The 144,179-nt window shown below is 35.6% G+C and overlaps 3 protein-coding genes, 1 non-coding gene and 2 pseudogenes across 6 annotated transcripts; 4 read left to right on the top strand and 2 right to left on the bottom strand.

Moving 5' to 3' along the window:
- Positions 1-2,386: 2,386 nt before the first annotated feature.
- Positions 2,387-3,383, top strand: LOC150021316 (glyceraldehyde-3-phosphate dehydrogenase pseudogene; annotated as a pseudogene).
- An 8,853-nt stretch (positions 3,384-12,236) lies between these two features.
- Positions 12,237-17,241, bottom strand: CGGBP1 (CGG triplet repeat binding protein 1). 2 transcript variants are annotated; one of them, XM_090275965.1, is made up of 3 exons: positions 17,061-17,241; positions 16,220-16,470; positions 12,237-14,268 (listed from the first exon to the last, which is right to left on the bottom strand). In XM_090275965.1, the coding sequence occupies exon 3, from the start codon at positions 14,247-14,249 to the stop codon at positions 13,746-13,748; it is 504 nt and encodes a 167-aa protein (XP_090132091.1). In that variant the 5' UTR covers positions 14,250-14,268; positions 16,220-16,470; positions 17,061-17,241; the 3' UTR covers positions 12,237-13,745. The 2 variants fall into 2 exon arrangements, with proteins under 2 accessions (XP_090132091.1, XP_090132099.1); XM_090275973.1 differs by lacking the exon at positions 17,061-17,241 and adding an exon at positions 16,675-16,890.
- A 238-nt stretch (positions 17,242-17,479) lies between these two features.
- ZNF654 (zinc finger protein 654) lies at positions 17,480-100,233 on the top strand. Of its 2 annotated transcripts, XM_090275986.1 has the most exons (9): positions 17,480-17,752; positions 39,750-39,895; positions 63,883-63,964; positions 78,388-78,523; positions 81,132-81,334; positions 81,935-82,074; positions 88,725-88,866; positions 96,227-98,564; positions 99,159-100,233. In XM_090275986.1, the coding sequence occupies exons 1-9, from the start codon at positions 17,564-17,566 to the stop codon at positions 99,164-99,166; spliced, it is 3,384 nt and encodes a 1,127-aa protein (XP_090132112.1). In that variant the 5' UTR covers positions 17,480-17,563; the 3' UTR covers positions 99,167-100,233. The 2 variants fall into 2 exon arrangements, with proteins under 2 accessions (XP_090132112.1, XP_090132105.1); XM_090275979.1 differs by lacking the exon at positions 99,159-100,233 and having other exon boundaries at positions 96,227-98,662.
- Positions 69,387-69,490, top strand: LOC150021319 (U6 spliceosomal RNA). Its single transcript, XR_016513392.1, has one exon. It is a non-coding gene; the product is annotated as a U6 spliceosomal RNA (small nuclear RNA).
- On the bottom strand, positions 70,650-71,333 carry LOC150021320 (pre-mRNA-splicing factor SPF27 pseudogene; annotated as a pseudogene).
- Positions 100,234-106,388: 6,155 nt separating the features above from the next.
- On the top strand, positions 106,389-112,839 carry CUNH3orf38 (chromosome unknown C3orf38 homolog). Its single transcript, XM_090275997.1, has 3 exons — positions 106,389-106,882; positions 109,339-109,580; positions 111,522-112,839. The coding sequence occupies exons 1-3, from the start codon at positions 106,756-106,758 to the stop codon at positions 112,098-112,100; spliced, it is 948 nt and encodes a 315-aa protein (XP_090132123.1). The 5' UTR covers positions 106,389-106,755; the 3' UTR covers positions 112,101-112,839.
- The last annotated feature ends 31,340 nt before the right edge of the window (positions 112,840-144,179 follow it).

Raw genomic sequence — 144,179 nt, forward strand, 5'->3', positions numbered from 1 at the left:
AACATAAAGTTATGGGAACAAGAAGCAAACATTTTGCTAGTGGGTCACTAGGGGAAATAGTGCATGGCACCACTCCTATGTTTACCACTTAATTCTAGCACTGGCTATGGGAGAAACACTAGTATATAATTCAGAGTATATACAACCTTCTGGAGAAACTTGCCCAGCCGTGCAAGGTATTGCCACCTACCTAGCTTTATTATTATTTACCCTGATGATCTTTCAAAGACAACACTCCTGCTCTTTATATATGTTCATTTTGAGTTTGCTGTTTTTCTGGATCTGCTCTAAATTTGGAAGTGGTTTTCTTCAGGATGTGGTTTTCTTCAAAGCATCTGGGCCTTGGTTTTTCTCACTCTCTCACTTCTCAATCTAATGCAATCTACTTTCCATAATCCATACAATTAATTGTTCCATACAATCAGTCTTTTCAATATCCATACGTTCTTCAAGATGTCTTATCTATTCAGGGAAACCTTTTTATTTTATAATACCACTATGAATTTCTTCTAATTTTAAGAAATTTGAGGCATAAAGAGAAGAAAATACATGCGTTTGGTCTTTCATATCTATTCACTCTCTGGCTTTGATGTTCAAATGTAACATATGAGACCACAAGCAAAGGATTTCTCGTTAAAAAAGTTAATTAGCATTTTTAAAAAGATTTTATTTATTTACTTTCAGAGAGAGGAGAAGGGAGGGAGAAAAAAAGGGTGAGAAACTTCAATGTGCAAGAGAAACATCAGTTGGTTGCCTCTCACACGCCCCCAACTGGGGACATGGCCCAGGGCCCAGGCATGTGTTCTGAGAGGGAATCGAACTGACAACCTTCCAATTCACAGGTCAGTGCTCAATCCACTGAGCCACACCGACCAGGGCTAATTAGCATGTTTTTGTTGCTTTTCTCTCATAAAATAAAAATACATGAATTAAAAATGTGTTGTGTGTTTCTGTGTGTGTAATGAAAAATGGCACATAATGTATGAAGGATTTTCTCAACTTTCAAAAAATAGAGTGTAGTTAGGTGGGTAGTAAGTGACTAACTGGAATAGAGAAAGCACAGAGAGTGAGTCAATTAATTCACCCTGCAGAACTCCTCAGAGACTCAGCACTTGCAGGTGACAAAGAGGCTCTCAGTGTGCTCCAGGCCCACATCTCTAGACCCCACAAGTAGATAACTATTTCCCACTCACACATCCATATCCCTCATCAATAAAGGGACCAGAAGCTATCCTCTGAATAATTTTAACCCAGAGAAGCTTCAGATTCAGGAAAACCAGTTGAACAGAGGACCATAATGAGGCAAGGGGCTAACAACATGACATTAAAATATTTTTTACATATCAAAATATAAGCTCCTGTATTAATTTCATCACACTGCTGTAGCAAACCCAGGGGTTTAAACAATAAAAATGTATTGTCTCACAGTTCTGCAGGCTAAAAATTTAAGATTAAGGTGTAGGCAGGATTGGTTTCTTCTGAGGACTGTGAGGAACAATCTGTTTCAAGCCTTTGGTGGTTTGCTGGCAAACTTTAACATTCCTTGGCTTCTTCTTTGTCATTCCAATTTTTGCCTTTATCTTCACATGGCAGTCTGTGTTTATGTGTGTTCAAATTTTCTCTTTTCACATGAAACCAGTTGTATTGGATTAGGGGCCCATTCTATTCCAGTATGACCTTATCTTAATTTGTTATATCTGTAAGTGACTATTTCCAAATAAGGTCACAATCTGAGGTGCTGGGATGAATGAAAAGTAGGGGAAGGTGTGGGGAGAGACATAATTTAACCCATAGTAGCTCCTATATTCATCCTGTTCTGGGAATTCCAGTAATTGGGCATATTGTAAATGTCCTTGTCTCCCCTTTCCCTATGAGTTTGAAAAACTAGAAGTACTTAGATAAAAGATTCTCAAAATCTGTTATTTGGAATTCTTCAAAGATTGTGTTTTGCTTCTGATCTTTCATTCTACTTCTTGCCAGGTATTTAGTTCTTAAGTATTAATGAGTATCCAAGAATGACTAGAATACTTAAATAATCTTTCTCAGGGAAGAGACAGACTGAAACAAGGAGTCAGAAGTAGAGGGGCCTCAAGGCAACAGAGACAATGCAGTAACAGAAGAAATCTTTTTAAACATTATAATTGTTAGTCACAGACAGAGAAAAGAAAATACAGCAATCATAAACTAAAATGGGATGCTATGAAAAGGAAATGTTCATAAAGTAAGGAAGAGGTCTTAGAAATCAAAAGCAGGATAGAATAAATGGAGGAGAGTAGACTGTCAAAGAAATAACACAAATCTAATATAAAATGGCCCTCTGCTCCTCCTGTTGGACAGACAGCTGCGTCTTTCTGCGCAGTGCCAGCTGCAACCCTTAAACACAGTGATGAAGGTCAGAGTCAATGGATTTGGCCGTATTGGGTGCCTGGTTGTCAGGGATGCTTTTAACTCTGGCAAAGTGGATATTGTCACCATCAATGACCCCTTCTTTGACCTCAACTACATGGTCTACATCTTCCAGTATAATTCTACTAATGACAAGTTCAAAGGCACAGTCAAGGTGAGAATGGGAAACTTGTCACCAATGGAAAGTCCATCACCATCTTCCAGTAGTGAGATCCCACCAACATCAAATGGGGTGATGCTAGTGCTGAATATGTTGTGGAGTCCACTGGTGTCTTCACTACCATGGAGAAGGCTGGGGCTCACTTGAAGGGTGGAGCCAAGAGGGTCATCATCTCTGCCCCTTTTGCCGATGCCCCCATGTTTGTGATGGGTGTGAGCCATGATATGTATTACAACTCCCTGAAGATTGTCAGCAATGCGTCCTGCACCACCAACTGCTTGACCTCCTCATCAAGGTCATTCTTGACAACTTTGGCATTGTTAAGGAACTCATGGCCACAGTCCATGCCATCACTGCCACTTAGAAGACTACGGATGGCTCCTCTGGGTAGCTGTGGCATGATGGCTGGGGGATGCCCTGAACATTATCTCTGTGTCTACAGGCGATGCCAAGGTTATGGGCAAGGTCATCCATGAGCTGAATAGGAAGCTCACTGGCATGGCCTTCTGTGTCCCCACCTACAATGTGTCAGTTGTGGATCTGACCTGTCACCTGGAGAAAGTTGCCAAATATTATGACATCAAGAAGGTAGTGAAGCAGGCATCAGAGGGCCCCCATTAAGGACATCTTGGGCTATACTGAGAACCAGATTGTTTCTTGCAACTTTAACAGTGACACCTACTCTTTCACCTTTGATGATGGGGCTGGCATTGCCCTCAATGACCACTTTGTCAAGCTCATTTCCTGGTATGACAATGAATTTGGCTACAGCAACAGGGTGATGAACGCTATGGTCCACATGGCCTCCAAGGAGTAAGAGCTCCCTGGACCACCAATGCAGCAACAGGAAGAGATGACCTCAGCTGCTGGGGAGTCCTTGCCCCAAATTGATCCTTCAACATACTGAGAATCTCCTGACCTCTGGTTTATATCCCAGACCCCCTGGAATAGAAAAGGGAAGGGGCTTAGGGAGCCATACCCTGTCATGCTCCATCAGTAAAATTCACTGTACTCAGCCAAGTAAATACGTAAATATAATACAAAATAATATATATTCCACTTATTTCCTTGGCAGCCTTCCTTCTCAACCCTCTTTCTTCTTGCTCCAATTTGAACCTGTTTGTCTCTGGACTGTCTTTGATGCCTTTCTGGCAGTATATTTTAAATATAATCTAAAAGTAATATAAAACCACCTTATAAACCAAGGAACAAGACTGAAAAAAAAAAAAAAAACTCTAGGTTTCTTAATACAGCATTAGATCCTGAAAGACAATGAAGCAATGCCTTCAGATTATCAAAGAAAATTATTTTTAATAAAGTTTCAATTAATCGTGAAGGGATGATGCAATTATTTACTCAAACAAGATATCAAGAAATAAACCTTCCATATATTCTTTTTTAGGAAGCTTTTGGAGGATGTGCTTAAGCCAAGTAATAGATTAAGCAAGGTATAGGTTACAGAACACAGGAAAAGAAAGATCTAGGCAGAAAAGTAGCAAAGCAAAGGGATATCTGAGGATGAGCACTATTCTTGGACCTAGAGAAAAACAGTTTCAGATTTGAACGGACAAAAGAAGGCTGAGAAAGAGGGTCTCTGAGAAAGTAAATGATATAGTTTGACATTTAAGCATTTGAAAGGTATCTGCGATATATAGGTATACAGATATTTACCATACCTTTTGGTGCATTTGGAAAAAAAATAAGAAAACAGGTAAATAAAATTGATAAAATAAAAAAGAATAAAATTTTAAGAAAAATAAAAAGTTATGAAAAAGGAAATAATCAAGGTATACTATTTTGCTGAATGGTGAATTGATTTTAACTACATAGTAGCCCTATGGTGAGAAAAAGCGTGGGATGATTCTAGTGGGAAAGAAAAACTCTTCATTTTTAAGCATCATATCTAAAATTGCTGTCAAAATTGTAGAATAAGTATATAATTCAGAAACATAAAAGTAGAAGCAAAAACAGGAAAAGGGTTTAAAGTAGGTGATGGGAGAATTTAAAGAATAATGAAGGGTGACAGGGTAAGGCAGAGATTACTGATTATAAATCACTTAGTATTACCTAACTTTAAAAACTATGTGCATTTGTTATGTTTTCAAAAATAAAGGCCTTGTTGGTTAGGTAAGTTGGTTAAAGTGTTGTCCCTATTCACTAAGTTTCCAGGTTCGATCTCCAATCAGGTCATGCAAGAATCAACCAGTGAATGCATAAATAAGTGGGAAAACGGATCATCCCCCTCTCTGTCTCTCTCAATAAATCAATAAAAAATTAAGTAATTAAAAATATAGAAGCAAAAATGTCAACAAACTCACAACTATCAACAACTGACTCTAAAAAACAAAAACAAAACAAACTAAGCAAGAACCAGGACAGGAACAGAATGACAGATATGGAGATCATTTGAAGGGTTATCAGCTGGGAGGGAAGGGGGAGAAATGGGGAAATGGTGCAGGAATCAACAATTATAATTAGTAGGAACAAAACAGACAGGGGGATGTTAAGAATAGTATAGGAAAAGGTGAAGCCAAAGAACTTACATACATGACCCATGGACATGAACTAAGTGAGGGAATTGCTGGAGGGAAGAAGGTACCAGGGGGAGGGGCTCAAAGTAGGAAAAATTGGGACAACTGTAACAGCATAATCAATACATTTTAAAAAAGAAGTGGAAGGGAAAAAATTTTAGACAAGGGAAAGAGATGAAGTAGTATTGGTGGAAAACAAAGGAAATCAGACAAAAAAGAAAGGTTAAGAACAGATGGCCATTGATATGGAGAAAGATTGCAACTTGATTGTTCTATGTTACTAATATATGGAGTAATAAAGAAATTATTGTTGTGTCAGTAACCAAGGAGATGCTAGGGCACCCCCCAAGAGAAAATGAGTATCCAAAAGACTGTAATGTAAGTTCCAAAATAGCAATCTTCATTGAGAGTAAGAGTTTTAGGTAACAAATAGTTACCAGACACGAAGTTCCAATTCTGATCTAATGCTGGGTTTTTGAAATAGGAAATTAAGGTGTTATATAGAATTTATTAAGTTATAAGAAACTACCTGATGATATTTTGTGACATTCATTGTATTCCCATTAACTGACAACTTTTGAAACATGTCTACATGGCTTTAGCAGTGATTTAATTTGTGTCTGTTTTAGGCATTATTAAAATATAGTGGAGCAATGTGTACAATTACTGTGAACAACTAGAATGTTTAGGCAGTTTATAGAAGAAAAGTACAAGGATACTGAAGTAATAGTTTTGAAATTGACTCCCTATTACCTACTTAGTAATGAATAACTTGGGGAAAGAAAAGATGACAACTTTATAAATGTGCAATTAAAGTTCATAAAAGTAAAATTTAAAGAATTAAAAAATGTTTAAAAATATTTGTAGAGCAATTGAAATTTTTAAGTCTCATTAATAATTAAATGAATTCTGTGGTATTGCTGTTCTTTACAATTTGGATATAACTATTGTGCAAGTCGGTTTCAATAAGTTTTTCTTATTTATGTGACAAAGATAACACATGCTTGTTTTAAGTAAATCAATATACATGGGTGTATTTAAAAAAAGGCAAATATTCTCCTCTACCCCATTCAATATCACCACTATCGGTATTCATACCATACAGTGTGGCTGATTACTTCATATATAGTACAATTATAGTAGTATTGTTTCTTTTTTCTTCTCCAAAGTGAGAAAATACACTATGTAATTTTTAAAAACTTAGCAATATTCTAGAAATATCTTCTCATACTTTAGATCAGTTAAAGTCTCCATAAGAATGTGTCATAATTTTTGTAACATTCCCCTAGAGCTGAGCATTCATCATATTTACTATTAGTAAAATGAACTTCCCTTTACTTATCTTTACATACTGGCTATTTTATTCTGTAGGATATATCATAAAAGTAGAACTTGCTAGATCAAAAATAATGCATACAATTATTATTATTGAACAGGTACTACATGAGCATGTTAAGAAAAAAATTGAGAGGAAAAAGGCATATAAAAACAATGTTTTCCATTACATTGTTTTACGTTTCCTTCTATGATTAAACAAGCAGAAAAGTTTGCAGTCTGTTGTCTAATATATACAGTCACATTGGCAGAAATGAGACCTAAGGGTCCCACCCTATCCTGTATGTTTTAGTTCTTTCAAAGCAGTTGAGGCTGGTTGGGCAGGTTTGAGTCAAATTGTACTTTGCTCCATTGTTAATTGAGAATGTTTCAATAAAATATATTTTCTACCAAAAAATGATTATGATAATCAGTTAATGTGTGATTAGGTACACCAGTGATTATCTTGACATCCAATACTCAATAAAAATCTTGATTTACCATGGGCATTGAATTCAAATGTGGGCATGTTCTTACTTTATAGGCATTTAAACTGATCCCATTCCTCAACTGATCCCATTCCTCAATAGATTTTAATCGGGGAATTGACATTTTATAGATTATATAGACTACCAGATTTTCAAAAACTAGACAGACATTTCTGGCCAAGATGGAGGCCTAGACTGACACGCTACATCTCCCTCCACAACTAAGAAGGAATACAAGTACTGCAAAACCAGAAATAGCCAGAAGTTCCAGAAAATAAAGCTACATGGAAGTCCAATGTATGAAATAATAAAGAAGTGGTGCTTGTCTGGACGGGTAGGAGGGGGGCGAAGCCGGGGCAGAGAGGTCAAGCTGTGCTGGTGGTGGCAGCAGTGGCGATGGCAGCAGGATGGTGGTAAGCACAGATACCCATATTTAAAGAGAGGTGAGAAGTACCTGGGGAGCACCCCTGGCTGCAGACCAAACCTGTTAGCTCGTGATTCCAACGCTGGGGAAGGCAGACCCCCCATTGCCTCCGACTGTGGGGGCCGGAGTGGGTGGGGACGGAGGAGGAGGCTCCCAGTCTCTCAGCAGAGTGAAAGACAGGAATCCATCTTGGACTCCCGCCCCCACACAAAATGCCAGTGTGGTGAGAAGGGTCACCCGGTAGTGACGAGTGCACGGGGCTCCTCCCCCTATAGCATAGAAGGTGTGACAGCCCTGCCCAGGAAGCAAAGGTAAACACAAAACTGTCAGGACGGCACAGATCATGATTGAGATCCTGGTGACGAAGCTGACCAGACAGCAAATATCCAATCTAATGGCTCAGCAGATAGGAAATCCTTCTAAGGCACAGTTCAGAGCTTTGGTTTTACCAATGCTTACAGAACTAACAGCAGATCTTAAACAAGACAGGGAAGAAATGAAGGCTAATCCTGCTGAAATGAATGAAAACACATACAAAACTAGTGGTGAGGGAAAGAAAACCAGGTTTCAAATCAACAAATTGGAACATAAGGAACAAACAGTCACCCAGTGCAGAAAGAGGAAACGAAAAGCGAGGAAAATGAGGAGAGGCTCAGAAACCTATGGGACAGCTATAAGCAGGCCAACATCTGAATCATAGGGTTGCCAGAGGTGAAGAAGAACAAGAAATTGAAAAATTATGTGAAAAAATAATGAAGCAGAACTTCCCTAACTTGGGGAAGGAACTAGACTTACAGGTCCAGGAAGCACAGTTTTCCAAAAAAACTGGACCCAGGGAGAACCACACCAAGACACATTATCATCAAAATGTCAAAAATTATAGAATCTTAAAAGCAGCAAGAGAGAAGAGAATTATGTACAAGGGATCCCAATAAGACTACCAGCTTATTTCTCAGAAGAAACTCTGCAGGCAAGAAGGGACTGGCAAGAAATATTCAAAGGAATGAAAAGCAAAAACCTACAACCACGATTACTCTATCCAGTGAAGCTGTCATTCAGAATAGAAGGGCAGAGAAAGTGCTATCAGGACAAAGTAAAACTGAAGGAGTTCATCAGATCCAAACCACTGTTATTTGAGATGTTAAAGGGACTTGTTTAGGAGAAAGAGGATTAAAACTATTAAAATGAAAACTGTATCAACAACCAACAACAGAAGCTAGGGAATTGAAACAAAGGCAAACTAAGTAGACAACGAGAGTGGGAAAAGACTTATACATATGGGGACCATACTGGGGGGAGGTCAGTGGGGAGGGGGAAGCAGGGAAAGGGAGGGTGATGGTATGGGAATTAAGCATAGTAGGAGGGAGTGGACAGGAAGATGTTGAGAAGAACTATATCCACAACCAATGGGCATAGACTAAGAGGGTGGAGACAACTGGGGAGGGGGTGTCACTGGGTGGAGGGGAACAAAGGGACAAGAAATTGGGACAACTGTAATAGCATAATCAATAAAGCATATTTAAAAAATTTTAAATATATACAGACCACTTAATCTGCAAATTTTCAATTCTTTTTTAAGATTTTATTTGAGAGAGAAAAGAAAGGGAGAAAGGAGAGAAACATCAATATGTGGTTGCCTCTACACATCCAACTAGGGACCTGGCCTGCAACCCAGGCATTGCCCTGACTGGAAATTGAGTCAATGCCCTTTGGTTCACAGGCCAGCACTCAATCCACTGAGCCACACCAGCCAGGGCCAAATATTCAATTTTATTGCTGTTTTTATGAAATAAGACTTTGAGAAGCAAGATGAAATCAGTGATAACTATTGGCTGTAACTAACTAGTCTCATAAGGAATGCTTAAGGAGTTGCTTAACAATGTGCACCCCTCCCTCCGTATTAGGACAATGAATAATCACTAGAATTAGAGGGATTTTTAAAATTTCCCTGATGTGTCCCCATTGGCTAGAGTAGTATCAGGCACATGGCATGGTCTCAATAAATACTAGCTGACTGTATATTATTCGAATTTAACCAAGAACTGAAACACATGGGCTTTTAAATGATCTAACATTTAAACGAGAGCTAAGAAGCACTCACTCTCTAAATAGTATGCACATAAACAATTAAAATCATGAAACATATTGGAGGAGTAATCAGATGAAAAGTCATGTTATACATATCAAATATATTCCATCATAAGTCAGTCCTATTCTACAGGGCTGTTAGCTAGTCTGATCCCAGGAGCATGCACCATGACATACCATATTTAAGGTGCATAATGCAACTCAATTTACATAGGGAAAAAAAGGGAACTGTGATGAGACCTAGAGGCACATACTTTTAATTGGTTATTTAATAAACATTATGATGCGATTCTTTAGGAAAAAGGAAGACAGGTCTCTGAGAGTTTGGAGATATTCACCTGAAAGTGTAAGTATTAACTGATTTCTTAAGGTCCTTTCTACCATTTTGATTCCAGGAAAAAGTTAATTACTATATATATATTTGATTTTTCCCCCAAAGAGGTAAACATAAGTTAATTTGACAAAGAGAAGTGAATAGTTCTTAAACCTATGTAACACTACTAAAAGGCACGGCAATTTACAACTTCTATTTTTTTTTTTGCACCCAGTGGCACCTAAGAACATAGCAAATCATTTAAAACCCACTAAAACATGATATGCAAGTTAGGCCCATCTTTGATAATTGGTATTTCTAAAAGTAGAAAATTAACATGTTCCCAATTAAAAGTACTGATTAATTAAGCTTATTTAAGTACTACCTTCTATATAGTTGGAGAAAAGGGCTATCTGTATCAATGATGTGATTCTGACAACAGAATATATGCTTTTATATAGGGCATAAGAATGAATAATCCTACAAAGAGATAGAAAACTAAAACAATTAGTAAAATTCTGTTGATCTTTTGGAATTGTTATTCACTCATGAAACAAAATATGCTTTCAAAAACTTCTGAAATTCTCTTTGAAATTTATTTCTAAATGTCACAAAGAGACAAAACTTTAAGAGCTACACATTTGTATTAACACAAGCATGAGCAAAAAATAAAAAAAAAAAGCACAGGAATACAAAAATGAACATAGTAAAATTTTAATGAATACAGTATTCTGGATACAAGTGGAATACCACTAGGTAAGAAATGTATTTACCTCATAAGTCTATGATAGTATGGATTCAGATAAACCAAGATTTAACATAGCCACTTCACTATTCACATTTTAATCAGTGCTGACCAGAAGCTAAAGCAATTTATTTTAGGCTAAGATTTTCAATGAAATTATAGAACAAATCTTCTATTTAATGAAGGTGATATGTACTCATTTAAAGGCAGTTGGGGCAAGTCAATCCACAGAGAGCCCTTACAAAGACTAAGCACCAAATGAATTTTTGTGGCTTTCATTTTTGGGCCACCTTAAATTTTATTGTTTAAACGTGTTTTCAGTTAATACATACAAATTCTTTCAGGCAAAAGTTTTAACATGGAACTCTATGTTTAGAGATCTTGCCAACTGTTAAAATAGTTTCTAAGCAATGAATACTTCAGAACAATCCCAAGCCAATACTTAATTGGTTACAATTCTAAGATGCAAAACTTTCTTTGAAGTTTTCTGGTCCCGGAAAATTCAGTCGACCAAATGCATTAACTGGAAGTAGCTTTTGTTTAAGAAAGAAAATCTTACCCAAAGATGATAATGAATAAAATAACTACTTAGGCTCTCATACATAATCTTTCTAAATTTCCACCCTGTAAAAAATGATTACAATGTCATTCAGGCTTGCTATACGCCCCATAGAATTAAAAGAAACCAACAAGAAATTTAACATTTCAACTACCTAGGAACTATTTACTAAAATGAAATTCTGGAAGACATACTACTATACTTCAAGAAATACTATTAACAGATAAGCATGTGTTGAAGAAAGGCAGTTTATAAATGAAACATTACAAATCTTATGTTTATGCATACAACTTATAAAATAGAAAATGCTATTCTCCCAAATAGTATAGCATCACACTAACACTATATAGTTAAGATTAAAAACTTCTGTACACACATCCACTACACCTCACAGCAGTATATGCCTTAGATATTCTCATTTGTTATCTAACATATGCCAACCATGGTTTCACAGATTTGTACATTTGAGCAGGCTAAAACAATCATTCTGCTTTATCTATTTAACTATGAGACAAAGTTAACCAGTTGCAGGAAACAAGTTTTATAATCAAGTAAAGAAACCCATTAAACCTCCACAACAGGATGAAAAATGCTTCTAAGGACATGATATAATCCTAACAGGAGGATGTATTATGCCCCTAGATAGAATGTGGGAATAGTTTGGAGCCTGGTAAAATACATTAAGATATGTGGACCTAAATGATCATCAAATCTGTAATAAGTACTAGAAACTCAAATGTGAATTATTGGTGTTTTTCCAGTGGAACATCATCCAGTTTATGGCTTAGGACTACTCAAAGCTGTTCTGCCATTACAGGTTTGCTATCAGTGCAAATTAATATCCAAACAATAGGGAACAGTCTGAATCACATGGAATTTTGAAAAATTAGAATGACTACATACCTAAACTTATTTTTATATTCTGAAAGTACTGCTATAGAACTCAATTATTTTCCCAGCTTCTTAGACTTTCTACTATCACAGACAATTCAAATTAAACATGGTTGCCTACCAATTCTTTACTATAGGAAGTAAAAGCAAACTATATACCGGTCTCCTCATGTATGGGCTGTATCAACGAGAGCACTAGTTTAGGCATTTATTGTGCTACTTTAACATAACTGAACGTGAGGAAACTGGTGGCTCAAATTTTGACTTTTTTTTTTTTGGTGGCAGGCTTATTTTAAAATAAAAAAATAAAACAAAAAACGCAAAACCCATATCAAGTCCAAAATCAGATGGACACTTTGACAACCTGAACTAGGAACTTAAATCTGTAAAAGAAATTTAGACATGAAAAACTGTTTCTGAAAAATATAAAATCTAACCTTGTTCTTACTGACTTTGGCTTTTTTTTTAAATGAAGGATTTGTGATAAAATAACCTTAAAGATAACTCCAGCTGTTACATAGGGCATCATCTGTCAGTGTTTTGTAACAGAAATATATTTTGTAAGTATATTAACTTGAATGCTTTCAAATAATTTTCTTTTAAAGCTCTACTCCAAGTTTCAGCTGTTTAGTTATTAAAAATATATAATTTGGGTCTCTGATAACCTTAGTGAGGTTCAGACAGAGATCATTTCCTAAACATGGTTGACCTCTAACAGAACTGATTATTTCCTCATCCAAACAGTTTTGCAGGATACTACCAGATCTCCACTACAAAAATCTTGCCGGTATTTTTAGACAATCGCTTACTATCCATTTAAAAACTTTATACCACCAGAGGCAAAGCACATAAAAGTGAAAGTAAACTTGCTTTTAGTCTACTTATCCTAAATAAACTCTTATAAAACCATGTGGAAAAATTAATGTATAGAAAGTAATTTCCTTATTTTCTGATCTGTCAGCCAAAAAATTACTAAGATTCTGTAAGAACAGAAAACTATCATAAAACATCTACCTGTTTAAATTAAAATGACCATCCTGCAGTCTTTTATCATCAAGACATAAAAAAAAGCTTACAAAACTCAAGATGATATTGAAATGAAAGCCATACTTCAAAAATTTGTGTTCATAGTAAGACTAAAATTGTGTCACTGCAAAATTCCCTATGGCTTTTGGCACTGACATCAAAAGATATTAGTCTTTTGGTCATTTGAAGCTGCTACTAAATATAACAGTAAGCTTTAAAAAAGGGAAAAAAGGATAGTTAAAGTAACTACATCATATACAAGTAAAGCATAGTTTGAAATAAACAGACATTTTCTGCTAGGGATCTGAATTTACAAGAACAGTTGCCCACCATCCCTTCCACTTTGAGAAGGATCCTCTAATCAGAAATAATCCCTTTAAGTTACTGTGAGTAGTGCTGCCTGGCAGAAGCTTCAATTTCCTAGGCTAGTCTTCAATCCAAGTAATTAAGTAATCTCACAAGGAATAATCATACATGACAAGAAGGTAAAAGAGCAGGGCAGTTCTTCCATGCACAAACATTTCAGGAGAAAAACCTTCAATTTTAAAGATAACCATCAGGTTTAAGGTACTCTAGCACACGCTAAACCCTAAGTTTTGCTTTACACCATTGGTGACTAAAATAAACAGTAAGTATAATGACGAGGTTTTTGTTTTTGCCTGCAACTATATACACATTGACAAACTATTCTGCATCACATGATTTCAAATGAAATAAATATAAAAATGAACCATATAATTAACACATAACCTTAATACTCCACATTATTTATCTTGATCGCAATGGTGGTAACCTCCTGGTCAACAATCTTGTGAGTTGAGGAGCTGATTCTCATTCTCATATCCATCGGGCAGATATGCTCTCCTCAGCTGGTCTGACTTAGGTATGGAGCCTCCATTCTTCACATGGCGAGACAGGAAAGCACGGACGGCTGGGTGATCAGCCTTCTCAAGTGGGATGTTAGCCTCCAGGCACATTTTCACGAAGTCCTGGATAACACTGACTTTCTCTGTTTGCGCAGTACTGTTGCACTGAAGGGATGCAGTTAGGGGCCTTTGCTTCTTTCTCACATTCTGCTCTTCAAATTCTGCCTTCCTCTTGGTATGAGTCTTTGACTTGAGGTGGTCACTAATGGCAGACTTGCGAACATGATTCAGAACCACATTGCAAGAAGTGCAGAAGAGTTTTCCTCCATCTTCATGCAGCTCACCTCCAAATTCAGTGACTCGATCCAGGGGAGTCACATACAAAGCAGTCTTAGAACGGTTTCGAGCAGGTGGTGCTGTCACTACAAACCTTTCCATTCTGACTTTGAATAAGGTTCTTTCAAGATAAGAGAAAAGGTAAGTGTTATAACAACAGTTCATTCTGGAAGCAATTAACAATAAAAAAAGTATAAACATTTTTAAGATTAAAGATTTCAGAAAACTTAATTTAAATTAATAGAATGTGTGTCCATTACTAGTAACAACTACATCCATTTCTTGATTTTGATGATATTCAAATAAATTAGAACTATTAAAAAAGAACTGCAACTATCCTAGATGTCACTATTTTTTAGGAAAACCTAATCACAGGTCAATATTTAGGTTATTATATTAATTTCATCCATTAAATTTGTATTCAAGTTTAAAAGAGCTTCTTTTCCTACAGAGTTCTGAGGCAATTCATTTTAGAAACACAACCATGGAGAATTGTAAACAAAGCCTGTTCAAACAGGTGTGTAACTAAACTAGCATAATTCTATATGAAGATAAAATATAAATTTCCAAAACTGCTCAGAGAAAAAAGTAAAAAACAAAAAAACAAAAAAGATGATAGACCAAACTCAATTAGCATCAGAAACTGTATCATTAAATTTTTAAAGCCAAAATAGAGTTCAGGGTAGTTTTTAATGCATATATGCCTCTAAGTTTTCAAAGGTGATCAAAATATATACAAAGTGCTTTTCCTAACACCTTTTACCTTATTTTCCATTAAAAACTAATACTTATGTTTGTAAAAACAAAACTAAGAACTTATTAACATAGTAGTACCTAGTATATAATAGGTGCTCAAGTTGTTGATGAAATAAGTAAATGATTATCTTTGCAATTTTTCCAAATATTTAACTCAGAAGCAGGTTAATAATTTCTCAATTTATCCTAACAACAAACTTTTATGATCACTGCCAAAACCATGGGCACTGAAAACTTAAGATAGTGAACAAATGTCCTTGGTGGTGACCATTTGTTTCCTGGGGCCCTAGATATAATAAATTAAAATGAATTAGAGCCTGGCCGGTGTGGCTCCATGCTTGGAGCATTGTCCCATAACCAAAAGGTTGCCAGATGATTCCTCCTCAGGGCACATGCTTAGCTTGCGGATTTGATCCACAGTTGGGGCATGTGCAGGAGACAACTGATTGATGTTTCTCATGTGAATGTTTCCCTCTCTCTCCTTTTCCTCTCTCTCTCAAATAAGAATAAAATAATCCTTAAATGAATTTGATAGAATTCAAGATGGAACTCTGTTCTATATAAATATAATAGAGAAAAATTCCTAAGTGTATTAATAACTATGCTTTATAAGTGCAATCAGAAACAATCATGTTATTCCATACGACAGAGTTCATAGTTGGGTAATATGAAATCTCTCTCCAAAAAACTTTTAACTTGTCAATATATATTAGACACCTATGGACATAAACTCAGAGACGACTGTAATGTTTCACAGAAATTCTGTGACGTATGATAAAATTTAGGTTTTAATAGGTTTAATTCTATTTTTTCCAATTAAAAATCTTTTTAATGCTTGACTTTTATGTGCCAAATATTGTCTCTGGCTATAGGTTTTCAATGGCAGATAATGCAGATATGATTCCTGCCTAACAAGTAGCCAGTGAATTATCATTATACACTTGTACTTCAATGGTTTGTATTTTACACTCCTATAGCAAATCAGCAAAACCTTAAATATTTGTGCCCAGGGATGCCTAAATCTCTGTGAAAAGTCTTCTGTCTTTAAATAGTTGAATTTCAAACTTTAAAAACATGTTCGTTATTCTCTGAAGTATAAAATGCTCAATCACTTGTGATGCCGTTAAAGGCCTATTCCAATGTCTTGTAACTTTTTAAGTCTGTGTTGCTGCAGAGGCAAATACCCACCCAGTACAGGAAACTCGAGTTTAGAGACTCGAGAACAGAAGCGTTTTCAAAGCGACGTAGATATTTTAAACGCGGAAGTTAAAAAGAGCAGGAATTAGACAACAAAAGAGAAACAGCAAATCACTTACTAGGGCAAAATAAAAGTCATCAGAAGTTTTCAAGTTTGAATGTTTACCGGACTGGTTCCAATTTTTTTTCGTCTTGGTATGTAGTAGTAAAGGGTTCCCAGCGCAAAACCAGAGATGCGTGAAATCCTGGCACTTTCCGTTTGTTCAAACCAGAGACGCTTTCAAATCAGTTTTTCAACAAGTGATGGTGGGGAAATAGTTTCTGGGCTTGCACCCTGTTTTCCCTGCGATGCTGGGAAGTCATGCCTTTACTGTAAAACACGAAAACAAATGAAAAGAAAAAAATGGAGGTAGGGTAATAAGAGTGGATGAAAATGTGAACATCAACAACTGCCACCCTGCAGGTGCCTAAAACCTCCCCCCTTAGAAAACTCTACACAACAAATCCGGATCCCAGTGTTGACCCAATACTCCTCAACCCACTCCCTTTACAGTTGTTCGCCTCGCTTTTGCACCTCCTCGAGCGCCCCAGGGTTCCGGAGGGAGAGAGAAAGGCGGGCGCGGGACGTTCTCGCAGCCTAGACTCCCTCCTCCCGCGCTAACCCCGGCACGCTGGCGCCCCATCGGCCCTGCCCTGCTAGCTGGATAGGGCCGAGTCCTAGTTGCCTGCCGTGGGCCCAGCAACTCGACAGCCGAGTTGGCGGCAGTCTCAAGGGAGGAGGCGGTAGGCGACTGACGGCGGCAGCAGCTGTCAGGCTTCCCGTCTCCTCCCTCTTCCTCCTGCAGACTACGACGCCCCGGATCCGCCCCCGGCTCCTGCTTCGGGAAGGAAGGCCCCGGGCCCAAAGCCTGCATTAACGGCCGGGCCGGGCCCACCCTCGGCCTCCTAGCTTCTCGTTACCGTAGGATCCCGGCGGCCGCTAGGGGAAGTGGACGAGGTCCGGCCCAAAAGGAAAAGAGAAGGGGAAAAGGAGCAAGAAGATAAGGGAGTAGGAAGACTCGTCGTAGCTGACGCCGCCGCCGCCGCCGTTGCTCTGTGGAGCGCCGCGGCGGCCGCCGTGTCCCCCACCGCGCCCCGTCCTCCTGCGCCGCCTGTGGCAAAGCTCGTAGGCGGCCCCCAGCAACCGCCGAGCAGCAGTGACGAATGGACAGCGGATCTATCAAACAGACGACTGAATTGACCAATAGTAGTGGAAAGGCGGGCATGTGCATGATTGGCGGCTGGGTTTCTTCAATGAAAACTGGGGGCGTGAGTGGGCGGAGCCGGAAGTAGAGCCCGACAAGAGGCCCCTTTCGGCCTAGGGCGGAGGGAAAGGGGAGGGAACTAGAGGAGGAGGTTAGCCGAGGCTGCTACAGCGGCGGCGGCGGCGTAGGGGCTGGTACGCGCTGGGCGGCAAGAGCCTCATGGCGGAGGAAGAGAGCGACCAAGAGGCCGAACGCCTCGGAGAAGAGCTCGTGGCCATTGTGGAGTCCCCGCCAGGCCCTGCGGGGCTTAGAGTTGAGGGCAACGGTACTGGCGGCACTGGCGGCAGCAGCTGCGGTGGCGGCGTCGTGGGGATCAGCAGTCGGGATTATTGCCGACGCTTCTGTCAGGTGAGGCGCCTGTCGGCCGCTCGGACTTGTCACTCGGGTTCTGGGCCTCCCTGCGTCTCCTGGCCTTCTCGCCCGCCAATCGGGGCTGTTTCTGGTGCTCACTCCACCAGCCCAACAAGGAGAGTGAGGGCGAAGCTCTCCCCTCCATTTATTTGGCTTGGGGTGGGGGCGGCAGCGGCACGGGGATTACCCGTGGATTTGGGGTTGCTGAGAAAGTAGAGTTTGCCGGGGTTAGAGCGGCTAAAGAGGAGGGTCAGCTGGCAGGAAAGCTCTGCTGTACTGACATGCCTCCCTTTCCCCAAACCGACCCCTTTCTGCTCGAGGGTCCCGCCTTCTTGTGTTTCCTACCCTGTTCCTTCTCACTTCATTTGGAATCCCTGGCAACATTTCCTGCCTCCTCTCCTCCGCCCCTTGCCTCCCTTAGTCTCCCCTTTTTCGGAGATCGGAAGCGTGCCATCTCTCTACCGCTCCCTCTCCTGTCACCGCTACCCCTCCCCCTCGGGTAGGGTCTCCTGTCATCCCCTAAGGAGACCGCGCTGGGCCAAGTCTGTTGGTGTAGACGGTGACCCACGGTGATTTAGTTACTTTTTTATGAGGTAGGGTTAAGACAGTGTGATTGTCATCGTCTCTTATCCCCTTTCCTCGACACACTATTTTCTAATTAACTGCTAATAGAGTAATTTTCCTTAAGCTATTGCTCACGTTACATCACTACCCCCATTCTTTAAATTACAATGTATTTATTTAGCCTATAAAATACAATGTCTGAACAGTGACAACAAAGTATTTACTTAGTCGACTGTCATTACAGTTTGATGTAGCGTTTGATCATAATCAAATATTATAGCACCAAAGTTCTTGTCTAGGGGTAAAAGTTGTGTAATCTACATTTACATCTACATAGATTTATAGTCTAAACATTTCATTCTCATTTACAATAGCCTTGTTTTGTAAACTTTTGGAAAAAAGTTTTACTTTTTTTTCACACCATTCCTTTTTAAAAAAATGTGTTTATCATTTCGGATGTATAGAGTTCAAATCATGGTTCCATCACTTCCTAGTTGTTACCTAGAACAAGTTACTTAACCTCTCTGCGCCTTAGTTTTTTCTTCTATCAAATGGGGACAATAATTTAATGAGTGAATATGTAAAGGGTTTGAGTTTTTTACTTGTAAGTTGAAGTTAGCATTTTCATTCTGTTAACAAGTAAGAAATAACGTTAACAGAAGTAAGCATCATATTTGCTGAAATTTGATTTCCTTATGAAAGGAAAAGGATGGAGTTGAAATTTTCAGGTAAGTTTAATACTTTAAATTGTCTTTTGATTTTTATTTCATTCCTCCCTCCCCATCATAGATAAGTTGGCTTGAAGGTGGAAATTATCTTGGTATAAAAGGTGTGTCATTTTTCTTTGACATTGCTCTCTATTTTATTTATTTATTTATTTATTTATAGAGAGGGTAAGGGCAGGACAAAGAGGGAGCGAAACATCATGTGTGAGAGAAACATCGCTCATGTTCCACCGGGTGGGAACCAGTAACCCAGCCAGCATCTAACCTGAGGGCACATCTAACCTGAGACCTTTCTCTTCACAGTACCACACCCAACCAACTGAACCCCACCAGTCAGGGCCACATTGCTCTCTATGTAGTGACTTTCTTGAAAATGTATTTTTTGGTTTGTTTTGTTTGTTTATTTATTTATTTGTGGTATTGGCATTCACATGGTTTAGAAATTCGGTGTCTTTACAGTACTTGTTTTATAACTATGTTTTACATCTAGAAACAATGTTATTGGTAGACTTTGTATCTATAGGAATTCTAAACTTCTGAAAATTAGGTTATAATTGATTTTTAAAATTATTCATAGATTAAAACTTTTTTTCTGTGTTTTACTTTTGTTATAATTAATGAGCAACTTGATTCTGGTTACCTTGAGCTTTAATTTACTTGATCAAATAACCCTTAATTGCTGAAATTGCTTTGAAATTTTATTTGAGGGCTAGAACATTTTTGGAGAATGTTTAACTATGCTTATTCTATTTCTTAAATCAGTTTTAAGAACAGATGGATAAATTTAGCCTGTGAAATAAAGTGTCTGAACAGTGACAGTAAATTACTTTTAAGAACAAGTGAAGTTGACTGTATTTTTAAAAACTCCACTACCACCTAAATATTACAAGGGAAAAAAACTAAACAGAAAGAATTTAATGAACTTTTATTTTTACATTGCTAAATTATGAATTAAGTTGTACTTACATACTTTTATGTTACCATCTTTTACCTATAGCCTTATTAAGTATTTCATAATATTCTAGATTAGCAACAGATCTGTTCTTAGGGCTCCTGTGTTGGTTCTATCCTGCAGGTGAGCTTTGTGAAGTCCTTCTTTTGTATTAAAACTTGAAGATACAGAGCCCTGGGTAGTGTGGCTCCATGGATTGAGCACAGGCCTGTGAACCCAACTGAAAAGTCACAGGTTAGATTCCCAGTCAGGAATCTGGGCTGGGGGTGTGCCAGAGGCAACCAACAGATGTTTCTCTCACACATGGTTGTTTGTCTCCCTCTCTTACTTCCTCCCTCCCCTCTCTCTAAAAAATAAATAAAACTTTAAGGATAATTCTAATAGTCATTAAAAAACCCCATGAAGATAGAATAAAAAAACTACCTGTATTAAGTTGCATTTTATCCATTGATTAATAAAATTCTAACAGTGTATTTGCCAGTAAGGGAAGAGCGGATTATGTAATCTACCCCCGCCCCCACTCTTTTTTTTGAACACTTGATTTTCTAATATTTACTAAGGGTAAAGTAACATTAAGTAACTTGCACTCATTAGTAAATGAATTAATTTTGAGTAATCCATAAAATAGATAATATGCACTTGGATGGCTGATAAGTTAACTAAATATGTCTTATACACACAATCTTGTGGCATGAAAAGAAAGGCTCTAATTTATCTTCCTCCTTTTAGAGAGAAATCTGAATAAAAATTTCTTGGCAGTTAGTTGAGTGGGTGAAGGGAGAGGAAGAAACACATTAAGAGGCGTTCTTGTGTCTTACCACAAGGAAAAGTAAACAGAAGACAATAGATAAGTGATGAATTATGCATGTATTCAATGCATTTAAGGATATACTTCTTTATTTGAGAAACAATACTAGTAATTATAAAATCCCAAACTAAGGGAATAGTCCCTTAGGCTTCAGCCGATTTTTGTGATGATAGAGTTGGGAGATTTTAATTGTTGATTTCCAAATAGTTACATGGTGTGAACTGCCCCTATCACATCCTCCCTTGGCTTTTATTGGTAGATTGTTATTAAATGCTTAAATAGAATTGGCTGCTAACTGATACTTAATTTACTGTGAGGATGAAAGGAAGGGGAAATTAATTTTTATTGAGGACCTACTCACTCTTAAGGCCTTCAGATAGGTCCTGTTACTGTATACAAGTTTCATAGTTGAAATTGAGGCCTGAACAAGTGAACTTGTCTTCAGTTTTGGTAGGGGCACCAGCTGGGATTTGAATCCAGATTTACATCTCTATTGAAAGGCAGATTAAAAATTACAAATAAATTCTCAGATAATTATAAAGTGAATTATTTTTTTGGCAAGTTGTGCAAAGGGAAAAATAGTTACTGAAGTACTCAGAGAATCATGGATAAAAAATTTTTAAAGTACTTTTTTATTAGGACAAAGTGTAAAAAATATTTGAAGGAACAGTCTGATTATTATTTCTCTGACTTGTTAGTTGTGAACATTTCCTCCATTTCTGAAGATTATGTAATAATTCAACTTATTTTTTTGTTAGATATATTGAAATGTTTGATCATAAATTGATTGTAAACCAACAAGTTAAGGTATTTTTAGTTCAATGCTAGAATGACTATACTGAATCATATTATTTCTGGCAACACTCATATCAATAATTTCTGGAAACACTTAAATATGTTGATTAAAAGACTTTAAAGTAGTTTCTTACTAAAATGGGGTTAATAATAGTCATCCCACGGGGATGTCATGAGTGTAAAATGAACATGAAGTGTTCAGCACTTTCCCTTGCAAATAGATGGGTTTAAATAGATAGAGGCTATTATTATTTCTCATGTGAACTCCTTTGAAGGTTTAAGAGGGACATTAGAGATAATCTCATTTCGGGTCACTTCTAGTTTGTAACCCACAATAAACTTTAGAGGAAATTTAGAAATGTAGCAATTCTAAAATTCTGTTATTTAACTAGAAAAGCTAAATGCTCCTGCTAAAGCACCGAATGATTTTCAACAACGGCTACATTTTCTTAGAGATTTTGTTTTCTGTAGAGGATGTTTGGCAATGTCTGCAGATATTTTTGATTGTCCTAATTGGGGTGGGTTGCTTGGCATCCAGTAAGTAGAGGCCAGGGATGCAGTTGAACATCCTACAATGTGAGGGCAGCCCCAACAAAAAAGAATTATCTGGTCCAAAATATCAATAGCGCCAAAGTTGAGAAACCTGCTCTACTCTTAATTTGGAACTCGTAGTGGGGTACTTGATATATGTAATACAGATATAAGTGGCAAAAGAGTACTTAATGATCCTCGAATAAATTTAACTGTGGTGTACCAGACACTTTAATAGTTGCCTAAGTGACAGTCTAACAGAAAATAAGGGTTTGCCTCACAATTTATAAAATACATGCTAATGTCTCTTACTTTAGAGAAATTAAAATTTAATTGTTTTAGAAAAACACAATTATTAACTCTTAGTCTTGGTAATTTACATAATTATAGTTCTTTGAGTAGTTTCTTAGGGTATAATAATACATTTTTAACAATTCTTGCTATTAATTGAAATTATTTAAAATTTTTCTTCTAATTTTTATGTGTTTTTTGTATACTCAGTTTAAAAAGTCAAACAAGACTTACTTACCTATTAGGAATTGCATTTTGCTGCTAATAGAGACCTGGCTTAAACATGATTTTCTACTCATGTGAAAAGTCTTGAGTAGATAGTATGGGGGTGTTATGGTGGCTTTATCATTATTGTGCTATCATTTGCTCTTTCTTATCAGTTGTCCTTGTCTTCTTAACTCGTTTGCCTCATGATCCAAAATAGTTGCTGGAATGTCAGCCATCACATCTAAGTTCCAAGCAGATCAGGGTTTTTTGGGGGGAAAGCCAAAAATATCTTGTATTAAATCTTACTCAGTAACTACCACTTCCACCTCGTTATTTATTTCCATCTGAAAAAATGTTAGAAAAAAATTTTTTTTGTACTTTTTCCCTGATGAAAACATGTCTGTGATTCTATTAGTAAGGAAGGAAGAAAACAAGAATGGATATTATAGAGGCAACCAGTTTTATTTTTTCCACAGCTTATAATAAAAAATAGCAATTTATACTCTGTTCCTTTCCTTCCTCACATATTCCCCAGAGGCAATCACTTGCAACTGTTTACCTCTTAATATTTACCTCTATGGTTATAAATACTTTTTATCTTAATTGTAAATACGATCAGTTAGTCTAGTTGATGGAGGAGGAGGTGGGTACTGCCTTACCATCTGACTGTTCAGTATGCACACTTTGTTTTATCCCTGTGTTCTCTGTACCCTCTTTCCTTCCCTCCAGCCCATTCATTCTGTGCCCCATTATGAGTTCAGTCTCTCCAGAGAATTAGTTTCCATTGATCTGATACGGAAGGGGATCTGGAGATATTCAACTGATCTTTCTGTTTTTAATTCTGCTTTTACCTACACTTTTAGAGATCTGTGGTGTTTCAGATTCCTGAGATTCAGCACAAATCAGCTTGTTACTGAACTCCCTCCCTCCTTTCTGAATAATAGCTATCTCAATGTTGTCTGTCATCTCTCATTTTTCATTTGTTTTCCTCCTTATGGGTTTAGGTCTTTTAAAACAAAAACATTTTTATGGTTGTTTTAGTGGCATTTTTGAGTAAGAACAGAAGTAAATTTGTGTTCAGTCTGCCACATTTAACTTAGTGGGAGAAAAAAAAATTAATGAAGTTTTTTAAAGATACTATCATTTTGCAGTTATGCCAAACAGCAGTCAGGCAACAGTTGCACTCTTATTGCTGGCACTAAATCTTTTTGGTTTTCTGCCAAAATATGCTAAACCTTAACAATTATAAACAAAAGCAAAAAAAATATTTAAATTATATTTTAGAAAGCGTTGATAAAATATCCGATGTGTTATTTGAAAAAGTAAAATATGATCAATAAAATATGGTCAATTGATATGCCATTTTAAATGTATATTAATATGTAATTGTAAGGATATTAGGTCATTTAAAATCTAAGGTAATTCAACTAAATATTAATTTTCATTATGTTGTAAATCAATTAACAGTAGTACCTAGTCTAAAGTGGAGAGTATTTTTAAGTTTTGTAATTTCTTGTGAATGTAATGTAAGATAACCTTCAATTTTCATATACAGGTATCCCCTGTATAACACTGCAGTTCTATAACACGGTTTTACTTTAACATGGTTAGAGAATTGGGGAACCCCTCTGTATAACACAGTACTTCTATAACATGGTTTCGCTCTAACATGATATCACTGTAGAAGATATCCAAGAATTGCTGGTAGAAGAAGAAACTGATGGAGCAATTTTGGTGGAAATGATGTCTGGAATGTGCCAAGATAACGCAGGGGACGATAGCACTGATGAAAATGAGAAGTTAAAAACTTTAGTCTAAAAAAGGTAAAGAAAAGCCTAGACTTAGCCAAACAGTTAGAATCATATTTCTTAAATGAGGATCCTTGCACTGAAAGGAGCACAAAGTTTAAAAGAGAACTTCAGAAGTACTTAGCACCATATAATGAAACTTATAAAGATCTCAGCTAAAAGCAAGCAATCTAAAATAACATCTTTTGCAAAAAGTAGAGCATAGAAATCAAGGTAATGCTGAAGAAAGTTCAGAGGATGAGGATATCTTATCAAAAAGAAAACACATTTGGTTAATGGAGCTTAGTAGTGATGATGAAGAAAACATTACTTAATTGGTAATTAATATGTAGTACTTTTGATGAAAATTGCTTTAAAAATATTTCTCTTAATTAAAAAAAATATAATAGTATGTTTTTTTAATTTTTGGAACCTAAATCCCCTTTTTGTACTAGTTCTTTGTTTCATATGACATGGATTCGCATAACACAGCATTTGTTAGGAGCCCAACAACTGTGTTATATGGGGTTTACCTGTAACATGTGTTACGTTGATTTCTTGGCTCCCTATTTCTTTGACAAGTCAGTCCTCTGTTCATTATGGATCTGCCCTCTAGCATGAGACCCAGTCAGTGTCATCAGGTTAGAGCCATGGTTGGAACACTGGTGGCAAACTAAATATGAGAGGAGGTCCATCTGTATAATGTGATACATAAGATCCTTAAGTTCATTACATTGACACTCTGTATCAAACACTCAGTGCTCTCAACTCTAAAGCAATCGTGATAAAGAGCAGTAGAAGAAGGTGTCATTGATGTTAGGGTTGAAGCTTTTCAGTAAGATATTGGGCATACAGAGGTAAGTAAACAGGCAATGTCCTTGTTTTTTGTATACAGTTAGAACTTCGTTAAGTCCTATAAAGAAAAGTATACATTCCAAGACCTCTAAGATGCCTGAAACCATGAATGGTACCAAACCCTATATATACCATGTTTTTCTTTTATGTGATAAAGTTTAACTTATAAATTAGGCACATTGAGAAATTAACAACAATAACAATAAAATAGAACAATTATAACAAGATACTATAATAAGATTTATGTGGTCTCTCTCAAAATATTCTTATTGTACTATACTTACCTTCTCATGATGATGTGCAGTGATACAAAACAATGCCTATGTGATAGGATGAAGTGAAGTAGGTATAGTGCACAAAGGGTTGGTCCTGTACTGGTGGGAAGGTGTAGGACTGTGCAAGATTGTATCATGTTACTTAGAATGGTGTGCAATTTAAAACTTATGGGTGGTTTATTTCTTGAATTTTCCATTTAATAATTTTGGACCATAGATGGCCATAAGTAACCAAAACCCCAGAAAGTGAGACTGTGGATAGGGGGAAGGGACTACTGTAATATAAAATGGAAGCTAACAAGAGGCTTGCCTATTTATGGATTTTTGGGCAAGCTGAACTCTGCTAAGATTTTTTATTGAGTTTGAACATGTTGAAATTAACTTTCCTTATCCAAAGAGAGATAAAGGAAGCTGGATTTGCAGAATCCAGAGCTCAGAAGTGAGGCCTGATCATCAAAGTCTGCGTGGATGGTATTTGAAGCCACGTTTGTGAGTAAGCTCACATAGAGACATAGTACAGTATAGAGTGGGAAAAGAAGAGACCCTAGAAGTGAAGCTTCAGGAACTCCACAGTTAAATGGCCTTCATTTGAATCTTCAAATGAAGTCTGAGAAGGTTTAAAGAGGTTGGAGAAAGCCAAGTAACTGTGGTATTAACAGAAGACTTGGGAAGGGAATATTTCAGGATGGAGTAAATGGTAGCTGGTGTCAAAAGCCATTGAGATTGATCCATTGAAATACATGATGGTGACTTGAAGAAGAGCTGTTTTGATGTGGTGGTGGCAGCAGGAATCAGAGTGGAGTAGTTTAAAGACTAGGAGGCAAAGAAATAGAGACAATAAGTAAAGGTAACTTATAAGAGAGGGAATGATATGGGTGGGAATTGGTGAAGTGGATTGAAGGTGTGGATTTAAAACAGAATTGGTGAGAATTTGACATGGTTAAAATCTGATGAGATTGACTAATTCATTTGAAAGGAAAAGGTAAATCTACAAAAGAAAGAAGGGGTAATGTATGAAATAAGATTCTGTAGAGGGAAGAAGGACAAGATTTAAAGTGCAAATTGAAGGGGTATGTGGAAGGTTCATCTGTTGAGAATACCTGGGGGTGGTTGGAGTTTCAAGGTGAATGGAGTTCTAAACTGAGCTTCATAGACAGGTAGATTGAATTGATTTACAGAACCATATGAATGTGTTGATTTTGAATGTAGAATGACCACTAGTCTGTTCTTTGTTCAACAGTGTTAATCTGTGTAGGAGAAAGCATGGAGAATATGAGGAGTTCTAGTCATTCAGGGTTGAGCAATATACTGTAGTTGACCAGCTAATGAACTTGAGAAAGAAGAGGACAGGCTTATTTTCTGGTGCCATTTGTGGGAAAACATAGTACAAAGTGGAAGGAGAAAAGATAGAGAAGGGAAAGAAGTGGTTCTATCAGTAGATATTAATAGATAGTTATACAACATTGCTGTATGTACTGTGAAAAAATGTTTGTCTATGTGGGTATATATAAGGTCACAAGAAATCATGTACACAATGTATTGATATATATTTCGTAACTGGAATTTACTAAAATTAACCAGTATATGTTTTGGTTACTCAAAAGTCGAAATGTTCTAAATACTCACTAATCACTGTTGCCAATAATTGAGTATGTGTGTGTGTTATGTTTTAATATCTGGAAAATTATTTTATTGGAATGCTCTATAGATGTATGTAACTCATATTTTGACTGTTTTCCACATTATCAGGTATTGTGATAGGTCCTTTACTTGTTTTATCTCATTTAATCCACTACCCTACAGGATATATGCCATTGTTCTCATTTTACAGATCAGGAAGCTAAGATGAGAGAGGTGAAATGGCTTGACTAAGTAAATATAGCTAGTATATGATAGATTGGAGTCTGGCCATTTTGACTGTATAAAGCCTATGTACTTAGCTAGTCCAATATACACACATATTATTTTGTATCTAGGAATATGCATTTGAGATCTGTTATAACATCTATGCATATCTATATTGACTGAGTAGAAGTGATTTAAAAAGACTCAAGGCAGCAGAAACTAAAGATGTTCATGGATGTAAAAGAGAGGGAAAAAAAATCAAACCCAAGCTATCAGAAGTTCCCTATAAGAAGTGACTCAATCCTTTTATTTTTTTTCAAACCCATCTTAATGGGATATACTTCTCTCAGAAGCAGTGGCTCACAATAGTGGTTATTCTTAAAATGCAAAGGTTATGATAATTACAAACCAGTAGAAGTTATGTTATTTATATTGTGTTCTTGAAGAAGGGTATGGGATATGTTTTAGATAGTTATCTTAAGTGATTATATTTCAGAATATCAATCTTTCCATAGTATTTAGGTTTAACTTTGAATATCTGGAAATCTTACTAATCCAGAGTACAATGGATGTGCATTTTTAGACTTATTATCTGTTCTTTCACCATGCTTTGGAAATTTTGCTAATCATCTATCAGGTTTGGAACTCATTAGTAAAGTCTTAAAATTTATATTCCATGCTCATGAGGCTATGGTGAGATGACTATCAGATTTTCAGCTGGTGGAAGTAAAAATCCCCACAAATTTTTTGGACCATAATCCATCAAAATATATTAGAGATGTTAAAAATAATTTGTACCTTTTGACTTAGTAATTTTCCTTATCGCATTAATTTCTGGGGAAACATCAAATTGAACACAAAGCTATACATCATAGCAATAATTATAATTAATGAAAGGAATGAGTTGAAAATGAAAAAGCAACCAGAACATGTAAAACAGTTTAAAAGTTCTCAACCCTTATGAACAAAAATGTTATTCAGCCTTAAAAATGTTTTCGATAACCTGGGAAAATATAATATGATAAAAAAAGTAAGTGGGAAAATTTATTTGTAGTGAGATAACACAGTTTGAATGTAGGCTTGTCCATTCCCACTGTACTCATGTGGATTTTAGAGGAGGAAAGTGCTGTACTGTAAAGAAAAATCAAATGAGGTACTTCTCCAGAAACAGAATTTCTTGATGATTATCCTTAGGATCCATTTGTATACTTCTGGAAGTCTATAAACTCTCTGAAATTATTTGCAAAAGTTATCTTTGCATTTCCTTGGTGAGCAGGTCTAAAGTTTGTTGGTTTCTTGTTTTTAACAGATTTTCTTTAGAATATCAAAACCTGCTGAACAAACACAACCCAACAACAAACACTACCCAACATTAAACACCAAAAGGTTATGGATTTTTGCTGTAAGCTATTATGACACAAGTAGCCTTGCCTGTTTTTGCAAATAAAACTTTATCGATGTATGCCCATTCGTTTTTATATTTTCTATTATTGCTTTCATGATACAGTAGGGCTGAGTAGTTGGGATGAAGAAGGATGTATGGCCCATAAGGTGCTTTCTGGCCCTTTAAAAAAAAGTATGTCAGCCCCTGTCCTAGATTGTCATTTATTTGTTACAACAATCCTGTGAGATAGGTACTATTTTTATCTTCATTTTATGAATGATGCATCAGAGACTCTTGAAAGGTTAAACAATACCAAATCACGCACTAGAAAAGGGAAGTATACGAAGAAGATAATAGTGATTACATGTGGGCAATTAAATGATGGATGTTTTTTTAATATAGTATTCAAATTTACTACAGTGAGTGTATATAACTTATAAATCAAGAAGGAAGAAAATTATTTTTAAAAATTAGGAAGAACTGAGTTTTGAGAAAACTAAAACTCATTCGTGCTGTCTTATTTTGATTTCCTGCCATGTCATCTGTTTTTATAAACTTGGAATGGATATGCAATTTTTGCTTCCCTTGTTGGCACTTAACTCTTATTATGCAGTGTCTTCATAATTAATCCTCAATTTTATGAAAAATATAAATTATACTTACAGTATCTTTAAAACTTTCTATATTGACTGAAGCAATTTTGTCCTTTAACTCTTGAGATTCTTTGTCCTCTTTTATATTTTGAAGTTAACTTCAATAAATAGTAAGTGCTCATAACTTAATAGGTGCTTATAAAATGCATGTATGTCTGAAAGTATGTAATTTTTCTTAATATTTATCAAGTGAATTATCTTTAATATTTTAGGCATAGATCTACATAAGGTATTGTACAATAAAAGTGTTGTATGAGGTATGTTAAGTCCTCAAAGTTCACTTGGAGAGGCTACAGTACTTCTAATAGAGAGAATTTGGGAACATTTTAGTTGATGAGGTAAAATTTGAATCGAGTCATAAAGAATTGTTAACATTAAAATGTAGGAATGAAAAAGGAAATGATAAGGGTAGGAGGACATTTTCAGTAGAGCAGGTAATTTGTAAAAGTTTAGATGGCATGGTGTATTTATGAATGGGGGGTTAATTGTCTAGAGTTGTGATTCTTAAGAAGAGTGTGATTCCCTGACCAGCAGTAGCATCACCTAAACACTATTAGCAGTGTTAATTCCCAGCCCCAGCCCAGACCTGGGGAATCTGATACTTGGTTTGGGGCCCAGCAATTTGTTTTATATAAGCCTTCCAGATAATTCAGATGCATTCTAAAGGTAGAGAACCATTGGACTAGAGCACATATTCAGAAACATATTTATGGGTATTAAGATTAGAAAAATGGACTGGTCCAGATATTGGCTTAGGCGTTTGAATTTTGTAGGAAGATCTGTAGTTTTAAGGGCAAAGCAGTGCCATTATTAATCTTAAAATATTGTTTTAAGATAAAGGAGGTAAAGAATGAAAGCCTAGACAGAAAAAAAGGAAGTGATTAAAGTATTTCAGAAAATGATCAGTTGAGGGCCTGGTTAGGCAGAGGCAATGAAAATGGAGATAAAGGAACAATTTCAAGAAATATCAAAATGAACTAATTAGGATCTGGTTGAGAAAGAGGGAGAGAGAAACACTGATGTGAGAGCAAAACATCAGTTGGTTGCCTCTTGACTGGGGACCAAACCTGCAACCCAGGCATGTGCCCCCTGACCAGGAATCGAACTGGTGAACTTGCACATTGGGGTAAGTATGACACCCAACCAGGTGAGCCACAATAGTCAGAGCTAGACGTTGTTTTCTGTTTGTTTGCTTTTGTTTTTTAAGCTGAGCCTTTAACTTGTTTAGGCCTTGAATAATTTGTTCTACTTCATTGGAAGTGTACATATTTCTTTCAGTAACAATAAGATATGCCATTTCAGATAAACATAACTAGGTTTTGTTTTTGTTCACGTTTTGGCCTATTTTTTGAAGATTTTATTTATTAATTTTTAGAGGGAGGGAAAGGGAGGGAGAAAGAGAAGGAGGAAACATTGCTGTGCAAGAGAACCATGGATTGGCTGCCTCCAGTTTGCGCCAGGATGGACTGATCCAAAACCCAGGCATGTGTCCTGACTGGGAATTCAACCAGTGACCTTTTGCTTTGCGGAACAACGCCCAACCAACTGAGCCACACTGGTGAGGGCCATTTTTAGCCTCTTCTTAAGTACCTCCTGTCTTCTTTTCCCTTTCTCTTAGCATTTGGGCCGAGGTTTTAATATTCTTCAATTATCTCTTATAAGATCTATAATGTCAGAGATGAAAGTCTGGAGATTCTGAGTTCATCAAAAAGCATTCATTAGCAAACAGATTTTGCTCGTTCTCATCTCCCTGACTTAAGAAAATCTCACCAGCTCAACATCAAACCTAGGACTGACGTAACTTGTTTTTCAGTGTTGCATTTTCTTATTCATGCTCAGAGGCCTAACTTTGAGTTCTTGGGCCTCGTTGCTTTGTGGCACCATGCCATACTGTACATTGCCCTCTGTAATAACCATAGACAGTCCCTGACTAACAGTGGTTCCATTTAGGATTTGTTTTACTTTACTTTACTTCAGATTTTGAATTTTGATCATTTCCTGGGCTAGTGATATGTGATAAGATACTCTCTTGTGATGCTGGTCAGTGGCACCACCCACAGCTTCCAGTCAGTCATGTGATCATGAGGTGAACAACTGATACCCTACAGTATACTGTGTTGCCAGTGCTTTTGGATATTGTGTTTTGTGTTTTCACATCTCCTCATATCTACAGAACATACATCTGTGTTTCATGTTGCTTCAGCTGTGTACATTAATGGTGAATACGCATATAACCATTGGTTTTTTCACTTTCAATACAGTACTAAATAAATTGCATGAGATATTCAATTCTTTATTATAAAATTGGCATTGTGATAGATGATTTTGCTGAGTTGTGAGTTAATGTAAGTGTTCTGAGCATATTTAAGGTAGACTGGGCTAAGCTATGATGTTTGGCAAGTTAGGTGTATTAAAAGTATTTTTGACTTACAATATTTTCAGCTTATGGTCGGCTTAACTGGATGCAACTCCATTATAAGTCAAAGAGCATCTGTAGTAATTTTGAAATGTACTGTAAATGCTTCAGCTATTTTTAAGGTAAACTTTTAGTATTTTTTTTTTAACCTTTCAAATTTGTACAGTCTTTATATTATCTTATATGGCAGCCTCAGTTTTCTCTCTCTCATTATGAAATTTCTGTTTTTTTCAAGAGCATCTTACCATAGTTGGATTTCCATTCTTGTTCACTCTCAGATTTCCATCCTATAGTTACCTCTATTCCTCTGTTAGGTAGCTTTGGAATTCGTCACCCTTCCTTTCTAAGAGTAACAACTAAAATACTCCTCCTCCTTCCCCAATTCCATCTTCATGAACACATAATACTGGTATATATATGGTATATATAGTTCTTTTTCAAATCTGTCTAGTCTGGCTTCTTAGAGTGAACTTAATTCTTGAGAAAGTCCTTCTCTTCTGTCTTAGTCAACATAACCTTATTTTTTAAAACTCTCCCACTGTTATTTTAATTGTAAATGTATCATCTTTTTAAAACAAGTTTAGTTCTTGAGACTGAACAAACCTAGTACCTAAAGTTAGTGTTTGAGGCCTTTTAAAGTTCCCTTTTGGTCTTTGGATTTATAATAATTTCTTCTGTGTAAGAAACAGATTTATGCCCTATAATAATATCCCCTTCTTTATGTATTCACCTGATAAAATCTACTGGCCATCTTTGTTGAATTCAGATAAAATCTTGCCATCTACAGCTTTGATTAGATTTATGTCCTTATCAATCTCGGAAAGTACTTAAGGCCATATTATGAAAATGACTAGAAGCATTTGGCCAAGTCACCTGAACTAAGAACTGCTTTGAGAATGAAATTAAGAGAGAGAGGGACAGAATTAGGTCAGCTAATATAGGACTTATGCTAATGATTTAAAGGCTAGATATTAAGACCCAGATGGAACTTAACCAACTTTTCGGTTTAATGATGTAGCTTGTCTTTGTTGAGAAAGCAGACAGAAGGAACAACAACAACAATAAAAAATCACACCCACTAATGTCTAAAACACCTATATGACTAAAAGACTTTTTTAAAAATCAGTAATATAATCAATGCCTCAATCATACCTGCAATACCATCTGTGGCCAGGTCATCCAAAGTTTAAGTCAGAGGCAGTGTTCTGCTTGGCTCACCCTAGTTAAGACATTATCACGTGCACAGGCATCTGTGGATACCACTAGTGGCAGGCACACAAAGAGGTATATTTACCCCGCATTTCCATTTGATGTTAATATAAGTTTCCTCATGCATATATTTTGGGGTTCCTTTGTCTATATGTGAGTTTTACTGTGTATGAGGGAAGTGTTTGATAATCTTACTCTCCCTAGTGAGTTTGGAATCAAATGAAAAATTTGGGATCAACATGTATTAAAGCCTTTAAAAATGAACCTCCTACTTTACTTTCTTGGAACCTACTGAATAAGAATGTTGGGACTTTAAGAAGATACTCAGGTAGTCAGAAGGCCCTGGCCTGCCTCATACCATATGGATTCCTGTTATGGTTGGTAGCTTATACTAGATAATCATAAAGATTACTTTTAATAGTAAGATTATGTGGAATATTAAGATTTGGAGATGCTTACTCCATTTTCCAGTTTGTAAAAGGTTTAGTCTAATTACATTTACAGAACCTATTAAAGATCTTAATGTTACAGAAATATTAACTTAAGGAGTAATGAGCTGAACAAAGAATGTACTTTATAGAGCCCCCAAAGAACTGGGTTTCAGATTACTTGGTACTAAAGATTATGCTCTTTGCAGATATCAAACAACTTCAACTTACTAGACTGTACTTCTGAACTATTTTGTTGGTTTTTAAAATACGATTATCCTGATAGAAAAGGTCATGACAAGTTACTTTTTTTTGAACAGCTTTTCTTTATCATCTTGATTCTCAAAAGAAAACTGGGGAACAACAACAACAAAAAGACTTCTTAGATACTGTTCAGGCATGAATCATTTTACCTGTATTGCTGTATCTAGGATATGCTTCATCTGTCACTTAGTATTGAGCTAAGTATGATAGTTGAAACAGCAACAGTTTTTGAATAGATTTTATTTGGGAGTGGTGGTCTGCTTGCCAAAAGTGAGTAAAATTTGTTGTAATTAATCATGCTTGGAGACAAATAATTAAACAGTTCAGACTTATGTGATGAAATTGTCACCAAAGTAAGCTTAACCTCATCATTTTCTTAAAACAAAGTACACTGGTAATAGTGTATTATGTGTCAGGAATTACCCTAGATTTTAATATATATCTTAGTTTTTCAGTAGCTCTTTGATTAAAGTGATATTGTTTATTTTATGGGAAACTTTGAAGTACCAGTATATTAATACACTTTGCTAATATTACATGACTGTTAAATGACAAAGCTAAGGCAATTTGATTCCAACATCTATACTCTTTTCACAGTGTTGCCAAGCTACTTCCTTCATTTTTCCATCTGACTGTTAAAAAAATACCCATAGGCAAGGGTAAATCTTGACATGTAATTAGGAAACAAAGTAGGGAAAGTAGATATAGAATTGTGCGTACTTTATATTCAAAATAGCCTCCAGAAAGTAAACGAGAATATTGAAATTTGAGGTAAAATGTGAAACAAAATAGTTTTGTTTTTAAACAACTTTTAAAAATTGAGCTAACTTTATACTTAATAGAAAACAGGAAAATAACATTGGTGTAATATTCACTAAATTACAGCCCTTACTAGAAATTTATCAGTTTTTCCACTATTACTTTGTCTGTTTCAGGAAGTTATTGCTGATCTAAATATTGTATTTAGCTGCTATTTCTCCTTAGTCTCTTAATAGTCTGTAACAATTCTTTGCGTTTTCCTTGTGTTTCATGATCTTGACACATTTGAAGAGTACTGATCAATATTTTTTTGTAGAATATCATTCATTTTGAGTTTGTCCAATGATTTCTCATGCTTGAATAAGTTTATACATTGTTGGTAAAAATACCACAAAAATGTCATTGTGTCTTTCTTGGTGTACCATATGAAGAGATTTATGATAATATGTTTTATTACTTATTGGTCATATTTACTGCCATGACTTGATTAAGTTTGTTTTTGTGGGGTTTCTCTACTTCTAAAGCTACTATGTTTCTCCTTGTAGTTGATAAATGTCTTGGAGGAGATACTTTGAGACTACAAATTGTGTATTTCCTCAAACTTTCATCCATTAATACTAGTATTGATTCGTGGATTTTTGTCTGCAACATTCATTTCTGTATAAATGCCTAATCATGATTCTCTATTTCTTTCTTTCCTTCCTTCTGTGTTTATTTATTGGGAATCTACTATGAAGAGGAGCTGTTGTATCTCTAAAATTTATTTATTTGATTATTTATTTGTATTAGTATGGACACATGGATATTTCTCCAGTCATGGATTAAAGCCTAATATTGCCATCATTTATTTTGTTGTGAAAATTGCTCCAGCTTTAGCCATTAGGAACCCTATCAGGTTGGTTTCTGTGTTTTTTATATCACATCTTCCCCCCCCACCACCAGCATTTCATTACTTTCTGACACCACAAAATGTTCCAATCTCTCATCTTGTATTTTCCCTGCTCCAGCTGTGCTGCAAGAGGGCTTTATGAGTCTAAGCTCCTTGTGCTTGAGGAGCCCAAGTTTCTCTTTTTGTTTTTTCGAGACTAGTGTTTAGAAACCAAGATTTGAGCCCTAACTATATATATTGCTACTGGAATGTCATTGTTCCTAGGTCCTCTCAGTGGACAGAACTAAAAATATTTATATGAGGGGAGACTCAAAAAAACAAAACAAAATGGAATTATCTTCTTGTGGCCAGGTCCCTTGTACAAGGTACATGCTTTCCCCATGAGGTGAGTGTTCTAGGAATCTATCTGTATTGGTGTACCAACTGGTGTTGTTGTGAGAGGCTGTGTTCAGCTTCAGTGAAATTTTATTTTTTTTTTGAAGACCGCATGCATTTGCCCATTTCATGATGGATGATTTAGGAGTTCCCCCGCCTACACTGCATTTAGTGTTTTGCAGTTTTTAACCCAAAAACATCTTGACCCCCATGTCTCACCCTCCCTATTCCCCCGATTTCATCCCAAGCTTTGTTTTTTGTTTGTTTGTTTCCCTGGTTGAAAAAAAGTCTTCAAAGGCAAACATTTTGCTGTTGTGAAGCTGGTGAAACAAAAAATGGCAGAAGCACCAAAAGGCATAAAAATTAATGAGTTCAAAAACTGTTTATGAGCAGTGAAAAAAACGTCTCAATCGATATATTGCACCAAATGGAGAGAACTTTGAAGGCGAATGACATTTAAACAACAAGAATGAATACACGATTTCTTATAAATAAATTCTGTTTTTTGAGGGTGTCTCCTCTCATATGTGTAGTAGCTACATTACAAATGAATAACATAATCATACTGAAGGGGTGGGAAAAAACTAAATGTTTATTAAAATGTCCACTTTCATTATTTAGAAAATTAGCAAATTTACTCAGTGCATGTAGATTATATTAATCTTTTTTCAGCAAATTAATACAGGCATGTATTAATAGTCAATTTTTGAATCTCTTACAATAGAAGATGATAGTAATATATCTTCTGGTTTGTAATTCAAGTTTGGAAAGTGGGTGGATTTACTATATATTAAAAATGAAATTAACAGTGAACAGCTTACTAACACCTGGGGAAAGTGAGGTGTCCGAAACATTGAAAGTTGATGAGAATGGAGACTTCAGGGATCAAAATGACAGAGTTGTGAATAGTGAACTAATAGAAATAGAGTCATGCTTGATATTTTGTTAATGATCCATTCTAATATTACCTGTATTTAAAAATTAATCTTTGTTACACTAGAAAAGATAACTGTTAAGAAACCACCATATTTTAGTTAATCACTCACTTTATGTGATATTGGGAGGGCGGTGGCTGTTTAAATTGCTATGTTTGTATTGGTTTTCTACATCTCTATGTTACTCAGCTCTGGTTGCCATAAGAAAATACCACAGATTTGGTGGCTTGAACAACAGAAGTTTATTTTCTCACAGTTCTGGTGGCTGAAAGTTTGAGATCAAGGTGCCAGTCAGGTTCTAGTGAAGACTTTCTTCCTCACTTATAGAAAGCCACCCTCTCTGTGGGCCTTGTCATGGCCTTTCCTCAGTGGAAGCATGTGGAGAGACAGAGAGAGATCCCTCTTCCTTTTCTTATAAGGCCCACAGTTCTTATCTGATTAGGATCTCTTTCTTATAATATCATTTAGCTTTATTATCTTCTAAAAACCTTATCTCCAAATATAGTTAAATTGGGAGTTAAGCCTTCAACACATGAATTTTAAGGGGACACATTTCAGTCCATACTAATTTGGATGATGTATTTTAATATACCTAAATAATGAATGTAAAGGAGAAATGGTGTTTTAGTGTTATGTTAGTAGCAGTATCAGCCATGACATTAAACATGTAAGACAATATATAAATTTCAGCCAATTTGTTTATGTCTCTTCAAGCATATTGTGGCAAACATATTAGAAGTGTTGCCCGTAAGGACTACTATTGTGTTAGATTTGGGATCAGCTAGATCAGACAGGGTATTAGTAGCTAAATATTGGTGAATGAAAGAAGCTATAATGAGAACTGAAACTGAAAAAGTAGAAAGCTTCTCTTCTAAGGAGATAAACCCAGCCCATAAATAGAAAGTGAATAAGGTTGTAAGTAGATACGGATTAGGGCAAACTATTTGATACTGAGGACAGGAAAAATGTGAGCCTGACAGATGCCTATTTTTTATGTGATACAAAAAAATGGTATTGTGGTACCCAAAAATAAGCAGTAAAGCTGGATAAACCCTTCAGTGAAGGGAAAATTTAAAGCCAGGGAATCACTGTTTGTCTAACATTCTTTTTTGGCCTATGGTGGTTTAGAAAAGTCTGCCTTCCTTGGGTCATCATAGTAAGTAGTAGTTTTTACTTTCCAATTAGTAAAGACCACAAGATCTTGAAGGGGTACAAGTTCACAGAGATAATACTCTCTAGGTTTTTTTTTTTTTTTTATCCATACATGGTCCTGGTAACATTGGAGGTATGTGCTGGCTATCTGGTATTGCAATTTGGAATTGTCAGAGAACTGTGAAGGGTCTGAGAGTTTAAGCCAGCCACAGTTTCATGGATGCTGGTAGAAGACATGAAGCTGCTGGAAGAGAGGTAGAGAACGTTATTACTCAGGGTACAGCAAGCAGCATGAGCTTCATGTTCATGATGGTTCTCCTTGTCCCTCAAGTCTCACAAGGTGTGAGTGGCTCATGTGGATCCTGCACTCAAAGTAGGTTTTCATCACAGCTGAGGACCCCCAAATTTAGGGAATCCTAATTTTTTATAGTGGTCTGAAAGCATATCTGCCTGACTTTTGCTCCAGAGGGAGATGACATCATGATTATAATGGACAGTAAACAGGCTCACTGGTCTGGAAGGAGATGTCATCTCTACTTTTCAAGACTATTTTGTGTAAATATATTTGAAAAAGATAAAGGCTGTCATAACCTCTTTTTGAAAACTATAGAAATACAAGATACCCATGAAAAATTGTCTCCCAACAGGAAGTGATTAGTATGAAAAGTCCTTGAACTCTGAGTGTTCTTGGCTCTTTTATTCTGCACTAGTTTTTCCAGCCTTTAAATCAGAGTTGGAAAACTTTCTGTAAAGGGGCAGCTTTTAAATATATTAGGCTTTGTGAGCCATATAATTTCTGTCACAACTATTCAACTTGGCTTGTTATATCAGGAAAGCAGCCATAGGAAATACATACATGAGTGAACCTGTATATGTTTCAATAAGACTTTACAGGCACTGAAATTTGAACTTCATATGATTTTTATACATGACAAAAATTTTTTTTAACCATTTAAAAATATAACATCCATTCTTAGCTTGTGAGTTGTACAAAACCAGGTTGCAGGCCAGATTTGGCTTGTATGTCATAGTTTGCCAACCTGTTTTATATGATAAAATTTTTAAATATAATAACATTGTTTTAATACAGCAGTCCTGCATATGAAATAATGATTTTATAGTTTCATAGATATATAACATATGATCAATATTTTATAGTAATTGATAGTTCAAAAATTATCCTAATTTAACTTTAGAGTTAACATGTGAGATAAACATTAGTAGCTTCATTTTATGAAGAGAAAAGTAGCACATAGAGAAGGAAGATGACCTACCTGATGACAGAGCCAAGACTGATTATATTCTGGACTCTTTTTGCTATACTATATTACAGTTTCAACTTTCATAATCAGTGCATCATGCCACTATATCTTTAATACCTGTTTGTTGCCAGAAGGTGTAGAGGTCAGTCTTATAAATAAAAATAATGCATGTTCATTTCTACTTTTCTTCATTACTATATCCTGCTATTTTAATATTAATTGACAATTATATGAAAGCTAGGTATAGGAGGTGAAGGGTATGTGTTACAAAGTTTGGTAAAGATTTGGCAACTGAATAGTACAGACATTCATATATTATATTTCTTTTAGACATTTTTTTTCTTTTCTGAAGCTAGATATTTATTTTGTTTTTCTATTACAGTTGTCCCACTTTTTCCCTCATTGCTCCCCGCCACCCTGCCCACCCCTTCTTCCACACTTTTCCACATTTTCAAAGATAATTGTTATTTTTATATGTACACCATGAAAATAAAGAATAAGGAGCTCTCTCCTCTATCATTTGTGTTCATGTTTAATACTTTAATTTATGTAGTAAGTTCTATTGAATTTTTAAACTGGAGATGTTAAGAACATTTTCTGTAATCATGTTTTTTTGGATTGCTTCCCTATCAGGTGGTTGAAGATTATGCTGGAAGATGGCAGGTACCTTTGCCACAGCTTCAGGTTCTTCAGACTGCACTTTGCTGTTTTACATCAGCCAGTGCATCATTCCCGGATGAATGTGAGCACGTACAATATGTTTTGAGTAGCCTTGCTTTGTAAGTACTCTTTACTACTTATAAAAATATTATTTATCATGATGCATTTGAAAACTTTTTTTATTATTTTCTTTGGGGAAGGCACATTTCCTAAAGTCTTATATCAAAAAGAAATTTACATTTTTTAATTTAAGTATTGACATTTTAATTTTGAACATTTGATCACAGTTTTACTTTTAGTTTCAGAGTTAAATGGAATTGTAATATAGATTCTCATGGTCACTACAGCACTTCCCTTTCTTTTTTAATTTCCAAGATTATTTTGGCAAGCTGCAATGGAAAGTCCCAGAATATAGTAATTAAGGCCACCATAATTAGCAGAAGGACCTTAAAAGGAAACTCCTGTTTTTTTAAAATACTTGTAAAAGACTTTGAGTTAAAGGACTTATAGTCAAGGTAGAGGCATAGGTAAACATACTTTGCCTCCTCACACAACTACAGAAAAAATTACAACCATATCTCAAAACAAATAACACACAGAACCGTCAGAGAATCGAACTGTATAGAAGTCTGACAACCAAGGATTTAAAGAAGGCACATTCATCCAGACAAAAAGAAGGGGTGGAAACAGGTGTGGGGCATAGAGGTGGTCCCATGTTCATGTGTGGTAGATAAAAATCAGGAGGAGTACCTCAAGAATGAAGAATCCCAGCCCCAGGCCAGACTACACAGCCAAGGGTTTCAGTGCCAAAAGATAAATCCCCATAACTTCTGGCTATAAAAGCTAGTAGGGGTTTGGGATGGAGGAAGAAGCTGAGAAATTTTCAGGGGTTCTGCCTAAAGGATCTGCATGGACTTAGAATTTATGCATAGCCACCCCCTCCTGGATTCAGCACCAGAGCAACAGCTGGAAGGGCACCAGTCACATATGGGGTGTAACTAAAGTGAATGGAAACAGGGTGGGTGCTGGGAAAACCTCCAGAAGCCAGGCAACGATATTGTCCTCTCTGACCCATCCCCATTCACACAACCACAAAATAGTGAAATGGGTTGCCCCACTCTGGTGATTACCTAAGGCTCCGCACTCACACAATTTACAGGTGCCTTTTCTACAGTAAGCCAGACTACTAAGACAGGAACTCAAAGCAGCTCTACTGAATACACAGAAATAAACACATGAAGGATGCCAAATTGAAGAGACAAAGAAATATGGCCCAAATGAAAGACCAGGAAAAAAAAACCAAAAAAGTACTAAACGAAATGGAGATAACCAACCTAACAGATGCAGAGTTCAAAACACTGGTTATCAGGATGATCAAAGAACTCATTGAGTATGGCAATAGCATAAAAAGACCCAGGAAGAAATGAAGGTTACTCTTAAGTGAAATAAGGAAAAATCTGCAGGTAACCAACAATGGAGGGGATGACGCTGTGACTGAAATCAATGATTGGGACACAAGGAAGAAATAAGCATTAAATCAGAACAGCAAGAAGAAAAAGAGTACAAAAAACAAAGGATAGTATAAGGACATCTGGGACATCTGCAAACGTACCAATATTTGAATCATAGGGATGCCAGAAGGAGAAAATGAAGAGCAAGAAACTGAAAACTTATTTGAAAAAATAATGAAGGAAGACTTCCCTAATTTGGCAAAGGAAATAGACATACAAGTCCAGGAAGCAGAGAGTCCCAAACAAGTTGGACCCAAAGGGGACCACACCAAGACACATCATAATTAAAATGCCAAAGGTTAAAGATGAAGATAAAGAGAAAGTCTTAAAAGTAGCAAGAAAAAAGCAGAGAGTTACCTACAAAAGAGTTCCCATAAGACTATCAGCTGATTTCTCAAAAGAAACTTTGCAGGCAAGAAGGGGCTGACAAGAAGTATACAATATGATGAAAAGCAAGGACCTAAAATGCAGCAAAACTATCATTTAGACTTGAAGTGCAGATAAAATGCTTGCCAGTTAAGGTGAAGCTAAAGGAGTTCATCATACCAATCATTATTACATGAAATGTTAAAAGGACTTATTTAAGAAAAAGAAAAAGATCAAAACTACGAACATTAAAATGCAACAAATTCACAGCTATCAACAACTGAATCTAAAAAACAAGCAAACAAGCAGAACAGGAACAAAATCATAGATATGGAGATCAGCTGGTAGGGTGAAAAGGTGTAAGGATTAAGAAGCCTAACTGGTAGGTCCAAAATAGATGGTGATATTAAGGATAATATAGGAAATGGAATAGCCAAAGGACTTATATGCACGACCCATGGACATGAACTAAGTGTGGGGGTTTCCTGGAGGGAATGGGGGGTACCGGGCAGAGGGAGGCAAAGGGGAAAAAATTGGGGCCGAACTGTAATAGCATAATCGATAAAATGTATTTTTTTATAGAAGATCACAGAATGAGGACTAATGTTTATCCTTTTTACCCTCCTAAATCCTACTAAAATTATAGTAAAGAAGTAAAAGATAGAAATACAGTGAAAAGAAAAGCATCATCAGTGCATAAAAGATTTCAACAATTTTCTGAGGAACAGAAAATAGATAAGTGGTTGTCGAAACATGGCAGAGCAACTCACAACTTAATTTGATTTTTGTATGTGTGTCATTTTTTTGTGCCTCAAATTGCACTCACATCACAATGGTGGGTTTTGATATCATTTAACATTACAAAACTTTAGAAAACATGAGTGTGTCTCATGTAATAAGCATTTTGTGAAACTTATTGTTTTATATATTTATTTTTATGTACAATCATGGGGCAAATAATGATATTTTGGTTGATGATGGACTGCATGTACAATGGTGGTCCCATAAGATTATAATGGAGCTGAAAAATCCCTGTTGCTTAGTGACAATAGCCATCATAAATTCTAAGTGTAAAGGTTGCAAAATTCACCAAGGCTGTGGTTGAGCTGGCAAACAACTTTAACCAGGATGTGGAAGAGAATGATATTGAGGAATTCTAAGATGTGGTTCCTGAAGAAGTGACTAATGAGGAGTTCTTGGAACTGGATAAGGAATGTATAGCTGAAGGAGAGGATAGAAAAGGAAACTGCAGAAGAAAAAGAAGAAAATCAGTAGTTCAGGATTTAGCAAAAGCTTTTGAAGACCTCATCAAGCTCCTTAAAATGTTTAAACCTAAACTCCAACACTGAAAGGTTTTCATTAATCGAAAGGAGAGTTCACGGTGCAGACCACCATGGACATATTTCTGAAAGCAGTGAGACCTCAAGAAGACTCACACAGGTCCTTCATGAAGTATTCCAGAAGAAGGCAATGCTATCACAGGAGAATATAGCTCCATGTGTGTTACTGCCCCTGAAGACCTTCCAGTGGGACAAGATATAGAGGTGGAAGATAATAATATTGATGATCCTGACCCTGTTTAGGCCTAGGCTAGTATGTTTGTGTCTTAGTGTTTAACAAAAAAAGCGTAAGTAGTAAAAATAAAGTTAAAAATAGAAAAATATGTATAGAATAAAACTGTAAAGGAAAAATTTTTTGTGTAATTGCACATGCTTTTTTCAAATGAAGTATAAGAGTTAAAAACTCAATAAAAATTTTATAAAGTGAAGTAAAAATGTCATAGTAAACTAAAGTAATTTATTATTTTAAAAAAGAAATGTTTTTTATAAATTTAAAGTAGCCTAAATGTAGTGTTTATAAAGTCTACAGTAATGTACACTAAAGTCCTAGGCCTTCACATTCACTCACTACTCACCCACACAATTTCCAGTCCTAGAAGCTTTATTCATAGTAAGTGCCCTATATAGGTATTCCATTTTTATCTTTTTTGCTGTCCCTTTTCTATTTTTAGATATGTTTAGATACATAAATAGTTACAATTACCTTCAGTATTCACTACAGTAACATGCTGTACAGGCTTGTAGCGTAGAAGCAGTTGACTGTTCCTTATAACCTAGGTGTGCTGTAGGCTATACCATCTAGGTTTGTGTAAATGCACTCTGTGATGTTCACACAATGTCAAAATTGCCTGTGGATGCAGTTCTCGAACATATTCCTGTTGTTAAGCAATTCATGACTTCTTTTAAAACATTTTTTTAAAACTGCTGGTGATGCCCTGGCTGGTGTGGCTCAGTGGATTGAGAACCAGCTTGCGAACCAAAAGGTCACCAGTTCAATCCCCAGTCAGGGCACATGCCTGGGTTGCAGGCCAGGTCTCCATTAGGGAGCACGCTAGAAGCATTGATGTTTCTCTCCCTCTCTTCCCCTCTAAAAATTTTTAAAAATAAAAATAAGTAAAGTCTTTACAAATATGAAAAACAGATTTGAATACCTTCTGGGGAGGAAAAACTATATATAAAGGGACAAACATCAAATTGGTATTAGTCTTCATACAACAAAAAGAGGATGGTAGAATATAATTAATCAGTATATCTAAAGATTTGAGGAGAAATTATTTTTAATGTAGAATTTTATACTCATTCAAAAAGCAGAGAGAATATATCCAGGCATGTAAGAGCCTAGGAGAGTGACTTGTCCGTCATATACTGTTTTTGGAAGTTTTTAGAGAATGTTCTCTAGATGAGCCTGTCATATAAAAAGACCAAATAACAGTGAATCTAGAAAACAGAGGCATTTACTTAAGATAGAAAAGAAGTGCCAGGATCACTGCCAAATAATAGGTCTTAATAGATATGTCACCTCCGAGAGGGGAATATCTAGTACAAATTTAGATATGGGACTAACTTTGAGAATTTGGAACCATTTAAGGTAGTGATAAAAGTAGATAGGCAAAGGAAATAAAGAAGGAATTAGACACTCCAGGAAAATTAAGAATAATTTGAATAGGAAAGGATACAGTCATAGCAAACTACCTAGATGTGTACTGAATGTTATTTAACTAGTTTTTTTGTTTGTTTGTTTTTTTATCTTCACCCGAGGACATTTTTTCATTGCTTTTTAGAGAGAGAGAGGGAGGAAGGAAGAGAAAGAAATATCGGTGTGAGAGAGAACCATTGACTGGTTGCCTCCTATATGCGCTCTGGCAGGGGGTCGTATGCATCTGGACTGGGAAATGAATTGAATCCAAAACCTAGGAATGTGCCCTGACCAGGAATCAAACCTGCAACCCTTTGATTATAGGATGACACCCCAACCAACTGAGCCACACCAGCCAGGACTTTATGTAGTTTTCTTGATAAATGATGTTTATTGACTTCAAATTTTTAAAATACAAAATTACAGAACAGAGGGAAATTATTAACTTTTTAATATAAGAATATTTAATGGAAGTTGAGAGTTGAAATTAAAGGACAAGGCATTAATATCCTTCCTTTAATTTTTATTTTACAAAATGGAGTATCAGTAATACATGAAGCCATAAATAAAGGTGTAAGTAAAGTTATAAAGATAAATAATACAGAAATAAAGATAAAAGTAATGATAATAAATAAATGTTGGGAAGGTGGGATTGGTTGTGTGAGGAATTAAATTCTCTTCTTGTAAAGCAGGACGTCAAGAGATAGTATTTAAAATTGGCAAGTCAAGAAAGTAGCAAAGCTTATTATCAGCAGCTATTAAAAATATTGAAAGTTGTTGATTTGGGAGCATTGGACTAGTGAGAGAGAAGGCTGAAGCCTTTCTATACATGTAGCACTTCTTAATCTTGAAGATGTGTTAATTTCATATATACAAGCTACTTTTTGTTTTATTTATATGTAATAATTTAAAAGTGTGCATGTACATTATGCTTCCTTAAAGGTTTATATGTATATATTTAAAATTGTAGGGGTAACTGTGAGGTGATGGATATGTTAATCCTATCTTATGTATATCAAAAATCAAGTCGTATACCTTAAATATATACAATTTCTGTTGGTCAATTATACCCCAATAAAGCTGAAAAACTTGTAGGAGAAAAGGAGCATTTAAGATATAATGTTACTTAGATTTGTAGGAGAGAAATAGTTTATAAAACTTTTATATTTACACTTTTTGTTAATATACTTTTTTATTTAGTTTATCAAGCTGAAATGAATATGGAAAATGTAGAGGGATTTTGGGGTTATAATTGAAAAATCTTACCCAAGCTAATGTAAGCAAACAAACAAACAACCAGTGCGGGGGAAATTATTAGATGACTAAACCATGGAAAAGCAGGGACTAGAACTAGTTTCAGAATTTTGTTTGTTACTTTTTATTGTTGCTATTTTTAAAAAATATTTATTGATTATGCTATTAGAGCTGTTCCAACTTTTCCCCCTTTGCCCCTCTCAACCTGGTACCCACATTCACTCTGGCAGTCACCCCCACTTAGTTCATGTCCATGGGCCAAGCATATAAATTCTTTGGCTACTCCATTTCCCCTATGCTGTTCTTAACATCCCACTGTCTATTCTATACTTATCAATTTATATTTAATCCCTGAACATTTTCCCCCATTCTTCCTCTTCCCACTGCCAACTATAACTCTCCAAATGATCTTCATATCTATGATTCTGTTTTTGTTTTGCTTGTTTGCTTAGTTTGTTTTTTTGATTCAGTTGTTTATAATTGTGAACTGCCATTTTAATGTTCATAGCTTTGATCTACTTTTTCTTAAATAAGTCCCTTTAACATTTTATATAATAAGGGCTGGTAATGATGAACTACTTTAGTTTGTCCTTGTCTGGGAAGCACTTTTATCTGCCCTTCGATTCTAAATGATAGCTTTGCTGGATAGAGTAATCTTGGTTGTAGGTCCTTGCCTTTCATCACATTGAATACTTCTTGCCAGTCCCCTCTTGCCTGCAAAGTTTCGTTTGAGAAATCAGCTGAGATTCTTATTCAAACTCCTGTGTAGGTAACTCTCTGCTGTTCTCTTGCTCCTTTAAAGATTCTTTATCTTTAACATTTGGCATTTTAATTATGATGTGTCTTGCTGTGATCCTCTTTGTGTCCATCTTGTTTGGAACTCTGTGCTTCCTGGACTTGTATATCTATTTCCATCACCAAATCAGTGAAGTTTTCTTTCATCTTTTTTTCAAATAAGTTTTCAATTTCTTGCTGTTTCTCTTCTTGTGGCACCCCCCTATGATTTGAATGTTGGTATGTTTGAAGTTGTCCCAGAGGCTACTTCGCCTATCCTTGTTTGTTTGGAATCTTTTTTCCTCTTGCTGTTCATATTGAATGTTTTTTCTTCCTTATGTTCCAAATCATTGATTTGATTCATGGCTTTCTCCACTCCACTGTTGATTCCCTGTAAATTTTTCTTTATTTCACTTAGTGTAACCTTCATTTCTGCCTGGATCCTTTTGTGCTGTTGAAGTACCCAGTGAGTTCCTTGAGCATCCTAATAACCAGTGTTTTGAACTCTGCATCTGATAGATTGCTGATCTCCATTTTTGTTTGGTTCTTTTTCTGGAGTTTTGTTCTGTTTTTTCATTTGGGCTATATTTCTTTGTCTCCTCATTTTGGCAGCCTCCTTGTATTTGTTTCTATGTATTAGGTAGAGCTGCTTTGACTTCCTGTCTTAGTAGCATGGCCTATTGCAGAAAAGTGCTCTGGTAAATTGAATGGGGAGGAGACTTAGGTAATCACCAGGGAGGGGCAACCCATGTGAACCTCAGGTTGATGTAGTCTCAGATATGGTGTTTCTCTTTTGTTGCTCTATGTGGGGGAAGCCTCAGAAAGGGACTGTGGCTGCTGCCTGGCCTCTGGAGTTTTGTCTGGGAGAAAGCTATTTCTAGCACTTGCCCTGATGCCAGGTACTGGTGCTCTTCCTCCTGCTTCCCTGATGGTGGAACCCAGGAGAAGTGAGTGTGGGTAAGTCCTTAATCCATTGTGGGCCTTTTGAGAGGAGATGCCTGAGAATTCTGCAGTTTCTTCAACCACCCCAATCCCCACTGGTTTTCACAGCCGGAAGTTAATGGGGACTTATCTTCCAGGCACTGGAACCCTAGACTGGATGGTCTGGTGTGGGGCTGGGATCCCTTATTAATGAGGTATCCCTTCTGATTTTTATCTACCACATATGGGTGTGGGTACTTGTGGTGCTGCTCATTATGTGTCTCTGCTTCTTTGCTCCTCCTATCCTACCCATGTAGATGAATGTGATTTCTTTAATTCCTTGGCTGTCGAATTGCCATATAGCTCAATTTTCTGATGATTCTGAGTGATAGTTGATTTTGCAGTTTTTTAAAGTATATTTTATTGACTATGCTATTACAGTTGTCCCAATTCATTTTCCCTTTGCCCCCTTCTGCCTGGTACCCCCATTCCATCCAGCAGTTCGCCCCCTTAGTTCATGTCCATGGGTTATGCATATAAATTCTTTGGCTTCTCCATTTCATTTACTATTCTTAACCTCCCCCTCCCCCTGTCTATTTTGTACCTACCAATTATGCTTCCATTCTCCCCTTCCCCCTTGCTACTGATAACCTTCCAAATGATCTCCATATCTATGATTCTGTTCCTATTCTAGTTGTTTACTTATTTGTTTTTGTTTTTATAGATTCAGTTGTTGATAGTTAAGAATTTGTTGTCATATTACTGGTGATAGTTTTGATCTTTTAAAAAAATAAGTCCCTTTAACATTTAATATAATAAGGGCTTAGTGATAATGAACTATTTTAGCATTACCTTGTCTGGAAAGAATTTTATCTGTCCTTCAATTAAAAATGATAGCTTTGCTGGGTAGAGTAAGGTCCTTGCTTTTCATCACCTTGAATACTTCTTGCCAGTCCCTTCTTGCCTGCAAAGCTTCTATTGAGAAATCAGCTGATAATCTTATGCAAACTCCTTTGTAGGTAACTCTCTGCTTTTCTCTTGTTGCTTTTAAAATTCTATCTTTATCTTTAACCTTTGGCATTTTAATTATGATGTGTCTTGGTGTGGTCCTCTTTGGGTCCAGCTTGTTTGGGACTCTCTGCTTCCTGGACTTGTATGTCTATTTCCTTTGCCAAATTAGGGAAGTTTTCCTTCATTATTTTTTCAAATACGTTTTTAATTTCTTCCTCTTCCTCCTCTTCTTCTGGCATCTTTATGGTTCAAAATTTGGCACTTTGGGAGATATGCCAGTTTTCTTATATTTTCCTAGATTTTTTGAATTCTTATTTCTTCTTGCTATTCTGGTTGAATGTTTATTTCTTTCTTATGTTCCAAATCATTGATTTGAAAGCTGGCTTACCACCACTGTTGGTTCCCTATGAATTTTTCTTTATTTCACTTAGCGTAGCCTTCATTTCTTCCCTTATGCTTTTGCCATACTCAGTGAGTTCTCTGAGCATCATTATCACCCAGTGATAGGTAGGCTATCTCCTTTCTTTTTCTGGAGTTTTAATCTGTTCTTTCATTTGGGCCATATTTCTTTCTCCTCAGTTTAGCAGCCTCCCTGTGTTTGTTTCTGTGTATTAGGTAGAGCTGCTTTTGCTTCCTGACTTGGTGTACCTGTCATGTTGTAAAAGGCAGAGCCTTAGGTTTTTGCCAGAGCTGTGCAACCCATTTAACTGCTTTGTGGCACTTTATGTGGGGCAGGGGTCAGAGATGGAACAATGCTGCTTGCTCGGTTCCGGCCCCATTTCTAGTCAGTTCACCGACTTCCCGTATGCGACTGGCACCCCTCTAGCTGTTGTCCTGGTGGTGGTTCCCAGAGTGGGTGGGTTTGTGCTCATTCTAGGACCATGGGGGCCTTCCTAACAGACTCTCCTGAGAGTTGGGGAGTTTTTTCCTTTGCCTCAACCCACACTGGTTTTCATAGCTAGAAGCTATGAGGCTTTATTTTCTTGTCGCTGGAACCCTGGGCTGGGCTCACTCCCCAGTGTTACTCCTGGCTTTTAGCCACCACACATGAATGTGGAGCTGCTCGATCCTCCGGCTGCCACCTCTATCTTTCCACTGCCTCGCCACTGCTTCCTCACCTCTGCCACACCACGTTTTCTCTGCTCCATTCCGTACTTTCGCCCCTCCTACCCATTTGGATGAATATTTCTTCTTAAATCCTTGGTTGTCAGACTTCCATAAAGTTCACATTTCTGGCAGTTTCGGTTGTTTTTATTTTGAGGTTATTTGTGATCCTTCTTATAGTTGTGTGAGGAGATGAAGTGTGTCTGCCTACGCCTCCATTTTGGCCAGAAGGACCAAGTTAGTGTTTTGCAGTTTAGTTATAATTTTTGCTGTGGTTATGTAAGGAAGTAAGACATGTTTACCTATGCTTCCATCTCGTATCAGGATTTTCTAAATCAGAGAATAAAATATCATTTAGAACTATTCTCTCCCTTTCCATCTTTTCCTTGGAGCTTCATTCTCTCAGGGAGGCTGACAATTTTATGATTAAGTTTAGTTATTAACCAAGGAAGGAGAAACTTCCTCCTCATACATGTAATCCCCAAAATACTTGGGGGACTCAGGCCTAGCCGAGGTTAAGTATGCCCACTTCTTGGACTAATCACTGTGTTGAGGAGAGTGTGGTAAAATTTTTGTTTCAGTTAGATGACAAGCCCACCTTAGGGGAAATGAGGATACTACACTGGCAGCCATTGGCAACCCTATCAGAACCATAGAAATGTTGGAGGGATTTGCAGTTCCCTCAAGAAGTTAGTGAGATAGTGTAAAAGAGAGCTAGATAGACTAGAAGGACTATTTTTATATGTTCATTTTGAAAGCTATCAAAACACTTGTATTTATTCTCTAGTGATTTCTGAGGAAAACAAAATAAATATTAATAGGAATATATTATTTTTAAGCAAGAAGTATTGTTCTTGTTTCAGTGCCTACATGGCTTCCCTTCCCATCCCCTTTTCTATATAATCTTTGTTAACTTTAGTGTTGTAATATGAAAATGCTTTTAAGGCTTATGAAAATACTTTTTAAAAATTTTAAGTCATTTGTTGACTTCTGTTTCATTACATTTTAGATGTTTTTACTACTGCTCATGAAAAGAATAATGTAAGCAGAAACAAATTTTATGTAAAATGACAATACTAGACAAAGTAAATTATGTATCTTACTGGTTTGTCAAATAGTAGTGTTTCTTATAAAGAAAAGTTTTTGTATTATTTGAATTGTATTTTTAATACCTGAAGAAAAGTGTGGAAATAGCAACATGGTAGTATTAAAAGAGTAAGTCTGTATCTCTACTTTATTTAAATAAATAAATAATCCAGAAAATTCTTCCAATAATTATTTCATAATTATTCATTCATTCATTCTTCAAATCTCTGTGCTTGGTTTTAGGGGTAAAATAGAAAAGATAGTTTATTCCTTGTCATGAAAGACTTTACAGAGCTAAAACATATTGAAGAGTCACATTATTATGTAATTGTAATCATGAAAGAATTACAGGGTACAATGAAAGTATATCAGAGGACCTGACTTGGTCTGGGAAGTTATGAAAAAATTGCTGAGTGAGCTAACACTGGAGCTGAGCTCTGCAGGAATGAGAGCAATGAATTAGATGAAGGAGCAGGAGAGCCTCCTAGGGATGGCAAACAGAATGTTTAAAGTACCCAGACAGTATGTGAAGATATTAATAGATTTCATTTTAATTCCTAACTGTAGAATTCTTGTTTATGATACATATCATTCATTTTTAATTTTTTAATTACTTGACATGCTAAAAACATATAGGTAAGCAAAAAGGTTAACATAATATCTATAATATTTCTGTATATAAATATATATAACATATAGGTATAAAATATGTTAAAGATATATTACTATATTCTCTGACAGAAGAAGTAAAATAATCTCTATTTACAGATGACATATATAGAAACCCTAAAGACTCCACCAGAAAACTGTTAGAACTAATAAACTAATTTAGTAAAGTTCAGGATACAAAATCAATGTATAAAAATGCTTTCCATTTCTATACACTAATCACTGTCAAAGGAATTAAGAACATAATTATACTCATAATTTCATCAAAAAGAATAAAATGCCTAGGAATAAGTTTCAGCAAGTAGATAAAAGACCTATACACTGAAAACTAAGACACTGATGAAAGAAATTGAAGACACAAAAAATTGGAAAGAAAATCATGTTCATCAATTTGAAGAATTAATACTGTTAATGCTACCCAAAGCAAATAATAGATTCATTGCAATCTCTTATCAAAAATCCAATGGCATTATTCAGAGTTAGAACAAATAATTCCTAAAATATCCATAGAACCACAAAAGACCTTGAATAGCCAAGGTAATATTGAGAAAGAAGATGAAGCTAGAAGCATCACTTTCCCTGATTTCAAACTATACAGTATTAAAAGCTTACCAAAACAATAAGGTATTGGCACATAGATCAGACACACAGGTCAACGGAACAGAATAGGGAGCCCAGAAATAAACCCATGCACACATGCTCAATTAGAATACAGCAAAGGAGCCAAGGATATACAGTGGGGAATGGACAGTTTCTTCAGTACATGGTGTTGGAAAAACTGAATAACCACACTTAAAAGCATGAAACTGAACCACTATTACACTATACACAGAAATCAACTCAGGATGGATTAAAGACTTGAACATAAACTTGAAACCATAAAACTAGAAGAAAATAGGGACAGTAAGCTCTTTGACCTATGACTTGGGGATGATTTTTTTTTCACTTGACACCAAAGGCAAAGGCAACAAAAGCAAAAATAAACAAGTTGGATTACATCAAACTAAAAAAACTTTTGCACTAAATAGGAAACCATTAGTCAAAATCAAACCCAAATCAAAAGAACAATGAAGTATCACCTTACAACTGTTAGAATAGCTTTTTTCAGAAAGATAACAAATAACTGTTAGTAGGGGTTTAAAAAGGGAACCCTGTGCACTGTTGGTAGGTGTATGAAATGGTGCCGCCACTGTGCAAACCAGTATGGATATTCCACAGATAATTAAAAATAGAACTACCATATCATCCCGCAGTTCCATTCCTGGGTATTTATCCAATGAAAATGAAAATATTAACTCAGAAACATATCTGCACCTCTGTGTTCAATTGTAGCATTATTTACAGATAGCCAAGAGATGGAAGTGACCCAGGTGTCCAGTGATGGATGAATGGATAAAGAAAAATGGATACATACACATATAAATGGAATATTATTCATAAAAAAGAAGGAAATCTTAATATTTGTGACAATTTGGATGGACTTTGGGGGCATTATGCTAAGTGAAATAATTCAGACAGAGAGACAAATAACATATGATCTTACTTATATATGGAATCCAAAACAGAACTCATATAGAGTCCAGGTTGGTGGTTGCTGTAGTGTGAGGGTTGACAGGTGGGCCAAATTGGTGAAGGTGGTCAAAAGATACCACCTTCCAGTTATAAAATAAATAGGTCATTGGGATTTAATGGACAGCATGGTGACTATAATTAAAAATCCTGTATTGTATATTTGAAGGTTGTTAAAGGGAGTAGATCTTGACAATTCTTATCACAAGAAGAAAAAGTTGTGACTATGTGGTTATGGATATTAACTAGATTCATTGTGATGATAGTTTTCCAATATATGCACATATTGAATCATTATGTTGTACATCTGAATCTAATATAATGTTATATGTCAATTATAGCTCAATAGAAAAGAAAATCCCACCGAGCAAGGCACCAAGACAAACTTACGTATTTTTAAATATTTAATAAAAATAAGTATGTGACTTATATTGACTGTAGCCTGTGTTGGTCATAGTGTTCTTAAGCTATAATGTTCTGAAAAAGTTTTCTGTTCTAATTTTGGAACATGGGGAGACAAAATATAATTTTCTGTTGGTCTTGCAGGAAATAGTCATCAATACATTTATTTTTGTTTCCCTTTTCATTTTCTTTTTGATTAAGATATATAGGTTATTTCTATCAAGATCTAGTTAGGGAAATGTAAGTCATGCTAGACAGTTCAGTAGAGGGAATTTAATTCACAGAACCTCTTTCAAAGTTATTAAAAGAGTGAAAGAGGAGACAAGAAGAGGATGGTGAATCAGACTTAGCTTTCCAATAAGTTGCTGTTAGCCCTAGAAATGAAAGAAAAAGGGAAAAAGGGGGTACTGGTAGAGCCTAGAGACTAGAGATGGTTGATGAGAAGAAGAAGCACTGATTTGTATAAAAGAAGACCTCAAAAGAGAGATAATTGCTACTAAAGAGAACCCTGAAACCACAGAGTCAAGAATTGCAGAGAATAACAAGCAGGATAATTTGCAACACACATACACACTGCCTTCTAGATCACCTGCATGCTTAACATTCAAATTCTGAAAATCACAGAAAATCTTGCTGGCCATCAGAGGAAAAAGATTACCTAATTTAGAAGATTAAAGATAAATACGTACAGCAGACACCTTAGGAACTTTGCAAGTCAGAACATAATAAATTGACATCTTTAAAGTGCTGAAAGAAAGAAAAAAATTAAGTCTCAATTTGAGAGTGAGAAATAGGCATGTTTTCAAGAAAGAGAGAACTGAAAGAACTTACTCCCAGAAGACCTGAACTACAAAAAAGTACCACAAATATGATGCCAGACAGAAAATCTACCCAAAGAAATGAAGAGAACTGGAAATGGTAAAGCTGACCTATATATATAAAATTGAATTTTACTTATTTTTAGTCTCTGAAACATAATTGTTTAAAGCTGAGGTTGGCAAACATTTTTTTCAAGGACTTGTGGACCACACAGTGTCTGTTGTAACTATGCAACTGTTCTTGTAGCACTGAAGGAGCCATAGACGGTACATAATGAATGCATGTGGTTTTGTTCTAGTAAAACTTTTACAAAAATGGCAGCCAGCCTATAGACCATAACTTCTAAATGCCAAGACTAAAGCAAAAATTGTAGTGAAGTACTGTTGGCTTATAGTATATTTTAAATTAAAATGAATGATAAAGAAATAACACAGTTTACTATATAGTACCTAAAGCAGATGATGTTATTTGAAGGTAGGCTGGAATTTACTAAAGACATATATAGTCAATCCTAGGATAATCACTAAAAACATTTAAAACAGAGGTGTATATATAAAGTTAAAGTGGAGATGAAATGGAGTCACAAAAATACTCAATCCAAGATTGGTAGAAGAGGTCAAACAGAACAATGAACAGAGAAAACAAATAGAAAACAACTATTACAATAGTAGGATTTAACCCAAGCATTATCAAATATTACATTACATGTAAATGGTCTAAACCTATTAAAGAAATTGGTTGGACAGAAAGTTAAGATCCAACTAATAGGTATATATCCTATGCCCATTTTTAGGTTAACATAAATACTTTGCTTTTTTCATTTAATAGTACAGGGGTGGGCAACTACAGTTGTGACATTCTTTTGAGTTAAAGCTATTGTAATATTCATAACTTGTGTGTCCAGGTGAATAACTGAAACCTGCTTTTGCTCACCCCTATATATCTTGGGAATCATTCCATATTGATGTAGACATAGTCCAAACTTCTTTTTATAACTCATTGTATTTATTTTGTAGATGAACTGTAGTTTATTCAGTATGTCTTGTAATGATAGGTGTTTGAATTGTTTCCATTTTTCTTTTTTAAAAGTACATTTTATTGATCATGCTATTATGGTTGTCCCAATTTTTCCCGTTTTGCCCCCTTCAACCTGGTACCCCTGTTCCTCCCAGCAGTCCCTCCCTTAGTTCATGATCACGGGTCATGCATAAAAGGTCTTTGGCTTCTCCATTTCCTATACTGTTCTTGACATCCCCCTGTCTATTTTGTTCCTACCAATTTATACTTCTTATTCCCTGTACCTTTCCCCCTTCTCCCTCTTTTTCCCCCGTCCCCACTGTTAACCCTCCAGATGATCTCCATATTTATGATGCTCTTTCTGTTCTGCTTGTTTGCTTATTTTGTTTTTTAGATTCAGTTGTTGATAGTTGTAAATTTATTGCTGTTTTAACATTCATAATTTTGATCTTTTTCTTATGTAGTTCTCTTTAACATTTCATATACTAATGGCTTGGTATGATGAACTCCTTTAGTTTTATCTTGTCTGGCAAGCACTTTATCTGCCCTTCCATTCTAAGTGAATCTTGGTTATAGGTCCTTGCTTTTCATCACTTTGAATACTTCTTGCCACTCCCTTCTAGCCTGCAAAGTTCTTTTGAGAAATCAACTGATAGTCTTATAGGAACTCTTTTGTAGGTAACTCTGCTTTCCTCTTGATGCTTTAAAGATTCTCTCTTTATCTTTAACCTTTGGCATTTTAATTATGATGTGTCTTGGTGTGGTCCTCTTTGGGTCCAACTTGCTTGGGAGTCTGTGCTTCCTGGATTTGTAAGTATTCCTTCACCAAATCAGAGAAGTTTTCCTTCATTATTTTTTCAAAAAGTTTTCAATTTCTTGATCATCTTCTCCTTCTCACACCCCTGTGGTTTAGATTTGGTACATTTAGAGATGACCCAGAGGCTCCTTAGTTTATCCTCGTTGCTTTTTGTTTTTGTTTGTTTTCTTTTATTTTTAGTTCTTTTTTTTTGATTGAATGCTTTTTTCTTCCTCACGTTCCAAATCGTTGATTTGATTTTCGGCTTCATCCCCTCCACTATTGTTTTCCTGTAGATTTTTCATTATTTCATTTAATGTAACCTTCATTTCTGCCTGGGTCTTTTTTTTATGTTGCTGCAGTACCCAGAGAGTTCTGTGGGCATCCTGATAACCAGTGTTTTGAACTCTACATCTGTTAGGTTGGTTATCTCAGTTTCATTTAGTTCTTTTTCAGGCATTCTGTTTTTTCATTTGGGCCATACTACTATGTCTCCTCAATTTGGCAGCCTCCCTGTATTTGTTTCTGTGTTTTATGTAGAGCTGCTTTGACTTTCTGTCTTAGTATCATGGCCTATTTTAGAAAGGCACCTGTAAATTGTATGGGTGCAGAGCCATAAGGTAGTCTCTAGGGCCGGGCAACCTGCTTTACCACTTTGTGGCTCTGTGTATAGGGAGGCCTCAGAGAGGGGACAATGCCATTGCCTAGCCTTTGGGGTTTTGCCTGGAAGGAAGCTGTCTCCTTGCACTCGCCCTGTTGCCAGTCACTTTACTTTCTCCTCATATGCCACTGTTGCCCTTCCAGCTGCTGCCCTGGTGCTGAATACCAGAGGCGGTGGGTCTGTGTATCTCCTAAGGCCATTGTGCACCCTTTAAGATGAGTCTCCTGAGAATCCTGCAGTTTCCTCCACTGTCCAACTCCCACAGGTTTTTACAGCCAGAGGTTATGGGACTTAGCTTCCTGGCACTGGAACCCTGGGATGGGTGGTCTGATGTGGGGCTGGGATCCCTCTCTCCGGAACTATCCCTCTTGTTTTTTATCCACCACATTTGAATATGGGACCCCACTGTGCACCTCTCCGCATCTCTGCTCCCTTCCTTCCCGTCTGGATGAATGTGCCTTCTTTAAATCCTTGGTTGTTGGACATCTATACACCTTGATTTTCTGATGAATCTGGGTGATAGGTGTTTTGTAGGCTAGTTGTAATTTTTTCTATAGTTGTGCGAGGAGGTAAAGCATGTTTACCTATGCTTCCATCTTGACAGGAAGTTTTTTTTCATTCTTTTGCATAGCACAAATAGTGCTATGATTGATTTTCTTTTGCATATATCTTTTTGTATTTTTTTCCAGTATGTTTTTGGGGAAGGTTCCTAGAATCTTGGCCAAAGGATGAATAGATATGTAATTTTGGTGAGGAGGCCAAAAGTTTCCTCCAGCCAATATAGCTTATACCATTTTGCATTCTTACCCATAAAGTGAGGCCTTATATACCTCCTACCTCACTGTAGTTTTTGTGTTGTCTAATTTTTGATTTTTTGCTAATCTAAAGAGAAGTGGCACCTCAATATAGTTTTAATTTGTATTTTTCTTATTGTGAGTGAAGTCGAACATCTTTTTGCATATTTCTAATGACCACTTGTATTTCATTTTATATGAGCTGCCTTTGTATATCTCAAGGCTACTTTCTGTAAGTTGAAGTTTTTCTTCTCAATTTTTATAAGCTTTTGATGTATTAGGTATATTTTTAACCCCTTCCAGTGATGTGAGTTGCAAATGCATATTTTTTATTTATCTTTGCTTTGTTTATATTTTTAGACATTTTAAATGTAATTAAATGCTACCAGTATTCTATTGCTTCTGGATTTTGAATCATAGGTAAGAAAATTCTCTATAACTAGGTTATATGGGTTTTCTTCTGGTATTTGAATTGCTTAATTTTTTTATATGTAAGTTCTTGATCCTTTTGAAATTTTTCTTATTTGTGGAAGCTTGAGTGAATCAGTTCTGTCTTAACATTTGACTATTCAATATGAAGAAGTCAACTTTCTCTCTCTGATTTTAGGTGCTGCTTTTGTCATATACCCACTTTTCTCATACAATTCGTTTATTTTTGCATGTGATTTTACTAGGCTATTTGTCCATGTGCCAGTACAATGCTTAGCTTCAATTATAAAGGCTTTACAAAATGTTTTAACTTTGGCTAATCCCTTTTTCAGTGTTCTTGCTGTTTCATGGTATTTCCTACATACTCATATTTGTAATCAACTTTTGTACTTACAGAAAATATTTAAGGCACTTTAACTTTATGTAAATTTATAAATTAGTTAAGAATTTAGTATTTAACTCATTGAACTGTGTACTTTATATGCTTTTCTTCTTCTGGTCTAAGGACATGGGGACACTAATAGTGAAGCTTCTCATTCCAACTTAAATGCTATCGATGTCATGTATTTTTGCTATATATATTTCAAAGCCAAGATTAGTTATTGTAGCTTCATGCTGTCAAATTTTTTGTAAAAAAAAAATTTATTTTTTTAATCCTCACCCAAGGATATGTTTGTTGATTTTAGAGGGGAAGAGAGAGAGAAGCATCGATTGGTTGCCTACTGTATGCTCCCTGACTGGGGATTGAACTTGCAACCTAGGTATGTGCCCTGACCAGGAACGACCTGCAACCTTTTGGTGTCCAGACAATGCTCCAGCCAGCTGAGCCACCTGGCCAGGGCATGCAGCCTTATATATTTTTGTGTCTTAACCCTTCTCGCTAATTTAATTTCCTGTTTCTTTGTAAACAGTCTGTATTTTTCTCTTGTTTTATACATTGTTCTTTGTTTTTGGTATTTTATATTTACTGTGATTAGCTAGGTGTAGATTTATTTTTATGAACCCTTCTTGGGATTTCTTGGGCTTCCTGGATCTGAGGATTAGTATCTTTCATCACTTTTGAAAATTCTTACCCAGTTTTTGTCTTTGCCTCTTTCCCTCCAAAACCCACCTCCCCACGTCACTCTTGCTCTCTCTTTTTGGTGAAACATGATTAGACACGTTGGATTCATACATCCCACTCTCCATGTCTCTAACTCTTGCTTGTATTTTCCATTTCTTTGTCTCTCTCTATTGCACTCTATTGGTTTCAACATTTTATGGTGGAGATAGATGTAAATTTCAGTATTGTGATAGTAGAGAAGAATCAACCATTTATTTTTCTAGAAAGGAAGGAAATTTTAGGCCAAGTTCTTAGTTGAAAGTGTATAAATAGGTCTTGAAGAAGCAACAGATCCAAAGACTTTAGAGCATGGGAATTTTAGGGAGTGAGAAGTTTGCAGTGATTGGAGAGCATGGAGTTTGTAGTAAAAACTATATGTGTAAGAGCAGTTTAGGATCAGGCGTAAAGGTTTTATATCATGATAAGAAACCTGAATTTCCTGTGCTAGATCAGTGATCTCAAATACTTAAATAGAATTGGAAGGCAATATAAGTAATAAATAAGCGAAGCAGGCACTGTGATGAAGAGGTGAATGGAGACTGGCAAATTTGAAAGGTTTGTGCCTGGTAGCTACTCAGCTTATTTGCCATGGAGAGATACAAGCCCTGTGTTACAGGAGTTCCTGTTTTTCAAGAGCTCAAAGAAATCTAGATTCAATCTGAAACATCATAGTTTTTGAATGTTTGCGACTTACTAAAATATTTTAAAGTAATATTTTATCCGAAGAAAACAAATGTGTCAGCTGTAGGTCTTTGTTTTATTTATTTTTAAAATATGCTTTATTGATTATGCTGTTACAGTTGTCCCAATTTCTTTTCCCTCTGCTCCTCTCCACCCAGGGACACCCCCTCCCTCCAGTTGTTCCCCCCTTTTAGTCCATGTCCATTGATTGTACATATAGTTCTTCTTAACCTCTTCCTGTCTACTCCATTCCCTCCTACTATGCTTAATTCCTGCATCATCTCCCTCCCTTTTCCTTCTTCCCCCTCCCTGCTGACCTCCCCCCAGTATGTTCCCCATACCTATAAATCTTTTTCCCCTCTTGTTGCCTACTTTAGTTTGCCTTTGTTTCAGTTCCCTAGCTTCTGTTGTTGGTTGTTGTGATATAGTTTTCATTTTAATGTTCATAGTTTTGATCCTCTTTCTCCTAAACAAGTCCCTTTAACATTTCATATAATAGTGGTTTGGATCTGATGAACTCCTTCAGTTTTACTTTGTCCTGGAAGCACTTTCTCTGCCCTTCTATTCTGAATGACAGCTTCGCTGGATAGAGTAATCGTGGTTGTAGGATTTTGCTTTTTGTTCCTTTGAATATTTCTTGCCAGTCCCTTCTTGCCTGCAGAGTTTCTTTTGAGAAATCAGCTGATAGTCTAATTGGGACTCCTTTGTACATGAGTCTTTTCTTCTCTCTTGCTGCTTTTAAGATTCTCTCTTTATCTTTAATTTTTGACATTTTGATGATAGTGTGTCTTGGAGTGGTTCTCCCTGGGTCCAGTTTTTCTGGAACTCTCTGTGCTTCCTGGACCTGTAAGTCTGTTTCCTTCCCCAAGTTAGGGAAGTTCTGCTTCACATTTTTTTCACATAATTTTTCAATTTCTAGTTCTTTTTCTTCACCTTCTGGCAACCCTATAATTCGAATGTTTGTTCGCTTATAGCTGTCCCATAGGTTTCTGAGCCTCTCCTCATATTCCTCACTTTTTGTTTCCTCTTTCTGTACTGGTTGACTGTTTGTTCCTTCCCTATGTTCCGATCTGTTGATTTGATTTCTGGTTTTCCTTTCCTCACTACTTGTCTCGTATGTTTTTATTCATTTCTGTATAACTAGCCTTCATTCCTTCCCCGTCTTGTTCAAAATCTTTTGTTAATTCTGTAAGCTGCCTTATGACTATACCTCTGAACTGAGCCTCAGAAAGATTTCCTACTTGTTCATTGGTTAGGTCCCGTATTTGCTGTCTGGTGAGCTGTGCCACCGGGATTTCAATCATGATCTGTGTCATCCTGAGTTTTGTGTTTAGCTTTGCTTCCCGGGTGGGGCTGTCACACCTCCTACGCTATAGGGGGCAGAGCCACGTGCACTCTTCACTACCGGGCCACCCTCCTTGCCACACTGGCGTTTTGTGTGGGGGTGGGGGTCCAAGATGGATTCCTGCCGTTACTGTCCGCTGAGAGACCGCAAGCCTCTTCCTCCGTCCCCATACCCTCTGAGCCTCACAGTCCGAGGCAATGGGGGGTCTGCCTTCCCCAGCGTTGGAATTGCGAGCTGACGGTCTCCACTGCCCCCGGGAGTGCTCCCTTGGCAGTTTCACTGCCCGTTGCTGCAGCTGCTGCCAGCAACACAGTTTTATCTCTCAGCCCCAGCTTCGCCCCTCCTACCTGTCCACACGAGCACCACTTGTTTATGACTTCATACGTTGGACTGCCCTGTAGTTTTATTTTCTGGAACCTATGGTTATTTCTGGTTTTGCGGTAGTTGTGGCGGGAGACAGAGCGTGTCAGTCTAAGCCTCCATCTTGGCCGGAAGTGTAGGTCTTCGTTTTAGATGGTACAATCCAAATAGCAGTTTGTAAAGTCAGAAAGTAGCCAGATCATACTCTTTTAGAGAGATTACAGTGATAGACATGGGTCTTAGGTTAAGTGTGGGATAGCAAAATTAGAGATAGGAAGACCTATTAGAAATTTATAAAGATGTGATAGATGTGAATTAATGCTTTAGGGATTGGAGAAAATTTCAGAGGTACATTAATGGGGCTTTTTTTCATACTTATTGCTAGTAAAATAAATAATTGCAAAAGGGTTATTATTGAAAAATAATTCTCCTTTTCATCCCTGACCTGTAGTTTCTATCTGTCCTATGTAAAAGCAAGTGCTTTTATCATTTTGTTACATAGCCCCCTAGACAGTCTGACAGTATGCATTGGGTATACATGTGCCTTCTACTGCCCCCCTTCCTTTCTACAAAATGAATATATTTCTGCATCTTTGCTCAGTAATATATCTTGAAGTCTTTTCTTTATCTATTCATATAGATGAAAGTATATTCTCAACTAACATTGTATTAAAATTTGGACTATATTTCATTGTATAGGTGTACCCTGGTGTAGACATTTAGTATGTTTCCATTCTTTTGCTACTACAAACCATCTGTGGATGCATATCCTTGCATATACATCTTTGAACTTGTGTGTATATATTTGGAAGAACAAATTCCTATAAGTAGAGTTGCTAAGTCAAGTGATATAAGTGCATTTAAAATTTTGAGGACTATTACTTTGTTGCCCTTAAAAGAGGTAATGCTATTTATCATCCCTCCAACATCAGTCTATTTCTCCACATCAGAGCCATTATAGAATCTACCAACATTTTCATTTTTATAAGTATGAAGGGAAAATGGTATTTGATCTTCATAAAGTTTTACTTATTTAATTATGAATAAAGTAAAACATCTTTTCATATTTGAAAAATATCCACCTGTATTTCTTTTCTATAAAGTAGTCTTTCTCCTGGCTTTCTACTGCGTTGTTGACTTTAAAAAAAATTACTTGTATAAGCTTTTTAATTAAGGAAATCAGGAGAGATTCTTTCCCAGTGTATCATTTTGTTTTTGACTGCTTTTATGTTTTTTGTTTCTTGACATTTAAAAATCTTAAGTCAAATTTATAAAAATATCAGTTCATGGGGTATATAGTTGCTATGTTATATTTAGAAGGGTCTTTGTAATTATTGTATAACACTTAGGTCTTTTATATAATTTTTAAAATGATATAGTCTCATAGTTATGTTTGCATTACAAATTTCAGTATTAGTGATTTTGATTAAAGGTAAAGTGTTTATAAAAGTACAACTGTAGCCCTGGCTGCTGTGGCTCAGTGGATTGAGCGTCAGCCTGCGAGCCAAGTGTCGCTGGTTTGATTCCTAGTCAGGGCGCATGAACAGGTTGCACGTCAGGTCCCCAGTTGGGGGCGCGAGAGAGAGGCAACCACACAATGATGTTTCTCTCCCTCTCTTTCTCCTTTCCCCTCTCTCTAAAAAATAAATAAACAAACAAAGTACAACTGTAGGTATTTCTAGTTGAGTATCTTCCACATTTCAAAAGTTTGAAGGATTTGTCATTTAGAATTGCTAAGTTATATATAATAATTTTACAGTTTTCCATGTTCATGATTAGGAAAAAAGTCATATTTCTTTCTATACAAACTAATTAATTATTAAAGGCACATAAAACACTTGGTAACAATATTTTCCAAATAACTTAAAACAGGATTTGGGGCAGTCTGTTTTAAGTGGGATAATGATAATTAAGGTAGAAAGAGTTTGAGGATCCATGTGTCATCAATTAGATACATAATTGGTGATATTGGTATAATATAAATGTTGGCGGAGAGTGTATTAGTATCTCCCATATATTTTTGTGTCAATTTACCCATCCCTTATATCCCTGTGAAAAAAATTAGATTACGAATTTTTTCTGGGGTACACCATGATACTAGGAATTTGTGCCCATTTTAGATCATCTTCACATGTGTAGCTCAATTTTGGCCACCTGGTATCCTGTTGCATTTTCTTTCTTCCCTTTTTTTTTTTTCCCTTTGGCAGTGTGAACCTACTGAGCATGAGTAATTAATTATGTATTCGGTAGTTCTAGAAATTAGGTGTATTTTCCTTGAAGACACTTCTATTAAATTTTTACTGATAACATGAATCTTAAATGATCAATATAATGTTTCAAAATCAACTATTTTAAAACTAGATATCTGGTAATACATAATTGTTATCTCTTGAGACTTTTAAATTTGGGCAAAAAAGTAAAAGCAGCAATGAAAATTATCATTCACTTGTTCTTTCTAGGAGTTTCTTTGAGTTGCTGCTGTTCTTTGGAAGAGATGAGTTTTATGAAGAACCCTTAAAGGATATTCTTGGATCATTTCAGGTAAAACAATTTAGTACTTCACATTTGGTCTACATTAGAACAGGCCTTTATTCTCCCCCTAAAAACAGTATATTGGTTATTTATTGTTCGTAATTTTTATATTTACTAAGATGGCAATGCTTAGGACCCTGTTATACTGGTGGAGAAAGAATGTTTCTTCAAATGAATTTTTAGCTGTATTTCTAAGCACTTAGTTTATGAATAGGATTCCAATTCTACATTTGTTATACCAGAGCCTACCGTTACCACCCTTGTAGATTCCTAAGCACATCCTGGACATATACTCATTTTTTTTATTGCTACAGGCTTTGCTTTCAAACCCCATGTAGAGCGCAGCCCTTACCTAGACTAGACTCTGGCTGTCTCATGTACTCTCCCCCTTGGCTGTACCCTGATTTTTTCATCTGTATTCTCAATAGCCTCCCTAAAATAGAAGGCAGATATTTTTTGCACATTCTATATGAAGAAAGAGAATAAGAAATATCCAAGACCTCTCTTTTAAATGGCAAGAACATTTGACTTTTTTACCATTTACTTAAAAAAAAAAAACCTAACAGTACTTTGGCTCACTAATGTGTCCTTGGCATTATCTCATCAGCACTTCCCTGGGTGGAATAAAGGAAGATGTGCTTTTAGCTCCCCCTAGGGGTAAAGTGTTCAGACAACTTATGTTACATTTATTCCTATGGTGTTAACAAGAAGGGCTGACGGTCAAACATGAGTATTGCTGTCCCCCTTTAGGAAGTCATGCAGTGCTTTCCTTCACCTAGAATTTTTGTTTCACGTTTATTGAAAGCAAGCTTAAACAATGAATAGATTTTTTTTTTATGATCAATCACTCTAGGGCATACACAAAATAGAAAAATTAAATTATAAGCAAGCTCAATTGGCTCAAGTAAGTATAACTGAGACTTCACATTCAGAATCTGAGTCTAGATTTGCTTTTCCACTTAGCTCTTGATGTCTGTTTTTTAATACCATTTTGTCTTCAGTGACATCAAGTGTTGGTGAAGTAGCATTTTCTAAAATAAACAAAAATAAAAGCCATCAGTACTTGGCTTTTAAAAGCTTAAGCTAGCTCTATGGTTCTGTTTAGCCAACTTTTGATTCCTGCTTCAGAGGTGCTGTTAAATTAGATTAATTGCTCTACACGCATCCCACACATTTAGTTCCCAAGAGTTAAAAAAGTGCTCTACTAGTCTTGGATTTTATTCTGAGTCCTAATATACCCTTTAGCAAGTTTCTGTGCAGTTTGAATGTCCATTCAAACATAATTACAACTACATCATGACTGTTACTAGGCTGACATGGATTCTAAGATATCATTGAACATACAAAATATTCTGATTTTAGAGTTGTACAAATATTTTAAAATGCATGTTAGAATCAGTGAAATTAGGAATTGTTATATTGAACATTTTACTTTATCCATTCCTACATTCAGCAGGAGAGGTAAAAAATATGTATTGTCATGGAGCTTAAATTTTAATTAGAGACCATATTCAAGTATTTAAAACTTATTAATTTTCCATTCATTTTTTCCTTTGAAAGTTGTGTTATTGTCAATCCATTCTTCAACTTTTACTCAGCAAATATTTATTGAGTTCCTACTATGTACTAGGTACTAAGCTCTGGGACAAACAGTGGTAAGCAAAAACAGAAAAACCTTGCTATTGTGGAGTTTGATTCTAATGTGGAAACAGAAAGACAATAAACCAAACTTGTAAAGTAAGAGTATTTTAGAATGTGACAGATGACTTCAAGAAAAATGAAGCAGGCCAGGGAGATAGGGAGTGCTGGCATAATGGTATTGAGGAGGAAATTTCAGCTTTAAATGGGTCGTCAGGGAGTTTCTCATGGAGATGGTGGCTGAGCTTTGACAATGGGAACCAAGTAAGTGTCCATAAAGTAGATGAGAGAGAGTATTTGATTTCTGTTTTAAAAGTGAAATTATAACATTTTGAAGGGATATTCTTTTTTTTCTTGTGAGTGGCATTTCCATTTAATATAGTCTTATCAATATAATCATTTTCTCAAGGAAGAGTTTATGGTTTTTTTAACCTTTCCATCTGCTGCTCAAATTTTAAAGCCCATCACTTCTCCGTTGTGTTGTGTGTGTTTTTGTTTTGTTTTTTGTTTTAATTCCTCTGCCATTTCTGTCATTTTGTTGCTGTGGCTTCTTCCTACTTGGCATTTTCTCAAGCCTTTTAACTCCTGCCTTGTAGGAGAGACTTTACCTTTTGTTCCCACTTTAGCTTTACCTGGAGAATTGTTAATTTTCTGAATTGAGCTGTTGTTGCTTGTGTTTCTCAGGCCTGTGCCCTTAACAGACCCAGGAAAAGTTAACATGTAGTCCATCATGTACACCCCCCTAAAACCTTGTATTTACTAAGCTTTATGAATTCCTCAGGCTTTTGACTGACCTTTGGTAATCCAAAAGCAATCCCAATGTCATCTTTTGAAAAATTTAAAACTTTTATACTGCTAGTATATACTCTGTTCCCTCTAGTGGTTTCTCTCTGTCCATCTTTCATACAGATTCATACCAGCTTAAGATTGTGCTCGTTCTTCTCTACCATGTACCTGGGGACTGTTGTTAAAATGCAGAGTATGACTCAGTCGTTCTACGGTGGGACCTAAGAATCCACATTTCTGGCAAACTCTTGAGGTGATGCCTGTAGTGCTGGTCCCTGGACCAGACTGATTCAGCAACAGAATAATATTCTTTGCTGGATTTGAGTTAATTATCCCTTTTGTGTCTACTTTCCATCCCCATATTCCAACAGTGAGTATACTAGTTTGCTGCCCACTCTGTCATCTTGAGCAATATCTGTGTCTGTTTTCTTTATTGGTAAAATGGGGACAATATTGTACTTGCTGCCTGGGGTCATCAGCTTTGGCATCAGCCTTAGCAGAGGATCTGGCTTAGGCTTAAGGTAGGCCTTATAACCTGAGTGATGAAGAGTGTGGACTCTCTGATGTCATACTACCTGAATTTACCTGTCTTCACAATAAGACCAAAACCTAGCCCTTCATTAAGCTTATTTAGTTCTTCCATAAATTTCCGATCTCCTAAAACCTAAGCTGTTAGAGCGGAAATTTTTAAGTCTTATCTACTTACTATAATTTTTCCTCTGGCTTATTCCATGAGGAAACTTTATTCTTAGAGCCAGATGTTCCATTTACTGGCTTTTAAAACTCTGCTTTCTTACCCCTTGGTTTCCAATAATTTGTTTATCTCAACTCAAGAAGATGACATATTTTTCTAAATCCTCACCCAAGGATATGTTTATTGATTTTAGAGAGAGAGGAAGGGAGGGAGAGAGAGAGAAACATCAATGTGAGAGAAACATTGATCGGTTGCCTCCTGTGTGTACCCCCAACAGAGATCAAACCTGCAAACTAGTTATGTGACCTGACTGGGGATTAACCTTCTGGTGTATGTGACAGTGTTCCAACCATTGAGCCACCTGGCCAGGGTGACACATTTCTTATATGCTGCACCTACGTTATTATTTTTAATTAGTTCATTGGTGAGTTTTCCATAGGCTTATGATTGAATTCATACACTAGGTCTCTAAACCTCATTAATTTTCTAGAGTCCCAAAGAAATGCCAGAAATAATACAAAATAAGGAAAAAATTCCTTATGAATGCTTAAAAATAGAACAAGGACCTCTATCAAGAACTCGGGCAAACCTGCCCTGACCAGTGTTTGCTCAGTTGGTTAGGCATCATCCTGCAAAGCATAAGTCGCTGGTTAAATTCCCGGTCAGAGCACATGTCTGGGCTGCAGGTTTGGTTCCCGGTTGGGGTGTGTACAAGTGGCAACCAATCGATGTCAGACTTCTTGGGCCAACAGTACTTGATTAACTGAATGCAAGTATAAATAGGGGAATTTGAGAGAAAGAGACCTTTAGTGCTATCCAGTAGTGTTCCCTATGGAAATAGTAGATGGTTGGGCATTTGGTATGTGGCTTCTCTCTCTCTTTTTTAAAGTTATTTTATTAATCCTTCCATGAAAAATCTGCACAGTCGGCACAGATAAAGTCACTGAAGAACCTCTACTCCTTTTTTATCCAACCTCCAGCTCACTTTATGCCAGCACCAAAATTGGCCTTTGCAGTCCCTTTACTTTCTTTAGTCTGTTCTTGTGTTCCTTTTGTTCTTTTTTTGAGGTCGTTGTCTTGTCATACTGGCCATGTCTTACAAGTATATGTTTGGATTCATTTTTCTTTGAAATCATAAATCATGCCAAAGCCAGTAGTCTTCCCACCACCAAAATGGGTTCTGAACCCAAATACAAAGGTGACATCTGGTGTTGTCATATATTTTGGCTAGTTTTTTCAATTTTTTTGTCTTAGGTACTGTTGCTTTTCTAGGGTGAAGGATGTCAATGGTTATTTGTTTCCACTGAAGTAGTCTTTTGGTCATAAACTTCCTGATCCCTGGATAGTTACTGTGTTGTTCATGATGGTGGCTGGTCTTCAAGCAGCCAGGGAGGAAAAGAGTGGTTGGTGCTTCTTTAAAGTGCATCAGGTGTGCACCAGAGCCCACAGAACAGGAATCCTGATATGACTGTTACACCTAAATTAAAAATGGGATGTATGGCTCTGCATGAAAACATTCCTTCTATTGAGAGAATGAAGGTATAACCCAAACCAAAGGTAGTGTGTCCCAATACCCAGAGGTAAGAAGGTCTTATAAAGGTGTGGTTATCTCTTATTGGAGTTTCTTCTTTACTGCCTCATAGGCCGTAGATCTAATATGTTAAACCTTCTCTCTTCTCTCTTGGCTTGGGCTTGGAGGATTGGACAGAGACTTCTCATTAGTAAAACAACTCTTTGTTCTAGATATTCTAGATAAAGATGAATAAAGAGAATAACACCATTTACTGTCAATTACATGGTAAGATAAGACAGTTAAAAAAGAATCAGTTATATGATAACAAACTCACAACTATCAACAACTGAATCTAAAAAATAAAAACAAAATCCAACTAAGCAAACCATAATAGGAACACAATCATAGGTATGGGGATCATTTGGAGGGTTATCAGCTGGGAAAGGGAATGGGGGAGAAAAGGAGAAATGGTGCAGGGATTAAGAAGCATAATCAGTTGGTACAAAATAGACAGGTGGATGTTAAGAATAATATAGAAAAGGGTGAAGCCAAAGAACTTAAATGTATGACCCATGGACATCAACTAAAGGGGTAGGATTCCTGGAGGGAAGAGGGGTACTAGATGGAGGGGAGCAAAGGGGAAAAGAATTTGGGACTACTGTAACAACATAATCAATTAAATATATATATTTTTAAAAAGAATCAGTTATGTTCTTAGGCGGTTGAGTTCAGGGTATCTTCCATTGAAACTGGAAGTGAAATTGTAAAGAAGGGACAACCCCAAAGAATGTATGGAAATAGTGCTCGCTTTGGCAGCACATATACTAAAATTGGAATACAGAAAAGATTAGCATGGCCCCTGCACAAGGATGACACGCAAATTCGTGAAGTGTTCCATATTTTTTAAAAAAAGAAAAGAATATATGGAAATAAAATATTGTCTGTATAGAGATGAAACTACTAAATTAAAAGTGTAATAAAGGCAATCAACAGCAGATTAGCTCCAGGAAAAACCAAAATCAATGAAGGAAATGGTCTCTAAAAATTAATTTTCAATTCAAAGATATATGCAGCCATATCTTGTTATAGTCTTTGATTTTCAGGATAAAGGAAAGTTCCACAAATGCAGGACTCGTGTCGAACAAATAAGCTTTCCACAAAGGAAAAAATATAATCAGGCTGACAATGACTTTTATAACAAATGCCAGCATAAATAGATACTGTCTAGGGAGTTTTTCAACAGAAGAGGAATTTATTGATGATAGCCATTCTGGCAGGTGTGAGGTAGTACCTCATTGCAATTTAATTTCATCTCTATGATGATTTAGTGATGTTGAGCATTTTTTCATATCTATTGTCCATCTGGATGTCCTCTTTGGAGAATGTCTATTCAGGTCTTCTGCCCATTTTGAAATTGGATTGTTTGTCTTACTGGTGTTGAGTCGTGTAAATTCTTTCTCTGTTTTGGAAATTAACCCCTTGTCTGAGGTATCATTAGAAAATATGTTCTCCCTTACAGTGGGTTCCCTTTTTATTTTGTTGGTGGCATCTTTTGCTGTGCAGAAGTTTTTAATTTGATGTAGTTTCATTTGTTTACTTTTTCCGTTGTTTCCCTTGCCCGGGGTGATATATTGACAAAATAATTCTTTTTTTAATTAAGTTTTTATTTCTTAAGTCTTGCTTGATAATCAAGAATTTGTGTAGAACTCTCTCTTTATTTGAGAAATATATAAACTCAAAGTTTCCAACTTCTTGTACATGTTGAAATTTTTCAGCAAAGATCTCTTGAATACAAAATATGGTCTAAGTGACTAAAGATTAATTCTATCATACATCATTCTAAAGTCGTATTATTTTGAAAGTCTCAAGATATTTTTAATGGCAAAACAATACTAGTTGAAATTTTGTATTTTGTTAATATACAAAGAGATTGTAACAGTCCACTTTTTATGGTTTCTAAACACCACTGATGATTTCCATAAGATGATGTTGTCCTTCATAGTCTGATCGTCTGTAAAAGCCCAACCTGCCTTCCTTTTTATCCACCAAATTAATTTGTCTTTTCAGAAGTCTTCTCGCGTGTTTTCTTTGTTGGCCTCTCCATGCTGCTGCTTCATTTGAAAGACTTCATTTTCTAATTCCACAATAGTTCTTTCAATCTCATAATTCTTACTGACCAGGGATACCCAATTTGACTCCATTTCTCTTAACTTAGATCCAGATGTGAGTTGCATGTTCTGTCGCTGCCAGTTTAAATCTTGAATATGTTTCCTTAACTTCTGGAGCTCTTTTTGTGCATGTTCAATAATATGAACTAGATTTTCATTATATACTTTTCCAGGCATTGCATCCATGTTGCGACATTAGTTCCAGATTCTCAATTCGAATTGCTTGGTGCTCTAACTAGGCCATAGAATTGTTTACACACTCTTGCCATGCAGTGATGTAGTTCTTCTGACCTGAAGAAGGGGCTGGAAGTTCCTGTCGTTTCATGCCGAGCAATTCAATTGGTTGTCCAGCAGCCAATCTTTCAGATTCATTTCTCATTATGTCAGTCTCAAAAGAAGAATAATCTGGCGCTGTCTGTTAGCTCAGGTAGCTCTTATTGTAGATTGGTACCTGCAAGTTTCCTCCTCCACCAGCGCTGCAGCCGCTTCTTGCACACCAGGCACTTCATAACCTTTTACAAAATACAGCAGTGCATCCACCACCATCTCTCCAGCCACCACCAGGCCCGTGCCCACCATGCTCCAGCTCACCTGTATCTTCCCAACAAAATAATTCTTATATATCATGACCTCAGAAATATTTTCACTTTTTCTGTACTTTTTAAAAAATAATTTGTTTGAGAAGGAAACATCTTAATTCAACTGTTGAGGTTTTATAATCACTGTGAAGGGACATGAGAGCCTGAGTTATTTCAAGCTTAAAATACTATGTAATAAATAAACTTGAGACATTTAAGCTTAAGAGACCGAATGAAAGCATCCAAAAGACAGGGCTGTCAGCATTAGTAGGTTCTACATTTCAGAAAGGTGAGTGACACATGGAACAACAGTCATCTAAAAGAGAGTACTGTACATCAGTGTGCATTAATAGTTATTCCATACCACAGTATCTGATCATAAAGATCTTATATTCTGAGCATCTTGAAGTCTTGTGTTGTCAGGAGCAGGCATATAAGTGCCTTCAAAATCAGTGATAGGATTAACACTTTGAAACTAGCTCTGAAAGCACATCAGGATTAGTGAGGCATTCATTGTTCACTGAAAGCCAATTTTGTAGTGTCCTAATATTGATACACAGTAAATAGAATTATCAGCATGCTAGTGTTTGGAGTAGTTTATATTTTCCCAGATAAAATATTAGGTCATAGAAAATTTAGCTTTCAAGAACTGTAGAGGGCAATCTAATTTTTTAATAAATGATGAAACTGAGGACCAGAGAGATTCATTCATTCATCTATTCAACAATATTTATTGGAGATTAAGTAACTTGCCTAATTTGTACTGACTGTGACCTGTTCTCTTGACTGACTCCAGTTCTCTTTCTGCTGAATTAGATTTTATATTTATTTCTTTGTGTAGGAATTTGTGCTCAAACCTTTCCATACACCTTAATTCTTGCTTTAGGCTCTGTCTTACAGATTAAAAGTATAACAATTGCACTTCTCTGTTGGCCATATTATTTCATTACTTATTTAAAAATGTTAATGGAGGGATGTGCTTTCATTAGCATGGCAACCACCAGTTAATTTTGAAATTTAACTGTGGTCTCACTTGATAGTTTTACAATATTTATGATTAGCTTCCCCCGCAGATAAAACTGATTGCTAATTTAACTAACATTTATGTTTATTACCGAGATTTTTTAAATGTATAAAAATGTAATTATGTTTATTAAACACATAACCAATTACATAATTTAGATATCCATTTTTCAGAAGTCACATAAGGGATATATTAAATAGCTCACTCTAAGTACATAATTTAGTTATTTTTAAAAATCAAATATGTCTAATTTATAGCTATTCATGCATTTTTATAATTTTGGACTGGGAGTCACCTCAGAAATTATTTAATCCAATAATCCCTTATTTTACATATCAGAAAATCAAGCTCCAGTGGAGGTGAGGTTTCTAGAAGCAGAACAAGGACCAGGGTCTTACTCTCAACCCAACATTCTTTCCAGTATTCCCTAATCTATTAAATGAAATAATGTAATAACTATGTGTTTACAATAATGTATATGTCAAAAGAATAGGTATAAAAATGGTTTATTTATACTACTAATTTAAATACTTCATAGTCCAACTTTTTAAAACCTAAAAACTGCCCTATTAAGAGAAAGGGTAGAATAAGAAACTTTATTGTGGTTATTGAGTGATAGCAGATGAAAGCCTAGATGAGAGTATAAGCCTATAGAAGTGGCAAGGAAGAGCAGATAAGGAGATGTTAAAAAAACTGACATGACATTAGGATCAACAGAAGATGAGTTTTATATCTGATTCTAAACACAAATATAAATACAAGTAATACCTAAAACCAGGAGTTTCCAGACTTCTGATATCTTACCGATCCAGATTTTTTTAAGTCTGAGCACATATCCCCAATATATGTATATTTGTTATTTATGTACATGTACTATGTACATTATAAAACATAAAAATATATTTTATAAGGATGAAAATAATATTTAACAGTGTAAAAACTTTAATGATACCAGTGTGATCGAATATGCTTTATTTTTGAAAAATTGTAATGCTTGATCATATAATTCAGAGTCTGATTTTAAGTTTAGTTTACTTTGATACTTGGTTTTAATAGCTATCATAAGTGAAAAAAATACCTTTGGTAGATCCACATGGAAAAATTTTAATTTCTAAATTATGATTGTCAGTTTTAAATGACTTTCACCAAATTTTTAGAGTTTTGTTGAAATTTGAGGTATTAAATTTTCATTGTTCTTGAAGTCCATGTTCTCTTGAATACTAACCATTTTTAACAAATTAATTGAAAATGACCCTGTTGAAAGATTTTTTCAACAGCAAATTTTAGTTTATTTATTTATTTTTAGAGATGTGGGGAAGGGAGGAAGGAAGAGAAGGAAAAAAAACATCAATGTGAGAGGGAAACATTGATCAGTTGCCTTTCGTATGTGCCCCAGCCACCAGGGACCAAATGTGCAACCCAGGCTCATGCCCTAACCAGGAATCAAACCGGTGACCCTTCACTTTGCAGAAGGGCTCCCAACCAACTGAGCCACACCAGTAAGGGCTGTAGGTGACCTTGATTGTCCGCAACAACAGTGATGTAATGATGTAAACACTTCTATATTTAAAATGATTTTCTTCATAAGAACTTTGTTTTGAAAAGCAGTAACTTTTTCATTGTTATACTGTCTTTATATGGGCAAAATTCAGAGTTTATTTTTTCTAAAACATTGGGCAAATACTTCTTAGGAATGTAACCACAGAAAAGAATCGCAAATTTGTGATAATTTTCTTTTTGTAAAAGAAAACTGCATCACATCTTTAAATTTTACAACTTTTGAAGTGCTTTGTTAGAAGATAACCGATGAAAATGATAATAAAAGATATCATGATCATTCTCATTTCACTTCAAAATATTGTAAATATTTCATTGTATTTTAAAGGCTCTGTTTTTATAAAATTAACCAAATTAAAGACCTTTTTATATTTTTGCTTTGATTTCAGTAATTTGCATATGAATGAACATGACTGTGGTATTCTATAATTTTACTCTGAAACCTGTATTTTGTTAAAAATAAGACAGATATTGCATAGTGCTTCTACTTACACATATTTCCATAAAACCTTACTTTGATTTAAAAAGTTATTATTGAGAATAATAACTTTGGTACATCTTTCCTTTCCTGACTCCGTATGAAGAAGCTTTTAACTACCTAGGAAGTAAGATGTTAACACTAAATAAAGCAAGACTTTTCTCTTATATGATAAACACCAGAAGAGTGGACTGGTAGAGATTTTCGGTACTGCAGGAGAAGGAATTAAATTTATTATGGATTAAGCAGCTGGTGGAGGCCTCTCAGGAAAAAGTAGTACTATGGAAAGATAGGAAAGGATTTAGTTAGGTTTACAGGAAGTTTTAGATGGATTTAAAGAAAGATTTAGATGGGTTTACAGGAAGTTGCAGGGGGAAAAACATGATATGAGAATAAGCATAGGCAAGAAAGTAGAAGATGAATTTGAGAGACATGGAAGAGACCTGACTAGAGAAAAGATTTCATGATACGTAACAGCTGAATGAGTACGTAGGTAAATCCCGAGGCCCTTAAATATAAAGTTGGAGCAGTAAGACTTTTATCCTTTGGTAAGCTGGCAAGGGGTTCAGATCAAGTATGCAGAATGGCCAGAACTGTGAACTGCAGCTTCACAGACATGTTCTACTGGCCAGCTAGAGTTCAGCAAAGGGACAATGAGTTCAGGGAAGAAAAATCTTATAAAATAAAACGTTAAGCCCACGCCACATTGATTCCAAAACAAGAGTGAGGCAGTGACATAAGGCTGAATGGAAATTTCTCAGGGAATTATTTGTGGTGGGCAAAAAAGTAGGTTTACAGTTGTGAGTATAAGAAAAAGTTTATTCTTGTATTACTTATTAATTATTGTCTTTTTCTATATGAACACCTGTAGACCTACTTTTGCCTACTCCTGTATTTAGCACAGTACAGTGGGTATCAATGACAGCAGACAGATGACTTAGTAAAGGATTAGATTAATATACAGGTACAAATCTTTAATTAAGTAAACACTGTTAAAGAAAAAGAAAGACCACAATATGTATATATACTACAGAGAAGTAAACTGTGAATTCTATAGTGATTTCATTGCTTCCTTTTTCACTTTGAAGGCTTTTAGATTGAATGTCATCCAAAAAAAACCTCTATACTATTTAAGGAAGGCGGAGCCAAAAGATACTTAACAACTTATTTGTTCTCTTTCATCCTGTGCCTTCTTAAATAGAACAAAATGAAATGTTTATTTAATCTTTCTTTCCTGCCCAAAGCTATTTCTTATAGAAGTGCCCTCCAAAAAATGGTGTACTTGACTCAAGAAGTTCATACACATACAAAAAAACCCACATATTTATCATTTTTATCTTAGAAAAATGAATCTAAGCTAATTTACTAATTTTTAATGGAAGGATTGATGGGAATACAAGTATATAACTTATAGTATGAATATTTATGAAAGTACACACTAACTGTAGGAGGTACAATCAAAAAAGTATGCCAAAATTGACAGTGGGATAAGACTTCTTAGAGTTACAGATAGATCATCAGGGCTTTCCCCTAGAAATTTCATTTCAGTAGGTTTGAACTGAGGCATGGGAATTTGTTTTTTAACAAGACCTCCAAGTGTTTCTTATTTTTAGCCACCTTTAGGAAAATAGCAATAGATCTATATCACTATATCTTGACTTCTGTCTAAGTCCAGTTCTAGGTCCCACAGTGTTAATGGCTGTATTATTGGTGCCTGACTTAGCCTAATACAGTTAGAAAGATGAGATGTCTAAGGGCTCAGCAGCATTACTTAACGCTCACCAGTGATTCAGGGACTAGCATCCACCTCACCTTATTTCTTGTGCTTTGATTGGACCAAAAGCCAGCTTGTATTTTAGGGGCACCAATATGTGTGTCTAGTGTAATTTAGGAGTTTGTTGACTTTGAGGTTTGAAATTGATGATTGTTTTTAACCATGCAGCTGTTGCCACAGATCATTACTAGGTTCCATGTGCTTAAAAAAAAGCATAGCTGATCAATAACTTGTATCTTATTTTTTGAGTGCTATAACGTGCTGACACACGGAAATGTAGAAATTAATTTTATGCTGAGGCAATTAGGTGTCCTAAAATAAAATATTTATTCAAAATGCTAAAATATGCTGGAAAAAATAATAGCTAGCATTTATTAGGTGCTTACTATATGCCGGGCACTGTACCAAGCACTTTTCACTACTACTTATTATTTAATCCTCACAACAATCCTATGAAGGTGGTGTTTTTAGTTTTTTTTTCCTTTTTTTTTTTTCTTTGCAGAGGAGTTAACTGAAAGAGCACAGAGAGGTTAAGTAACTTGCCCATTGTTTATAGGGTTTTCGTTTGCTTACTTGCTTTCTCTTTTTAATTTGGGAATGTCCTAAATGACTTTTAGATGACACTTATTTTCATGTTTGAGTTAAGAATCCTCTGACTTTTTTGACCAGATGATTCTTTATCTTGAAATTTGATTTCTCCTATTGCCTTGCTCTCTTATAAAACAAAACCTCTAGTGTATTTTAACAAGGAATGTGAAGTGACATACAGATAGCACTTTGGAATGTTCAAATGATGAAAGAACATGACAATTTAATAAAAGCAGAGTGTTCATTGTCACTTCAAGTATGTAGCCTGGTGATTTAGCCAATAAGTAAAACTTGTGACTATATACAGGGGTGGGCAAAAGTAGGTTTATAGTTTTAATACAAATAAATAATACAATAATTAATAACACAAGAATAAACTCTGTGTTTCATGTACTCACAACTGTAAACCTACTTTTGTCCACCCCTGTATATTGTTTTATCCTGGAGCTTTGCATTATAACTGTTACTAATTTTTAATGTCTGAAGGCTTTTTCTATTTTTTGAGCACAGAAAGAAATTCTGACAATTGTTTGTTTTAATTGATGTGCAATTTATTCAAATTTTTAACATTGCCAGTTTTAATACCTAGTGTTTTCTTAAGGCTTTAAACTCAATTTATGCACTTAAAAATTAAATGTATTAACTTCATTAGGCCCTCAGTTAATATTTTTAAATTACTAAATTAAATACCCTGAAACATTTTAAAACACAACATTGAACAAAGCAATGAATCAAAAAACATTACCAATTAAATCTTGTAAATCTAAATCTAATAAATAAAATTTATAAATTCAGTAAACCACGCTCTCCTAAATACTAAACATTGCTTACAGATTTAACTTGTTACAGAATTCATATTATTACAAGTCAGATTCTCTAAAAACATTTCAAATATCTTTTTTTAATCTCAGAATATTCATAGACAAATTATTAGTTAATGCCCAACTTATCAATACATTCATTTTTATCTCAAACCCAGTGCAAGGTCTTCATATTATAGGTTGGATTAATTCCTTCAGCCTGTCATTTCTTCATCCCAAGACTACAAATGTACTTACACAATAAAGTGGAATAGAATTTTCATCTTTCAGCCATCTTCTACAACTAAGATTTTACATTTGGGATTGGGGCAGGGCACCTAGCTCTACCTGTGAACCAGAGTCTGCATTGGACCCCACTAACCCCTTCATTGTCAGGGCTTTTGCCTGCCCTGTTAACAGAAATCCATGAGCCCTCACATAAATTTAAGTGAGCATTTAAGTTTTATATTTTTGCAACCTGGTTCTTCTCCTAGAAATGATGCATCCCTTAACTTTTTTTCTTATGTTTTTGCAACTTGATTCTCTTTCTAGAAATGATGCATCCCTTAAGTTTTTTCCTTAGGTTACACTTTATCCCTATTATAATGGGATCTCCTAAGTCCAATTATATACAAACTGTGTAACCTTTGGCATTAAAGTTGATTTGTGTACTAATGGGGCTTTGCCACCCTACTTAGGTTACTCAGCAGTCCTCTCTCTTTTATAATTTAATAGCTGCCTCATTGGCCATCAGTCATTTTATTGACAATGATGATCAAGTTTAGTTCTTAACCCCTTTAAATTCATAAAGCCAAAATGATTTTTCTCTCCTAGGAATGCCAGAATCACCTCCGCAGATATGGAAATGTGAATCTGGAACTGGTGACTCGAATCATTAGAGATGGTGGCCCATGGGAAGATCCAGTGTTGCAAGCTGTTCTTAAAGCCCAGCCAGCATCTCAGGAGATAGGTACTTCAGGAGACTTAAAATCAAAGCCAACATTTGTGAGAAGCAAACACAATTTCACTTTCTAACTAGAGCAGAAATAGTGATTTTTCTTTATTTTATACTATTAAGTAAGAGTTATTTATTTTCACATGAAGTATGTTTAATTGGTTGTACTAACCCGCCCTAAGCGTGACTTTTGGCACTAGACTTAGGTACATTTATTTCTAGTAATTTCTCATTCTAGTGGGAATTCAGAGTGTTAATACATTTACTGTAAAGATGTTACTTACATTTGTTTTTATCTTTTCAGTTATATTTTAAAAGTCTATTTATATAGGAACACCCTTTTAAAACCAAACCAAACCAAAAACAAAATCCTGCTTAAGCACATGAGATCTCCCTCCCTCATATAAGAAACTGAGGGCTGGTACTCATCCATTTTTTGTCACCACTACTGTATATACCTAGCCCAGTGCTAGGTATAGGATATGTGTTTATCCTATACCTAGTCCAGGTATATGTTTGTCACCATTACTGTATATCCTATATCTAGCCCAGTGCTAGGTATAGGTGTATGTTGACTGAATGAATGACCACATGATGACTGTATAAGTGAATGAGTGACTAACTAAATTAGTAAGTTTCAGTTACAAATACTGTAGGGCAGTATTTCCCAAACTTCATCCATTAATAGAAGTTAAATTTTCTCTTATCCCCTTATCACCTACATACTTTTTTGACATCACCTTCTCTCAAACCTGGATGCACAGTGGTTACTGTGGGCCAAAATTTTCTTTTGAAGAAGGAGGCTCTGTCAACTGCTTCTAGTTAATTCTTAAAACGCACACACACACGCACACATTATTCCTGAGCCACAGATAATTTTTGAGCATCAAAACCTAGAAAGTAAGCTAAGCAGTAGTGAATAAACACAAAACTGTGGAAAACTTTGAAACCATGTAGAGAGCTTCTGTAGTGCAATTATAAGATGGACAAAGGGAAAAGACAAGAACTCCCAGCTCTGGAACCATTTAAACCTTGGTTTGATGAGAAAGACACTTCACACTACAGATTGTGCTGAGCAGGTTATAATCTTTCCATCTATCCCAGGGTAAGGGTGGGCATGAACTGTGAGTAGAGTTTAGTGGAGAAGGAGCTATGATTCTTGGGCTTAAGAGCAAGTAGTGCAAAGTGGTGGGGTTTTATAGGAGGTATGACAAGACTAGGAGGAAAGGGCTAAGGTATATATGGGACAGTGGTATATACCCAAGAGATACAAAGGAGACTGGGGAAGGAATCAAATAACTGAAGAGGGCGGCAGCTGGAACTGAGGAGAGTTGGATAATTAAGGAAAGGTATAGTCAGTACAGATAAGACAAGGGTGACAGACTGAAGGAAACCGAGAAGACTGGAGAATGAGGCTAGAGGGGACAGTGGGTAGACAAAGAGCTTCAAAAGGAATAAAAAGGGGAGAAGAAAGTTTGGGCTTTTGGGAGTGCTTTTCGGCTTCTCTGAGTAGGAGCTAGAATAAAACATTTGAGTACTGTGAGGGCTGATGACCTTAATATATGTATGTATAGTTCTTCATACACAGATATAGCCCTTTCATACTTAAACTGACATACCTCACTCTGGAAAAAGCTGCTCTAGAGAGCCTCATTAATATGGATGACTCCTCTCTAGTTGGTGATCATTAGGGTAAAGACTAAAGTTTATCTTTGCATTAACTGTACAAATCAGTGTTTATCATACACTGGAAACAGAATTGCAAGGCAAATGTTGAAACCCATATGAAACATCACTCATCAGCATTTTAGGAGCTAATGATTAACATATATAACTAATTAAAATGCATTTGGGTCCAAAATCATGGAATACAGGTTCCAGTTCCTGCTTTGCCACTTAATTTTTATCCTTGGGCAAGTCATTTGACCTCTCTAAGATTCAGTTTTGTGATCTATAAAACAAATACTATGATACCTGTCATAAGGTTGTTGTTAGGTCTAAATAAACTTATGAAGATAAAGGTGTTTGTATATCTTTAAATTGTGTAAAAGCAGTTATTTTTAGTAATTATTCTTAGTGATACATAAACATATAAAAAGCAGTCCTTTTGGCTATTTGTTGAAAAGTAATAAAATATATTTCTTTTATGATTTAACTTTTTCATTATCTCAGATTTCTCCAATTAATCTGAATTAATGTGGTTTTAATGACAAATTAGAATTCAGCCTTTTCACGTTAATAGTAATGAAAATATTGAGCACTAAGAAGGTGAAGTACATAATCTTAGGCTAGAAATTCCAGAGTCCATGTTATTTGAAACATTTTAACATATTAGTGAACTGAAAAAAGAATATTTCAGGGTTTTTGTTTGTTTGTTTTTTGCTTTTTAGACTGAGAAGATATCAACAGATATTTCTTGAGCACTGTTTTGTTGTCACTCTTCTTTCCAATTTCCAATCATATAATTGTATATTCTTTTCACAAACTCTAAGAAAATGCTATTTAATTAACTGGTTAATCTAATTAGGTGCCATGTATTGGTGATAAAGTTTCAAACAACAATCAAGAGTATGAGAGACTATTTTCTTGAGAGTAATACGAGTCTGTTCTGTTTTTAACTTAGTGAACAAATACTTAAGTTCTGAAAATCCACTCTTCTTTGAACTACGTGCCAGATACCTAATTGCTTGTGAACGCATACCTGAAGCAATGGCTCTTATTAAATCTTGTATAAATCACCCAGAACTCAGCAAAGACTTATATTTCCATCAAGCACTCTTCACTTGTCTATTTATGTCACCTATAGAAGATCAGCTATTTCGGGAGGTATTGTTTAAGATTTTGTTTGCCTATCATTATTTTAAACTTACAATTAAAATAATAATAATAATGTAGCCCATTCTTGTTAAATTCCTTTTACATTAGTGCCAAAGGTTTTTAGATTACATTATCCAGATTTGTTCTCTTTGGCACCATTCTTTAAGCTCATGTTGAATTAGACAAAATCTGATATAAACAAATGATGAAATTAACAAAACATTAATTAATAAGCATTATTTATGTTGGGTTTCTGGTGTTACAGAGAAGAGGTCAAATAAAAACTGAGAAGCACTATGATTTTGCCTTTTAAATAAAATATTAAAAAATTAAATTTTCATGTCTGTTATTTTGTTTTTTCAAGATGAAAGAATCTTCCTAATATGGACCCTACTTACCTACAAGTATGCACATTAAAAGTAGTAATTGTAAACTGTAGGTTCTATATAGTAAAACTACAAAACCATGAGAATTTTTCTGTACAATTCATCATTGCCTTCATAGAAGAAAACTAGACATCTGATTTCTTCTGAATGTTTAAACATTTACTGCAGCTAGCTTTTTAGGTATTTTTAATGATATGAACTGATTTTTCTTTTCCTCTTATAGCATTTATTGAAAACTGATTGTAAGAGTGGAATTGATATCATCTGTAACACTGAAAAAGAAGGCAAAACTATGCTAGCCTTGCAACTCTGTGAATCTTTTCTTATTCCACAGCTCCAGAATGGGGATATGTATTGTATCTGGTAAGTGTTCCTAATACAGAAATTGAAATAAGATGGGGAACAGAAGTAGAATCGGTTAGCAGAGATTTGGACTTTATATATTTTTTAAAGTTATGTAAAAATGTTAAGAAAGGAACAATAGTAGGTTCTAAGACCTAACGGTTAAAAAAGAAAATGATCATGCACCAGTAATTGCTAGTGTAAATGTTCAAGGTTTGTGTTTTAATGAAATAATTGTGTTAAATTAAATTTGGAGTGTTAGGTTTGTTTTTGAGACTTCATTTTTTAGAGCAATTTTATATTTACAGCAAAATTGAGAGGGAGGTACAGACATTTTCCATATTCCCCCTGCTCCCACATGTACATGTCATATTACTCACCAGAATAGTACATTTTTACCAAGGTTGAACCTACACTGACACATCATGATCACCCAAAGTTCCCAGTTCATTTTACGGTTCATTCTTGGTGTTATATTTTCTATGGGTTTGGACAAGTATATAATGACATATCCATCATTATAGTATTATACAGAGTATTTTCACTGCTGTAAATATCTCTCTGTGCGCTGTCTATTCATCTTTCTTTCTGACCCCCACCTCTGGAAAGCACCGATCTTTTTACTGTCTTCATAGTCTTGCCTTTTCAGAATATCACCTAGTCGGAATCATACATGTAGCCTTCTCAAAATGGCTTCTTTCTCAATACTGTATATTTAAGGTTTCTCCATGTCTTTTTTTTTCTTTTTTTTTCCAGCTTGATGGCTCATTTTCTTTTAGTATTAAATAATATTTCCTTGTCTGGATGTACCAGAGTTTATTTATCCATTCAGATGTTGAAGGACATTTAGTTATTTCCAAGTTTTGGTAATTATGAATAAAGCTGCTATAAACCTCTCTATTCAGGTTTTTGTGTGGACATGTTTTCAAGTCCTTTGGGTAAATACCAAGGAGCACAATTGCTGGAACATATGGTAAAAGTATGTTTAGTTTTTTAAGAAACTGTCAAACTCTTCCAAAATGGCTGTACCATTTCTTATTCCCACCAGCAATGTATGAGAATTCCTGTTGCTCATCCTCACCAGCATTTGTTGTCAGGGTTCTAGATTTTGGCCCTGCTAATAGGGCCAAAACATGTTGTTTTAATTTATATTTTCCCTGATGACACGATGTGGAGTATCTTTTCATGTTTTCTTGCTACCTGCATATCTTCTTTGGTGGGGTGTCTGTTAAGATTTTCGGCCTTTTTTAAAAATCCAGCTGCTTGTTTTCTTATTGTTGAGTTTTAAGAGTTCTTTGCATATTGTGGATAACAGTCATTTATCAGATATGTTTCTTATAAATATTTTCTCCCAGTCTGTGGCATTTCTTTTAATTTTCTTGATACTGTCTTTTATAGAGCAGAGTTGTTTTTTTTTGTTTGTTTGTTTGTTTGTTTTGTTTTTGTTTTTTACTTTAATGAGGTCCAGCTGATCAGTTATTTATGGTGTCATATCTTTGGTGTTATGTCTAAAAAGGCATCACCATACCTAAAGTTATCTTGGTATTCTCCTATGTTATATTCTAGAAGTTTTATAATTTTACATTTTATGTAAAGTTAATGTGATCCATTTTGAGTTAATTTTTGTGAATGTTATAACATGTGTCTAGATTTCTTTTTTGCATGTAGATGTCCAGTTGTTCCAGCATCATTTGTTGAAGAAACTATCCTTGCTCCATTGTATTGCCTTTGTTCCTTTGACTATATTTAAGTGGGTTCATTTCTGGGCTCTCTAGTCTGTCCATTGATCTATTTGTCTATTCTTTCAATAATATAACTGTGTCCTCATTAGAGCTTTATACTTGAAGTTAGGTATATCAGTCCTCCAAATTTGTTCTTCTTCAATATTGCATTGGCTAGTCTAGGTCTTTTACTTCTCCATATAAACTTTAGAATCAGTTTGTCAAATGACCTTTTGGGGTTTTGATTGGGATTGCATTAAATCTGTAGATCAAGTGGGGAAGAATAAGACATCTTGATAATATTGTATACTCGTATCCTGAAAAAAAATCTCTCCATTTATTTCTTTGATTTAATTAACCTGAATTTTAGTGTTCCTCATATAAATCTTTTTCATATTTGTTTAATTTATACCTATGTATTTAGTTTCTTAGGTGCTAATGTAAATGGTATTGTGTATTGGTTTTTTAAAAAAATTTTAAGAATTACTTAAAAGTTATTAGTAGAATATATGAAGCATCAAGTTTACCTAACAATCATGTAATTTAGAATGTGGTATGAAAATGTTTTTAGTACCTATCCTTCAAATGCTATTAGGTGAAACCATGAATAATAATTATAAAAGATTATAATAATTTCTGCTCACCGCAGTGTACACATACACAAACAAATCTTACCACTTTGACATTTCATTTTTAAAGGAAAACAAGGATTCATTTGCTGAACATAATAATCTGAAATGATATGGCTATAAACTTTTTAATAAATGCTTTTGAATTTTAAATATTGAAAACAATAGCTTTTAGAGGATTTTAAAGCCAAACACATTTAATCTTGTTTTATGGATTAAAATCTTCAGACTAAGAGATAGAGTGAAAAAGCTAATTAGTAACAGAGCTGGGTCTAGAAACTAGAGAACTTATTTTCTAGGAGAGTATATTTTTAGTTACATTATGTAATGTAAGTTTTATTCAGAAGTTTACCAAGTAAGTTGGAATTTCAAATAGAGGAGGGGATCAGGAGGTAGTGGTACAACATACACTTAAGTATTATCTTTCCTTGATATGTAGTTATTCCCAAACAATATAGTCATGGCTATTATAGTAGATCTTTTCCTACGGGGATAGGAATGTTCTCTGCTCTTGACTGTATTAAACTATTTAAACAGGATATCTTCAGTCTTTTCATTTTAATATACTCTTAAATAAACTTGGAATCATCTGTAAACAACAAAAAGGAAAATATTTTAGTTTCTTCTTTTCTTGGCTAACCAATTTCTACTCTAAGGAGGAACCTTAAAAATAGAACAGTACCTATCTTTCCTGCTCCTGGCCAGTCACCCTCCAAGAATAGAAGCTGGGTAATGCAACTCCAGCTGCTTAAGTGGAAAGGAATCTTTACCCTGCTTCCTTGGCCTTTTTCTGAGTAGGCTGAGTTCTGATGGTCTGCCCTCTTATCTCTTCTGCCTCTTTTCTATATTTCTAAATGCTGAGATCCTTTTTCTTCTAAAAGTTGATTTTCACTGTAACTTGAAGAAGCAGGATTCCTTCCAGCCTATAAGGTCTGTCTTATCTTTTTTATCTTGGCTTTCCCTATGATCAGCTTACCCTTTATTTCAACTCTTTAAGGACAACCTGATGCATAGTCCAGTTTTGCTCTATCTCAAGCTAGTAGAGTAAGCTACTAACCTTATTTCTCTTACTATCACTGAATGAATGAATGGATGAATAAAATAGTAATAGTGGCTGCTACTAGTTGCCGAGTGCTTCCTATTGTCTTTGCTGTATATGTGCATTATCTTATTTATTCCAACAATTTATATTATGGGGTAGATAATATTACAGCCATGCCATTCAACTAGTAGATAAAGCCTGGATACAAACCCAGGTAGCCTGACTCATAGTGTCTGTGTTTTAAGGGTGTTTGTAGAACCTGTTATAGCCTGCTCTTTTCAACTAGATAATCTGATGAATTTATTAGTACTTGCTACCTGGTAAATATGTTTGTATACCAAACTGGTGCTGTGTTTCTAAAGGGCCCTCTGTTTGAAAAGAAAATGTAAGCTTCATTAAAACATTCATTTTAGTCTTCAAAGAGAAGACTATTTGTGGTTTTTAGGGTGTTTTGTTTTTGCTTGTGTTTTCCTCTGAAACCCAGTGCACAGGTGAAACCTGAGACTCCTTTTATAAATTCAGCCAGAATAGAGCTCCATAACCATATCCTTACATTTATGCTTTGCCTGTGAGAAAGCTAAAATCCATATTGGTAGCCCTCTCCTGGCAAATTTATTAAGATCTTGGTATTACATTTGGTCTACCAACTTTCCTCTTGAGTTAACAGAAACAAAGATAAGATGTCTTCAGAAAAGAGAAAAAAATTATATTGTACTTTGAGAATGTCTAAGGAGTCTCAAATTAAATTTTGAAATAAGTTGGAGAATAAATATATACATTTCTAATATATGAAACATTCATTTGTGTAATACTGAATGGAATACTTTCCCATAATTTCCAACTATTGTTTTTTGTCTTTAAATCTGTTGCAGAGATATGTCACACCTTTTTAAACATCTTAACTATTTTAGGGAAAATGTAATAGTATAGGCATTTTTGAGAGATACTACATGTTCAGTTCCAGTCACCACAATACAGCGAGTATTATAATACAGGGAGTATCACAATAAAGCAAGTCATAATATTTTACTTGTGGAGGGTCTTTAATTTGTAAAAACACAACATCTGTGTGTTGCAATGAAGCAAAGTGCAAAAAAATGACGTATGCCTCTACTTGAAAGATACTGGTGTATGGCATGAACCACAAAAAGGACATGGACACAGTCGGTCCTCTAAAAGAGATGTGCTACCAGGGACACTTGAGATTGCTAGGGGTTTTTTTTTTGTTTTGTTTTGTTTTGTTTTAATTGTTTCTCTTTTGTGTCAGTTGGTTCCAGTCTCTCCTACTTCAGACCAGAAAGAATGGCAACAGTTTCCAGGCTTCATAGTTTAAAGTTGAGAACATTCCAGAGTTGAAACTAACTGGGGAGTTTCCTATTCCTGAATGAATATCTTAAGGAGGGTGGAGGGTCACATAGGAGACATGGTCACTGGAGTTCTAATCTTGTGTATTAGGGCTACTGCCAGAAAAAGGTGGTTCACTGTCAACTGGGTAATGGCATGCCAGGTAGCATATAATGCCCTATTGATATGTAAGCCTCTCATTCCCAATCTCATGTTTTTGAGTGTATCATTGAGATTTACAGTGTATTAACAGTTGGGGAAACAGGAACTATAAAATGTAAGCAAGGAAATATATGAAAGGTATGAAATCAATTATAGGGATAAGATCTGTTCTGAAGTAATTATCACTTTAGTTTGGGGTATTCATGAAAGCTTTTGTGAAGAGACACTTGATAGGAGGTTGAAAGAAGCTCATCTTAGAAATAAAGAACTACTTTCCAAGTAGAGCAATCATCATAAACAAAAGTGAGAATAAATGAAGCAGATTAACTGCGAGGAGACCAACGTAGAAGAGTGCCCAGGATTCAAATCCTGATGCTTCTGATTCCAAAACCCATGTTTCCATTGCTGGTGACACTACACGACATCTAAAATAAGCACTAAATGAAATGATCTGGAAGGTAGAAACAGATCAGTTTAGCAACCCTATAGAAGTACATATATAAAATTAAAGGACCTAAGGTGGCAGCATGGAGAATGGCTGTGGGGAAAAATGTAATCGAATTGTAAAGACTGAAAAATGAACACATTAGAACAAAGGGTTTAGAGGAATGTTTACTGTCATTGACTGATCTAGGAAAAGATCATCAGTTTTGCAGGAATATTATTTGTTCTGATAGGGTTACAGTTATAGAAAGCAATTTTAATTGAAAGATATCCAGACAAAGAAATTGGTAAAGTCAGAGCTTCAGATTTTGGAGCAAGGTGTGAAACCTGGTGAGCTTTCAAAGGAGTATGAAAAAAACGGTGGGTGGTGGACTAAAACTTATGAACACCACACAGCTAGTACGAAATAAAAGGGAAATCTGGGTTTTACTGCTAATATATTGCTTGCCATCATTTTCTGTTTTGTGTTTTCTGTATTGTCTCTCTAAGTAGACTATTAATACCTTCATGATAGTAGTCAAGCTGCTCTTAGATTATAGTTCTATGTCCTGGGCTCAAAGTACATACTCAATAAGTCACTTTAAAATTTTTTTCATCAATTAATTCAATACTTTTTAGATTATGATGCTTTATGTAACTTCAGTAAATTTAAAGAATTCTAATTTGCTGTAGTGTGATATCCAAATATATCAATTATATCTTATGATTTTCTTTGCTACAAAACCCATTGCTTCATCTAATAACCTTGTGCATATAACAACCTTGGCCATAGTTTTAGAAAATGGTCCATAGCTTGTCTATATTGAAAGTACTACATATTAATGGAACAACAGATAATCTAAAACATTTCAGAACTAGTACTATAATGTACTTACACTTTTGGTCTGTAGTATTTTTGGTATCTCAATAGATTGGAAATGAAAAATATGAACTATCTTTTGCATGAAATCTATAGCATTGATTTCTAAATTTGCAAGTTGGGTATTAATTAATGGCCTAAGTTTATTTTTTTAAAGTAATATCATAATGTTGGTACATTTGGATTAGAATTTATTTTGATCAAGTACTAGAGATGCCTTAGGTTCATCAGCATATGATTGAAATTCATTCTTTACCACTGCGAAATTGCAATTTCTGAATTCTTCCCCTCCCACCAGCTTCTATTAGTTCCATATAGGTAGCAAAAGTAGCTTGGGGGTTAACATAATGTCCATTTATACCCACTTTGTATACATCTTAGCCAGGGCACTGTAATATCAGGGAAAAATAACTAATGCCTGCATTTGAATAAACTGTATTTTTGATATTTCTCTTTTTTCTCATTTACAGGGACTTGATTTTCATATGGAGTAAACTTCAGCTTAAGTCTAATCCTTCAAAACAAGTTTTTGTAGATCAATGCTACCAACTTCTAAGAACAGCAACTAATGTGAGAGTCATATTTCCTTTCATGAAAATCATTAAAGATGAGGTAAATAGGATATATTTACCCTTTATTTTAAATTAAAATTAAATGACAATTCACCGAAACTTGAATCTCTTATGATAAAATTTACTTGACTATAAATTTGAAGAGAGGATATAATTAAATCAGCTTGTCACTTTTGTAGAATCTTAATTTGTAGACAAAATTTATATATCTCCAGGCAATAACTGCTCACTGTCACAAAGAAATATAGTTCATAGTTTTAAGTCTGGTGTTTAGGTTAAAGAAACCATGAATATGAGGCATTTTTGAAACTTAAGGACAAATTTTTAAAGTGTTTAAATAGTATAAACCCATTAACTTTTTAAAAATAGTTCTGAAGCAAATTTTTCATGGGTCACTTGCAAGTGAGAGCAATTCTAAATGACTTATGTAGATGTTAAAATAGACCCTGCCAATCCTTTAACTTTTTCCTCTCAAATATTAACATGTTTAAATACTAAGATAGTAAAGATAAAGCTACCCTACATTTTAACTGAATCATTATGCGGGTTACTTTTAAATACATAAGGAGGCATCCATTAAGTAATATATTTTATTTTTTGTATATATTTATGCATTCATGACATTTATTATCATGTCATTCATTAGATGCATGACCATGTAGTGATCATATTCCCATGACATAAAGTAGACAGCATTGTATCAGATATTTTTAAATTTCCTGTTTATTTTGCTAACGGCCTTAATATTTATTATTAAATAGTTAAGTGTCATTCAAATGCATTGTCAAAGTTAACCTCTCTCCCTACCAAAAAAAGAGGAAAAAACCAAACAGATTATGCTGTAGAATACTTTTCAACATTTAAGGTGCAGCAGTCACCTGTAAAACTTCTTTTAAAAATAAAACAAAGATGTATCTATATTTTTTACATGTGATTCTCATGTGCACCAAACATTAAGAGGACTTTGTTAAAGAAAGTTTATAATATTGGGGAACTATAGCCAATTATTAGAAAGCTTTCTTTTTTTCACAAGTCTTGTCAAGAATACATCATAAGAGGAAAAAATCAAAGATGAAATCAATTTTAAAATGTGCTTATTTACACTCTACTTAAAGGTTTTTTATCTAACGGAATAGATCACTCCCATGTCTCAGTGCTGTGAAAAGAGGCACAATGCCATATGAGTTCAGGAGACATTATAGATGGCATATCTGAAAAGGTTCACAGAGCAAGATGCTTTAAGCTGGGTCTTGAATGAGAGATGAGGATAATATTAATATTTGTTTTTACAGAGCACTTTTGCCTCATTTTATTGATTTTCACAATTGTTCAGTGAAATTAACAGTGTAGCACAGAAACTTGGGAGAAGTTTATAGAAGAGGAAACTAATTGGAGGGACTGCAGGAAGTGGGGTTGGGTTTTGGAGATCCTAAAGGGACTTCCATGCTACACTAAAAGTTGGAACTTCAGTCCATAAATATACCGGAACTGTTAAAGGATTTCAGGTAAGGAAGTGTCCCATTTCCTTTTGTCCTCTGTGATGATCCTGAAATTTTTAAAACTTGGGCAGTTGGGTACATTATAAGTTCATGAGTCAGGAGAGAGAATGCAGACAACTTTGGAGAAAAAAAGAATTTTTTCTGAAGCAATGAACTTTGAATTTGTTGTATCTGGAAAGTCTAGGTGGGACTATCTAATTGTAACAGACAATTAAGAGAGTGGAAATTTGAATTTAGAAAAGGGTTTCAGGCTGGAAATGATGGATTGATAGGAAAAAACTAAAGGCAGTAGAATAGATCTGATCTCTCTGTAAACATTTACTCAAAGGTAACTATATCCAACTTCTATACTAACCATAGGAAGACATAAAAAAAGAGATACTGTATTATTTAGGAATTCAAAGATTCCTAGGAATTTAATAATTAAAAGTAGGGGGAAAGGGGAATGTACAGGTTGTTATAAAACAATATATATATGCGTCTTAGAAATAAGTTTAAGATATTCTCATTGGAAAGAATGGGGAATGTTTAACTCTACCCCAGGGCAGGGGCCAGAATGAATGGTAAGGAAAAACTTCCAGAGTAGAACAGATTCTTGACAAATGAGTAGGAGATGTGTAGGAATTTACCAGCTAGATAAAGTGGGAATATGTGCAAAGTTAAGGTCTGCTTGTGAAACTGTAAGTAGTTAAGCAGGGTTACAAAGCATGTAAAGGACTGAGAGGACATAAGGATGGCAATGTAGTCTTCATCTCTGTCATATGTAATATACCATACGGAGGAAGTAGGAGTATGATGTGTATATACACACACACACACAATTTAAAAGACATATTGTAGCTCTTTCTATTCAAATAAGTATTTAGGTCATTCAAAATCACTAGTAGCATTATTTATAACTTGAATTAGGGTGGACAGACAACAAATTCCCAAGTAAAAGCTGATGCAGTTATCTTTGAATCATAAGTAAAAATTTGAAAACTTAAATAATTTTGCTGGTAACTTCCAGTAGGTTCATTATTCTGTTACATTATTAGATTTGAAAATATTGTAACTTTGTTACGGAACAGCAAGTGGGGTCCTGTTGCCTGCCGCCACTCTCTATGCAGAATTCCAGAGGCAGAGGTTTGCTGATAAAGGAAAAGTTTTTATTCAAAAGCAATTACTTAAGCCTGTATAGTCACAGCTTTAATTACTTAAGCCTATCAATTAAAGCTAAACTCTTAACACCTGAGTTCTCCTAGCATGCCCCTGTTAGTTTCTGTAGGGTCAGTTACAAACTAAAACAATATAATACACGAAAGTAACCCAATTATGAAAGAACGGCAGGCTTTCTGCCTCAGAGCCTGTTCCCTATAGAACACCCAACAACTAAAACTGCCACCCTCTGCCATGCCAGCCCAACCCTAGGCTGTGCCTGGAGTTCCTTCTCATGCATAATACCGTTTGCTGGGAAATGCAGGCAGCTACAGCATGATAATCCAGGCATCCTCCAGGAATAAGCCTGAGAGCCAGAGCCTGAGCCACAGGAAGAGCCTGAGAGTCAGCTCAGGAACTAGAAAAGCCCTTGAGGCAAAGAGCCAGCTGCTTTTTATTCCCTTTGGCTCTGGAGGCAGTCAGCTTTTCAGCCAATCCCATCCTAGACTGCTTTCCATCGCCTCAGCAAACTCCTCTTATGGCCCCTCCTACTTCTCCGCAGTGTTCTTAATCAGATTTCTCTGTATCATTCTCCTACTAAACTTAGGGTAAGGGGAAATATTCTAAGATTCGCCCCCATTTAACACCTCTGGTATCTTTTTGTCCAAGCTATTAGGGCAGAAAAGGAAACCAATTTTAAAGCGAAGTTCACAGATCATCCCATACTTCACCAACCCAACCATTAGGCCAGCCAAACCGTTGAGTCTCAGGAGGCAGAGGTACAGATGGGCTTTTTGAGTGAGGCCTATATTGTGTATACAACCACCCAGGTTAATGAGGTCATAGGCATATGTCCTATGAAAACAGAAAGAAGAATATGCAGGTTAATTTGTACAATAAATCACAAACCAGTCTCTTCAGCCCACAAGGCTGACTTTTGAGAAGACATTTAGTTGCAAGGCTTTTTTTTTTTCTGGAATCATATTAAACAGCAACAATTTGACAGATCTTTCTTGCTTATAAATTGAGCATCTCTGATGATGTCACGAATCCAGTTTAAACTTCTAAGTAACAAAATTTTAAAGGTACTTAATAGTGCCCTGGCTGGTGTGGCTCAGTGAACTGAGTGCTGGCCTGCGAACCAAAGGGTCGCCGGTTCGATCCCCAGTCAGGGCACATGCCTGGGTTGCAGGCCAGGTTCTTAGTTGGGGGCACGTGCCGTGAGAGGCAACCACACATTGATGTTTCTCTCCCTCTCTTTCTCCCTCCCTGACCCTCTCTCTTAAAATAAATAAAATCTTAAAAATAAAATAAAATAGCTATTAAACCAATGTCCACCACTGAGCATTGTGATTTTCCTTGAATCACGATTTTTCTCCTTAAGATCACCCTCATTATCCTCAAAGGGGTTGCATTAAATCCAGTTTTAATTTTGCCCTTTGGTTTGCATAAACACAACAAGAGCAACATCTGATCACATAGGATCTTTAAGTCAGCTTTGTTGGAATGCACAGAAGGATCCTTTAGATTGAGCCTTAGTCTGCCCTTCAGGGCACAGAAGCCAAGCCACATTCCTGCCATCTGGCTTTTCCTGCAGTACCTATCTTCCAAGTCATTGAGGTTCCTGTCTTGTCTTAAAGTTCCTCCTTGCCATCTTTCAGGAAAGCAACCTTCATTCCTTTCTGGGAAGATTACCATGAACCACACAACCAGACAAAGTACCAGGCCATTTTTCCAGCAGGCTTTTGTTAGCTTTGAAAGTCAACCCCAGTTCCTCAAGGCTTTTTACTAACAACCAGAGTCCAGTCCTGCCCCCTTCAGACACGACAATCCAGTCTTGATTAATAAGACCACCAATAGCAACTGGTCTTGTTGGTTTTATGCAAAGAAACCTTATGTCATCTTCAGAATTCCAAATTCTGGAGGGGTCAGATGGGGAGAAAAATGCAAAGCATGAGGGAAAATCCTTGTCTTTCCAATATCCACTAAGATTGCATTTCCATGCCTTATACCTTAATTGTTTACTTTCCTACTTGATGTGAAGTTTTAACTCTCCCTGGGAAACCTCAGTTTCCTTCCAAAACCGAAGTAAAGCAAAGTCCAAAGTAAAGACAGAATTCCAAAATAAGAAGGGGGACTGGAACTAGCCTTAGAATCTTGCCTCATTTCCCACCAGTCCCATTAACTGGTCACATAGGTGACCTTTCCTAGGTCCCAAATGGCCAAAAGCCTCGCTGGTAGAGGCACTCTCTTGCTACCAGTGTATCCGCTGGTCCCTTGGCAGAGACCTGACCTCTCACCACCCGGTCTCATGGCAGAGACGTATATTCTTGCCTCAGACCAGATTCTACTGGCACCAAATGACCCTTCCTAGGTCCCAAATGGCAAGGCATTGTCTCCAACCAGCTTCACCGGTGGCCTCTCCTATGTCCCAATGGCCAAACAGCAGAGACGGGATTCCAGATGTACCCAAAATAGTAAAGTTCAAACCACGTTCCCATAAGATCAGAAAACAAGCAAAGAAACTCCACAAGCAAAGAATAATTGTACCCAAGAGTGAGGTTTCCTTTCCTCCCAGTTTAAAAATGTTTCACAACATATCTATATACCTTTACTCATTCAGAATTAACTGCAACTCCTTTTCAATTATTGTTCTTTTCCGAATTGGGAAGGAGCATACTCCAACTCAGTATCTAGCAGCTAAGAGTCCCTAGCTTTACAAGCACATGAATAAAGCAAAAGAAATTGTCACCGTGTATTAGGGGTCACTGTCCTTTTCCGGAAGAGGAATTTTGAATCTTCTGGAGTGTAGGTCCAGCTTTCCTTTTTAGCATCAACCACAGCAGCAGGGCCTACGTCCTCCTCAGGCGGTACCCATTTTATCCGCGTGTGGTGGATCCAGGGCTTGATTCCCTGTCTTTTTAACTGTTAGCACTATTGTTCAACTGCATGATGGTAAAATAACTTAGGGAGCCATGCACAGCGATAGGGCACACAGTATTACAGCAATTAATCAACACCTCCTTGGACATGGGATAATAGTATATACTCCAATCAGCCAAAAACTTACCCAGTGGGCTCCCTCTAGGAGCCAACACAGAACTACCCTTATTGGCCTGAAAGCACAGGCCAAAAGCTATAACCAGAAAAATCCAAGAAACTTGGGAAGATATAAACAAAACTGGTATCCACGACTCCATTATTCCAAAGAGTACTCACAAGCAAACTTTCTGCCAACCAATCTAACAAACTGGTTCCCACACAATGGCTTTCCCAGAGCAGTCCTCACTTGGACCTCGTTTCTTTTTCACCAGCCAGGTGTGTTTAGGAGGCTAATGCCTTGAGCAGATGTGCAGAAAAGTTCCCAGAGACTGGGAAACCCTACAGTCTCACTCTTGGAGTGACCAGCCACAGGCAGCTAGGGTCCCACCTGGGGTGCCATTGCTGTTACCGAACAGCAAGTGGGATCCTGCTGCACGCTGCCACCCTCTAGGTAAAATTCCAGAGGCAAAGGTTTGGTGATAAAGGTGTCTTTATTCAAAAGCAATTATTTAAGCCTATCAAGTCATAGCTTTAATTACTTAAACCTATCAATTAAGGCTAGGGTTCTAATCTGGGTTCTCCTGTCTTTTCCCTTGTTAGTTTCTATAGGGTTCGTTTACAAGCTAACAAACAGCATAATACACAAAAGCTACACAATTCTGGAAGAATGGCAGACTGCTGCCTCAGAGCCTGTTTCCTCTAGAACACCCAAAGAATAAACCTGCAGCATGATCATCCAGGCATCCTTGTGGAAGAAGAGCTTGAAAGGAAGAAGAGCTTGAGAGAAAGCCAGTTTAGGAGCGAGAAAAACCTATGAGCCAAAGAGCCAGCTTTCTTTTTTTATGGCTCTGGGGGCAGTCAACTTCTCAGCCAATCCCATTCTACACTGCTTTCCATTGCCTGGGCAAACTCCTCCTTCAGCCCCTCATATTTCTCCCCAGTGATCTTAATCAGATTTCTCTATATCAGTTGCTCTCTTCATGTGGCCTACATTTCTTCCCTTAATTGATTGAATAATATTACTTAAGTAAAATAGTGCAGCTTTATGAAAGAGTTTCCATAAGCAGTCCTTTAAAAAAAGTTATTTTTGACATAAAAATTGATAAATACTTAAATTCATATAATTTCATGCTTCTGCTGCAAAATGAAATTAGTACCTAAAATAAGAAACTTTAATCTTCGTAAGTTTAGGGAGCATTTTGTATTTTAAATCACCATAAGGGCCCTGGCTGGTGTGCGGTAGACTGGGTGCCAGACTGTGAATCGAAAGGCTGCCAGTTCCGTTCCCGGTTGGGGCACATGCCTGGGTTGTGGGCCAGGTCCCCAGTTGGGGGCATGTAAGAGGCAGCCTGTTGATTTTTCTCTTGTTGCACATCCATGTTTCTCTCCTCCTCTTTGTCTCTCCCTTTCCCTCTAATTTTTTTTTTTAATTCACTATTAGGTTATAAAGCATTTTGTATTATGGTTAGTAGGTCCTGATAAACTTGAAAATGAAATAAATTGGAAGTGAAAATGCTATATTTTCCAGATTATTCTGAAATTTAAAAAGATTTATTTATATGTTAAAAATGAGTTAAGGCTACCCATTGAGGAAAACTGCACAGCTAGAATACTGTGGGGTTTTTTAGCTTTCATTGTAGAGTTGTATTTTTAAAAGATAAACTAATTAGTGTAATATTTTTAAAAAGGTATTTAGTAGTAACATTTTTTTTCTTTTTACAGGTTGAAGAAGGCTTACAAATTTGTGTTGAAATATGTGGTTGTGCTCTACAACTAGACCTTCACGATGATCCCAAAACTAAGTGTCTAATTTATAAAACAATTGCGCATTTTTTGCCAAATGATTTGGAGATCCTCAGGATTTGTGCACTCTCAATATTTTTTCTTGAGCGCTCCTTGGAAGCTTATCATACTGTTGAAGAACTTTACAAACGTCCAGATGAAGAATATAATGAAGGCACTAGTAGTGTTCAAAATCGTGTTCGTTTTGAATTACTTCCAATTTTGAAAAAGGGATTGTTTTTTGATCCTGAATTCTGGAACTTCATGATGATTAAGAAAAACTGTGTAGCATTACTGAGTGATAAATCAGCAATTAGATTTCTAAATGAAAATACACTGGAAAATTCTACAGCTAATCTAAAAAAGACAGTGGAACAGAAAAGTTTAGATGAAGGGCTTGACTCTCTTATAGATCAGAGCACTGGAGAGCTTGATCCTGATGATATGTCTGGAGCACAACATAAAGGCTATGTTAATACAAAGAAAAACCTTACAGCTTTTAATGCTACTAAAGTAGATCACAGTGTCCCAAGGCATCGGTGTATGTTATGTAACAAGGAATTTCTAGGTGGTCACATTGTAAGGCATGCTCAGGCTCATCAGAAAAAGGGCAGTTTTGCCTGTGTAATATGTGGTAGGAAATTTAGAAACAGAGGACTTATGCAGAAGCATTTAAAGAATCATGTTAAAAAAATACAAAGACAGCAAATTGCTGCAGCTCAACAGGAGGATCAGGAAAATCCTGCTTTGGAGGAAATAAATTGTACCCGTTCTTTAATTTCACTTGAAAATGAGAATTTTGATAATAAAGATTTGGAAGTACAGACTATTAATACTCCTAGTGATGGAAATGAAAAAGTCATCCCTACACATGTGGCTGAATTCACTGACATTCCCATAAGTATATCAGAACATGCTATTGAAAACATTATTGAAAATGGCAATCCTGATACTTATGTAAATAATCTCTTAGAGCCTTTACCAGTATGTGAGGATGACTATGAGGAGGAAGAGGACGAAGAAGTTGATTATGAAGATGACTATGACCTGAATCAAGAAACTTCAGTCCTTCATAAACTCAATGGAACTGTGTGCCATCCAAAAGACATATATGATACAGATCAAGAAGGAAATTTTAAGTGCCCTGCTCTTGGCTGTGTCAGAATATTTAAGAGAATTGGATTTCTAAATAAACATGCAAGGACTGTACATCCAACTGACTTAAATGTGCGGCAAACAGTAATGAAGTGGAGCAAAGGGAAATGCAAATTTTGTCAAAGACAGTTTGAAGATTCTCAACATTTTATAGATCACCTTAATAGGCACAGCTATCCAAATGCATACTTTTGTTTGCATTTTAATTGCAATGAGTCATTTAAGCTGCCATTCCAGCTTGCTCAGCACATAAAAAGTCACAGGATATTTCAAGCTCAGTGTAGTTTTCCAGAATGCCATGAGCTTTTCGAAGATCTTCCTATGCTATATGAACACGAAGCTCAGCACTATTTAAGTAAAACACCAGAATCATCTGCACAACCAAGTGAAGCAACTGTTTGGGATGTTCTTACAGACTCAAATCCTCATCACCAGGAGAAAGACTCATTTAGTAATGAGAAACAAGCTAACAGTCTGCCAGTTTCTACTAGCAAATCAAGGAAAGATTCTACAGAACCAAAGACATGTATAGAAAGTATGGAAAAGAAGAAAGACAGTTTAGTTCAGAATGGAAATGAACATTCTGATAACACTGTTTCTGATATAAGCTTGATAGACCAAAAGATGCCTGACATAGATCCAAATTCTGAAAATAATTGTATTAGTGATTTAGTCAATGGACACAGTGGAATAGAACAGTCACCTTTAGTTTCATCAGATCCTGCTTTGAAAATTGATGCAAATAGAATCAGGACAGAAAATGGTTCCATTTTACCCAGCATTCTACCACAAGAACACAGTACCCCACCAGTATCTCAGGCACCATCCAAACCAAATCTGACGAGTGAACATACTTCATATGGCTTAATTTTATCAAAGCCATATGTCAGACCATTGCCTCCCAGTTACCTTGATGAACGGTACCTTAGTATGCCAAAACGCAGAAAATTTCTGACTGATAAAATAGATGCCTGTTCTGATCAAGATAACATTTGTAAAAAATCAGTGAAAAGATTAAGATGTGGCAAATGCCTGACCACCTACTGTAATGCAGAAGCACTTGAGGCTCACCTTGCACAAAAGAAATGTCAGGCACTCTTTGGATTTGATTCAGATGATGAAAGTAAGTCTTCTCTCTTCTTAGTAGCTATATCTGTAGGAATAGAAAATGCCGTAGGTCTCTGAGGTTAAAAAGAATTGACATTTGTATAGCCCGGATAATAAAGCACTACTTATCTGTACATTTTTTCCTTTAGCCCATACAACCATTATGAGGCGATATTACTATTCCTGTTTTATAGATCAAACTGAAATTCACAAGTTAAGTAATTTGCATAGGCACAGGCCTATGAACTTGTGGGAGGCAGATCTTGTACACAGGTTTTTCATATTCTTTGATCATACTTTCACTGTATCTGAGGCTTTTCTTCATTCTGAGTTTCATGTAATTAAAGTTCTAGAAACAAAGTAATCATGGAAGTGTTTTTCATCTGCATACTAGAATATAAACCAAGTAAAATCAAGCTTCTTTATAAAAACAATTTAAAAGAATCAGAAAATAACTGAAAAACAAAAAAAGAGCAAAATAAGAGCTTGTCTTTCTACTGATAATCAATATTCTTTGAATGTGTAAGGGTATAAATAAACAAGAATCTGACTTAGAAGTCCAGATGAACATCTGCAACATTTGAATTAATAGACGTGTTCTCTTTTACAGGTGCCTGATAAATATGTTTCAGAAAGATCTGTTGATCAAGCAGTAGTGTGAAAAAAAGCACTACAAGAGAATGCATCATCAGTTTGCTATTTCCCTGATGGCCTTAATTTTAGAGTGGTCTTGGATTATTAAAGATAAAGACAACGCACATTGTCCAGAATGAACTCACAGAGCTGTGCTGGATTAGATTCCAAAAGGGTTATTTCAAAACTTCCAAAGTACCAGTTATCCAGAAAACCACATTTTAAAAATAGCTTATGAGATTAATAGCAGCATGTTCAGTTTTGCTTATGTGACAAACATGTTCAGACTACTAATCAAAGAGAAACAAGCTATGGCCTTACAGAAAGGGAAACATTAACCCATTATTTTTTAAAAGGCGGGTGTTGGTTTACAATAAACAATATTCTACAAATGGGATTTGTTTTCTTGTCATGCATAATCAGATTATGACCTCCTTTCTGGTCAAACATGTTTTATGGAATCACTGCTGTTTGATTTATTATAACTTAGAAACTGATAAATGGAAATAAGACTTATTACCATTTCATTCATAATAGATTGTAACTTGTTTCCAGTAGACAGGTCAAAGTTCAGTGAATGACATGCCAACATTGAAAATTAAAAAACAAAACAACAGTGCTTTAGTAGAACCTTCCATTTTCCATTTTTATAATACCAATGAATTTAAAAGGCAGCAGGGTCAATTAAACAGAAAAAGTAACCGATAACTTTGGCGACAGATTGGAGGAACCTAAGGCCATTAAAGGCTGTCTAGTTCAAAGAAAACACTGATTTGCAAATTCTTCAATGTGAATAATGGTATAAGCACACTGTGATATTTCTATTTGTATATAGAGTAGTTAGGACATTGCTTAATGATTCATAGTAAGGTCCTATAGACATTAATGATAGTAATCTAAGTATAGCCCTATCAAAATAACTGGCTATAAAAAATGGAAGCTAAGAATCAGGTCAAGAATTCATTGGTTTTATTCAGTTAGGAGACTTAATTATAAAATAAGCCATACTACTTATGCTTTCTTATTTATTAGTGATGAATTTGGTCTGAATAGTACTTTTTTTATATATGTGAAAGGAAATATTTACACAAAAATTTGCACAAGAACACAATAAGATATATTGATGCATTTATTTTCCTTAATGACCAGTAATTTTCCTAAGGAAGATTTTAACTTGTCAATAAATTGTTAGGGCAAAAAATGTTTTTTTAAATACCCTCTCAGATACGTTCTATTGGGTTGGCCAAAAAGTTTGTGTAAAGACAGTTCTAGTAGTGCTTAGTTGTTTTTAACTTAATTTGAAACAATTTTGTTAGATTGTGTTGTGACAGCTGCCACATCAGGGTGCGTTAAAAAAAAAAAAACAACTTATCCAAATTGGTGAATTTTTGTGTAGTCTTTTTATACTGAAGATGGAAGAAAATACACAACATTTTTGGCATATTATGCTTTATTTCAAGAAAGGTAAAAACAACTGAAACGCAAAAAAAAAAGATTTGTGCAGTGTATGGAGAAGGTGCTTGTGACTGATCTAATGTGTCAAAAATGGTTTGTGAACTTTCTTGCTGGATAATGCTCCCTGGTCAGACCAGCTGAAGTTGATAGCAATCAAATCGAGACATTAAATTGAGAACAATCAATGTTATACTACGTGGGAGACAGGTGATATACTTAAAATGTCCAAATCAATAGTTATTGGTAAAAATGAAAAATGTATCTATTATTTTATGAAAAACACTAAATGGACTTTTTGGCCAACCCAATACTGCACATTCTCTAAAAGAGGAAGGTTCAAGACTTCCTTTTACCTAATAGTGTGTTAATGTATAGCAGGGATAAAATGAACAAAAATGCTAAGGCAGACACTTCAGAAACTGAGCTAGTAATGTCCCAGTGTCAACCCAATATTTCAGTATTCCAACTGACACATTTTTGTTCAAAGCAGATAACCTCATTTTGAATATTAAAGCTTGAATGAGACTACCAAGTAAGTGGGACATTTCTCTTAGGATAGCACCAGATTTCGTTAAATTAGGATTTCCAAGTCATGATAGATCATGATACATCAGACATCTAAAAATTTCCCAATTTTATTAGCATAATTAATTATCATGGGCATTCACTATTGTGCAGTTGACAGTCATACTATTTCAATAAAATTTAGGATTTTTTAAAATGTAGCCTACATTAGGCTGTGTAATTTACTTTTAAATAGCATAAGTACACACAAATCAATTAGGTTTTTTAAATTCTTTAAGGTCTACTTAAAATGTTTTCCATCCTCCCTGAAACTAAAAATATAATACTTGAGATCCATTTCAATTAAAAATAATTATGTAATAAAAAGTCAGCTTGGAAACTAGTTCATTTGGATAATGAAGTTTGTTTTTTAAAAAATGTAATTTCTGTATATTCCATAAGTTTAAGATTAAAACATTTTTAACTTTATTTTTTGTAAGTTGAAACTATCATATCTACAAATTATTTTAATTTTGCAGTTCATACCGAGATGTTTTAAACATATCCCATGTGTTATTTTTTTTTGTCTTTAATTTGAAGTTTTATTTCTACTTTTGTATTGCTAAGGGAAAACTTTCTGAAATACTGAGATCAAATCGGTTTATACATAAGTCAAGAAATGTCTTATAAAATACTATTTGCCCATTGTTCTAACCTCTTAATATATTTCTCAAATAATTGCTATTGAAAGGATGTGTACATTTTATGTATGTTTTATAAAGTAAACTTACATCATTTTGCTTTAGAGATTGCATAAACTTCCAACAGTTCTAATTTGGAATCCAGAAGAAAAGGAAGATTTCTCTTCCTCAACTGATTCTCTTTCTTTACTATTTTGAGTATGTGTTTATCTTATATGAACCAAGCTTCAATCCTTTGTTTTTAAATAAAAAAAAAAATTGCCTTCAAAACATTAAAACCTAACTTTATTATGTTTCAGTAAGGTCAAGAAAATGGCAAATCTGAATTTTTGCTGCTCAAATACTATGGAGGAGGTAGAAAAGGGGAATCTCTGTGGACAAGGACACTGGTACTTTGGGCTTTAGCCATATTCGTTTTTGTTTTTTGAAACCACCAGTTATATAATGAGTAGATAATTTATAACATTGAACTTGTGATTCTTCTCAAATCACACCTGAAGTTTCAGCATTTTGTGTTTGGTTTAAACTGTTGTATGGATGAAAAACCTAAAAGGGATGATAGTGTTTATTTTTTAATTTATTTGGTACTGTAAAACACCTTTTCAGAATGACTAAATGCTGCATATGCATTTTGGAATTGTTGATATGTGAAAGATAATTACAGATTCAGCAAGAAAGAAATTTGTGCTTCCTTGTTGAACATTATTTTACTTTGCATTTTATAAGAGTACAAATTAAAACTGAGCCATTGAACTGCAATAAATCAACAATAGTGTCTCATTTCAAGAAATTTTTTGTACTGTACATAGACTTGTTCAATAAAACATTGTCCTTATTGGTAACAAAGTGTTCAATTTTATGTAGCACAATGCTTCAAAAGGAATTAGGCTTAAGATACATATTTAATAAGAAATTTCTATTATGTTTCATACAAAAACTAAGTATTTCAGTTAATATTACCATATTCATATTGAGTGATTTTAAAAACATTACAGAAAAAAGACAAACTAAAAGTTTATATAAATATACCTTTTAAGAGATTATTTTAACTAATGTCCACATGCAGGAATTACACGTTGGTAGAATTACTGAAGTCATTTCAGGTCAATGGTTTCAGTGTGAGATACACCCTCTGCAGATTTAGTAGGTGGAAGACAAACATCAGAACTCTCCAAAAGCAAGACAGTGGATGGATTTATCTATGTTGGTAATTCTCCAACGATGAAGAGCCTCTGGTGGAACTTAAAACAATAAAACCAAAACATTGAAGTCATTTGGAAATAAGATATAAATGATAATGAAAAATACTACCTAAAAAAGCATATCAATGGGAAAATAAGCCAATTAATCTGTATCTAAAAGTGAGATCCTTGGGCATGAGAGCTCCTTTTTTGATTCACTAAAAAAGGAAAACCCCCTTACACTATTTTCTGTAACTTGGAACTGGAACAAAATGGGCCCAATGTAGAAGAACTACCTCTTTAATGTGATGAGTTAGCACTGCAAGTGAAAGAATGCATACTGTGTTAAATACAATGTTTTGCACATATTACAAATGTTACACTTTGAAAAACATGAGTAAGTTATTAAAGCATTCTGGAACTGAGATCTAGAATTCTCAGTTTATGATTAATGGTCAAATGATCTTAGACTACTAAGTAAATGTATTGAAGTATTTTGATAAAGTTATTGGTGTTATCTACACTTTCCATTTTTCTTTTCTGAAACTTGAAGAATTCTGAGTAGCAATCAGATACTCATATAAGTAAGTTCCCAAGATAAACAGGTTGCCTTTCATAGCATAATGTAAAATTCATATTGATTTCAAGAACCAATTGATAACAAAGACAAGTTTTGGTTATATATCAAGATTTGAAATGAAGGCAATCCAATAGTACATGGAATAACAACTAAAAATGGGAGAGGTTCATGTCTTATTTATGGGTGCTACAGACTGGAGAAGAAATGGCTTCTTGTTTTACTAAATTACCGTGTACCACCTACTTTATATGTGTAACCCCTAATTGTGAAAATGGTAGATAAGAACACTGTTTTTTAGAAATCGAGGTTCAGAAAGTTAAATAAGTTAACTAAAGTCACACAGCTAATAAATAGGTAGAATTGAAAAAACCAGATGTATCTTAAAACCATAATGCCATGCAGTTTTCCCTAGAAATGTAGAGCATAAGTGGATCTAATATATCCAAACTGATGGGGCTAGACTTGCCTGAGGATTACTGCTTTCAGAGACAAAGGATGAAGTTGGCTACAGACTTCTACCAGCAGTGATTCTTACAGTGTGGTCCCAGAGCAGCAGATTTGGCATCACCTCAGAATTTGTTAGAAACCCTACATTTTGGTCAGGTGGGGAAAACCACTGCTCACAGAACTCACATTCTATTGTAGGGCAACAAACATACAGTATAAGTGCTATGGAGAAAAACTATGTGGGTAGGAAAGAATAAGTAAGCGTGGCATTGTTGGTGATCATTTTCAACAAGATGAAGGAAGGTTTCTTTGATAAGGTGACTTGAGCAGGAACCTGAATGAATTAAGGAAAAAGAGCCATTCAGATATCTAAGGGAAAACTGCCAGGCAGAATAGCAAGAGCAAAGGCTCTGAGGCAGGGATCTGCAGGGAAAATTTAAGAAACAGCAAGGGAGCCACTGTAACTCGTCTGGAGTGAAAGTGGGAGGATAACAGGAAATGAAGACAGAAAGGTAAAAGAAACCAATGTCTGTAATGGCCCACAAGCCTATTAAAATTAATTCAAATTCAAATAAAGTTTGAGTTCCTCAGTTGTACTACCCACATTGCAAGAGCTCAATAGCCACACATGGCTGATGGTTACTGCATTGGACAAAACAGAGAACATACAGGTGATTCTGTATCAATGGTTCTCAACTGGGTGATTTTTTTGTCCCCTAGGAAACATGGCAAATTTGAGATATTTTTGGGTCCATACCTGGGGAAGAGGTGCTACTGGCTTCAAGTGGGTAGAAGCCAGGAATGCTGTTAAGCACCCTACAATCCATAGGGCAGTGCCCACAACAAAGAATTGTCCTGCCCAAACCCTGCTCTAGATCAATCCTGACTACAACTCTAACCTCACTGCTAACTGCCTCCTCCTTTCACAAGCTGCTCCATGCCAAGTACTCCATTCCTTTCTCAGAATTTCTGTTGCCTCTTTCTAGACACTCTTCTTCTCTAGTTAATACTCTTTTTTTCTTTAGGTCTTTCCTTCAAGGTCACTTAGAGAAGCCTTTCTTGACAGCCTTTCTAAAATAGCAACTTCCTATCACCATCCTTTTGATGTTTGTTTTTTTTTCCTTCACAGAATTTCCTGACAGTATATAGTTTCTTATATGTTTGTTTCCTTACACTAGAATGAAAGTTCCAAAAGACTTGCATTTGTTTCCAGCATAAAGAACAGTGCCTTGCAACCTGTTAGAGATGTTCAAGAAATATATTATTTTGAATGAACGAATGAATGAAAACCTTGAGCATATCTTCCATGTGGTTCCATGCCAGCATTATGAGCACTTACTTTACTTGACAAACTCCCAAAAGGTCCTTGGAGGTAAGTCTTATATTTTTCTTAATTTTCAATACCTAGCATAGTAGGCATTCATTAATGGTTAATGAAAAAATTAAGAATTGGTATCTGTTTAGTAAAATACCCCAAATAAAATCCACTGCCAAATTAGATTAACCATGCTTTGAATTCCTATTTTAAAGACTATGTATTTACAGTACATCTCATCAATGATATTTAGCTGTGATAAAAAAAAAATACTAAATTTGCTCACGGGATCTGCAGATGTGTATACACTTCAGCTACTAACTGGCATTATGCTAATTAAATGTTAACTTTAAAACATGGCTTAAAAATGGAAGGAGACAGAGGCAAGTGTTTTAAGTCTGATTCCTAATCCGGACTTGGTCCACCAGAGCAAGACTGTTTCCCTCTCATGCATGTGCGTAATAATAGCTACTATTTGTTGAGCTCTAAGGGCCAGGCACCGTTCTTCACTGCTCTTCACGCCCTCCCCGCACCCCCTTTGCCAACAACCCTTGTAGGTACGTCTTCTAGATCCATTTCGAGATAGGAAACTGAGGGGCAAAAGGCTTGTTAGTAAGTGGCATATTAAAATCCTGGCCTCCGGCTTCCAGCGTTCATAACCTTAAACTGCTACGCGATAACTGCCCAGCCTAAGACTAAGCCCGCGAGGATCAAAAGGAAAAAACAGCCAACCTCAGTTGGTTTGAGAGGAAAGTCAGCTGAAAGGCAGGCAGGCGTGGCATAAGATAGGTGGGGGAAAAAAAACTTTTCATAGTATAATGTTAAAACCAAATTATTTTAACACAGTACTATGCCACTTATAATCAAAGAGCTGGCGCACCCAATTTAGGAATGGCCGCGGAGGACTTCAAGCCCTCCCTGGGGCCGGGCCAGCAGGCGGGGAGGAGGTACCTCCATTGGCCAGCCCCGCGGCATCACGGGAGTCCGCCGTACTCTAGGGGCCGGCACTAGTTTTACACGCACCTGTACCACCGCTACCCTCCCAGGCGCTCTTCTGAAGAGGGGCTCCTGGGAGATCAGGGCTTTGCTTTCCTCAACCAGCCCGCTAGTGGAAGGTCGATGGTCTCGGTGTAAACGGAGTGCTTCCCTAAAGTGAGATCCTTGGGATTCAGCTCCATCCCGTCGGCCCGGAACAACAAATCGGAGCACCGCGTTGCCCGATTGACCTCATTGGCAGTCACTTCCGCCCAAGGGTTTGGAATACCCGAGGCGCTTTGGCTGCGAACAGCCGGAAAGGCACTTCCGGTGCCTGTTGCCAGGTCGCCGGCCCCTAGGGCCTAAAGGGGCGACTTTATTGACGTTGTCCTCTCATCCCCTGCCTGGGGGTAGAGATGTCGGGGCTTAGCGACCCAGAGAAAGAGGGCTGTCGTAACATGCTTGGCCTACTGGATAATGACGAGATCATGGCCCTATGCGACACCATCACAAACCGCCTGGTGCAGCCTGAGGACCGCCAAGGTAAGGATAGACTAACCTTCTCCCCAAGGCCCGGCGGCCCCTCCCCAGGCATCACCGGCCCCCAGGTGGCGGGGGCGAGGGAGTGGAGGAGGTGCAAGGCCTTGTCCACAACCCCTCACAGACCGCGTTGGGGCGGGACCCTCGGAAATCTCGGTGACCTCAGCTGCTCAGCGGCCTTGGGACTGCACCGCAGCCTCTGGGGGTCCCGCCGCGCCATGCCCCTGGGGGAGGTTGTGGCACTCAAACAGGCGCTAGTTTTACCCATTGAATGTTATAGGCAAATATTTGTTGTTTCAAGGAATCGGAGTACGTGACTGAAGTCACTTTAAAAAAATTTTTCAGGAACCAGGGTGTTTTCAATTTTGTTTCGATCGGCTGAGAATGTCAGCTGCTGTTCAAGCCTTTTCATGCTGGGAAGATTTCAAACATTTGTATCAATATACTAGGTAAAACAGCCACTTGTAATAAAGGCACTTGGTTTAGATTCATGCCTTTTTTGGGATCGAGATTTTTTTCTAAGATGATTTTTTTTTTTTGGTGGTAGAAACACATTCTTTTCAGTCTCACATTTCGGTAGGATAGATTTCAAGAGTTATTAACATTCAGCCTGATTGTAACGAGTGTGTATAAAAATGTAATGAGTAGCTTAAGCGTTTATTTCATTTCATATGTCATCTGTCTGGTTTTATTTTAAACTGTGAAAATTTCAGCCCCCTGTATTAGTAGATGGCTTACCTACAAAGATTGTGCTCTTTAAAACTGTATTTCTCTAGTTGTCAGGTTTACATTTTTATCATTTAAGAAAATCTCATCTGAAACTTAAAACCATGAACATTAAAAGAAGAAATTTCTAAGAACTTAGACTGAAAATGGTTTTAGACTTAATGTAGTTCTTCAGTATTTATATATTTTACATTCTAATCTCCTCTAAAGACAAGGTGAGTGAATTTAAAATTATCATAGATCAAAATGCTGAATTTAATTGATGAGTCTAAAAGCAAATAAGAAAAATAAAGTTCCCAGTATAAAAATGTTAAATGATTTGAGGAAAGTTTTCTCGAAGAGAAAAAATAAATAAATTACTAAACGTATGAAAAGGTAACCTCTTTAGAAAGCAGTGAAATGAAAACCAAAACACGCAATCTTTTCTTTTTCTCTATGTATCATATTGGCAAAAAACTAAATGTATAAACTTCAAGTGTTGGGGAGCATGTAAAACAACTTTTAGAAATACACTTTGGAAAACAAGTTTGACGTTATCTCTTAACGGAAGATTTACTTATTCTGAGGCACATACTCTAGATTGAGCTTCTCAAACTTGAATGTGCGTGTGAATCACTCAGAGATCTTCTTATACATAATGCAGGTTCTGGGTCAGTCCTTTTAGGATGCGTCCAGAAATTTCACATTTTTAACAAGCTCTTAGGTGATGCTTTTCTGCTTATCCCTCTGCAATGGGAGACAAGTATGAAAGTAATAGTGTTTGTAATTGGATACTCAGGATAAAACCCTATAAACAGAAGGATAAGTAATTTTTGATATAGTCATATAATGACTGTTGTAGAACAGTGAACATGAGTTAACTAGAGCTACGTATGTTCACATAGATTAATCTCAGAAACAACATTAAGAGGAAAGCTGATTACAGAAGACTATTGATGGGTTGAATTTACACAGTGTTCAGAAAACACAAAACTATATTGCTTAGGGATACATAGTTACGCTGCAACTACTATTTTTAAAAAAACAAGGGAATAATAACATTTAGGATAATAGCTACCTGTGAGGTTAGTGGGAATAGAGAGGGAATGGTGTTAAGTAGGGAGGGGTAAAATTGCAACCTCAAAGATGTTAGTAATTTCCTGTGTCTTAAGCTGCATGCTATATACTTGAGAGTTCATTTTATTGCTATTCTGTATACCTCACATATGTTAAAAATCTTTGGTCTGCCATTTAATGTAATTTTTTTTAATTAAAAAAAGTACAAGTCCGGATTCTGCCAATTCTTAGAAGTATGATTATTGATACCTCATGTATCCTGAGCTTTCATTATCTGTAGAATGAGATTGAAATAAAAGTTTTTGCACATCTAAAATATTGTGATTTTACTCATTTTTATGGCTTGTAACTGAATTTAGGTCTATTGGCCTTATTAGAAAAATTGTTTTTACTCGCTCAAATTTTTTTCTTAAAACACACTATTCTTTTAAAGAAATGCTAAAATTTTACAATACCTTATGAGAAGTAAAAGGGAGAATTTTAGGTTGGGAAGTTTAAAGCATAAGTAATTTTTTTTAAACCCCCACACTTGGCAACCCACTTCCTATTTTTAAAAGATGATAACCATCTCATGCAGAAGCAGAAATGCCATGACAAGAGTAGAGAGTTTCTGCTGACCCGGGACAAATTTACAAGTGACTCATGGTTTTCTAATAATCTTTACTATTTCCTTCTAGATGCCATTCATGCAATATTAGCATATAGTCAAAGTGTAGAAGAACTGCTGAGACGTAGAAAAGTCCACCGAGATGTTATATTTAGGTACTTGGCATCACAGGGGGTTATTGTACCTCCATCTACTGAAAAACACAATCTTATCCAACATGCAAAGGATTACTGGAAAAAGCAATTACATCTGAAATGGAAGGAAACACCAGAGCCAGTTAAGACCTCTGTGGACATTAGAATCTTTCAACAGGTAAAATTGATCTTATAGTTATAACCTGAACCATTGTTCTGTCTTAGACTCTTTAGATAATTCTAGATCGGGTGTAACATGTTAATAATATTTTGTTTTTATAATTTTAGCTTTACTTCATATCTTATGTATTCTAAAGGAAGACCAGTAAAGCACCTAAAAGACAATATTTCTGACATTTAGTAATGTATATAAAATACTGTTCTGATTTGTGAGATGAAAATGTTTTATCCTCTTATCAGATAAGGATTATTATTTTTTAAAGAAGGTGGATGGACTGCAGGATCAGTTTAATTTTAATTTAGTCTCTAGTTTTCTGTAAATTTTTTTCTACTTTAAAAGAATGCTATTGCCCTGGTTGTTCTTGCTCAGTTGGTTGGAGCATCATCATGTAACCAGAAGGTTGCAGGTTTGATTCCTGATTAGGGCACATGCCTGGGTTGTGGGTTCGATCCCCAGTTGGGGCACGTATGGAAGGCAACCAATTTTTGTTTCTCTCTCACATCAGTGTTTCTCTCCCTCTCTCTCTCAAAACAATAAAATAAATAAATAAATAAATGCTATTGTAAGTCCGTTCTCATTTTGAAAACACTTTTTGGTATTAAATTGCAAAAATTCCATGAATGAAACTTAAATATTCATTACATTTGATTTTTTTTTAATCTAGAAAAAATTCTGTTGTAATTTTCTCTGGCTGATATTGGTTGTTTGTAATCCTTTATATCTCCACTGTGCATTTTAAATATTGTGTAAATACTTAAATGTTGATTGAATGAACCTCTAGGTCATATGCAGATTTTTTAAATACATACCACATACTTTGAATTAATGAGGTTTTACAGTGAGAGATGTTTACCTTCACATTAGGAAAGAATCTTATAAGGGCTTTCTTAATGTACTGAAAAGAATCTTGACTTTGAAATCATAACAGATGTGACTTCAAATTAGTGTCTGCCATATATTATATGTGAACTTGTGCAAATAACTTGACCTTTCTGAGCCATTTTAAAAAAATATATGTAAATTGGGCATAAGGATAATATCTATGTCATAAGGCTTGTGAAGATAAAAGGAAATAGCACTTACGTGCCAAGCACACTGCCCAATATATTTAGTAGCACGTGCTCAGTAAATACAAGATTTTATAACATGCAAATGAGATATTATGCCATGAAATAAATAGATGAATAAAAATCTAGCCCATCAGGTATATTTTTACAATAACATTTTCTTTGGGGGTAAGAAGAGAACTAATAGTGTAAAATTCATCCCGATCATAGAAAATAACCTATTTCAACATTAGAGGTATTTGTTTAAAGACAATGATATTGTCAGCTTCATTGTGGTATGATTTATATGCCACAAATATATTCATTTAAAGCATACATTTTAAAGGTTGTGACCTTTTTTCACACCCGTGAAACCATTGCCACCATCAAGAGAAAAATGCTTATGTAAATCATGATGATATTTTAAGAGGCTTTGTTAAACCTTAATTTCTTAGCTGGGTTTTTATTTTTATTTTTTATTATCATTTTAAACAATATTTTATTTGTTTTTAAAGAGAGGGGAAGGGAGGGAAAAAGAGAGGGAGAGAAACATCGATGTGTGGTTGCCTCTTGTGCATCCCTAACTGGGGACCTGGCCCGCAACCCAGGCATGTGCCCTGACTGGTTTGCAGGTTGGTGCTCGATCCACTGAGTCACACCAACCAGGGATCTTAGCTGGAATTTTGGATGTTTAATTTGGAAATTCTAAAATGATTTTTTCCCCCTTTTTGCAGAGAGAATTTACTATGTATGATGGGTTCACTGAGTTTACATGTAGTTCATTTCCCTTGTGCTATAAGTGGTACATTAAAGTGTAACTATGGAACATGTTAGATAGAAAAAATAGATAGGAGAATTAACTTTGGTTTTATTTTGTATTTATCTTAATCAGCAGGAGAAAGAAGATAAAACTGAAAAAGTTGATTTTCGTCGATTAGGAGAAGAATTCTGTCACTGGTTCTTTGAACTTCTTAATTCTCAGAATCCTTTTCTTGGACCACCTCAAGATGAATGGGGGCCACAGCACTTTTGGCATGATGTCAAGCTTAGGTTTTATTACAACACCTCTGAACAAAACGTAATAGACTACCAAGGAGCAGAAATTGTGAGCCTTCGTCTGCTGTCACTGGTGAAAGAGGAATATCTTTTTCTTAGTCCCAACCTTGATTCCCGCGGATTGAAATGTGCTTCTTCTCCCCATGGTCTGGTTATGGTTGGAGTTGCTGGGACTGTCCACAGAGGGAATACTTGTTTGGGCATTTTTGAACAAATTTTTGGACTCATACGCTGCCCTTTTGTGGAGAATACTTGGAAAATCAAATTTATCAACCTGAGAATTATTGGAGAGGTTTCCCTTGCTCCTGGGGCATTAATGAAACCAGCTATTAAATTTGAGCCAGGTGATCTAGAAGCCTTTTATAACGTAATCACTTTATGTGGTCCCAGTGAAGTACAGCATAATGTAAGGTAGGCATTGGATAATGGAACTGGAGACCAAGCTTTATGCAGTGGGAACAAAAGAGAACTGAGTTCAGTAATCCTCTAAAGCATTGAGCTCTATATGTCAGTCTATAAAGAAACTTGCAGATACTACAATGACATATTTTAGTTGAAATATCTTTTTTGACTACAGACTAATATATCAATACTTGCCTCTTTCTACCTGAGTTGCAGCAAATGTTCTGAGGGCTTAATGCAATTCATCAAATAAATCCCACTTTAGATGTTATAAACCTTGTGCCTTAGAAACCAAGTAATATTTTCGTCTTACTGAGTGAATATTCTGCTAATGTTATTGTACTTTTCCTGTGGGAAAGGAGTAATGATATTCAGGGTTTCCTTTTCAAATTTCTCTTAATAATCTGGATAATTTTACAAACACATCTTAATACTGTTTTTTTTAAGTGCATATATTAGAGGTGTTAAATTTAAAATCTTGAATGACATTCTTATGCAAGAAGTCCAATAACTTAGCAGGTGTAAAAAATTTACTTTGCCCATGTTCTGAACTATTTTAGACAATGATAAGTGCTGGTCTCAAAACAGACCTTATCATGTAAAGTTTTAACAGTTTTGTGGAGCATTTATTGTAACACCACATAAAGGAAACATACTGTTGAAATTTTTGAAAAGATGTGCCCAGTTATTAACTTTTAATTGAATTACTGTTTTCCTCTTGCTTGATCTTGGATGAGGCGAACCAGAAGGAAAAAAAAAAAATTATATATAATGTGAGCATGTACTCCCTCATCATAAATTAAAATTAAGTTTTTTTTCACCTGTGATTTGTTTTAGGTTTGACTTATGAGCTTAAGTTACCAAATTAATTACATAGTTACCTTAAAATTTAAATTCCTCATCACTCAGCAGCTGCTTGCTGATCCAGGATTTAGTTTGTAATTTTAATTTCCAAAATGCCCATTTGGAAAAAAATTCAACTGGGAAATGTTGTGATGAAGTATTGTACATGTTAACTTTTTACCTTTAACTCTGCTCATGATCATCTAGGGTGAGTGAAAAGAATTGTGGAAGCAGGAAGAAAATACTCTTTTTTGTTTTTTTAATGCCATGCCTCTAATGGGGAGTACAAATTGATATATCCTAAAATAATAACTTAACAAAAAAGGGAAGTCTCTTGTCAGCTATTAGAATAGTGTATTGTTTAGATTTAAAGCCAAATTTTCTTTAAATGGAAAGTATCATTATAACATGTAATCAATAAATATCCTAAGTAAAGGAAAAATTAAAAGTTATTTTCATCCATTTTCCTTGTGCTGTTGATGTCAAGTATTGCAGAATAATAATTTATGGATGCTCAGGATGGGCAGAAATTACCTGTAGCAATCTATACTGAATTTTTGAATATTTGTAATACTCAAGCAAAGCTGCAACCTCTGCATGTTTACTTTAATCGCCCTTAAACACTTGAAATTTTTCTGATATACTAAAGCTCTTGAGGATTGGAGCTATGTTTTATATTCTGTGAATCTTCACAGTGGGGCACACCTGTGAGCAAAAGCTTACATTCTGTATAAAAGACTTCTGTGTCTAGATTTTTGTCTTTGGTGATTCTTATCGGTAGCGGTTTTTTGATCATATCGTGATGAGTTTTATATGTGGATACACAGAAACTCTTCGACCCCAAACTCATTCATTAGGGGACTATTTGAACTTTGATTTAAAATTTTCTGAATTTCAGAAGCCCAAGGTCAGAGCAGGATACACTAGGAAGGCCCTAAGACTACCTAGAAACTATAAAAGAAGTGGATACTTCCCAGTTTGTAGAAAGAAGACCTGGAGGAATTGAAATGTGTTCATGAAGCTAAAAACTTGGGCAGGCCTCTAAGAGGCCTCTAAGGGTCCAGAAGCACAGTGCAGATTGAAGTCTTCTTTTACTACCACCCTTGTTCTGTTTATGTCAGTTTATGGGAGAGACCCCACCCCAGCCTTACCTCTCTTGCTTTATCACATTCAGCTGGTATTTGGAAAGTGTGGAGGCAAGTGGTAAAGAATAAAACGTTCTACACGTAATACATAGTAATTGGGTGGTCAGATCACAGGAGTATCTGCTTTATTTACTGTAGGCTGATTTGCTGTAACCTAACAACAGGATATTATACATCAAGTATCCTTTTTGTGAAAATAAATCTTAAAGCAATAGTAAATCAGGATATTTTATTAGTATCTAGAATGCAGAATAAAAATATTTCATGTATCATTAGCTAACAATGATAGAAAAAAGCCATCGCTAATTTATTAGATCAACTTGCAAATGGCAAACACAAGTCTGGAAAACTGGGTTTTCAGAAAAGTAACATTTTTATGCTAATGAAGGCCACTTAGTCCTATTAAGAAATTGTAATAGTACCAGAAACAGATTTAAAGAATAATGGTTTAATTTTAAAAACAGCTAATCAGAAAACATTGTGTTTTAACAAAATGGCTCTTATGGCTAAGTATATCATAAAAATGAATGAAAACCATACCTTAACATTTATCTTAATACCTATTTTCACAAATTTAGATACCCTTTTCTTCATTCGTTCTTCATTAGGGTTGCGGAAAGGTAGTCATAGACCTTTTGAAAAATAAGAGCTCTGTTTCCTCTCCCCAGAAAAAAGTATGTTTGCATATATTACAATTGTTACATAATTCAGTGAGTTCTTGGACTTACTTAAAGCACATCTGTGAATCCTAATGGAATTCATGTTACTCCATGTTAAAATCCTGCCACAGTAGTTTTATTTCCCCTCAGACTACTGTATTCTACTCTTCAAAATTAAAACTATTTTCAGAAAATGTGTCTCCTTGCCAGAGTCCCAAGGCTAGAGTGCTAAATCTTATAAATGATTCCTAGGACATCATGTTAGCTTATGATAGTTGTTAACTTGTAAATTTTGTTTTTCAGAAGATGTTAGATTTAAGACAAAACCTACTGTTAAGTAAAACAGAGATCGGAATTCATCTTATTTGAACAAGATAAATTTAATGAGCAATGAACATGCTTTGGAGAATGATAAAAATGTGAAAAGGAAAAAATATTTTTAGAAACGTTTTCTCAAGACCTTTACAAAAACTGTACTAAGAAGGTGTTCAATAATGATTGTACATTGCTAATTCTGATAAAGGATTTAAAAAATAGGAACCTTTCCTTTGAAGGACCTCTATATGTGGTATACTTTACAGCCCTTATTTTCACCTCCCCTTCACTGCCCCTTCTCTCCCCATTTATAGTCTGTATATAGCCAGTTTGTAGATAACACAGCTGCAGTGCTGGAAAACAGGGTTTTCTGCATCTGGGCTCTCCTTAAGTTTATTTGGTGTATACTTACTGAGCATCTGCAATTTGAAAGTTACTGAGTCAAGTGCAAAATAAAATAATTCATGACTAGGTTATGTATGTAAATTTATGTTGAATTCAAATCTCAGTCCCTACCTTTAGCTGTCTTAAGGTGTGAACTCTTATAGCTGGATTTGGTAATATCCTTTTGTATGGTCAGAACAACAAAAAATACTTAATTGAAATTTTAAGTAGCTATATGGTTCCCCCTAAGTCATATAGATTTTATTAATACAGAATATAGAATACTTTGACAGACCCCTTTATTTGGAGTTGGAAGGAAAATATTTAAGACATATAAGAATGCAGTGAATCTTTTTAGTGTATTTTTTTCTAGTTTGAACCTTTCCAGTAGTCTTTCAGTAAAGTATTAATATAAAATTGAATATGATATTTGCTGTGAGTTAGAATGGACCTCAAAATATTAAACGAGAAACTCCAGAATTGTGTTAGTTAGAATGGCTGGTCTAGAATTTGGTACCTCCTAATTTCTGTTTAAAGTACTGCCAAATTTAATTTTCCCTTTTAGTGAGTCATTTAGTGAGGGTTCTTTGGTTAGCAGTTTTCATTTTCAGTTTTTAGACACCCTAAATCACAAGTGTGAAATTACATTTGAATTAATGAATTTAAGAATTGAAGGAATCCTGCTGCTGACCACTGCCAGCTGTATTACTTGAACCATCTGATGTTTTCTGAACAAAAAAATTACTTAGGAAAGCCATTTTTCCTAGATCCATTTAGTTGGATAAGTTTGCCATTATCTTTTTCATCTCCCATTTTTTACTATACTAACATTATCAATGTTTTTGTTTTTTTTTTTTTTTCATTATCAATGTTTAATTGTCTCAGATTATTGCTGTAAATTACTTTTGCCTCCCTACATAGATGGGAAATTCCTAGGACTGGTGATTCGTATTTCACAGTCTCCTTTTTCCTTGTGCCTTGCACAGGATATGTAAGCTAACTTTTGGTTGCTTAATATGCTGGCTACTTTCCTGTACCCATTGTGTTTATTAACTCATTTAATCCTGTGGACAACTAAATGAGGTAGACACCATTATACTTCTTTTACCAAAAAAACAAACAAACAGGGTTGAATATTTCCCCACATTTGGAGCTATTGGTAGAGCCTAGATTTAAATCCAGATGTGAGAGCCTGAGAGTCTTGTGATAACTACTGCGTTACATTACTTTTTATATGTAGTAGGTTTTTGAAACAATATGAAGGTTGTGGTTTGCTGGCACTTAATGGCCAAGTAAGATGCCTTTACTCTGTACTGGTGTTGTAAATAAAGTAGGAGTGTCAATGCACACTGTATGTCTTTTAATTAAACTTCGTAGGTTGCTCATTTAGTTATTTAAAACTGTTTGGTTGATATTACATATGGAAAGGAAAAGTGACTGGGTAATACAAAAATATATATAACCATATATATCAAATTTCTTGAACTCACTGTCACACCACAATCTGTCTAGTCCTCTTCCCTTCCTGTTAATGATACTGTTGTGCTTTCAGCCTCAGAATTAGTCTTCATTTCATGTGTTCAATTTCTTGGCATGTCTGGATATAGCATATATACAGTATTGTTTTCTGTTTCAACTGATGCTGTAATTAGACTCTTTACATAAACCAAGACTTATTTTACTTTTTGTTTTAATATTTCTTACATGTTTGTGACATTATATTCCGTTAAAGTACAACTTTCATCATATTTTCCATGTTCAGAACTTTCAGTGGTGTTGCATTACCTTCAAAATCTGGTTTTCATCACCATGTAGGTTTGATTCCACTCATTTTCGCACATGGTTTGATCCAGCATTTGCTACCGTATAGTCTTTGTATTTACTTAGCCTATGCTTACTTAGCTCTCTGCTTTTATTGGCAAGTATACAAAGTTGTAGATTTAATTTTTTGTTGTAGTCTGATAATGTAGAAAGAAGAGAATTATGATTGAAATGGAGTTAGCAACTGGAAATGTCAGTAAGTCAGGCATTTTTTTCTGTTTAGGAATTTGTGTACAATCATCTGTCTGGAATAATCTTTCCCCAGCTTTGTGTATGGTTGGTTTATTTACGTTTTGAGGATTTGGTTAAGTGTTTTCTTCTTTCAGACCAAGTGGACTCTATTGGTAATACTTATGAGAACACCTTGCTTGTTTCAGTCTTAGTACTTAGGTACTGTTAATTGGTTAAATTTATTAATCTCCCCCACTGGATTTTAAACTGAGAGCATAGACTGTAACTTTCATTTTCATTGAATTTCTCTTGCTTTTCACAGAAATTAGGTATTCAATATTTATTATAAACCCAAATAAGGGAACAAATGCTGCTGTTTATTCAGAGCCTTATATCAATATATTCCTAGTCCTTTGCCTGTCTGCTAAAGACAATGCCTAACATATATATTATATGCTCAGTAAACATTTGTTTAATGAACAAAGCCAAAGTTATCTTCCTGCGTAATGGTATATGGCCTCTAATACAATTAACACTCTTCAGTAGATAGAATTATTAAAGTTTTATGCTTTTGTAAAAGATGAACAAACTGAGCCATCCTGCCCCTACCCCCAAATTAAATAATGTGCTGAAAATTATATGATTTTGCTGTGGAGATTTTTCCCTGGGCTTTTTTGTTTATTTTATTTTTAAACTACAAAGCTTGTGTTTTTTTTCTTGCTCTTTATTTCCAGTCTGACTAATACAACTACCTTATTTTGAAAGTATTTGAACTCTTATCCTCTATTTCTTCACACATAATGAACAAATTAGATGATTTTTAAAGTCTGATTTTGAAGTTACATGGTTTTGTGATTATATGTCTTCTCAGCAACTCAAGAAGATTACTTTTAAGTAAATTTGTAGTTCATCATTGAGGAAATTTTTATTTTGCTTCCTCATAAATCACACTGTTTGAAAAACACTTCATTCTTTGTTTTTTCTAACAAATATATATTTTTAAGAGTACATGTGTAGTGTGTGTATTTCTGTTTATAGGAGGGAAAATATTACACATCAAATCTACAATGGAAAAGGGAAAGAAGTATAAAGCCTTTAAAATATTTTCCTATTTTCTAACCACTAGAAATCCTGAAGTTGTTTGAAACTACCGTTCTGTAAAACCTTTTTGCTTTGTTACATATGTTCAAAATATATTTTCATGTTTTAGTCAAGAAAATGCAAAAGTGGTTTACAGAAGGCCAAATTATAGACAGCCAGTAATCTCTAGTAAAAATAAAGATGTTACTAAAATAACCAAACAGATGATTTCTTCGAAGAGAATGGGAGTTGGCAATAGTTAAGAATCATTGGAGACAAGTGGTAGATTTAGACAGGATTTTTTGTAGAAAGGATGGCACTGTATGGCTGCTGCTCATAAGGTCATTGAGTTAATTCCAGGAAGTTTTAACAATACATTTATTTAGCAAAGAGAGGAGGTTTTGCTGTACTCCACTGATTGGAGTAATACAGCTTTATGATAGATTTAGCTTAGAGTACAGAAACAAGATAACTAGAGTAGGTCAGGATGGCAGGGGCTTTAATGCTGGAACTAGTAGAACAAGCACAAAATCATTAAGAGAAATTTTATGAGCTCCTAAGGATTAAGAGAAATTGCAAAATGAGCCATAATTTTAATTCTAAAAGCAACCTTAAGCTACCACAAGAATTTAGGACTAAGAAAAAGTTTGTTTTAAATAAGGTACCAGTGTTTTCTCTTAAATGTTCTTTCAATTTGGTAAACATTTATTTGGCACTTACCATGTACCAGGTATTTTAGCATATGACACTTGGTATATAAAGTATCTTTCTAGTTTCCTAAGCTTTTCTCACTTTGTTTAACCTATATAAAGTAATGTTTACTGTTTAATAAAGAGTTTATTTTATTAGAAAATGCTTCTCTGTGATCTCTCATTGATGCTCTTGTTACTATTTTACCCACTGTCATCATTTTGTGTTTAATCTGAATTGTAGGTAAAATCTTAACCTTTGCATTAGAGCAGTGTTGCCAAAAGAATGGTGATCCTTGGTAAATAGGCAGTTTCAGAGGGAAGAAACGCACTGAAACTCTTCACTAAGCACATTTTGCCAATTTTATGCACATAATTCACATTTTATAAATTTTAAATGTAAGATGGCTTTTGTAAAAACTTGATAAGGTGCTCTGGCCTGCGAACTGAGAAGTCACCAATTCAATTCCCATTCATGGCACGTGTCTGGGTTGTGAGCCAGGTCCCCGGTTGGGGGTGAGCAAGAGTCAGCTGATCAATGTTTCTCTCCCTCTCTGTCTCCCTCCCTTCCCTTCTCTCAAAAATTAATAAATCTTAAAAAAAAAACTCATTAAGTTAACTGTGTTCTATTCTTAGTGTATAATCATTAGGTGCATATGTAACACAAGGACTATGTTGGTTAGTTTACTTCAGCCAACGTGAAGTTAATGCGGAGTTCATCTTAAGGAATGGACTTCCCTATTAATTTTAAGGTTAAATTTGTTTATGGTTGATGAAAATAGAAACAGATACCACCATTAATTAAATATCATGATGTAAATAGAAAAAAACAACTGAATGCAGAATTAGATGAGTATGTGCTGTGCAAGACATTCTGAGTGTGATGTTTTCAAAACATCAGCTGAACTATATAAGGAAGTAGGCCGGCCATCTACCACTGGTCTGTCAGCTACTTGCATGTCGCTGTCAAAATTTCTACATCTGGTATATGAATTTAGTTAGGTAATTTTATTTTTCCTGAACGAGTGTAAAATATGTAATACATCTCAGTTTAAAATCTGTCATACAAGGTGAAGAGTCCAAAATTACAAGTATCCAGAGTTGCATTCCTTAAAATAAAACCAAGTGTGAAACACTGTTACCAGTTTCTGTCCCAGAGGATTGGTGCACACAGCACACCAAGCACTTGATTCAGGAAGCCACCTCACTGAACATCAGTCACTGGGGTTCCCACCTGCGACCAGTTGTAGACACGAAGACATTTTAATGTCTCTTAACGATTGTCCAGCTTTCCGTTTGTGTTCTGTGTTGAGTCATCAGATGTAATCCTCAGAAATAATGCATGCCAGCCTCTGGCAACTATGAAGCAATCTGTTACATGTTTGAATTTGTAGACTAGGTCCAAATGTCAAATAAATTATAACAAAGGAATAAAAAAGAGACATTTGCTGAGAAGCTTGTAAAACTAGCCTATATGTTAATAAATATAATTAGATCAGAAAAAAGCTATTAGGAAAGTTCTATCTAAGAGAAAGTTGCATAATTCAATAACACAGAAGAGCAGTTCCTGTTACAGGCATTCTGGAGGATATTTATTTTTAAACTATAAGGAAGTTTATTTAGAAAGTCACAGAGGTAGAGAAAGTGAGCCATAGAAGAAATGGGCACAGGAGAGAGAGAGAGAGAGAGAGAGAGACAGGAAAGAGACACACACACTCTCTCTTTCTCTCTCTCTCTCAGAAGACAGGGCGTGTGTGCTAGTGCTGTGTCTGTGTCCTTGTCTTAAGGGCTTTTATCTGGAGGTCTTCAGAGGCTCTCAATAGAATATTCATCAGACTTCCAGGTGTGCCCCCTCAGGGTCGTGGTCTCCACTGATCGGTTGGCACCAGGGATGAGAGGGTCATTAGTGCAGCTGGTCCTGCTGCAGCCATGGGTCGGTCTGTGATTTTGCTGCTTCTCTTGGGCTGCAGGTGAAACAGCTTAAGGGAGTGGCCACAGTGCATGGTTGGATGGTTGCAGGATATGCAAAGTGAGAGCAGATGATACAACAGTTAAAATACTTTGCATAACAAAAGAGTTGGTGGCTAGATAATAACTGTTCTACTGCCCTAGGGCAGAAGGTGTAATTGACTTTCAGAATGTATCCTGATCCCTGACTTGGCCGAGTGGGGTGGGGGTGAAGGCTATCCCTAAAAATCCCCCATGATGGGAACTCTTGCCCTGACTGAAATGGCAGCTGAAAGAATGTAAACAACATGAGGAAACTGGCAAATATAGCTTATTGTGGGAGGAGTCAGAAATGAGATCACATAGGAAGTTCGGGGTCAGGATTAAAAGGAAGGGTGGGCAGCCTTTAGGGAAGAAGGTACCATGATGTAGCAGCCATATGGGAAGCAGTAAACAGTCATAGGGATGATTTGGCCATGCGGCCTGGACTAGTAGGAAAGCAAGCGTGCTGCTGCTTTGGTTGTGCCCACTCTAGCAGACTCTGAAGCCACCAAGGACTCTGCCTTGCAGATCTGAACTGTATTTGGACTCTTGGAACTCAAGGCATATGGAAAGGACACCCTCTTAGGACTTAAGCCTTTCCCGGACTTCATCATGATCCACTATAACATGGCACAAGCTTTTCTGGGTTATTATACAGAGGTTGAGGACAATGTACCCCAGAACCTGAAGGGAAGAGCTGCTTCAAGAGGATGGCAACTTTAAAACCCATGAGTACCTTCCAGAGGGGATGGACAACTGAGAAGCCAGCTTAAGAAAATACGGGAAACTACTAGGCTTGTTTTTGGCTCATAGCCTGGTGGGGACCAAGGGAAATGCTAGGTCTCATGTGAGAACAGGGCTCTGAGCTGAAGTGCTCCGAGCACCCCTGAGGTTGGAGTCTTATAAAACCTTTTTCTCTCTACACTAATTGTTGGGTCATATATCAGGGCGCCATATACATGGGCCCATTTGCTCAGTTACAGCTTTGCCTGTTTCTAGGCTCCTGGGGCTTTCCACTGTGGTGAGCCTGTGCACCTGGCCTATTGTTTCTACTCTGCTCACGCCTATCTAAGTACCTGCTACATCCCCCTCCCTCCCCAAGGGTCTTGGCTCTGAATTTTCTAAGGGAAAGGAATGTAGGGTCTCTTCTGTAGCTACTTCCTGCTGATTGAAGGAGGTTGCAATGGTGTCCATAGTTGCCAAAGGTCAGTAGTCCTGGAGTGTGTATAGGGCTTGTAACCTGTTAACAAATTGTTTTATAACACTTAAGGTTATTGGGGCAAGAACTAGAATGACAAGAATTATGGTGGATGGTTCTAGAGGATATTTTTTTTGCAGACAAAACTATTGATGTACAGTATCTGAATCATTGTTTGGTATAGATATGTTACATATATGACAGAGAAGTCCTTGAATAGAAAACACAGATTACGTTAGGACATAGGTTTTGGTGAGGACAAGAAAGGATGTGTCAGTCTTTAGTGATGGAACACCAGTTTGGGGGCAGCAATGAAGGTGGTTGTTAGGTAAATAAGAGGCTTATACAAAAAAGTCGATCAATTCATCCCCTTCTTAAAAGAGCAGTTATTTCTTCAACAGTACACAATGAAGATACTGATTCAGTGTTGAAAGGACTAGAAATACAATTCAATTTCATCCCTTGTGTCTACACCATTTTTTATAATGCTGTGTGGAAAACTGGGCAGGAAGTTACAAAGCTGTTTTGTAATCCAATACTACCTATTTAGAGGAAAGGTGCTCACATGAGGATTTGAGATAAAAGCAGAGATTAAAAGCATTTTTTGGTGACATTGTTAATATCAGTGAAGAAGTTTCCCTTGATATTGGGTGCCTTGCTCAAGTGGCATATCAACCAGCCTATCTACTGACATCCTCCAGGTCTATAATGTGAATTATAATGGCAAGGAATTGAGATGATTTTAAGATTATGTGCAAATGGTTCAGTTTTACAGAGCTTTGTTCCCCATTACCTCCTCCAATCTCATTATCTTGATTTACTGCAGAAACAGTATATTTGGGTACTTATTGAAAACTATGCCCAAAATACTGCAACATAATATGAAAGAAAACTTTCCTAAACTGAATGCGAACGACAGAGTGGGAATCCATTTAACCCCATCTGCAGGTACATTTTTCTTTCGGTGATTCTAGGTAAGAAGATTATTTTAAAGTATATGACTAAAAAAATATTATATGTGGATCAATAAGAAAAACAAGAAGTTATATAAATCATATGCCTATTTTTAGAATACCAGTGATAACCTTCCTCCTTCTATATGAACATAGTAATATAGAACAGATTGTGGGAAAACGTAGCTGTTAATACCTATGTATTATTCTTAGAGAGGTTCAACAAGTTGTACGCTAAAAACTTATGCTGACCTAACTTTATATACTGTTTTTCTCTTAAAGTAATAATCATCTTTTCACACAAGCAATTTAACTGAAAACATAACCTGTGGGTTTTTTGTTTTTGTTTTTCTTTAAGCAAGCATTCTATGCCCTTATTTTCTGTCCTTTCATAATCCTGATATTTTGGGAATTTGTCAGAGATCATTTCACTCTGTACTTTTACTTTCCACCCAAATAAGGCTTAGTTTGAAAGATTTTCAGTACTGGAATGAAAAATGCTTTTTGAAAAAGCTATTTTCTTTTGTTCACATGTTATGAATTACAATGACTAATGATATGTCACTTATCAGTAGACTTTCTTTTAGAAGTTTGTAGAGCATGGACCTGTTTCGTACAATATATTGGAGGGAGGGGAGAGTCAATAATTTCTATGTTCTTTGTTTTTTGCTAGCCAAAATAAAGCTCTATTCATTGTCATATTTAGAAAATGCATAAATATGTCATACTTCTGTACTTATATTCCAATGGCTGGCTACGATCCTTCTTCATTTTATAGGCTAGTTTTTGTGTTCTTTAAATTTTTTGTTGTTATTCTGTACTGTTGTCCCAATTTTTCCCCTTTACCCTCCTCCTGCCCAACCCCCACCCCCACCCCCATCAATTCCCACACCCTTGTCCATGTCCTACAGGCTAGTCTTTGTGAGGCTGGCACTTCAGAAGCTCTTGGACTTGCACATTAGGGAAAGTCTCAGGATGTTCACAAGTACCTTTAAAATACCCAGTCGCTGGACTTTGCATAGTGATAAGTTTAACTTCTACTCATAATAAAGGTAGCACACCAATAAACAAGTTCTCAGGATACATAGAGCATAGTGAGTACTATAAATGTACACCACTCTTGAATAACTAAGCAATAGCTAATTTTTAAAGATTACATGAACTTGAATTATAAAAGCTTTTAGGGACTGCATAGAACTTTGTAGATGAATGAACAAGTACATTCCATTTTCTAAGGTACATTTGCTTTAATTTTCTAAGGATTTTAATAAAATATTTGTTTTTACAAGTTCCATTTTAGAATACCTACTTTCAAATATTAAATTTTAATTTCATTTAAACAAGTTTATTTGATTACATACTGTTAGACACAAATTTGTGAAGGCCCAAATACCATGCCTTACTATTGCAAAACTATCACGTTTCTTTATCACATTTTTTTCTTTTAAAATGAAGGAATCAAGAAGATTTTATCTTCCTCTTGTTTGGACTCAAATGCTGCTGCTGATTATTTTGAAGGAAAGAAGCTTGCAAGAGGATCTTAAAGTAGAATGTGGAATTTTAGTGACATCTGGTGGCCAAGACTTTTCTCTGAGTGTTCTACGTCTATGTAATGGAATTGGCTTTGTACTAGTGGACTTCCAGCCAGAAAACCCTAACTTCTACGGATACCTAAAGACTTCCGGAATTTAAGCTGGTATAAAGACTTTTAAAGCAATCAATTTCCTTATCTCTAATCTCCTGTCCTTCCCCTAAAGGACCTAGGCCTGTGGTCTAGCACTATTAACATTTTTTAAACCTTGCTTTTGTAGTTACCATTCTCACACTTTACACAAGAAAAGTCTCCTCACCCCTCCTGAGCTTCACCATATAGTTCATTGCCTGGTGATAGTAAAATCTTTTGGGTGTTAGCCCCAGAGAATTTTGAATTACTGGAGTTGGTGTAGTGAAAGGGAATCACTACAGTAGTGTTCAACAAAAGTTTTTCAAGTCAAGTAGCTGCTAACCTTTAAAATTACTGAGTTTCCACAAAATTAAAAAAGTTTCATCTGATCACTTACTAAAAATAAATCTTGGCCATAAATCACCATTTGATTTTTCTTTTGATGTAAAATTAACATTCACTATAATGTACAACTCAATTAGGAACATGTTCAAAATATTGGGTGATATTTTAATTTCATTTCTCACTACTTACTAATGTAAGCATGATTTTTCATGCTTATATAACAAATGAATAGAATTGATGATTTCTGATACAAGCAATAAACTTAAATCTAATTAAATTATGATTTTCAGTAAAACATGTGAATTAGTTATGTTGTTTTGATAAATTATATAGCACTAAAAGTTATGACTCAATCCATAAGAAAATTTTAGCACTTAAAACATTGTAGAGTTTTCTTTTGGATTATGAAATTTTTCTTACATAGAAGAGTTGTGATCAAATAAGTCTTTAAGCATGAAATATAACACATTGGGATAAAAACCTGTGGGACAACTGGAATAAAATTAGAAATTAAAGGAGTACAAATAAAATTTCTAACTATAAAGAGGAATTTATATGTATATAAATAGATGTTGGTGGATACAGAACTCAAAGAAGTTAGAGACATTTAAAAGTTATTTAACACCTTTATTTTAAAAAAATGGAAATTACTTTTTTTCAACTACTTAGTAATTAATGAACTGTTTCAGATGTCAGCTCAATATTTGTGTGGGGATAAAGTTTTCAACCATTCTTTTAGGGGATAAGCAAGCAAACAAGTTTGAAGATATTATTTAATTTGACCTTCATTGGTTCAGATAGATAATTTTGGGGAGGAAAACCACTTTCACTCACGCTTTAGATATGTAGTAATATTTTCTGACACTAAAATTAGGACAAAGTCTGAGTACATTTCAAATCAAAACCATATTCCCAGATCTAGGGAGCTATGGTCATTACAGCATAAGCTAGAAGGCAAAACAAAAGAAAAATTTGTGAGAAGTTTTTTTTTTTTCTGATTAGAATCAATTTCTCTTCTTGTAAGGTTTTATTGATTGCAAGCTACATTATTAATTCAATTACTTTTTGGTGCTAAAAATTAGCATTGTATTCAGTGGACATATAAAGAAAAAAACAAAACAAAACCCAATGTCGGAAATGTTAAGTGTGTGTGTTGGCAGGAGGGGTGAGGAAGTATCTAAAAATTGAAGAAATAAGCTACATACAACAGGTTTTTAAATAGCAGGTTTTAATTTTTTTTAATGTGGCCATGTTGAATGTGATGTGCCCATGTTAATATCTTTAATAATAGCAAATAGCAACTGCTAGCTTTAAAGTTACACAGAGTTATAGGATATAGTTAATATTTTTATATAAACAGAAGAAAACTTAATAAGAAAAAAATAGCACAGTTAGTACTAACAACTTGAAAGCATGTACAAAGTAGATTGAACTATAAAGAACAAGACTCATATTCATGTAGAACAGAGGTTGGTAAACTATGGTCCAAAAGCCAGAGCTCTCAACATCTGTTTTTGTATGATGCCTGGAGCTAAGAATGGTTTTAATACTTTTAAATGGTTGAAAAAATGTTTAAAAATTGGTAACATGAAAGTTATATGAAATTCAAATTTTATTGGAGCATATCTATTCTCATTTATTTATTGTTGGCCTGTTTTTGCTCTACAGGGCAGAGTTGAGTAGTTGTGACCAAGACTGTATGGCCTGCAAAGCCTAAAATATTTGTTACCTGATCTTTAACACAAAACGTTTGCCTACTTCTGATGCAGAGGAGCAACTTTACAGGCAGGATTGGTGACATGCACAAAGGCACAGTGGAGGTAGTGCAGCAGGATGGAAGAAGGAGAAGTAATAGAAGAAAAGTCAGTAGCGTAGAGGTGGGTTAGGGCCAGCTTGAGAGAATACGTTAGACATTGAGATGCCTCAGCAATTTTCTAAGCCAGGAAATGATTGTCATAATACTCTTTAGAAAAATTAACTTGGCAGCAGTATGTAAAGTAGACTAGAACACAATATTTAACAACTAGGGTAGAGAAGTTAAAAGATTATAGCAGTGGTATAAATGTGAGGCAGCATATATCTGGAGCTCAGTGGTGTTGGGAGTGAAAAGAAAGGAACAGATAAAAAATTAACGTTAATATTTATTAGTACATAATGGCAATATGGTTTTTTAAAAATAATTCATTTGTTTATTTATTTATTTTTAGAGAGGGGAAAGGAGAAAGAGGGGGAGAGAAACATCACTGTGTGGTTGCCTCTCACTTGCGTCCCCAACTGGGGACCTGACGTGCAACCTAGTCATGTGCCTTGACTGGGAATCGAACCAGCGATACTTGGCTTGCAGGCCTACGCTCGATCCACTGAACCACAGCAACCAGGGCAATATGATTTTAAAGATCTTTTAATCTGTATTTTATCACAGGGATAGTAAATATGATTTGACCAAAATCTGTTTTATGGAACTATATAAATAATAAGATGCTACCCAAAATGTGAAATTAATCAACTAAGCACTAAATTCTCTAGTTTTTAAAAAAGAATTATTTATTATTTTTTTCTGTTACAGTTGTCTTAATTTTTCCCCTGTTGCACTTCCCTGCTCACCCCCTTCCCCTGCCACTCCCACAGTCAATCCCCACCCCATTGTCCATGCCCATGAGTCATTTAGTTCCTTGACTAGACCCTTCCCCTACTTTCCCCTCTTCTCCGTCTCCCCTCCCTCCTGGTCACTGTTAGTCCGCTCCTTGTTTACATGCCTCTGGTTCAATTTTGTTCATTTGTTTGTATTGTTCATTAGTTTCCTGTATTAGGTGATATCATATGGTATTTGTCTTTCATTGCCTGACTTATTTTGCTAAGCATAATACTCTCCAGTTCCATCTATGTTGTTGCAAATGGTAGGAGTTCCTTCTTTCTTTCTGCTGCACAGTATTTCATTGTGTAAATGTACCACAGTTTTTTAATCCACTCATCTACAGATGGGCACTTAGGCTGTTTCCAGCACTTGGCTATTGTAAACAGTGCTGCTATGAACAGAGGGGTGCATAAGTTCTTTTGAATTGGTGTTCCAGGATTCTTTGGGTATAATCCTAGCAATGGAATTGAACAGACATATATATCAGTGGAACAGAATAGAAAGCCCAGAAATAAACCCAGATCTATACGGTCAACTAATACTTGACAACGGGGGAAGGAACATAAAATGGAGTGAAAATAGCCTTTTCAACAAATCATGCTGGGAGAACTGGACAGGGACATGCAAAAAAATGAAACTAGACCACCAACTTACACCATACACCGCAATAAACTCAAGATGGATCAAAGACTTAAATGTAAGCTGTGACACCATAGAAGTCATAGGGGAAAACATAGGCAGGAAAATCTCAGATATCCCACTAAATTCTCTCTTGAGTGCAATGTTAACTTATTCATCTATTTCATAATTTATTCATTAAGAACTTATTCTGTGCTTACTATGTTCTAAGCACTAGTCATGGTGGTAAATAAAAGAACAATGAACAAAAGAAACCCAAAACTTGCAGTCCTAATGGAGGTCACATTCTATTAGGATAAGAAAAGAAATGAACATGTAAAATATAACATAGTCTAGGGTGGTGAGTACTACTGGGAAAGAACAGCATTCAAGAGGGTTAGGTTGTGAAGGAGTTGTTTTTTATATAGAATGGTGAGAGAAAACTTCCCTAAGAAGGCAATATTTAAATAGACTAGAAAGCAGTGCAAAAGTGAGTCCTGTTGTTCTTCGGGTAGAGGGAATAGCAAGCATACAAGCCTGGAGTCAAGCATGGTTACAGGTTTGAGGAGCATCAAGGAAACCAATGGATGGAGTGAATCAGTGAGCAAGACTAGAGTAGTGGAAAATGAGAAATAGTGAGGGATACAAAGCCACAGTCTTATAGATCATCATAAGAACTTTGGCTTATATCCTAAATATCATGTGAAGCCATTGGAGGGTTTTGAACAGAGAAGTAGTGTGATCTGATTTTTTAAAAAAATCCTTGGGAGTGAGTAAGGGAAAGGGTTGCTGGAAGCAGTAAGTCCAGTTAGGAAGCTATCTGCAGTAAACCAGGTGAGCTTAGACAAGGCTGGTAGCAGTGGAAGCTGTGAGAACTAGTCAGACTCAAGATATTGTTCGAAGGGAGAGTCGACAGCATTTCCTGATGGCAAGACAAAGAGGCGAATCAATGATAACTTCAAAGTTTCTGGCCTGAACATGTGGAGGATGGACTTGCAATGAACTAAGATAGAAAAAACTACAGGAGGAACAAAGTTGCAGTGGGAGTGATATGGAGAAAGACCAGAGGCTTTTCTAAAAATGTGCTAATTTAAGATGTTTATTAGATATCTAATATCTTTTTAAAATTTAATCTTTATTGTGTAATTTTTCCAATACCATTTAGTCACCTATACTCCCTCCCTGCTGCAGTTACCACACTGTTGTCCATGTCCATGAGTCCTTCTTCCTTTTTGCTCAATACCTTCACCCCCTAACCTTCCCTCCCCCTCCAGGTGTCATTCTACTCTCCATCTATGAGTCTGTCCCCATTTTCCTTGTTAGTCAGTTTGTTCTTTTGTTGTTGTTGTTGTTGTTGTTTTTGTTTTTTTTGGTGGCAGCGGTGGGATTCGAAGTTCTTTAGATTCCATATATGAGTGAGATCATATGATATTTGTCTTTATCTGACTGACTTATTTCACTTAGCATAATGTTCTCCAGGTCAATCTATACTGTTGAAAGGGTGAAAGTTTATTCTTTTTTATAGCTAAGTAGTATTCCATTGTGTAAATGTTGTTTCATCCACTCATCTACTGGTGGACACTTGGGCTGCTTCCGTATATTGGAGATTGTAAATAGTGCTGCAATAAATATAGGGGTGCTTACACTCTTCTGAATTATTGTTTTGGGTTCCTAGAATTGGGATAGCTTGGTTGAAATGCAGATCCACTTGTAATTTTTTGAGGTATCTCCATCCTGCTTTCCACAGTGGCTTCACCAGTCTGCATTTCCACCTACAGTGTACTTAGGTTCCCCTTTCTGCACCTTCTATCCAGCACTTGTTTTTGGTGATTTATCGATAATAGCTATTCTGACAGGTATGAGATGATATCTCATTTATTCCAGGAATGCAAGTTTGGTACTATATTCACAAGTCAATAAATGTGATTCACCACATAAACAAAATAAAGGTTAAAAACCACACAATTGTATCAATAGATGCAGAAAAAGCATTTGATAAAATCCAGCACCATTTATGATAAAAACTCTCAACAAAATAGGATGAGAGGGAACATACCTGAACATAATAAAGGCCATATATGACAAACCCACTGCCAGCATCATACTCCATGGGAAAAGCTACAAGCATTCCCCTTAAGATTGGTAGGAAGACAAGGGTGTCTGCTTTCACCTCTCTTATTTAACATAGTACCGGGAATCCTAGCTACAGCAATCAGACAAGAAGAAGAAATAAAAGGCATCCAAATTGGAAAAGAAGAAGTAAAATTGTCATTAGTTGCAGACGACATGATACTGTACATAGAAAACCCCAAAGATTTCACCAAGAAACTACTAGAACTGATAAAGAGTTCCAAAAAGTAGCAGGATACAAGTTTAATATCAATAAATGAGTTTCAATTTTACATGCCAATACCAAACTAACAGAAAGGGAAATTAAGAAAACAATTCCATTCACAATTGCTACAAAAAGAATAAAACACCTAGGAATAAACCTAACCAAGGATGTAAAATACCTGTACTCAGAAAATTATGAGACATGAAGAAAGGAATTAAAGATACAAATAAGTGGAAGGACATACTGTGTTCATCGATAGGAAGAATTAACATCATTAAAATGTCCATATTACCCAAAGCAATCTACAGATTCAATGCAATTCCTATCAAGATTCCAATGACATATTTCACAGAATTAGAACAAATATTTCAAAAATTTATATGGAATCACAAAAGGCCCCACATAGCAACAGTGATCCTGGGAAAAAAGAACAAAGTTGGGGGAATTACACTACCTAATAGCAAACTATACTATAAGCCATAGTAATCAAAGAAACATGGCACTGGCATAGAAACAGACACATAGATCAATGGAACAGAAGAACCTGGAAATAAACCCTTAATTTTATAGTCAATTATTATTCAACAGAGGGAGCAAGTACATACAATGAGTTAAATATAGTTTATTCAATAAATAGTGTTGGGAAAATTGGACAGATACATGCAGGAAAATGAAACTAGACCACCTTATTATGCCACACATGAGAATAAATTCAAAATAGATCAAGGACTAAAATGTTAGACCTGAAAACATAAAAACAGTAGAAGAAAATACAGGCAGCAAAAACTCAGACATTGCTTGTAGTAATACTTTATCAGATATATCTCTCCAGACAAGGGAAACAAAAGAAAAAAATAAATGAATGAGTATATAAAACTTAAAAGTTTTTGTACAGCAAAGGAAATAATCAACAAAATAAAAAGACCAACCACAGAATTGGAGACCATATTCACTGATACATCTGATAAGGGCTTAATATCCAAAATTTATAAAGAACTTACAAAACTCAACACTAAAAATAATAAAAAACAAAAAAACCCCAAATAACCTAATTTAAAAATGGGCAAAAAACCTAAATAGACACGTATTCAAAGAGGACTTAGAGATGGCCAATAAACACCTGAAAAAATTGTCAATATCACTAATTATCAGAAAAAGGCAAATCGAAACTTGTATTTCTAATATCATAATTATAATATATAAGCAGTCTTAGATAATGACAATATTTATCTTTTACATATGAGTAATTTTTTATATTCTAATACTTGTGATTTCAGTGAGAAATTTATCTTGTTAATTTAAATAGCTTTAATTAAAATCCAATTGTTATACATAATGCATCTTATCATATAATTATATGATTACAGTTAAAGAGATTTTAAAGATTACCTATTCCTTTCTAAAAAGTAATGCAAAAATTTCTTTTTTCTTTTTTAATTTTATTTTTTGGTTTTTCAATTACAGTTGTCCCATTTTCCCCCCATTGCTCCCTCCCACCCATCCCACCCCTTCTACGGCAATCATATCCCTCCCCGTTGTCCATGTCCATGAGTCATTTTTACACATTCTTTGACTAAACCCTTCCCTTACTTATCCCCTTCTCTCCATCCCCCCTGCCCCCTATGGGCTGCTATTCTGCTCCTCGTCTATTTAGTTCATTTATTTATGTTGTTCTTTAGTTTCCTGTATTAGGTGATATCATATGGTATTTTGCTTTCTTTGCCTGGCTTATTTCACTAAGCATAACTCTCTCTAGTTCCATCCATGTTGTTGCAAATGGCAGGAATTCCTTCTTTCTCTCTGCTGCATAATATTCCATTGTGTAAATGTACCACCGTTTTTTGATCCACTCATCTACAGATGGGCACTTAGGCTGTTTCCAGCACTTAGCTATTGTAAACAGTGCTACTGTGAACACAGGGGTGCATAAGTTCTTTTGAACTAGGGTTTTAGGATTTTTTGGGTATAATCCTAGCAGTGGAATCACTGGTTCAAAAGCCAGTTCCATTTTTAGTTTTTTGAGGTAATTCCATATTCTTTTCCATAGTAGTTGCACCAGTCTGCATTCCCACCAACAGTGCAATAGGGTTCCAATTTCTCCACATCCTTGCCAGCACTTGTTGTTTGTTGATGATGGCCATTCTGACAGGTGTAAAGTGGTATCTCATTGTGGTTTTTATTTGCATCTCTCTGATGGTTAGTGATGTTGAGCATTTTTTTGTGTTTTTATGGACCTTCTGTATGTCCTCTTCAGAGAAGTGTTTGTTCAATTCCTTTGCCCATTATTTAATTGGGTTATCTGTTTCCTTGATGTTGAGTCATATAAGCTCTTTATATATTTTGGAGATCAGTCCCCTGTCTGAGATATCATTGGCAAATATGTTTCCCATATGGTTGGTTTCCTTTTCATCTTGCTGATGTTTTCTTTTGCTGAGCAGAAACTCTTTAGTTTGATGTAGTCCCATTTGTTTATTTTTTCCTTTATTTCTCTTGCCTTAGGAGATGTGTCCATGAAAATATTGTTATGTGGGATATCTGAAATGTTCCTGCCTATGTTTTCCTCTAGGACTTTTATGGTGTCATGGCTTACATTTAAGTCTTTGATCCATCTTGAGTTTATTCTCGGGTGTGGTGTAAGTTGGTGGTCTAGTTTCATTTTTTTGCACGTCCCTGTCCAGTTCTTCCAGCACCATTTGTTAAAGAGGCTCTTCTCACTCCATTTTATGTTCCTTCCTCCTTTAACAAGTTTTAGTTGACCGTATGTTCCTGGATTTATTTCTGGGCTCTCTATTCTGTTCCACTGATCTATATGTCTGTTCTTATGCCAGTACCAGACTGTTTTGATCACAGTGGCTTTGTAGTATTGTTTGATGTCTGGTATTGTGAGTCTTCCTACTGTGTTCTTCTGTTGCAAGATTGTGGTGGCTATTCAGGGTCTTTTGGTTCCATATGAATTTTTGGAGTATTTGTTCTAGGTCTATGAAATATGTCATTAGTATTTTAATAGGGATTGTGTTGAATCTATAAATTGCTTTGGGTAATATGGACATTTTAATGATGTTGATCCTTCCCATTCATAAACATGATATATGCTGCTATTTATTTGTATCTCCTTTAATTTCTTTATTCAGTGTTACATAGTTTTCTGAATACAGTTCTTTTACCTCCTTGGTTAAGTTTATTCCTAGGTACTTTATTTTTGTTGTTGCTATAGTAAGTGGGATTTTTTTATAGTTTATGTCTCTGATATTTTATTGTTGGTATATAGAAATTCCTTTGATTTCTGAATATTGACTTTGTACCGTGCTATTTTGCCCAATTCACTTACTATGTCAAGTAGATTTTTAGTGGAGTCTACAGGGTATTCTATGTAAACTATCATATCACCTGCAAATAATAACAGTTTTATTTCCTCTTTTTGAATCTGGATGCCTTTTATTTCATTTTATTGTCTGATTGCTGTGGCTAGAACTTCCAAGACTATGTTGAATAGGAGTGGAGAGGGTGGACATCCTTGTCTTGTTTCTGATCTCAGGGGGAATGCTTTCAGTTTTTGTCAATTGAGTATGATGTTGGCTTCAGGTTTTTCATATATAGCCTTTATTATTTTGAGGTATGCTCTCTCTATTCCCATTCTGATGAGTGTTTTCATCATAAATGGGTGTTGTACTTTATCAAAATGCTTTTTCAGTGTCTATTGATATGATCATGTGATTTTTGTCTTTCATTTTTTTATGTGGTGTATTATGTTTATTGATATGCAAATATTAACCCATCCTTACACTCCTGGGATGAGACCCACTTGATCGTAGTGTATGATCTTTTTAATGTGTTGCTGGATCTGGTTTGCCAATATTTTGTTGAGGATTTTAGCATCTATGTTAATCAGTTATATTGGCCTGTACTTTTCTTTTTTTGTTGTGTCTTGACCTGTTCTGGAATTAGGGTAATACTGGCTTCATAGAAAGAATTTGGGAGTCTTCGCTCTTCTTGCATTTTTTGGAATCGTTTGAGAAGGGTAGTTGTTAGTTCTTCCCTAAATGTTTTGTAAAAACTTCCCTAACTTGATGAGAGAAAAAGTCACGCAAGTCCAGGAAGTACAAAGTGTCCCATTGAAGATGAACCCAAACAGGCCCACTTCAAGATACATCATAATTAAAATGGTAACATTGAAAGACAAAGAGAGACTCCTAAAAGCAATGAGAGAGAAACAGCTAATAACATACAAGGGAGCTCCAATAAGGCTAGCATCAGATTTCTCAACAGAAACAACACAAGCCAGAAGTGAATGGCAAAAAATATTCCAAGCAATGAAAAACAAAGGCCTACAACCAAGACTACCCTACCCAGCCAGGCTCTCATTCAAAATGGAAGGTGAAATAAGGAGTTTCCCAGATGAAAGAAGGCTAAGAGAATATATCTCCACCAAACCAGCATTGCAAGAGATGCTATAAGTTCTGCTTTAAGAAGATGAAGAAACAGAGAAAGACAGAGAGAACACAAATACAAAGGGGGGAAAAGACAATGAATATGTACCTGTCAATAATAACCTTAAATGTATATGTATTAAGTGCACCAATCAAAAGATGTAGGGTAGCTGAATGGATTAGAAAGCATGACACACACATATGCTGGCTACAAGAGATCCACCTCAGAACAGAAGATCTACACAGACTGAAAGTGAAGGTATGGAAAAAATATTTCAAGCAAATGGATGTGAAAAAAAAAAGCTGGGGTGGCAATACTTACATCAGACAAAACAGATTTCACCGCAAAGGCCGTAAAAAGATAAGTATTTCTTAGGCAAGATATACTAGCACAAGTCACAAGGGGCAAAGATGGTTAAATTGACTACATATATAAAAATTATTTAATCTGTGTGAAGCATAATTGGATAATAAATATTAGCTATAGTACTATTATTTTAAAAGTTCTGTTCATCCAGTGAAAAATTAAAAACCAGAAAGATTAGCCAATGTTGAGTAGATATTTGAAAGTAAAAGAGTGATAAAGACTAGAATCCAGAATTTTAAACATCTCTTAAAATATATATAGGAAAAGATAACTTTATTGGAATACTGGCAAAATAGATGAACAATTTTTGGGAGAAGAAAGACAAGTGACTAACAAATTTGTTGAAGTTACATATAATTTGGAGAGTGCAAATTAAAACCACAATAAGGAAAAAATTACATCTCTCAGATTAACAAAATTTAAAAAGTCCTGGAAATATATCAAGTTTCGGTGAGAATATGTAGCATAGGGAACAATGCTTGGAGTGAATATTGGGACAAAACTTATGACTCAGTAATTTACATCTAGGTACATAAACTCAGAAAAAAACTGAAATATACATACAAGGAAATGATTTTAGCAACATTGCTTGTCATAGTAAAAAAACAGTGGAAGCAATGGAATAATTATATGTTATGATGATGAAATACTCTATTTTGTAAAAATAAATGAGTTAGGTTTACATGTATCAGCAAGGCTCAGTGTTGAGCAAACAACCTTTACCCCATAAATCCCCTAAGTCATTGGATAAAATATATAGCATGATATCATTTCAATACATTTGAAAAATGGAAAACTATTATATATTATTTGGGATTATATACTTATATAGCAAAACTATAAAGAATGTACACAAATACAAAATATCAAAATTCTGGTTATTGGTTACCTCTGTGAGAGAGTGAGAAAAATTCCTTTAGGGAAAGGTACACTCAGATCTTATGTTTTTAATTCTTTTTGTTAGTTGTATTCCTCTCTATGCCTCTTATATATTTGGAACATTACAATGTGTGTGTGTGTGTGTGTGTGTGTGTGTGTGTGTGTGTGTGTGTGTGTGTGTGTTTGAAGGGCAATAAGGGTTAGGGGAGGGGAGGGAGATTAACTTTGACTAGAGAGATTCAGGTAACCATTAAATTGGTCAAAGAAGCCACAGAATGAAAGACAGAGATAGGAGTGAAGGAAACACCCTCCGTTTCTGCCTGAAACTGGGAGTAAACTCAGAGAACTGAGGATGCCTTAGATATACTGGAATATATTGACATGTAGAGAGCAAGAAGAAATGCAATTTAGGATGCTTCAGGAAAAGCTTTGATTTTTAGGGTTTTCTATTTTATTCATATACAATGGGAAGATATTTAGGACTTACAAGCAGATAATTATGTGATTTTTTGTGTACTTTAGAAATATTAAAATGGTACAGAAATAATCAAGACTTGGAAAGAAAAGATGATGACTCTGATATGTGAAAATATTTAAGAAGCCACTGCAATATTTCAGGCAACAGGCGATGGAGAGTTACCTGTAGTTAGGAGGTTGGCACTGGAAGTGGGAACGAAAAGATGGGCATGAGAAATAGCATTGAAATAAGAATGAAATAGTTCAGAGTCTGATTGAGGATGGGGTGGGAAGAGAGGGTGTAAGATTTATAAATAACACCAAGCTTTTGAAGCTAGAGGGCAGAGTAGTTATGGCATTAATAGAAACAGAAATATCAGGAGAATGCATTAGTCTTGAAAAGACAGTTTAGTTTTACACACACTGAATTTTATATGAGTGGAGACTCCCACCAAAATAAAATTATCTTCTGGAGGATGGGCCCCTTGTAGTACCAGCTTCCCCAGCTAGGGGAGTATTCTAGGAATCAATCTATATCAGTGTACCAACTGGCATTGTTGTGAGAGGCTGCGATTGGCTTCAGTAAAATTTTTTTGAAGGTACTTTCAATATGTTTGCCCATTTCATGGTGGGTGATTCACCAGCACACCTGCCCATGCCACACTGAGTGTTTAGCAATTTTTGACCAAAAGCAGCATGACCCCCATGCTCCACCCTCCCCATTCACTTGATCTCACTCTAAGCAACTTCTTTTTGTTTCCCCAGATGAAAAAAGTCCTCAAAGGGAAACGTTTTGCTGATATGAAAGCGGTGGAACAAAAAACAGAAGCACTAAAAGGCATCAAAATTGATGAGTGCAAAAACTGTTTTGAGCAGTGGAAAAAATGTCTTGATAGGTGTATTGCATCAAATGGAGAGTACTTTGAAGGTGAATGAAGCTTAAACATGTAAAATAAATACACAATTTTTTATAAATAAGTTCTGGTTTCTTTTGGGTTCCCCCATATATATTCCCTAAAGAGATATTGAGAGAGCAGTTTAGCACCATTTGTTTGCTAAATGGTGATATTTATAAAACATGCACAGTCAGCCCCCACATCTATGGGTTTCAACCAACCATGGATTGAAAATACCTGAAAACATGTTATGTTGTTGCTGACAGGTACTATGTACTTTGTTTTGTCTATACTGAACATGTATAGACTTTTTTTCCTCGTTATTATTCCCTAAACAATACAACAAATATTTACATAGCATTAAAATTGTATTAGGTATGGTAAGTAATCTAGAGATGATTTAAAGTATACAGGAGGATGTACATAGGTATATGCAAATACTCTGTCATTTTATTTAAGTGACTTGAGCATTCAAGGATTTTGATATCTGTTGGGGATTCTGGAACCAATCCCCACTGGATACCAAGGGATGACTGTAGTTATGATTCCATCCAAAGGAAACAATTAAAATATATTGGCAGAAACAAAATCTTTTTTAGAATGATGGGAGAGAACAAGAAGGAGTTGTATAACCAGTGCTAAGAGGGGACTAAGTAAGTGGTCACAGCATCATCCTGAAGTGAGGTGAGGGAACTAGAACTAAATGTAATGATTCACAGGTCATTGGTGCTTATTGAGAAAGTAGTTTTAAAACAATGGCTAAAATGTGATGCATTGTTTAAAAACTCTAACAAAGTTCTGATTATAACTTAGTTTTTAAACATAAAATTTCTTGTTTTAATTAATTGTGACATTTGTTTCCAGTTCTTTGACTGATTGTTTCTAACTTCCCTTCCTACTTTATCACTCTTTTACGGTAATCTTCAGGACATGTACCAAACAATAATTTTCAGAAATAGTTACAGGACAAATGATGTGTAGTGAAACAGTGTAGCTTCATTTTTTTTCCCATTGATAGAGTTATCTGTCAAAGCCCAAGTTCTTAAAAATGATTTTGCTCCAATGATTTTAGTGATAATGCCTATTATGTTCACTTATTTTAGCTACATCCATTGAATTAATGGAATTAGCTTATGTTTGTTTGTTTATTTAATGAGAATAACCAATTGTTAAGCACATAACATACTCAGTCCTTCAGATAGAGCAATATAATTTTGGTATTCCATGTGTTCAAGTCCTTTACCAAACATTTGTATGATCTAATTCACATCTTGACAGACTCACAGATGCTTTTTTTTTTAAGTATTTATCCAAAAAAGTCCTAGTAAGTTCTAAATATGTGTCACTTCATTTAAAATTTTATATATTTTTAATTATTATTTTCACATTTAGAATCACCATAGAATTTTAAATCTGGAAAAGGGTTTAGAGAAAATGAATCTGTATCAGTTGATGCATGAGGAATGAAAGTCCCAGAAAAATTAGGGGACTAGTTAAAAGTCACATGACATGTGAACACTCCATACATGTTTCAGAGTTACACAGTTACAAAGATAAACACATAATAAAATGGTTATCTCATTCATTCTAAATACTTTTAGATTACCACTATGGACATTACATTATGTTAGGAGCTGATGAGGAAGCAAAAGGCGGTGATAACATTCTCCCTTCCCACTGGGATGTACCTACTTGGGAAAATCTTTGTTGTGCAATCTATAGATTCCAATATAGAAAGTTGTCAGTGTTGGATGAAACAAGAATAAATGAAGGGTTTTAGCTAATAAAATGTCTTTACTAAATTATATAGTGAAATTATTAACTTACAAGCCAATGAAGATATATTTATAGATGAATGTTTTTTCAACAAAGCAGTCAAACTCTTTGAATGTTCACTTCAACCAAAAATTTTTTTGTTGTCCAATAGGTGTGACCAAGGAGGACTGGGAAATTTATTTAGGTTTTTCTCACTTTGTCCTTCATTTAAATAATCTCTTTACTCCTCACTCAATACTAGAAAAGGAAGGTTGTGCACAAAGGCATTTAGAAGTGACTATATATAGAAAACAGTAGATCTTATATTTTTAATCTAATGGCACAAAGTTTTGAAAAATTTCCATGAAACTTAAGTTTAACTCAGGTTAGCATCTCAGATTACTGTATATTAGATAAATTTTGTGCGAAAGGGATAGTGATTAATAAAGAAACTTACTGTTAAAATAGAGAAAGGGATGTAGTATAGTTTGTTTATTTTTCTTTCTGAATAACATATTTGATTATTTTTTAAAAATTCTTTTAGATATGTAGGATGAAAGGGAGAGAAGTGGACCATTAGGAAAACAACCACAGTAGACTGTGCCTGTATGATATTAAGCAATACTAATAAAATTATGGACTAAGATTAATTTTAAGGAAACTATTCCAATGACTTCAAGTTAGTATTGAATAAATGCTTGGGTGTGTCACCCTTAAAACCATGCCTTCCCGCAAGTAGTAAACAATTCTGACTCCAGCCACAGTGTGGAGATGTTGCGACACAGATTCACATTGCCATGCCAGAAGAATGCATTTTCTAATCACATTGGAACATGGATTTCCACTGCCTACACTGCTTTTCTTTTCTACTTTATAATGTCTTGTCATAACTTAGTGCTTTCATTTTGTAGTATAAAATGTAGTTCATAAAAGTGTGTGGCACACTTTTCTTTCTGGATAAAACATTAGAATTTCTATGCATCTGGTACCCCTAAATGTTCACATATAATATGAGGCTTTTACCTGATTCTTTATACCAAAACTAGGAATTTATATAATGCTAAATGAACCAATTTCAATATACAGTCTTCTTAAAATACCCACTAGAGCATATAAAATAATAGCAAATACCACCACAGCTTGTGGATTTAAGAATGAAGTGGCATTCCTTGTAAAAAGCATCCATGATTTTATGTGCAAATCTAGCTATTAATTCGTTTCACCAATGTGAAGTGCCTACTCTGTGCCAGGCACAATTCCTGGATATGCAGAGAGAAACAAAATAGACTTGTTACCTATCTGCTGGAATAGAGTGACATTAAAAATATATACAAATATGTAATTACTATATGAGATAAATGTAATGAAGGCAACATAAGGAATATAATAAAATATTATAAGCTGATTCACATGGGAAGAGAGGAAGAGGGAAGGTTTCAAGTTCTCCAGGTAGAAAGTGTTCCCAGTTAGAGGGAAAAGCATTTAGAGGTCCTGAGGGGGGAAGGAGTTTGGCAACATCAACAAGCAAACAATATCACCAGGGTAATAGGGCTTGATTGAACTTGTTGAGGAGGGTGGGGTGAGAGTGGCAGATGATCTGCTAAGTCAGCAGGTGCCAAAACATTTGGGCAGGTGACAGAAATGACAAGGATCATAAATTTTATTCCAAGTTCTGTGGGAAGCCATTGGACGATTTGTAAGAAAGATGGTTAAGAAGATAATGCTATGTAAATTCTGACTCTATTAAGAATTTTTTCTAGCTGTCTTTTTTTTTCAATTTTATTTATTTATTTTCCCAGAAAAATATCTTGGAGAAGGGATGCTTGAAGTTTAAATTCTAGAGTGCTTAGGGTGAAAAAAACCTTTTGAAAATCTTTGATTCTGCTAATAATAATCTACTTTTATATGGCAACATAATTCTCCAGTCAGCAGTGGGTTTGTGTAATTTGATAGTTGAAATAAATTTGCCTTTACTTGAAAAAAATAGGGATAATTAAACTACTAAACTATAGTTTAGCAATTTTAGCAATGTTTATTAAATTTACTATTCAGGGGAGAAAAAACAGCATAAAGGTAAACCCCCCAATTTGGGTTTTTTATATTCAATACATAATTTGGATGAATGTAGATCCTTTGAATAGAGCTGAGTATCTCCTGGTAGGAAGTAAGGAAACCTAGTCTCTTCCCAGAAAATAAATCTGTTATGTCACTATATAAACCATAGATATTATATATATATCACTGAGAATTCCAACACCTACAATTCCCATTGTATGTCTTAGAACGTAATTGTTATGTGCCGAAGTGACTAAAGGTGCTTCAGAATTGGTTACACATGTTTTAATAAATTAAATATCATCTATGCTCACCAGCTACAACATAAAGGGAAAAATAACTGAATGATGAAGAATGGATATTAATTATATGGAAAAAATTAAGATACAGAGTTTTCTCAAATGAACTCCACTTGTAATCCACAGTCATGTCAGAAAGACTATTCAGGGAAATAGATTAATAGGAAATTTGTTTGAAAAATACATGAGTCTGGAGGGAATAATTTGCTTAATGTTTTTTAATGACATTTAAAAGTTAAATTGGAGATGATGATATATTTGTATTTATTCACACACCGTTTAAAAAAAAAACTTTTATTTATTGATTTGAGAGAGAAAGGGAAAGGAGAGAGGGAGAGAAACATTGGTTTGCTGTTCCATTTGTTGATTGATTCTTGCATGTGCCCTGACCAAGCGTCAATCCTGTAACATTGGCATATTGAGGTAGTGCTCTAACCACCTGAGCTACCTGGGCAGGGCCCACACACCATTTTTTTGAAGCACTTCTTATCCTTGTGTAGGTTTGAATTTTCACCTGGTATTTTTTTTTATGCCTCTAGAACTTTTTCATTTTTTTCCTGATTCAGGTCTACTAACTATGCATTTCTTCTGTACTCTGGGTACAGAATTTTAGGTTGACAATATGTATTCTTTCTGCATTTTAAAGATGTTACTTCATTTTCTTTTTTCTGACAAGTAGGAGTCTAAAGTGATTCTTATCTTTGCCTTCTACACATAGTGTGTCTTTCTCCTTTTCTTTATCACTCACTGCAGAAATTTAATTATGATGTTTTCAGTGTAGGTTTTTTTTTATTATGTTTGGGATCTGTTAAGCTTTTTGACTCTATGGTTTATACTTTTATCAAATTTGGAAAAGTTTTGGCTATTATTTTGCGTGTGTGTGTGTGTGTGTGTGTGTGTGTGTGTTCTACTCCTCACCTTCCCCTCCACTGAGACTCCAATAACACAAGTTAAGCTGCTTGATATTGTCCCACAGGACTGTGAGGCTCTGTCAACTTTTAAAAAAATTTATTTTCTGTATGCTTTATTTGGAACAGTTTTTATTTCTATGTTTTTAAGTTAACATTTCTCCACTTTCTGTCCCTGAAGTGTTTAATTTGCTGATAACCAGGTCCAATGAAATTTTCATGACAGATAATATATTTTTCATTTCTGGAAGTCTCATTTGATTATTTTATATCCTCCAGTTATTTTCTCATTATGTTTATGTTTTTTTTTTAAATTGATTTGAAATAGAGAAAAAGGAATGGGGGAGAGAGAGAGAAGCACTGATTTGTTGTTCCTCTTATTTATGCGCTCATTGGTTGCTTCTTGTATGTGCCAGGCCTGACCAGGGATCGAGACCACAATCTTGGCATATCAGGATCATACTCTAACCAACTGAGCTAGCCAGCTGAGGCTATTTATGTTTGTTTTGTTTTTGTTTTTGTTTTTTAATTTGAGCATATTTACAGTATTTATCATAGCTTTTTCAAAATCTTTGTCCACTAATTCTATTATCTCTATCATTCCTTGGTCAGTTTATATTAATCATTTTTTTCCAGGGTAAGTTTCACATTTTCCATCTTCTTGGCATGTTTAGTAATTTTTGATGGGATGCTAGACATTGTAAATTTCTCATTGTTGAGTCTAGATTTTGTTGCACTCCTTTAATAAGTTCTATATTTTGTTCTGATAGGCAGTTATGTTATTAACAAATAAGTATAGTTAATTCAAGTGCCCTGGCTGGTTTAGCTCAGTGGATTGAGCGTCGGCCTGCGAGCTAAGTGTCGCTGGTTCGATCTTCCAGTCAGGGTACATCAGAGAAGGAAAACTCTGACTCCAAAAAACCTCCGCTGCCTTGCGGCATACCTCTTCAGGGGAAAGGCTAAGGGAGTAAACCCCGACAGAAAATCCGGAGCCGGAGTCCCTAAGGCGGTTTGACGTTGTAGTCAACACCGGCAACTCCTGCGGCGCACCTGAAACCAAGCTGTATCGACTCCGTCTTTCCCTTGGACCCTTCAGCTGCGAAGAGAGGGGGGGTCTGCTGCATGGGCAACAGCAGACCCTCCATATTACCCTGCCCAGGCTCTGTAGCTTCAGCGTCATCACAAGATGTCTATTCAACACGGGAGG

The sequence above is a fragment of the Furipterus horrens genome, unplaced genomic scaffold, assembly GCF_987537825.1.
Source record: "Furipterus horrens unplaced genomic scaffold, mFurHor1.1.pri manual_scaffold_1, whole genome shotgun sequence".
NCBI lineage: Eukaryota > Metazoa > Chordata > Mammalia > Chiroptera > Furipteridae > Furipterus > Furipterus horrens.

What these genes read in the sequence shown, in the direction of transcription:
- CGGBP1 (XM_090275965.1), bottom strand. Translation starts at nt 14,249, where the DNA reads ATGGAAAGGTTTGTAGTGACAGCACCACCTGCTCGAAACCGTTCTAAG.
- ZNF654 (XM_090275979.1), top strand. Translation starts at nt 17,564, where the DNA reads ATGGCGGAGGAAGAGAGCGACCAAGAGGCCGAACGCCTCGGAGAAGAG. An exon ending in ATTGCCGACGCTTCTGTCAG is followed by an intron (nt 17,753 to 39,749) that starts GTGAGGCGCCTG and finishes CTTCCCTATCAG; the next exon opens with GTGGTTGAAGATTATGCTGG. An exon ending in TGAAAATCATTAAAGATGAG is followed by an intron (nt 88,867 to 96,226) that starts GTAAATAGGATA and finishes TTCTTTTTACAG; the next exon opens with GTTGAAGAAGGCTTACAAAT.
- CUNH3orf38 (XM_090275997.1), top strand. Translation starts at nt 106,756, where the DNA reads ATGTCGGGGCTTAGCGACCCAGAGAAAGAGGGCTGTCGTAACATGCTT. An exon ending in GCAGCCTGAGGACCGCCAAG is followed by an intron (nt 106,883 to 109,338) that starts GTAAGGATAGAC and finishes ATTTCCTTCTAG; the next exon opens with ATGCCATTCATGCAATATTA. An exon ending in ACATTAGAATCTTTCAACAG is followed by an intron (nt 109,581 to 111,521) that starts GTAAAATTGATC and finishes TATCTTAATCAG; the next exon opens with CAGGAGAAAGAAGATAAAAC.